At 34.3% G+C, this 110,013-nt stretch overlaps 7 protein-coding genes and 2 pseudogenes across 9 annotated transcripts; 4 read left to right on the forward strand and 5 right to left on the reverse strand.

Annotated features, from left to right (window-relative positions):
* Nucleotides 1-13,414: 13,414 nt before the first annotated feature.
* LOC142621287 (uncharacterized) lies at nucleotides 13,415-14,802 on the forward strand. Its single transcript, XM_075794607.1, has 3 exons — nucleotides 13,415-13,694; nucleotides 13,898-14,142; nucleotides 14,292-14,802. Exons 1-3 carry the CDS (start codon nucleotides 13,533-13,535, stop codon nucleotides 14,593-14,595), a joined length of 711 nt encoding a protein of 236 aa, XP_075650722.1. The 5' UTR covers nucleotides 13,415-13,532; the 3' UTR covers nucleotides 14,596-14,802.
* A 1,138-nt stretch (nucleotides 14,803-15,940) lies between these two features.
* LOC142619600 (uncharacterized) lies at nucleotides 15,941-26,824 on the reverse strand (annotated as a pseudogene).
* Nucleotides 26,825-45,922: 19,098 nt separating this feature from the next.
* On the forward strand, nucleotides 45,923-47,951 carry LOC142618277 (UNC93-like protein 1). Its single transcript, XM_075791185.1, has 2 exons — nucleotides 45,923-47,234; nucleotides 47,566-47,951. Exons 1-2 carry the CDS (start codon nucleotides 46,072-46,074, stop codon nucleotides 47,795-47,797), a joined length of 1,395 nt encoding a protein of 464 aa, XP_075647300.1. The 5' UTR covers nucleotides 45,923-46,071; the 3' UTR covers nucleotides 47,798-47,951.
* Nucleotides 47,952-50,650: 2,699 nt separating this feature from the next.
* LOC142621344 (uncharacterized) lies at nucleotides 50,651-51,796 on the reverse strand. The gene is made up of 2 exons (XM_075794664.1): nucleotides 51,500-51,796; nucleotides 50,651-51,236 (listed from the first exon to the last, which is right to left on the reverse strand). Exons 1-2 carry the CDS (start codon nucleotides 51,605-51,607, stop codon nucleotides 50,913-50,915), a joined length of 432 nt encoding a protein of 143 aa, XP_075650779.1. The 5' UTR covers nucleotides 51,608-51,796; the 3' UTR covers nucleotides 50,651-50,912.
* Nucleotides 51,797-56,966: 5,170 nt separating this feature from the next.
* LOC142618766 (uncharacterized) lies at nucleotides 56,967-57,821 on the forward strand. Its single transcript, XM_075791781.1, has one exon. It carries the CDS (start codon nucleotides 57,189-57,191, stop codon nucleotides 57,597-57,599), a length of 411 nt encoding a protein of 136 aa, XP_075647896.1. The 5' UTR covers nucleotides 56,967-57,188; the 3' UTR covers nucleotides 57,600-57,821.
* Nucleotides 57,822-62,468: 4,647 nt separating this feature from the next.
* LOC142621126 (uncharacterized) lies at nucleotides 62,469-69,328 on the reverse strand. Its single transcript, XM_075794437.1, has 10 exons — nucleotides 68,960-69,328; nucleotides 68,628-68,871; nucleotides 68,315-68,464; nucleotides 66,575-66,632; nucleotides 66,389-66,481; nucleotides 66,082-66,180; nucleotides 64,400-64,491; nucleotides 63,097-63,156; nucleotides 62,705-62,999; nucleotides 62,469-62,585 (listed from the first exon to the last, which is right to left on the reverse strand). The coding sequence occupies exons 1-9, from the start codon at nucleotides 69,208-69,210 to the stop codon at nucleotides 62,733-62,735; spliced, it is 1,314 nt and encodes a 437-aa protein (XP_075650552.1). The 5' UTR covers nucleotides 69,211-69,328; the 3' UTR covers nucleotides 62,469-62,585; nucleotides 62,705-62,732.
* A 7,361-nt stretch (nucleotides 69,329-76,689) lies between these two features.
* LOC142618239 (clustered mitochondria protein-like) lies at nucleotides 76,690-78,691 on the forward strand. Of its 3 annotated transcripts, XM_075791145.1 has the most exons (5): nucleotides 76,690-76,856; nucleotides 77,025-77,115; nucleotides 77,414-77,548; nucleotides 77,892-77,990; nucleotides 78,324-78,691. In XM_075791145.1, the coding sequence occupies exons 1-5, from the start codon at nucleotides 76,822-76,824 to the stop codon at nucleotides 78,330-78,332; spliced, it is 369 nt and encodes a 122-aa protein (XP_075647260.1). In that variant the 5' UTR covers nucleotides 76,690-76,821; the 3' UTR covers nucleotides 78,333-78,691. The 3 variants fall into 3 exon arrangements, with proteins under 3 accessions (XP_075647260.1, XP_075647259.1, XP_075647261.1); XM_075791144.1 differs by having other exon boundaries at nucleotides 77,892-78,691; XM_075791146.1 differs by lacking the exon at nucleotides 77,892-77,990.
* A 442-nt stretch (nucleotides 78,692-79,133) lies between these two features.
* On the reverse strand, nucleotides 79,134-82,352 carry LOC142620066 (protein FAR1-RELATED SEQUENCE 4-like; annotated as a pseudogene).
* Nucleotides 82,353-89,326: 6,974 nt separating this feature from the next.
* LOC142619974 (L-type lectin-domain containing receptor kinase VIII.2-like) lies at nucleotides 89,327-91,834 on the reverse strand. Its single transcript, XM_075793391.1, has one exon. The coding sequence runs from the start codon at nucleotides 91,669-91,671 to the stop codon at nucleotides 89,659-89,661; it is 2,013 nt and encodes a 670-aa protein (XP_075649506.1). The 5' UTR covers nucleotides 91,672-91,834; the 3' UTR covers nucleotides 89,327-89,658.
* Between the last annotated feature and the right edge of the window lie 18,179 nt (nucleotides 91,835-110,013).

Here is a 110,013-nt window from a genome sequence, read left to right on the forward strand (position 1 = left end):
CCGAGGACAAGTCTGAAGCAGATAAGATTCGTCGAAAGGCACCTCGTTTCTGGTTGTCCGAGGATTAAAAATTGTATAAACGCTCCTTTTCCGGACCATACTTGCTATATGTACATCCTGAGGCGACGGAGACACTTTCGGAAGAATTACATGAGGGAATTTGTGGAAGCCATACTGGGGGAAGGTCCTTAGCCCATAGGGCTCTGACTCAAGAATATTGGTGGCCCAATATGCAGAGGGAAGCTCAAGACTATGCGAGAAAGTGTGACCAATGCCAAAGGTTCACTCCCAACATTCATCAGCCTGGAGGTGTCCTTAATCCTTTGTCCAGTCCTTGGCCATTCGCTCAATGGGGACTGGATATAGTTGGGCCTTTTCCGAGGGCTGTGGGAAATAAAAGATGGCTACTCGTGGGAACCGATTATTTCACGAAATGGGTTGAAGCTGAGCCCTTATCAAATATTAGGGATATCGACTCCGAGAAGTTTATCTGGAAGAATATTATCACTAGATTTGGGGTACCTCACACACTTATTTCAGATAATGGCGTCCAATTTGATAGTAAAGCTTTCCAGAAATATTGCAGCGACATGGGCATCACAAATAGATACTCCACCCCAGCTTATCCTCAGGAAAATGGGCAGGCCGAGGCCGTTAACATAGTCATAGTCAGTGGACTTAAGAAGAGGCTGGATGACGTGAAGGGTAGATGGGTAGAGGAGCTACCACATGTTTTATGGACTTATCGGACTACGCCACGTAGATCCACTGGAGAAACACCCTTCTCCATGACCTATGGGGCGGAGGCGATGATACCTTTAGAATCTGGTTTCTCCACGCTAAGGACGAGTTCTTTTAGCTCTGAAAATAATGATGGCCTCCTTGAAAAAAGCCTGGATCTGGTTGAGGAGCGGCGAGAGGCCGCCATGTTCCAAATGGCTTATTATCAGCAGAAGCTTCAACAAGGATATGATGCTCATATGAAGCTAAGGCCACTAGTGCCTGGGGATTTGGTGTTGAGGAAAGTCGTGGGTACTGCCAAAAACCCAACATGGGGAAAGCTAGCACCAAATTGGGAAGGACCCTATTGGATCATCTCTGTAGCGGGCATAGGATCATATCTATTAGCTGATCTAGATGAAAAAGTTGTACAACGTCCTTGGAATGTAAACAACCTACGAAGGTATTATTATTAATAAAAAGTACTTTTATCGTTCGTTGTTCAAATTATCAATATGTACTTGGGTTTATCTCTCACAAATTTTTAAGTGTTAAACAGAAACTTGGACATGCATGGTTCTCGGACCACGTGCCTTGTGAAAATTGATATCTTATCAAGTGTCAAACAGAAACTTGGACATGCATGGTCCTTGGACCACATGCCTTGTGGAAATTGATATCTTATCAAGTGTCAAACAGAAACTTGGTCATGCATGGTCCTCGGACCACATACCTTGTGGAAATTGATATCTTATCATTTGTTAAATAGAACCTTAGTTATGTCGGGTCTACAGACCTTCTACTTTGGGGAAATTAACATTTCAAGTTACTATATCTAAGTGTCAAACAGAAACTTGGACATGCATGGTCCTCAGACCACATGCCTTGTGGAAATTGATATCTTATCAAGTGTCAAACAGAAACTTGGTCATGCATGGTCCTCGGACCACATAACTTGTGGAAATTGATATCTTATCACTTGTTAAACAGAAACTTAATTATGTCCGGTCCACAGACCTTCTACTTTGAGAAAATTGATATCTTATCATTTGTTAAACAGAACCTTAGTTATGTCGGGTCCACAGACCTTCTACTTTGGGAAAATTAACATTTCAAGTTACTATATCTAAGTGTCAAACAGAAACTTGGACATGTATGGTCCTCAGACCACATGCCTTGTGGAAATTGATATCTTATCAAGTGTCAAACAGAAACTTGGTCATGCATGGTCCTCGGACCACATACCTTGTGGAAATTGATATCTTATCATTTGTTAAACAGAACCTTAATTATGTCGGGTCCATAGAACTTCTACTTTGGGGAAATTAACATTTCAAGTTACTATATCTAAGTGTCAAACAGAAACTTGGTCATGCATGGTCTTCGGACCACATACCTTGTGAAAATTGATATCCTATCATTTTTTAAATAGAACCTTAGTTATGTCGGGTCCACAGACCTTCTACTTTGGGGAAATTAACATTTCAAGTTACTATATCTAAGTGTCAGCATGGTCCTCGGACCACATGCCTTGTGGAAATTTATATCTTATCAAGTGTCAAACAGAAACTTGGTCATGCATGGTCCTCGAACCACATACCTTGTGAAAATTGATATCTTATCATTTGTTAAACAGAACCTTAATTGTGTCGGGTCCACAGACCTTCTATTTTGGGGAAATTAACGTTTCAAGTTACAATTTCTAAGTACCACGTGCCTTGTAAAAATTGACATCCAACCTGTTGTAGAAAGGAAGTTTGGTTATGTCGGGTCCTTGAACCTTCTACTTTAAGAACATTAGCAAAAACCATATCACATTAGTGTTAAGGTGTTGGTGAAACACTTGGACTGCTTTATGCCCTAACTTGAATTCTAAGTTAAGTTTTTGATTGTGTGTTGTTGTGTCACATATGTCATGCTCTTGAGGCATGATTTGCAAAGTATAAGCTTAGTATGTATACTTCTATTTAAAGTTATGACAAATTGAAATATTGGAAGTGGAGTTAGTTGTTCTATTCATTCATCTTTGTGCTGATGGGTATTTTTATACTAAAAGTTGGAAGTCAAATGAAAACCAAACCAGATAGTTTCTCAGTAATTTCAGTTAATGTACATTCAAAGCAAAAAATTTAAAAAATGTGTTACATAACAAAAAGAGAAGTCCTAACTAGCCTAGACCCTAAGCCTTTGAAGGGGGGTTTTGCTCGGGAGTGCTGGCAGCCTCTGTGCGTTTCAGCTCTATTTCAAATGAGGACTGAGCTTGTTTTCCCTTATCTGTTGCCACTGGTGGAGGGACATTGGGCTCGGCGCTTTGGCTCGTAGTCTTCTCGGCACCATCACTCCATTCCTTCTCTTTGTTGGAACTCTTAGGTTTTGTAGGAGTTGGAATGGGCTTTGGAATCATGGGAAAGAGCGTGCAAGATGCTGTCTCAGGGGCAGGTGCGACAGGAGGAAGTTCTTCTATCACACTGGATGTCTTGGGGAAGCCAGATGTTTTCGGGCTTCCTCAACTCGGAAGTTGAGGGAATCCCTGCCACATTTAAGGCTTCCACCCAGACCTGTTAGCAGTACTCTCGGCACAGCTCGGCGAACTCCTCAATTAGTTGGTTTTCTATCGCCACTACCCCTTCCTTATAAGCGACCTTCTTCGCGGCCTCCATGGAGTCTTTGAAGGTACGAGCCTCGTCCTTCATCCTAGCAAGCTCCTTCTTCAGGTCGGAGTTTTCTTGTTGTGTTTTGGATAAGTCTTCGTCCTTTTGATGAAGAAGCTTGCGTTGCCCCTCCACTTGGGTCCTCATTGTCTTCAGGCTGGCCTTGGCACCGTCCTTTTCCCTCTTTAGCTCTGCCAACTGTGTGGTCAGTTTCTCGTTCTGTGCAAGAGCTTGGCCAAAGGACTTTTCGGTCTCCTGCCTAAGCTCCAGTTCAAGTCCAGCCTTCTTCTGAGAATCTTCCACCCACTTCTCGGCAGCAAAGACCTCCTGGATGGCCTGTGGTGAAATATCAAAATGATTGCATTATTAGTAATGCGAGTTTCAAGTACATAATAATATTTCAGGTGAGGATAAGATTTAGATACTCACCAAGGCCAAGTCCCTTTTTAGCGAAAGGAACAGATGCAGCTGGTTCATCTTGTCTAGGGCGTCCATGTCCTTAGGCAGAAGAAGGGGACGTTCCAAGGTGTCGGCCAAGTGGAGAGCATGACCTTGTTGGAACGCCCTAATACTAGACTGGTAGGAGATTGGTGCCCCGTCCAACTTAAGCTTGGGAGACCAGTTAGCGGGTGCACGGCGTACCTCGGCAAGGTCCCTGTTCTCCCCGCTTTCTACTGAGGAGGCACGTCCCTTGCCTTTGCTAGGTTTTTGTTATTGTGGTTGTTGTGTTTGTTGTTGTTGCTTTAGCTTCTTCTGCCTCTCCGCATCTACCTCCTCGGCCTCACTCTTCCTCTTCTTCTTAGGCTCCGGAACGGGAGGCTTAGGATCGGAGGGAGGAGGGGGTGGTAGCAAGGACGGAGGGACCTGCGACCCACCCGTTCCCTTTTTAGAGACTCTCGCGCCCCTCTTATGCATCCGCTGCCGTAAAGCGTCCATATCTTCTTCTTCGGAGCTGGAATCAGGCTGTGCAATCACCAGACCTTGTATGCTCGAAGTTTTTGCGGGCGTGCGTTCCTCGTCCGAGAGGATAACGAGCTGCTCCTTTTGGGGTCTCTCGGCTTCCACGAGTTGAAATTGGTCTATCTCCTCGTCCAACGATTGTTGCGAGGACGCTTGCTTTTCTCGGATGGCGGTTGTCTGGGAGTGTGCCAAGAGAGGAATCGCTGCGATAGGACGAGTGTATAGGATGATGGAGGGATCATCTGGGAGTTCGTGGTTGGAAAGGAAGTTGGGTCGTGCCACGTCTATTCTTCTACGTCGTTTGTCTCCCGCAATGATCGCGTTGTCAATCTATTGGAAGTCCACTGATATAGGGTCGTATCCTAATATCAGGTAGGCAGCTCTCACTTGTAGGTCTTCACTAACGAAGACTTCGGAGCGAAGGACACGGTTCAAGTCAGCGACGTTGCAAAGATTGAGACGCAGAGGTACGTGTTGTTTATCTGTGAGAAGAAACATCCGAGAAGACAAGCATGGTCAGACTAGTGATAAACATTAAGGTAAAAAGCAATAATGTGCAATAAAATTAAAAGTGGTAGAGGCAACAGGATTGAATCATGGGTTAGGAAATCTAACTCCTAAGGAGTCGCACCGGGCTCTCCCCATTCAATTGGGCAGTGAGGACCGTCAGACCAGTTTCCTGAGGCGATGAGGTAGTCGTCTTTCATGCCTTTGTTGGATTTGGGGAGGCAAGAAATCAGCCTAACGATGCTAGACCTGGATTTGATGTAATATCCTACATTTTTAAATTTATGGCACTCGTACATATAGACAACGTCGTGCCATGTGAGGTTCAGACCCATTTGCTCGTTCAGAGCATTGACACAACCTAAGACTCTAAACATGTTTGGTGTGCATTGGTCTGGGCATAACCTATGGTTGCGAAGGTATTCACTGGTCACGTTTTTCATGGGGAGGGTCATCCCACCTTCTATGAAAGCGATCATAGGAATGGGGACTTCTCCCTCTCTCCTGGCATTACCTACGGCTTCTACTGGGTAGTATCTTAAGCCTACGTCATCAGGAATTTGGTATTTGGCCCTAAAACCCTCCATACCAGCGTTGGTATCTACTAAACACTTAAATCTACCCATTTGGTGGGAGCGAAAATGAAAGTTAAAAGAAGGAAAGGCGTTTAAATGGTGGCCGAGGACAGAAGCCGAGAAGGAATGAATAAAGAAAAGTGAAAACTTACGAGAGTTGGTTATGCGATTCTTCACGAGCTTCTGGAGAAAAAAGGTAATGATTGACACTTAGATGCGATTGATTTCTGAAAGAATGAATGAAGGTACGGGTTCCCAGACGTTTTGACGTGCGGGAGGCGGCTTCGAAATTAAAATTCTCCCGCTCAAATTTTTAGAGCCAATCTGGGCCGTTGGATGCGTATCCCACCGTTGAACATGGGGAACAAGATGTAACTTGCGGTCATAAATGCACACGTTCCGGGTTTCGAAGCGTCAGAGGCGTTTTCAGGGAACGAAAGGACCCCTACACATGTGGCAGCTTACAAAGTGTATGGAAGGTGTGCTGTTCGGCTCAAAACTCTATTTCTCTCCTCGGATGGGAGGGGAAAAATACTGTTTTGAGGGGTTATTGTGGGGGGTAAAAGCTCTTGAATAAACGTTTGGGTTTTGGGCCTGATTGGCTAGTACCAATTTGTTTTGATCAGGGCCTCTAGGCCCACAAGTTAGTCTACACTGTAGAGGTCCGAGGAGTTGTTCGAGGAGGAGTGCCTCCTCGGACAGGCCCGACAATGACCCTGGGACTTGCTAAATGGGTTAGAGGTAGGATTTTGGAGAAACTGATGGGTAAAAGGGTGATCCAAGCACCCTTTAGAAGCAAGAGCGTGTGAGAAATATCTGAGGAAAAAGCTGCTACCACCACATTAAAGGCCCTGCATTTACCTCCCTAGCCGCATTAATGGGGAAATGACATCTGAACAGTAGAATTCAGCCTTCCTGCTATTAGTTGAAGACTTCAAGAAGGTGGTGGATGAGACAAGTATTTAAGGGAAAGATTTGTATGACACGTGGAGGAACCAGTGAAGAACAAGAAGTATATAAGGAGACGAGAGAGGAAAGAGAGGAGGCACGACTCCTTAGCTAAAAAAGAACTAAGAATTGTAAACTTTGGCATAGAAAGAGAATATTTATACAAATCGTTCTCGGCTTATGTCCGAGGAGGTCTCCTTGTTATACTTGTTTATCATTTGCATAGATTGTGGCACTCTAGCTTGTTGATTGAACTTCCAACATCTCAAACCTAGGTTTCAAATTCATACTCTACAAATTTCATTGTATAAGGCTCGTTGGGCCTGAGTCCATCACTTGCTTTTGGGTCTGGGTACAATTGTGCACTTACAATTAAAATAGCTAATATTTATGATCTTTGATTCTTTTTTGTGCAAGCTTTAGAGTTAAGACTTAATAAAAACATATTGCTTTATTTCTGTCAAATTTTTTTGTTTTATGGTTTTTCAAGTAATTTTATTTTGGGTTTACTTTTTGCTTTTCATATATTTCTAGGAATACAACCCAGCAGGTGAGAGAATCAATTATTGTATTTACTTAAATTTGTGAAACTTCTATGATTATTTGTGTTGTAGTATTGGTTAATGTTTGTATTGATCCCCTCTTTGTGTTGTATTTTATTTTTGTGTGTGTAATTTAGATTGGTAGTAGATTGAATTCAACCAAAGCTCAGCTCGTTTACAGCCATAGATGTTTATCAATATCCTTATTATAATTTAATTTTAAAATTTATGCGGCTAAGTTAAGAACTATTAAATTCAAAAAAAAAAAAAATTTAACCATTTAGAAGGCCGTACAAATGGTCATGATATCTACTATATATATATATATATATATTAACTAACCATTTAATCTGTTTGTTTTCCGGATATGATATTGGAAAATCAACATCAAAACATAAATAATTAAAATAGCTAATATCTTTGACCTTTGATCTTTTTTTGCAATCTTTAGAGTTAAGACTTAATAAAAACATATTGCTTTATTTCTCTCCAATTTTTTTTTTTTTTTTTTTTTTTTTGTTTTATGGTTTTTCAAGTAATTTTATTTTGGGTTTACTTTTTGCTTTCATATATTTCTAGGAATACAACCCAGCAGGCGAGAGAATCAATTATTGTATTTACTTAAATTTGTGAAACTTTTATGATTATTTGTGTTGCAGTGTTGGTTAATGCTTGTATTGATCCCCTCTTTGTGTTGTATTTTATTTTTGTGTGTGTGATTTAGATTGGTAGTAGATTGAATTCAACCAAAGCTCAGTTCATTTACAGCACTACTCGACAAAACTCGGCTCGTTTACAGCCCTAGATATTTATCAATATACTTATTATAATTTAATTTTAAAATTTATGCGGCTAAGTTAGGAACTATTAAATTCAAAAAAAAAAAATTAACCATTTATAAAGTCGTACAGATGATCATGATATCTACTATATATATATATATAAAGAATTAGCTAACCATTTAATCTGTTTGTTTTCCGGATATGATATTGGAAAATCAACATCAAAACATAAATAATTAGAATAGTTAATATCTTTGACCTCTGATTCTTCTTTTGCAATCTTTGGAGTTTATATCAACATCAAACGAGAAATAATTAAAATAGCTAATATTTATGATCTTTGATTCTTTTTTGTGCAAGCTTTAGAGTTAAGACTTAATAAAAACATATTACTTTATTTCAACCACAGATATAAAATTTGGTCCCCTCTTTGTGTTGTATTTTGTTTTTGTGTGTGTGATTTGGATTGGTTGTAGAATGAATTCAATCAAAGATATAAAATTCGGGCTGATGCCTAGGCCCTTACACAAAAGGGTGTGGATTCAAAACCATATGGTACCAATTGAACATGTTATAATGCCATTTAAACCTGTTTCGCTTAAAAAAAAGAAAAAAAAAGGACACGTTTCACATTTTGTTTAGCTCTTTCGCCCGTAAGTCTTTTTTTTTAGAGATAGTTTCAATCTATGGTGTTTACTCTTGATATTTGCTCTTTATCGTTAAATATGATCCAAAAAACCAATTGGTTTTTTGGTGTAGGCGGAGATTGAACTCCAAAATTCTTATTCAACGACAAGAAATTTTATCAGTTGAGCTAACTGGAGCTCACAAAATATAGCCCCATAACTCATTATATAGCTTTTTTTTTTTTTTTTTGCTAAGCTCATTATACAGCTTATAAATGCATACATTCAATGACACTAATTAGATATCCAATTTTTTTAAGGAAAAATAATAGACGAAATTGAAGTAAGACAAAATAGAAGCAAAGTGGGGAAGGGTGCAAGGGTACGTTCAACGTTGATGGTAATGTAGTATATCAGTTTAATCACCAAGTTATCACCTCAACAACTGTGAAGACATTTCGATTGTTTTTTCCCCCTCTCTTACTGTACAAACTATTTTTTAATTTTGTTTTTTTGGTCATTTTGACACAGGATTCTTAAGTTCGATTCTACAAACTTTGATTTTCACATCTGAAAATTTCTAAAGAAATTTTAATATTTAGTGTTAGATGTGTGCTTGCTGTATTTTCTTTCTTAAATGACATCACAATTCTTTAGGTGATGATTTTCAAGCCTGTCAATTTTTTATATTTTCGTTGTAGGAAAGATGATATGTGTTTTTGGAGTTATCTTGAATGTGACTGTGACTTCTTATGTTTTTGGTGTTATTTTTAATGCGACTTCTTATTAAATTCAACTATGGTTTGGTGAAACTAAATAAGAAGATTATTATTCTCTTAAGTGGATATTTTTATAATAAAATCTTTGTTACTTTATGAAGAAGTTAATAAAAAGTTATTTTTAGGCTATTACTGTGCATTACAAACTCATCTGACTTTGATAATTGATACCTGACCCAAAAAAAATAGAAAATAAAAAATCTTACTCTAGTGCAATAGTAATGGAAAATCCAAATATTGATGGTATATTGCTTTGATAGGATGAAAAAAAACAGAATTATAGAGAATGATAGAGAGTAAATTACTATTATACTCATGTTCTTGAAAGTATTTTGATGAAAAATTAAGGGTAATACAATACTTTTTTTTTTCAATGTTATTTTCTCTCTTCTTTTCTTTATAAGGGAAAAAAATGGTAGGTTCAAGCGGAAAACTCCATCCAACCCACTTTTTTTCCTTTTCCTATTCACTCCAACAAATAATGAAGAATGACATTTTTTTCTCTCCCTCTTCCTTACCTCAATTTTCATCCTCTCATTTTTCAACACAACCAGAGAATGAAGAATTGCATTTTCCTTTCCCTATTCCTTTCTCTCATTTTACATCCTCTCTTTTTCAACCCAACCATATATAGCGTAAGGGTATGGTTTTCCCTATCATGAACAACTTGTGAATCAACCAAGCAAGTTAAATACTAAGAAAAAACTTTTAAAAAAGTATCCAATTTGCTCCATAAGCATAAATGTTACTCATCACTGTTTGAAAACTTCTTTGCTCCTCGTGCTCCCTAGGAATATCGGATTTACTCCCTAAACACAAATATCAATTAACACCATTAGAAAATCTCCCTGCTCCACTTGCTTCATTCTCTATCTTTGGTTATTATTTATCTACCATTGGTTACCCAGACACTTTTTCGCGCATATAATTGCCATAATGCAATTAGTGTGTGACTTGTGTAGTCAAGACAGGTTATTGAAAGGCAATAGAGGTTTTGTTTTTTTCGACATTAATATTTTTTGAAAAATAAATTATTTTTCAAAAAGTATTTTATAAATAACTATCTTATTTTCTTATATTTGATAGTGACCTCAAAATAAGTTGGAAAGTACTCTCTTGATTTCCCTTATTTAGTTTCGCATGGGATACAATTGTTTTCCATACAACTTTAATGGAAAACAACTCTATCTCTTGTCAAGCCAAATAAAGAAAATTAAGAAATAGTTTTTTCTTTGATCTTTTTTTTTTTTTTAACTTCCAAACATAGAAAAATGCTAAAAATTATCTTCACATAAGATTCTCCATTAAAACAAACATATGGGCACAAAACTTTCAAATGATGTTAAATGTTATTTATGCTTAGATAGTAAATTATATATATATATATATATATATATATATATATATTCTTTTTAAATATTAGTAATACCTAAGTATCAGTCAAATCTCATGTGTAATTATTGTATTTTGCTTACTTTTGATCTACTATTTTATTTTTAACAGCCGTCCGACCTGGAATTTCTTTGAATCAATATATACTACCAAAGGGAAAAAGACAAAGAGTGAAGGACAAGGTGTGTTTTTCTTTTATCTTTTGGTAACGAGAGTCAGGCGCAAAAGTGCGTAACTCTTTACTTTTCGTTTTGTTCTTTTTGGTTGTGTGCGTGCGTAAATTGCAGACTTTTTCAATTTACGAAATGAAAGCTACGAAAACAGCATATATAAAGAAAATGTCGATGACGATGATTACAATGCAAAGTTGAGCAATAGAATATTGGTCCATACTGTGATTAATCGATTATTAAATTATTATTAGTCTAATTGCTGGGTTATTAGGATGTGCCATGATCTTCTTTGTCCCCCTCAAAAGGTATTATAGCCAAAGCAATAATCATTGCATCATCAAAAAGGTTTCAGTGGATACAAAGAACAAGACACGATAAAATTAGGTAATAAACATATCACAATAGTTAATTCACTGGCATAAAGTGGCATTAACTAATTTTTGGAATTATCTTCGATATTTTTGTGTTTAGTAATATAAATTTATTTATGTACAGTTTTTTAAACGTACCCTTTTTCTATTTGCAATTCTAATTTTGCTCATTTTCAACAAATAATCAGATCTAAATATGCATTGGTGGTGATGGTTTATTTGCCTAAAAGTATCATAGAAATGTCCTTTCTTTCTTTTTATATTTTGGGTGGTGTGAATGTAACCCTCCTCTCACTTTCACGTGCCGGACTTCATACATATAAGGTTTACCTCCATGTGAGAAGGTGGACACATATGCCAAATATATGATGTATTTTTTTATAGACTAAAATCATCAAAGTAAGTTCAAAAAGTGGTTATTTCAGTGGAATTATGTTTCTAGCTATCCCAATTTGTTGGGACAGTAAATGAACGGAATTCTCATTAATAAAAAAAAAGAATTGAACTATTTATAAACATTTTACTATCTTAGGCTATATTTAATAAAATAATTATGTTGTTCAAAATAAAATTTTAGACAAACACGCAACACATTCCAAACGTGGAAGTGAGTATATGTTTTACAATTCTACCATATATATACCAATTGCCTTTAAAATAGTAGGTTTTGACTAGCAAATAAAATTAAAAAAGCATAAGTTAAATATGTGCCAATTGATTTTACCATAAAAATGTGCTCCTTCGAAAAGATGAAAACTATTGGATGACTTGAGCATGATGGTACCTCTCCATGCTTTTAGTGATAATTAATTTAAAATTTCTTCTAAAACATAATTACTCTAAAACCAACTGTCGCATGCAGTTTTGGTGTTGGCGTGTGAGTGTATTCCCTTATTTCATTCCTCTTTCCCTATATATGTGTGTGTGTTTCTAAAAAAAAAAAACCTATTGTTATTTTCCATCACTCTATATGTCATATCATTTTAAAAAATTATAAATTGTACCTTCTAACTTTGTTTAAAACTTAATTATTTGACATTCATAATGACAAAGTGTTGCTTTTTTGAAGTTTCTTTGGCTAAAAAAATTAATTTTGAGAAAAAAAAAAAGAAAAAAACCCAATTTGCTTAAATTTTTAAGAATAAGGGAATTAAAAAAAATCGGGTATCTAATCCAAACAACCTAGATCTAAAATTCATCAAAATAGTTTTTCTATTTTTGCTCCAAAATCAACGGACCACCAAAGTGATTTTTCTTCGTCAAGTGATCTCTCTCTCTCCAATCTATGGATTAAGTTATCTCCTTAAGGCATGGCATTGAATCATTACCATTTGTTACGTATTAAGATATTGGGTCCGGTTAATGTGTACCCTTAGGGCACACATTAAGCCATTCATTTTTAGAAACATTTTTTCGGGAATTGAAAAAACTGTCAATACTTTTTCAATTTTCGAGAGAATATTTTCAAAAATGATTAATTATTGTGGGCCCTTAGGGCACACATTAATAAAATCCTAAGATATTTTGTGAATGCAAAATAGTGTGTAATTAATACTATCTTAAAATTTAATAGAAATGCTACGTTCACACTAATTTTACATTACTTTCATAATAAATTCTAAGTGGTAAGTTGTTATAGCTTATTATTGGTGGGCAAAAAAATAATTTTAGTAGTAGGTTCAAATTAGAACCAATAACAACTTACCAACTATGATTTGTTGTGAAAGTATTATGAAAATATTGTAGATGTAATACTTCTCAAAATTTTAAAACTACACAAAATATTGATATAATATGTGTAACATGTGCATTTTTTTTTTCTTATGGAAACCATTTAAATTTCTATTTTCTATTTTTTAACTAAACAATTTTAAAAATCAAAACTATGTTGTTTTAGACCAATAGAAATATTTAATTGAATAAAGTTTGAAATTTAGATTATTGAATAGAACGGAAAGTGAAGTTAAAGAAATTAATTAAATTTTAGGCAAAGTTAAAGGATGAAATTTGTAATTTAATAAAAAAAATAGATTTTAATTAATAGATAATTACTTTAAACTCATGATCTGTTTGGATATCGCTACTAAAAACCGAAAATACTGTAATGTGGCATTTGGTACGAGGGAATTAACATTACTCTTGGCATTCAGATTCTTAAGAATGTAGCTATTCCTATGTTTGGTTTTATTGGAAATCTCTTAAGATTCCTAGAAATGTGAGATAATAATATATAGTTTATTCTCAAGAATATTAAATAAATTATTTATTTTTCTTATTCTATCCTTAAATTTAAATGTGAACTACCAAGTCCTTTAAAAAAAAAAATTATATCCCGTATAAAAAGCCTCTTGACCTTAACTTCTCTCAAATCCCGTGTTAGAGTTGAACTCTCTCTCTCTCTCTCTCTCTCTCTCTCTCTCTCTCTCTCTCTCTCTTTGCCATCCAAGAGCAAAACAAACAAAAAAAGGGTTATACACAAACAGAGACGAAAGAAATCAACCCCATAATGGAGAGAAGTGTTCTCGATTACGTATTAGTTCCTTCAGGCCTTGTTGTAATGGTGTCATACCACATATGGCTTCTCTACCGAATTCTGAAGCACCCCAACAACACTATCATCGGCATCAATGCCGTCAATCGTCGCTTCTGGGTCCGGGCTATGATGGAGGTACGTACGTCTCATCCATGGTTTTTACTCTTTATCTCCTCCTTTTGTCACATTATTTTCATTTGTTTACACGCATGTCATTATGATACAATGAAATATATCATATAATATTGTTAGTAGCTAGAATATAGCAAATTTAGTTTATACAAATATCTCAAAGGTGATGCAATGAATATTTATTTTGTGTTTGTTGGCTTTTGTAGGATGTGTCCAAAAATGGTGTTTTGGCTGTACAGACACTGAGAAACAATATGATGGCATCGACCCTATTGGCTTCCACAGCAATAATGCTTAGCTCACTCATTGCTGTGTTGATGACTAGTGGCAACTGGGACAAATCAGCATTACTTGTGTTTGGAGACAAAAGTGAGCTTGTCTTCTCCATAAAGTTCTTTCTTATTCTGGTTTGCTTCTTGGTTGCTTTCCTTTTCAACATGCAGTCGATAAGGTACTATAATCTGTATTTTTAGATTAGTTTTTGTAAGATTGTGGTTGTGTATTTCTCTACACATTTTCCATATATATGTGTGTGTTTTTTGTATTGTACTCACATGTGAATTGGTTTGTTTGTTTGTATATTTCATCTATTTTTGATAGGTATTACAGCCATGCAAGTTTCCTTATCAACGTTCCCTTCAAGAACATGTTACTAGATCACCACAATCAAATTCTCACTACTGAGTATGTTGCCAAGACAGTGAATAGGGGAGGCTATTTCTGGTCTCTAGGCTTGCGTGCCTTCTACTTCTCTTTCCCCATGTTTCTGTGGATCTTTGGGCCCATCCCTATGTTCTTGAGCTGTTTTCTCCTGGTTTTCATGCTTTATTTTCTGGATGTTAGTTTTGAGAGTGGGTGGGTTGTTGCTGTTTCTGAAGTTGGGTGTGAAAGTGAAACTGCTTAAAAATATTGAATTTATCATTTATGGCAATCTAGCATAGATGTTAGCTTAGTATTGAATAACAACAACCAGGCTTGTAAGTCCCAAAGATGAAAAGAAAGAGCAACTCAAAGTTCAACCCAAGTTGAATTAAGTTGCATTAATTTCTGGTTCTGTAACTTGTATTATCGTCTTGAATAATAAGCGTATCACTTTGGCTTGTTTTGTTAATTTAGTTTCTCTATCTATGTAAGTCTTCAATTTTGCACACAATGGGCATTTTCTTATGCCAAGAATGATACATTCTGTGAGACTAAGGAATAAGGAACATTTTTAAATCAATCCTCATATTCTTTGAGATGAGAATCTTCTCTTCAAATAATGGATATTACTTGATTCAATGGGGCTTTTGCAAGATGATGGAGAAAGAAACATCATTTTGTTTGTTCTAAATTTTAGTCGTTATCGTGCCCTGGCATGACTGGGATATCCTTGCCACTCAAAAGCACTTGAAGAGTTGAAGTTTCCAAGCAATTTCAGTCTTAAGCAAATGATAATTAAGAAATAAATTGAGAATGCTTGCTCAGATTACATGTGTAATTGCATTATATGGGGTTTAGAGATAATTTAAACCATCACTGATTAGTATGTGGAAAATCTTGAACAGACAATTTTCCAAAGGGTTCATCTGGGGAAGTGCCATAAAGGATGAGAAAAAAAGTCTCTATTACATCAATATTTAAGAAGTAAAGTCAAGACAAATGTGTATAGTGCAGCCTCCACTACCTACATTTCATTGCACCCAATGTGTAATATATATTTTCGGGTTCGGTTGGTACTCCCAAGTGCAAGATTTCACCTCAGTAAAAACACAACTAACTACCAAAGATATAAATGGCATTTTTATTAAAATAAAATTTTAAATAAGGTTTTAATTAGTTTATGATAATATATGTTGATATGCTATATTAATGTTAAAGCGCAAACTGGGAAACAAACTATTTTCCTTAGTAAATTTCTTCAATCCTCATAGATATAGATTCAAAATAAGATTTTTATAATATATGTGACAAATCTTATATAATATATATAAGACTTTTAGTATACAGTTCCCAAGGCAATATCAGTGTTATTTATTTTTTATTTTAATTTATTATTTTTTGAATAAGTGCAAGCGTTTATTTTCATATTTTGTTGTATTATGAGTTTTGTATTATTTTAATTTGCAAGAAAATAATAGATTATTAACTTGCAAAGAAATTAATAAGATCCTGTATAAATTATAGATTAGCTTACAAAGAAAGTACCAAAACCAAAGTACTTATAGTGGAGCATTATTTATAGCAGAAATAGATAATGGCTCCTTAACTTTCAATAACTTGTATACATTAAAACTATACTTTCATCAAGCCACAACACAGTAAATGCAATGCAATGAAAATTCAATCCATTAAAATAAAACACAAAAAGCAAAAAAGATCACAGTAAACATGCTGCTGACATCAATGAATCCTTGATCTCAAAAAAAAAAAAGAATCCTTGATGTCAGTTTCCTAATAATGAAGACTATACAGTGCAAACAGATCAAATTCTATTCTGCAAAAGAAAATTTTCTCAATGTTTTAGATACATCAATCAAATACAATAAGATCATAGTAATCTCATACAGAAATTGCTGACGGACTCCATCAACTTCTCTGGCTTTGTAACTGACTTCACTAAATTCTCCAGAGATGGAACCACATTTTCCTCCAACAATGTAGTCAGTGAACCATTCAAAACCCCACAAACCATGGCTACACCTTCTATCTTCCTTGCCAGCAAACTTGAAGCAAAGTCTCTAGCATTCCAAAACACTATCTCTGGCAATATCTTATCCCCTACTTGCTGGAACCCCACATTGCTAAACACAAAAACTATCTTCACCATCCTATATGGGTTATCTTTTCAACCTCAGAAACTTCCAAGAGTAGATCAAAAACCTTCTGAAAATCTATGTTACCATCAGTATGAATACAAAAGGAGTCATCTTAAATATATTTAAAGGGATTCTATATTTATGATGTGAAGCTTGAATTAAAATAACCTAAGCTGACTATCATAATACAAAAACATGCAACAGAGATTCTATATTGGTTTGAAGAAGGCAATAAGACTTACAGCAACGAGTTTTCCATCATTTTCAGGCCTCTTTCCCACTTCTATTGCAGCTGCTGCTGCTGCTGCACCAGATGAAATCCCCACCTGAAATAAACATGCTCCCACATTCACCACAGAATTGGAAAACCAAAAAGACCAGCAAGTAGCAACAAAAAACTATAGAAATTGCGTTTAACCAAAAAACAAGTGTAAGGAATTCCTTTAAATGAGGATTGGCAAAACGGGAAAATATGACTACCAAAATTGTTGAAATAAAACTTGAACATAATTAAAATCTATGAGTTTAGCATACAACTCCAAAAAAACTTGCCAACACTCCTAGCGCCTAATATTCCTAGCATTCATAGTCCTCAACTTGAACTTGAAAGACCTAATCAAAACATCTCAAAAAAAAATTAGTCTAAAAAAGAATAATACCTAAAATATATAAATGTTAAATTATACAAATAAGTTTATCAAAAAGAAAAAGAAAAAGAAAAAAAGAAAAGAACCAAGATTAATTTCAAATTTCTATGAATTAGCTATGCACAATGAAATTCAAACATCATTCAAATTTTTTTTTTAAAAGTAATTTACAAGCCTAAAGTGAATCAAAGACAACTTAAACAAAGAGTAAGCATCAATTATTCTAAAATTTCAAAGTCAAATTATTTAATTAATTAATTATAGTAGAGGGAAGGTTAAATGAATTGTAGAGAAAACAAAGTGAACAATAGAGAGCAATAAAGCCAAAAATGAATGAAACCAACTTACAGAAGGAGGAAGTGGATGAGAGAGAGGGCAGCAAAGCCAGTGAAGAAACCCATGAGCGAAGTTAAACAAAAGTATACCTTGCACCATTTTCCATAGTATCCTCAAGATGCCAGAATTGCACAGTAAACCATCATTGAGTCTCCACTAGGATGTGGGTTTGTATAGCTGATAATATCTTAAAACTCTATGACTTGACCCATTGAACTGTCAAAGCTCTTTGTTTTCTTGAATCTTCAGATTTGAATTTCAGAATGCTTCTGGTTTCTGATGGTTTATCTTCTTGAGGGCACCTGATGGTGACATTGTTCAATACAATCCCACCTTCCTGAAAGATGTGACATATAAGTCAGAAAATTTCCGCATAATGCAAAGGAGATAGAGAATCATACATTATGGGTACAAGAAAGAGAATATTTCAATGCTTGAGTACTACCCAAGTGCTGAGATCAGAAAATTGAAGAAAAAGCCCAGTACAGAATGGGGTTTTGGAGAATCAAAATTATAGGTCTATTACGTCTTTGGAGCATTTCTGTATATCATGAGTTTCTATATTTTGAAGTATGATGAAGCAAATTATTTTTCTTAGTTCAAATTGTATCATAAATTTATAACCAATTAATCATAAAGATAGTCTTTCACCCTTTCCTTGCCACTGTATCCTATTAACTACCTACTTATTAATTATTGCCTAATTTAGAGTGAACTGAGGACCGGCATTATCCCAGGCAGTGTTAGATTGCTAATTTGAACAGGTTATGGAGATAGGCCAAAAGAGTGAGCTGCACAAACAGAAAATGCTTACTTGTTCTCAAGGACATGTATAAATCCTCGTTAGTCACTTCTCAATATCAGTCAACTTTAACTTCAACTTCATGTTACTGGTTTGAACTACTATTTCATCTTTCGATGGCTCCAATCTTAATACTGTCCCCTTCCTCCCAAGAGAAGAAACATACACCATATCACCAACCTTGGGAAGCTGAGGCTTCTCTGCAACATATTTAGGTGAAAGCAAAGATACAAGATTTAGTCTCTCAAACGTTTTTCAACTACAAGCAGGGTGGATTTGGCAGAAGAAAATCGGATAATGAATACCTGATGGTGTTTGCTTGATATCTTCAATAAAGGATGCACTCTTATATGCCATAGGATGTTCAGTGTATTCTGCCATAGTATGCTGTCTGTTGATAGCCAATGCATGCTGGCTTTTATCAGCTGGAGTTGGCTGTGAAGATTGAATTGCAGATGCACGAAGCTGTCGTGCTTTGTTGTGAAGAATAGAACGGGCCATTGCTGCAGCCTCAGATATTTCACGCATCTTCCTCAATCTTTGTCTAGTGCCATGTTCCATTATTTTCCTTATAGCAACCAATAAATTTTCATAAAGGTCTTTTGAGAGCCTATAGTCACAAATACAAAGAGATATCAGATAGAGCATGCATCAGAGTACAGAATTTTCTGTTACTCACAAAGCAAGGCTAGCCATATTATAGATGAGCATCAATCATCAAGTAAGTTTAACATAACTGAAATAATATTTGTTGGGATAAATGAAGGCCATATGGATTTTTTTTCCTCCCTGGCCTGTTCTTGTATTCTTTTTATCATTAATCCAAAATATTCATGATACTGAACTACAGCAAGGAGACCTCTACAAATGTCCCTTCATATTTTAGAATGAGGGCTTTTATCGTGATGCAATTTATCTGAGTACGCAGTGCCAAAACAGTTTTTCCCATCAATAGTTGTCTCTTGACATTTGTTGGAGATCCACATGCCTCAAATACTTTATATGTGCAGTGCCCAGTTTATATATGGCATCAAAAGTCAAATTTCTTTATTACATAGAACAGAATTGGTTTAACCAGAGAAAAAACAGGAAAGGGGGGTTGGAGTGGGGGTTAAACCTATAGTTGGTGTCCTTCATTCATTACATAATATTTAATAATAGCAAAGGATAGTGTTAGAATTTTAAGCTGTGGGATATAACAGCATGTGAATACCAAACTTCTATATACAATACTGTGCCACTACAGTCTAAATTAGAAGTTTTTTTTTTTTTTAGTGAAAGATTCTCACATCATATGATGTTGTGCTTCCTCCAAATACTCCTTGAAGTCTTGCTTTAACCTTTCCATATCAGTTATGACCTGTATCAAAGTATAACAAATAAATTCTATTGAAATAGATGACGTCTTGGTAAAAGGACTGAAACAATGAGCTATCGTTATCTAGTATCTGTACTTCTCAGTACATGCAAGCTTAAAATGACAGCAAAGGGCTGCAAATTTCCGACACCTAAATTCTATGCTACTTAATTACAAATTTACATTATTTTAATATAGTAAATTCACTACATCATGTAACCCAAAGTAACAAAATTCCACTTTTGACATGAACTTTTGACTTAAATATAACTAGAAATTTTAACTGGAACAGCATACAGGTCATTTTAGAGCTTGTTTTTCTGGTAGCAATAGAAAAAGAACAGCTGCGATTATTTCAGCTGAGGCGGGCACCTCAAGTCCTTGCAAGAAGATTTTGTGTATATTTAATGAATAAAAGAAATATAATGTTATATTCTCCAGTTCAAAGTAGAAATCATAAAACCTCTATCAACATACTAAATTTGAAAAAAACATGTATGAGCTAATGCACATTACCTCATCTATCTCTGCACTAGCTGAACCATATAGCTCACGAGCATTATCCACAATTATACTGGGCACTCCTAACTTTTCAGCTATATTGATTGCATTTGAACGCCCTACAGTAAAATTTCATTCCTTGAGTTGTAGCCAGTAATGTTATCACCAAAAAAAAAAAAAAAAAACCACCAAAGAACCACTGCTTGGCCAATGAAAAAATGCGGTCTGAAGTGCATGCAGCCCAAATATTTACAATCACACTTCTAGTAGTAAACCTATAAGATAACTGCAAGCTCTATTTATATAACTAGAGTTGACACTATCAGGAATACTTTAACAAGTTATTGCCAAAATTAGCAACATGTCAAACACTAAATAATAACGTACTTCCTGAATAAGTCAAATAGTATTTACCCATTCATCATGCTGCTCTATGCCTATCATGCTTCCAGTGCTAGTAGTAGTCACCATCAACGCAACTCCATTTTAAAAAACCAAATGTGGGCATTTACCACTTTCACAAACTAGAGATGACATTAACATGATTTATACTCAACTTGCTGATACAAATAAAATACAATTTGCAATATTGACCTCTATTCCATGTGTAATAGATCTCTATGCCATTTTATTTTACATTTTTTCCATGGCAACTAGATAAAAATAGTCAAAGAAAAAGAAAAGGTAGCAGCATGAATGAAAGAGGTCCGAAAACGATATCGAAAACCTGGTACTCCCCAGAGAATCTTGAAAGTTGGTTTCAGATTCACTTCATCAAACTCCATGCATGCATTTTCAAAGGTGGCATTACTGTGAAAAAAAAAAAAAAAAAAAAAAAACCTCATGAATATGATCGCAAGAATTTATCGCAGGGTGCAAAATATTCTTTGGGGCTCATCCCAATTAAAAGCACAATGCTGAGGCATAACTTAGTTCAATTAACTTCAATAAGACTAGATTTCTTGTACAAACTAGACATGTTAAGTGATTGAAACATGACATTGTTAGCATTTCGGTTTCATCTTTACATGTACACATACCTGTATTTCAGGGTTTTGAGTTCACCGTGATGTGTAGTAGCTATTGTCAACAAAACACCAGTTTCGGCAAAAGATTCCAACAGTGACATCCCTAGTGCTGCTCCTTCAAGGGGATTTGTTCCCGCACCAACCTAACAAATGTAAAAAGAATAAAATCCATATAGAGTCGTTGTAAAAAGAAGCTTTTATTCTCTTTTTTCCTTTTCTGTAAAATTAGTAATTATGTTTCCAAACTTTAACCAAGCCAATTTAAAACGTACTTCATCTAGTAGCACCAATGACTGACTCGTTGCGTGTAATTGAATGTCCTGCAAGATGTTATAAAGAACTTGCATGTAAATTTCTCATATGAAAAAGGAAATACTGTAATATATCAAAATATAAAAAATTATGTTGCAGAAGGAAGTATTTAACTGAAACCTAGTAAGAAATCAAGAGTCTCTTGGTTTAAACAGCTGCTCTAATTTGCTGAAGGATTGCATTGAGAAAAAGGCATATAACTAATTTCAAGGAACTTGTAAGCAGTTTATAGTGCTCTAGCCAGTAATTTCAATCAACACATACTATTAATTTAATGAGGTGAGAAATTTCCGGGAAATATATTATCCTTACATTTATTTGTTTCAAATGGCCAGAGAAGGTAGATAAAGACTGGGACAAGGACTGTTCATCCCCAATGTCAGCAAAAACAGCATCAAACCAAGGGATTTTTACTGATTGCGAAGCTAAAACATAAAGACCTGCAACACTTAAGAAATTATTACAATGGTGGGTGGTACAATAAAGAACCCCAAATGATAAAATAAAAAGGAAAAATTTAGTAGAACATTTAGTGCAAATCTTCAGTTGTTCTCACTAACTAAACTTATTTGGATTATTTGTGAGCCACATGGCCGGATTTATGATTTCACAAAGTTTCTATCATCAACATTAGGAGAAAAACTAGTCAGCAAGTCTGGGGCAAACTTGGTATATGTTGTTGGAAGTTGCATCTTGGTTTGTGGACTTAATTTTTTAATCCATAAATATTCTGTACCGTGCTGCCTGGCAAGCTGTTTATATTTCCAATTAATATATGAAGCCTACCATAACTGTCTAAATATCAAGAGTCTCAAGCAAAAATGTAGCTAACATAGAATAAGAAGTCTCTACATGATTGTGATTAGAGAGATTTGTATTTAGATTCCACAGCCATGTAAAGATAGAACTACATAAAAACAAAAGAGGAGTTACATGAACCTGATTTAGCCATCATAGCTGCCAATCCGACAGTCTTTAAACAAATGGTTTTACCCCCAGTATTGGGGCCAGTTATAACCAAAACTCGAGTTTTATGATTAACAAAAAAATCAACTGGAACTGGATGAGATTGTTCTAGTGCAGTAACCTGAAAACCAGAAATGCATTTGTCTTGAAAAAAAAATTATTATAATTTGAGATGTACAATAAAAAAATGAAAATTTATAGGCAACTGGTAATATGAAATTCCAACTCATTTTTTTGAAATCATTACCTGCATTTTTAAGGATGGAAGATCTATATCTTTTTCTCCTTTTTATGCCATAATCTCACCTTGCTGTTTTCTCCTAATATCCTGAGGGAAAAAACGCTGTTTAATACCACATGCAAAATAAATACTTAGCATAAATGATAAACTAAGGGTAGAGTGACTAGTGAGAGCCAGCTGAATAACTTTTTTTTTCTTCAAAGAAGTCAATTGCCACAGCATTCTGGGAAAAGAAAATTCTACCTCAACTTGCAGTATTTTAATGTAATTTATGTGCTCTTAACTCAAGAAACACCCCCCCCCCCCAAATAAATTAATTAATTAATTAAAGAAGAAGAGGTCAGCAACTTTTGGGTCCAGCATAACTTACAGAAGTAGCATTACTGACATCTTTCCTGGCCTTCTGCAAATTTTGCCTATGCTGCTGGAGCAATAAAGGATGATGAGCTTTTGGCAGATACAATGTCCATTCCCTCTTAATGGGGTATGATGCATTTGAATTTTCGTTTCCTGATGGATACACAATAGAAGTAGAAGAGCCACTGCCTTCTGGTAGAAATAAATCAGGATATGCGCCTCCAAATGAAAGACCAAAGGTTGTCCGAGCATTGACCTACATATTAAGAACCACAAAATAAGCAACTAATGAATCACCAACTAGAACAATCAGATGATGAAACATCTGCAAGGACTCTTGGGCATGCTTGAATATATAATCTTAAAGGGTCATGGCATATGGCTTGCGTGCTACATGTTTGCGGCTGAATCCTTATAGGGTAAAGAAAGGTAGCCTTCTTGCCTCTACCCAATATTATTCCTTTTGTTTTCCGACCTTCATTACATCAATCACACATTATATCTAGAATGTTTTGGCAGAGTTTTTATTTATTTATTTTTTATTTTAGAAGAATTCCTTGATGAGCAATAAAGAGATCCACAACACAACTTAACAAAACCACAGCTGAAAATTTTTAAATTGGTTAAACTACTACTCTAAATTTATCTTTTATGTCCCTAATGTCATTCAAGAAGCAAGTGCATAGAGTAAGCAGGGGACCACGCCTCTTTTGAGAGAGAGAGAGAAAGAGAAAGAGAAAAAGGTGAGACACCTACCACATCCAGTTGAATTATACTATTTAACAACTTTTCAATCTCATCAAGATCAATTTGCATCTGTGCAGAAAACAGCAACACCGAAACATAAGAATGAAATACATATAAGGAAAGAAATTTCATCACATAATAAAGCAACCTTTTCTGTTAACATTGAAAGCACATCTGCCTCAGCCTTTGCCGCTGATGCTCTTGCTTGCTGCAACTCATCATTTAAAGGAACGGCAGAGAGTGGCTCTACAATGCTTCCTCGGCCTGAACCACTACAAACAGCATATTATCTCTCAGGAAACAAATAAAACATATGAGTTACCACTTGAAGAAAAATCAACTAGAATGTGTTTGCATGTGTGATGATCTTGGAAGTTACACAATATAATTTTGAGGACCTGTATAACAGTAGACCATTGACGCTTTTCAGTTGATCAGCCCCTGATTTTATACACCACCTGCCATCAATGTTACTCACTTCCTGAACCAGTAATGGGATAATTATTTTATCAGGGGAAAAAGAAAATCATGAAGATGCAAAAGAAATACATCTTTGATCCCATGCTTCATACCAGAAATGGTGTTTCATTCTTCTCACTGCTAATCAAGCTGTCCATGAACTGATATATCCAAATAGAGAAGACAATAAAAGATTTTAAGATAAAATTGTCAATAAGAACATAGAGTGCTGATGATTTTAAGCTCTTGGCCAGTAGTGCATTCAACATGTGTAACCTTTATATGCCAACTTAAACCCACCGAGAAGGTACTGCAACTCAAAATATAAGGACAGGTTTGTGAAAGTAGGATGTAAAATAAAAAGAATACATAAATCCATGTTAAAATATGAACTTTAGAAGCATGTGGAAAAGTGCTCATCCTATATGTTTTAGCGGAAATAATTACACCGAAAGGGCTGCCCAAAACTCAGTGGGCTCTCAGGCCCTGCCAACAGCTTATATGCCTGAAAGAAGGCCCAAAGGGCTTTCCAAACCTCAAGCAGGTCTGACAAGCCCTGCTACGTACCAAAATGCCGGGCACAGTTTCACTACCATGCAAACCTAAACCCAACCAAAGGGTTAGAAGCAATATGCGTAAATTATAAGTTTCAACTTTCAAGTAACTTCCATTGAAGCACTCATGACAGTTTTGCACAATGACATTGGAGACATTGGGATATGTGAATGTTCCTTTTATGTTCAGTGTCAAAACGATTTATCATATCTGCTGGCTGATGACTGCAATACACTACCTTAATTAAGGAATATTCTTGCTAGCTAGCCCTCATCAAATAGTAGCTGGTGACAACTACAAGTTTCTACCTATCTAAACAAAAACACCACTTGGAAATAATATAAATAAATAAAAGACCAAATTTACCTTTCTCTCAAGCATTCTCACTTGTTCACGTGATCGTTTCAGGGCTGGACTCTAAAACCAGGAACAAAAATTGAAAAAGAAAAATAGTAAGACTAGAATAATTAGGTTCCTGATACAACATTTCAATATGAAAAATGACAAACAAGCCAACAAAAAATTGTGGAGCAGAAAAGCATATATATATATATATATATATATATATAAAGGTTCAAAAACTTTTTTCAATAAAACAACTGCTGTCTGAAAAATCAGAAACCATCTTAACTAGAGGAAATCAACAAAGTTCCAGTGTCACAGTTTGTATAAAACAGCAATGGTGAAATTCAGTGAGGTTAAAATGAACAAACCGCTGAATCTTTAACAGAGCCATCTTTGTCTATAATTTGCAGTGTCAACTTAACTAATGATCGATTTATAACAAATCCAATTATCTGCATGCAAAGTTGGGAAGAAGTCAACACATGAAAGCATTCAATAAACATGGATACAATTAGTTTGAATATTGACGCTCTACTTACCTCTTCTGTGAGAGGCATGAATCGTCTGTACCAATCTTCGTCTTCCTTGATTGCAGCTTTTAAATTTAACTGCAAAGTTTCACAATGCTGTAGTAGAGCTGCAACAGCCATTGCCGCATTTCCATCCACTGGTAAACTTCTCCGTGCTTGTTGGATAGCAGATTTCACCTTCAAGGAAAACATAACAAGCACTTTAAATGTGCACATCGCGTGTGAAAATATGGGCATTGATTCTCACATACTCCTTATTGTACATCATCTGTACACATCACCCATTTAAATGTGCACATCGCGTGTGAAAATATGAATGTTGTATGTAAAGAGTGTACATCAATGAATGTGGGGGAACAATTACTGAAAAAATATTACCACGATAAGTTACAACGAATTACAATGAGTCCTACTTCTAAATAGTCACAAAAACGAACACTACATATATGACAAAATGCCAAAATGAAATTTGAGAGTGTTCAAACTCAAAACCTTCAAAAACAACAAACAATCATGCATTTTGTTGGTCAATCAAATAAAACTTAGGAAGAACAATACAATTGACTAAAATAAAAAGACATTAAGAACAGTGCACTAACAAGAACAACATCAATGCCGGTAAAGTCCAATCTACAACCACCATGGTTGTACATTTCTACGGCCGCATTGGTCTCTTCCAAAAGCCTCAGACTCTCTTCGTACGTTTGATTCAGAGACCACAGCTGTGCCTAACACACATAAAGAAACAAAAACAAAAAACAAAGCAATGTGATGAAACATTCATTGAGAATTTGAAGCAGAGTTTAAGAGAGAGAGAGAGAGAGAGACCTTTGTGGCTTCGCGGCCAAAGGAAGTGGTGGCAAAGGAAGAGACAGAGTCGCAGAGCTTGTCCCATTCGAGAACTCTGAGGCTGTTGGAGTGAACAGAGGATAAGGATTTGTGTTTGGTAATAGTACTAAGGTTTGCGGAGACAATTGAGGATTGTCTGAGAAAAAATGATTGGTTTTTGAATGTAACAGATTTGATATTAATGGTAATTGGGAAAAGAGTGGAGTTGAGAAATAATGCACAACAATTCATTTTTCTCTGTGTGTGTGTGTGTTCTGTGGGCTTTGCTATTGAAACTCTGAAACACTACTTGGAACTAGAAAGAGGGAAAGTTGTAGTAGTAGTAGTAGTGTTCGGATAGAAGGAAAGAGCAACGAGTGGTTTAGAGTTTAGAATTAAAGCCCGGATTGTTACGTTAGTTTAAACCACAGTTTTTTAAGTTTAAAAGATTTTTTAGAAATGCGTGTGAATAAAATAGTTTGTGAAAATATATGTAATATTGATTAAAAATTGAAAATTGTTATTTGAAATTCATTTAGCATAGTGTTTGAAATTCGTTAATTAGTGTTCATTTAGCATAGTGTTTGAAATTAGTTAATTATTTTTATTATCACATCAATTTATAAATAGTTTGGTAATAAATTAGTAATTTTTTAAAATTTTTCATATTTTGAATAAGGAAAAATATATTAGTTAACTACAATTGTCACTAGAGTTCTAAATGAACTGATTTGTATGAAATCAAGAGCTTTGTAGCTCAATTGATTGTCATCTTCCATTATAACTATTGAATTATTAAAAAATAAAAACAAAAAAAAAATGAGTCGAGTCATGTATTAAAAATTAAGGATTGTTAATTTATTTTTATTTTGAATGCAAATTGAGCTCAAACTTATCAACAAATTAGAATATATGTTCAATTTTAGTTTTATTTATAACAAACTTGAGCTTGTTCAATAATGATTTGATCAACTATTTTTTTTCTCATATATAGTAAATATCATGACCAAAAGTTTTTGACTCTTTTGCAAATCCATGTTTATAATTCTCATTCATATTTGATTCTATTCAAAATAATATTATTATTTCATATATTTATACTAAATTCTTTATTTGTTTAATTTAAGTGCTATTATCAAGAACAAGAACAAGAACAAGGGATGTTTATAAGGCTGTAAATGAACTAAACCGATCATGAACAACTCGGGCTCGGCTCGATAAAAAGTTTATTCATGTTTGTTTGTTTATAAATAAGTCAAGATCGAACCTTAGTTTTAGACTCGTTTAATAAACAAGCCGAACCCAAGCAAAAAAAAAATTGTTCATGAACAAACTCGTGAGTTATTAGGCTTGATACACAACAATTCAAGCATAGACTCATTTATAAGTTTATATGTGTTAACTAAATATACTCGTTACACATATCTTAATGTAGGGGGAATAAACACCTTAGAGAACTTCCTTGAGTAATTAATATAACATATAGAGACACACTTTAACCCAAAAGGCCTAAGCCCAATGAGTATGTGCTCAGTTATATTATATTAACTACCCATTCTTCTCATCTTTATTTAATGTAGGACTTCACTCACCCGTATAACCCAACAATCTCCCCCTCACGTGTGAGTCTTACCTCTTTATGGGCTTCGAGACCTCTCTGTGAGCTATGAACAAGTCCTACTCACTTCCCCTTGCTTAATGGGCTTTTCACTTCATCAACGCGTCATCCATGGGTCTTTTGTACACCATCCATGAGAACCATGTGTCAACCTCGCACACACATCCATGGGAACCTTGCATCACACCATTATTTAGCACCATTAGCAATATTCCTTTGTTGGGCTTTTATTTTTTATTTTTCTTCTTTAGGATCTTTGTGTGTGGACCGTTTAGGCTTTCTTTGTCCCCGCTGGGTAGGGACCATGAACACCTCACTACCTTCGCCACACACCACCATGAGCTCTAATACCACTTATAAGGGGAATAAACACCTTGGGGAGTTTCTTTGAGTAATTAAAATAACATATAGAGACACATTTTAACCCAAAAGGCCTAAGTTCAATGGGTGTGTGCTCAATTATGTTATATTAACTACTCATTTTTCTTATCTTTATTCAATGTGGGACTTCACTCACACGTGTAACCCAACACTTAATAATGACATCGCCAACATGAGACCACTACCTATATTACCTAATTTGTTCCTTCCTCTAAACTGATCAAGAACCACTTTAGACTATAGTTACATTTAAAAATAAATAATTAATTAAGTAGGCAACATATGATCCTTCGTTATCAATTATCTAAAGTAAAGTTATGAAACATGTTAGTATTTTCTCATCTATATATATATATAAGCAGAGACCTAATGCGAGAGAGCATGAGGTTTTACCAAGTGGCACTCTCTTTAAAAAGATAATTGAAATTTTTCTTTGAAATAAAATAGATCATTCTTAATTTGTTACACTTATTAGATGCCACATCAGTTATTTACTAAACTCAATAGATTTTAATTAATAATAAATAAGATTAATGGATAAGATAGAGGGATGTTAATCATCAAAAACTCTTTGTTTTCCTTATTCCTCCATCCAAAAGTTTTCTTATGTTTATGCCTATGCCTACTCCTATTCCCTTATAACTAAATGCCTACTCTTCCTAAACCACTACATACCTTCTCTTATGCCTATGTTGCTAAATTACCAATTCTTTGTTCTATAATTTGCACAAACTAAAATAGCATTCAGATTATTTAAGAACACATGAATCTTCTAAAAAAGCATATGTTTATTCACCTGGGATAATAAACAACAATAATGCTCATCTTCCACTTGCTTCATGTCATAATGGTTGTGGTTCAATATGGTAAATTGTTTTTTTTTTTTTTTTTTTAAATTGATACTAAGATGCTCTTTTACTTATACTTTTCGTTTGCTAATTATCATTCTTATGGGCATTTGGGGCTTTATAAAGTGATATAGTCATATAATAGGATGCTCTTTATGCCATTTTTTATTTGCTAATTATGATTTTTATCAAGTTCTGTTAATAGATTAAGATTGTCAAGTTCTGATATAGTCATATAATTATGATTTTTTTTTGTTACTTATGGGTTTAAAAAAAAAATTATTTGTGTTTCTACATTTTGTTTTTGATAGATATAAAACTTTCTAAACTCATCAATGTATTGCTCAATGTGTAGAAGGATCTATCATTTCAATTTCAACTTCAATGGAATGAGCTTAACTGTTGTTTTCTTGATCCTTTTTCCTTTTGGTTTTTCAAGTTAGTATAGGTGTTAAGCTGATGCTTCAATTTCATTATACACAATTTGATTCTATTGTGTTTGTTGGTTCATCTTATACATTCAAAAGAGTAACTTTCATAAAGATATATTAAAATTGAGGATGTTATGTGCTTCATTTTCATTTTAGGTTTAAAAAGTTTTAGCCATAATGAATACTTTGATGATTGCAAAAAGATACATGTTTGAGGAGAAACCACACAAACATATATCTACTATAAATAAATTAAGTATGCTGACATTTACTTCATTGAGCTAAAGTTACTAAATGGCCAAAAACAATTTAAAAAAGAATTTCTTAAAAATATGAAAATGCATGCAGCCTAATCTTTTTACATTGTAACTAATACTTTTAATTTGTAGTTTTGAAGTTTTTGTGCTCAAGATCGATTTTGGCCAGGAAGAACCATCAAGGGCAGCTTGGTAGTGTCATGTCTTGAGATATGTAAGTTGTTTTATTAGAGAGAATTTATTCAACAAGTGCTTATATTATTGAAAGTTTGCAACATACTCTAATAGATTAAAAATATAATTAGTGTAATTAATTAAATTAGTATCTGATAGGGATGAAGATACTCAGACCGTCCATGGTCATCACACCATCAGCCATCCGTCCAGAAGATAGCATCAAGACGAGTCTAACGCACATGGTCGTCCTTGGACGGGGACAAACCTACATCACTCGTCCAAGGGAGGCGCACATCCCCGTCTTGAAAGAATTCGTCCACATGAAGATCCCTGGACGAGACCTTTACAGTTAGGAATTACTAAGTACATTTTTTTCACTCCGTGATTTATGCATAACTTCCGGTGACCGTTGTATGAGAAGATATAACTCCTAAACGGTTGTTGGAGTTATCCATGAACCCTCGACCTCCTCAAATCTAGGAGAGGTTACAATTCCAATAACTGCTCCTAGGACACTATATAAACACCCGTTTAGACCAATGAAAGGTACGTTTTTTATTGCTCCCAAAAAGTTGGAACTCTAAAAATATAAAGAGGAAACTAACTTTGCCATCGGAGGGTTCTTGGCCGGCAGCCCCGGTCACCTTTGATCACTTTTCTTTCTTTTTTCAGGCCGTTGAGAGAGCAAGTGGTTCTTTCAAGTCTGAAGCATCCAGACTACTGATTTTCTTTGCATCATCAGTATCTATTGATTTGTCATTCCATGAGTGTGAGAATGCATTAAGCCATATTCAAAAATGTTTTTATTCATTTTTGTTTTTTACTATTGATCTGAATTATGATATTAGCTTACTCATATTTAGTTTTTTCGGCAACAATTAATACACATGCAATCAAGAGTATAACAAAAATTATGCTCTTCCCATTGAATTCAAAACAATGGGCTGATGTTTTATATCAGCCAATCAACTTAATTCTTTAATATTCCTTTATTACTTTAAATTCTTTAGATAGAGTCAATGATAACTTTTCTATTTGATAGGCCAAGAATGTATTGACCCCTTGTGATAAATTAACGAATTAATTAGCCAAGTTAATTAATTAATTCAATTAACATGCAATACGCGTGGTAGCACAAAAAAATCACCAATTAAATTAATATGCAGCGGAAAATAAAGTTGACACGGTGATTTTTTTACAAATAGGGAAAATCTCCAAGGTAAAAACTCCACCGAGTGATTTTAAAGTCACCACTCCCAAGAATCCACTATTTTCACAACTTCGTAATTGCTTTAGCTCAAGGAAAAAAATATATATCTCTATATCTTTCTTTTTTTTAGAAATAATTACAATATACAGCTAACCTCGCAATTTGAACATTTTTTCCCTGACTCTCGCAATTTGAACATTTTCTCCCTTAAACTCTAGACACTTTGTGTATGGGAAGGTGCCAATTTAGCTACATGGCTCTCAACATATATATATATATATATATATATATATATATATATATATATATATATCATTTAATAAATATAAAAGTTCTTTTAAAAAAATTAATATGTTTATCATAATTAAGACAAATCCTAATGGGTACTTCAGTTGAGCATATGTGAAAAAGGCATATACATACCACAAATGGTAAAGGAGAAAGAAAAATTTGCTAATCCCTTTTAATATGGTTAATTGTTTTGCCTCAATCAGTTAACCAAACTACATACCGCTTATTCATACCACAACCATAAATGACAATGCAGCATTAGCTATCTGTAATTGCTAATCTGAAAGTATAGATTTCTTTAATAGCTCTATCTTCGTTTCTTTTGTCTAATATGTCTTTACTGAATCAAAATTAAACCACAAAAATCATATAAAAATCACCAAATTAGAGTTTAAAATTATAATTAAATTTTTAAAAGAAATCTAAGGCACATTTACTCAAAAATTCCATGTAACTAAGTCACACTTAGGAATATTGAACCATTTTTCCTTTGTATAAATAGGGGGTTCCAATGTGATGAGGGGGCTAACAATTTTCGCTCCAAAACATTTATTGTAAGAACACAAAAGTTTTCTATTGTAGACTTTTCACGATTAAAGAACATGACTTGCCAACTAATCAAACTAGAGTTTTTATTACTTACAGCAATTTCACAACATCAAAAACAAACCCCAGTGTATACAATGTCAAATTCCATAGTCTCCTGTTACATCAAATGAGTGTTTAATTTTTCTCGCAAAGTATTGAATAATAAAGCTTTTGGGCCATAGTCTTAATTACAACTTTCAATCATGTTGGACTTGGATGACACCTATCAACAACGTATCATTATAAGATGCAGAAAAAAAAAATTTGGAGTGTACATAGCGTTAAGTGTGGATGGAAAGAAATTTCGTTCTATTCCAATTGGTTAGGTTAGTAAGGGACCTATTCCAATTTAATGATCTTGAAATTTTGTATACAAGTATAATCAAGGAAACTTCCATTGTAGACATTTCACGATTAAAGAACATGACTTGCTAACTAATCAAACTAGAGTATGAGTACCTACAACAATTTTACAACATCAAGAACAAACTCCAGTGTATACAATGTCAAATTTTATAATCTCCTGTTACATCAAATGAGTGTTTAATTTTTTTTCGTAAAGCATTAAATAGTAAAGCCTCTGGGCCATAGTCTTAATTACAACTCTTAATCATGTTGGACTTGGATGACACCTATCAACAACGTATCATTATAAGATGTGGAAAAAGAATTTGGAGTGTACACAACGTTTAGTGTGGATGGGAAGAAATTTCATCATACTCCAATTGGTTAGATTAGTAAGGGACCAAATCCAATTTAATGATCTTGAAATTTTGTATACAAGTAATAATCAAGGAAAATTCCACCTAAAGTAAGTTGGATTTTTGGCAAGAGAGAAAATTGAAGTCTAGACAAATCAAGCTAAGGTCGACTAAAATAGACCATATTCTTAATTTCTTATCTCTATTTGTTCCATGTACAAGACTTATAGTCAATACTTGGCTTATAAAAGTTGAACATCTTATCTAAAGTCCATCCTCTGAAAGCTTGAGAAAAAATTTATTTAAACCAACACAACATATAAATTATAAAGGAATCAAAGAAAAATTGTCAAAAATAATGAAAATTTAATCTATACTTAAATTCTTATAAGGATGAACACAATAGCAATATCCTTTAAAAAAAAAAAAATCTATACTTATTTTGTACGTATGATAAAGTCCTATCACAAAGTTTTTTGAGATACATGTTGATTAGTGATTAGAAGTTATAAAGGAATAATCATCAATATATATATAAGCAGAGATCTCATGCGGCAGTGTGTGAGGTCTTGCCAAGCAATGCTCTAATTTTGCATTTAGCATTTTTTTTACCTCTTCATTAAGTTTTTTTTATAGTTACCCAAAAGTTTACATTAATTTATTTTACTGTTATCTCATTAGTCTCTCATTAATTGCCTAAGCTTACATCACACATTTCTCTTTTTTTTATGTCTTTTAGCATACCCACCATTTTAATATTTTTTTGAAAACAAAAAAAATAATAATTACGGACTAATAGTAATAACTAACCAGATAAGACTTTGAAGAGAGATAGAGAGACATAAAAATGTTGTGGATTGTTAAATAAAATGTATTGTTTCACAACAAAATCAAAACGCATTGTTTCACTATAAAAGACCTAAGATTGACAAAACATTTGAAAGAGAGAGAAAGAGAAATCTGAAGGGACGTCGTCTCCATCATATTGGCCTCCCACCACCATCAAGACGCCGAAATCCCTACGGGTATTTTTTTTTCTTTTTAAATTAGGGGATTAAATATGATTTAGGTTTGGGTAATTTAGTTGGATAGTTTTTGTTTAGGGTATATAAGTAGAGAGAATATTTGGTACGCAATGTAAAACTATATTCTACCATGGTTTTAAATCATTTATAAGATACGTGCATACACACTCGCTCAAACCATGTTTTAATGTCACACTATCAATGAGTGGAAGACAATGAGAGAGTTGGACATATTTTTAGTTCATAGTATTAAATAATAAATATGTGAACACAGCACAAATTATTTGATTTTCATAGTCCTGGTACTCTTTTGCGTTTATTTTTTGTTTCATGATTTAAAAAAAAAAAAATTAATCTTACCTTCTTCTTTTTTTAGGGTGAAAAATTAATCTTACATTGATAAGACTATAAATATAAAGTGAAACAATAGTTATAAATTGCATACACATAATCATTATAATTATTCAGTTCAAGGAATGAGTAGATTTTTTTTTTTTTTGAGGAATATTGTAGAATAAAAGTTGTTACAAAATGTCTATCTCTTAGAGACCTCATGCGAGAGTGCATGAGGTCCTGTCAAGTGGCACTCTAATTTTGCATTTAGCATTTTTTTTTATCTCTTTCATTAAGTTTTTTTTTTTTAAATTTTTTTTATTGTTACTCAAAAGTTCACATTATATTATTTTACTGTTATCTCATTAATTGCCTAAGTTTACACCACACATTTCACTATTTTTCATGTCTTTTAGCATACCCACTGCTTTAGTATTTTTTTTTAAAAAAAGTACGGGCTAATAGTAATAACTAACGAGATAAGACTCTAGAGAGAGATAGAGAAACACAAAAATGCTGTGGATTGTTAAATAAAAGACACTATTTCACTATATATTACCAAAATAAAAGATTTGAGACTAACAAAACATTTGAAAGAAAGAGAAAGAGGAATTTGAGGGGTCACCACCTCCGTTATAAACACCTACGGGTAATTTTTTTTTTTTTTTTTAAATTAGGGGCTTAAATATGATTTAGGTTAGGTAATTAGGTTATTTAGTTTTTGTTTTGGCTATATAAGTAGAGAGAATATTTGGTATGCAATGTAAAGTCATATTCTACCATAGTTTCATTTTAATTCATCTATAAGACACATGCATACATACTTCCCCACACCATGTCTTAATGTCGCACTATAAATGAGTGGAAGATAGTTAGGGAGTTGTGTATACTTTTATTTCATAGTATGAAATATGTGAACACAACACAAATTAGTTTATTTCATGGTCCTGTTACTCTTTTGCATTTATTTTTGGTTTCATGATTTAAAAAAATAATAATCTTATCTTAAGAAGGCTACAAATATGCAGTGAAGCTACTAAACCAATTTTTAATATCTCAAAATGTATATGTTTCTTTACTCTAATTTAGTTTACTTTTTCTTTATAATTTATGTACAACATTATTCAAAACTGTTTTACATAAAATATCACAAAATTATCCGTGCATCGCACGGTCAACTTACTAGTTCATAATAGTTACAAACATGTATTTTTCTAGTTCTTCACCATTTAACGTGAATATAAAAATTGTATTTTGAACAATTGCTGAAGCTGTAGACAATGAATGATAAATGAATGAATTTAATTATGTAAATTATTAATTTGAATAATGGTTAATCATAAGTAGAACTAGATGCATGATAAAATGAGTATACAATTTTTTTTTTTTGTTAATTGTAGAGATTTAAGCATTTAATAATGTAATTTCTTTTAGATCACAAGCTCAAAAACTTGACCTGAGCTCGAGTTTGAGCTTGATATTAAACTTGAGTTTGGCTTGACTAATTAATCAAGTCAAGCCAAGCCAAGTTCAAGCATTTTGGCTTTCCCACGAGCTCAAGCTCAAACTCAAGCTCCAACACTATTTTTAGGCTTGTCACAAACTCAAACCAAGCTCAAGCTTTTGATTTTTCCCGATGAGCCAAGCTTGAACATTCATTACTTGACAAAGCTCGGATTGTTACAGCCCTAGATGTTAATCAATATCCTTATTATAATTTAATTTCAAAATTTATGCGGCTAAGTTAAGAACTATTAAATTCAAAAAAAAAAAAAAATTAACCATTTAGAAAGCCGTATAGATGGTCATGATATCTACTATTCAAAATTTATGCGGCTAAGTTAAGAACTATTAAATTCAAAAAAAAAAAAAAATTAACCATTTAGAAAGCCGTATAGATGGTCATGATATCTACTATATATATATATATATATATATATATATATATATAAAGAATTAGCGAACCATTTAATCTGTTTGTTATCTGGATATGATATTGGAAAATCAACATCAAAACATAAATAATTAGAATAGTTAATATCTTTGACCTCTGATTCTTTTTTTGCAATCTCTAGAGTTTAAATTAACATCAAAAGAGAAATAATTAAAATAGCTAATATTTATTATCTTTGATTCTTTTTTGTGCACGCTTTAGAGTTAAGACTTAATAAAAACATATTTCTTTATTTCTCCCCAATTTTTTTTGTTTTATGGTTTTTCAAGTAATTTTCTTTTGGGTTTACTTTTTGCTTTTCATATATTTTTAGGAACACAACCCAGCAGCGAGAGAATCAATTATTATATTTACTTAAATTTGTGAAATTTCTATGATTATTTGTGTTGCAGTGTTGGTTAATGTTTGTATTGATCTCCTCTTTATGTTGTATTTTATTTTTTTGTGTGTGATTTAGATTGGTAGTAGATTGAATTCAACCAAACCTCGGCTTGTTTAAAGCACTACCCGACAAAACTTGGTTCGTTTACAGCATTAGATGTTTATCAATATCCTTATTATAATTTAATTTTAAAATTTATGTGGCTAAGGTAAGAACTATTAAATTCAAAAAAAAAAAAAAACCATTTAGAAAGCCGTACAGATGGTCATGATATCTACTATATATATATAAAGAATTAGCTAACCATTTAATCTGTTTGTTTTCCGGATATGATATTGGAAAATCAACATCAAAACATAAATAATTAGAATAGCTAATATCTTTGACCTCTGATTCTTTTTTTGCAATCTTTAGAGTTTAAATCAACACATCAAAAGAGAAATAATTAAAATAGCTAATAGTTATGATCTTTGATTCCTTTTTGTGCAAGCTTTAGAGTTAAGACTTAATAAAAACATATTACTTAATTTCTCTCCAATTTTTTTGTTTTTTTTGTTTTTTTGTTTTATGGTCTTTCAAGTAATTTTATATTGGGTTTACTTTTTTGCTTTTCATATATTTCTAGGAACACAATGTAACAGGCGAGAGAATCAATTATTGTATTTACTTAAATTTGTGAAACTTCTATGATTATTTGTGTTGCAGTGTTGGTTAATGTTTGTATTGATCCCCTCTTTGTGTAGTATTTTATTTTTGTGTGTGTGATTTAGATTGGTAATAGATTGAATTCAACCAAAGGTCGGCTCGTTTACAGCACTACTCGACAAAGCTCAGCTCGTTTACAGCCCTAGATGTTTTTTTTTTTTTTGAAAGCGCCCTAGATGTTTATCAATATCATTGTTATAATTTAATTTTAAAATTTATGAGGCTAAGTTAAGAACTATTAAATTAAAAAAAAAAACCATTTAGAAAGCCGTACAGATGGTCATGAATTCAAAAAAATAACCATTTATATATATAACCATTTAATCTGTTTGTTTTCCGGATATGATATTGGAAAATCAACATCAAAACATAAATAATTAGAATAGCTAATATCTTTGACCTCTGATTCTAATTTTGCAATCTTTAGAGTTTAAATCAACATCAAAAGAGAAATAATTAAAATAGCTAATATTTATGATCTTTGATTCTTTTTTGTGCAAGCTTTAGAGTTAAGACTTAATAAAAACATATTGCTTTATTTCCAAATTTTTTTGTTTTATGGTTTTTCAAGTAATTTTATTTTGGGTTTACTTTTTGCTTTCATATATTTCTAGGAATACAACCCAGCAGGTGAGAGAATCAATTATTGTATTTAAATTTGTGAAACTTCTATGATTATTTGTGTTGCAGTGCTGGTTAATGCTTTTATTGATCCCCTCTTTGTGTTGTATTTTATTTTTGTGTGTGTGATTTAGATTGGTAGTAGATTGAATTCAACCAAAGCTCGGTTCGTTTACAGCATTACTCGATAAAGCTCGGCTCGTTTATAGCCCTTGATGTTTAGCAATATCCTTATTATAATTTAATTTTAAAATTTATGCGGCTAAGTTAGGAACTATTAAATTCAAAAAAAAAAAATTAACCATTTATAAAGCCGTACAGATGATCATGATATCTACTATATATATATAAAGAATTAGCTAACCATTTAATCTGTTTGTTTTCCGGATATGATATTGGAAAATCAACATCAAAACATAAATAATTAGAATAGTTAATATCTTTGACCTCTGATTCTTCTTTTGTAATCTTTGGAGTTTATATCAACATCAAAAGAGAAATAATTAAAATAGCTAATATTTATGATCTTCGATTCTTTTTTGTGCAAGCTTTAGAGTTAAGACTTAATGAAAACATATTACTTTATTTCAACCAAAGATATAAAATTTGGTCCCCTCTCTGTGTTGTATTTTGTTTTTGTGTGTGTGATTTGGATTGGTTGTAGAATGAATTCAACCAAAGATATAAAATTCGGGCTGATGCCTAGGCCCTTACACAAAAGGGTGTGGATTCAAAACCATATAGTACCAATTGAACATGTTATAATGCCATTTAGACCTGTTTCGCTTATAAAAAAAAAAAAAAAAAAAAGGACACGTTACACATTTTGTTTAGCTCTTTCACCCGTAAGTCTTTTTTTTTTTTTAGAGATAGTTTCAATCTATGGTGTTTGCTTTTGATATTTGCTCTTTATCGTTAAATATGATCCAAAAAACCAATTGGTTTTTTGGCGTAAGCGGAGATTGAACTCCAAAATTCTTATTCAACGACAAGAAATTTTATCAGTTGAGCTAATTAGAGCTCACAAAATATAGCCCCATAACTCATTATATAGCTTCTTTTTTTTTTTTTTTTTTTTTTTTTGGCTAAGCTCATTATATAGCTTATAAATGCATACATTCAATGACACTAATTAGATATCCAATTTTTTTAAAGGAAAAATAATAGACGAAATTGAAGTAAGACAAAATAGAAGCAAAGTAGGGAAGGGTGCAAGGGTACGTTCAACGTTGATGGTAATGTAGTACATCAGTTTAATCACCAAGTTATCACCTCAACAACTGTGAAGACATTTCGATTGTTTTTTCCCCCTCTCTTACTGTACAAACTATTTTTTAATTTGTGTTTTTTTGGTCATTTTGACACAGGAATCTTATGTTCGATTCTACAAACTTTGATTTTCACATCTGAAAATTTCTAAAGAAATTTTAATATTTAGTGTTAGATGTGTGCTTGCTGTATTTTCTTTCTTAATGGCATGTTTGGATGTTTAAAAAAGGAGGGGGAGTAGAGTAGAGGGAAGGGGAGTAATTCAATTACCTTGTTTGGGAGTTTTTTAAGGAAGGAGGGGGAGAGATTTGGAGGGGTTTGGAGGGGTTTCAACTACCTCCAACCCCTCATTTTTAATTCCCCCAAATTGGAGAGATTTGGAGGGAGAGTAGAACACATAAAATTATTTATAAAGTAAATTACCTAATTTACCCTTATTATATTTATAAAATTACAATGTTAAAAACAAGGGGAAGGGCTAATTACTCCCTTCCCCCTTACTAATTATAAAAACATCCAAACAAGGTGGAGGGTAATCATTCTCCTCTACTCTCCTCCCCACTACTCCCCTTCCCTCTACTCCCCTCTACTCTCCTCCCTTTCTAAACTCCCAAACAGGCCATAAATGACATCACAATTCTTTAGGTGATGATTTTCAAGCCTGTCAATTTTTTATATTTTCGTTGTAGGAAAGATGATATGTGTTTTTGGAGTTATCTTGAATGTGACTGTGACTTCTTATGTTTTTGGTGTTATTTTTAATGTGACTTCTTATTAAATTCAACTATGGTTTGGTGAAACTAAATAAGAAGATTATTATTCTCTTAAGTGGATATTTTTATAATAAAATCTTTGTTACTTTATGAAGAAGCTAATAAAAAGTTGTTTTTATTTTCAAGGTATGTGAGCTGCACTTTTGGGAGCACCATGGGAAGGGAAAAAAGAAAAGAAAAAAGAACATTGCCAAGGACTTGGAAACAACTTTTTGTTGCCTTTTGGAACCATGATTTAATTTTGCCCCATATTGAGGTGAAAAATGAGACTACATTATATAGAGATAAAATTCCTCTGCAGAATGTGCAACATAAAAGAGATATACAACTGTACACATGGAAGTATACAAGCATAAATAGACTATCATTTTTTATTTATCTATATGTGAGTTTTTTTTTGGGTTTAAATTATTGAAAATTTAAAGTGGATATTGTTAATTTGTTATATAAACAAAAACATATCCTATAGTAACTATCAAGTTATAACTGTTAACCTTGGTTTATTTATTCGTGCATCTTTCATGAATTAATGTCATGTCTCTAACTAGAAATAACATATATCATGTTATATCATGATTAAGTTGAAAAAAATTGATATTTTATTTATTAGAATTTAATAAATAAAACAAATATATATAATATATCAAAATAAAACTGCTGAATTTTTCAGCGCATATATATATATATATTTTTTTTTGAGGGGGATTCAGCGCATATTATATATAAATAACTTAATTTACGTCACACTCTAGCAAAGATGACTTGATCAGCCTAAGGGTAATTATAGCTCCCTCGGGGTTAGCCGGCAATGGGACCGAACCTAGAATAACAAATTAATAATCACTAATCACGGGGTTGTTAGGCCTAATTCATCTTATCCTAGGCTATTACTGTGCATTACAAACTCATCTGACTTTGATAATTGATACCTGACCCAAAAAAAAAAAAAAGAAAAGAAAAATCTTACTCTAGTGCAATAGTAATGGAAAATCCAAATATTGATGGTATATTGCTTTGATAGGATGAAAAAAACAGAATTATAGAGAATGATAGAGAGTAAATTACTATTATACTCATGTTCTTGAAAGTATATTGATGAAAAATTAAGGGTAATACTATACTTTTTTTTTTCAATGTTATTTTCTCTCTTCTTTTCTTTATAAGGGAAAAAAATGGTAGGTTCAAGATGAAAACTCCATCCAACCCACTTTTTTTCCTTTTCCTATTCACTCCAACAAATAATGGAGAATGACATTTTTTTTCTCTCCCTCTTCCTTACCTCAATTTTCATCCTCTCATTTTTCAACACAACCAGAGAATGAAGAATTGCATTTTCCTTTCCCTATTCCTTTCTCTCATTTTACATCCTCTCTTTTTCAACCCAACCATATATAGCGTAAGGGTATGGTTTTCCCTATCATGAACAACTTGTGAATCAACCAAGCAAGTTAAATACTAAGAAAAAACTTTTAAAAAGTATCCAATTTGCTCCATAAGCATAAATGTTACTCAACACCGTTTGAAAACTTCTTTGCTCCTCGTGCTCCCTAGGAATATCCGATTTACTCCCTCAACACAAATATCAATTAACACCATTAGAAAATTTCCCTGCTCCTCTTGCTTCATTCTCTATCTTTGGTTATTATTTATCTACCATTGGTTACCCAGACACTTTTTCGCACATATAATTGCCATAATGCAATTAGTGTGTGACTTGTGTAGTCAAGAGTGGTTATTAAAAGGCAATAAAGGTTTTGTTTGTTTTGACATTAATATTTTTTGAAAAATAAATTATTTTTCAAAAAATATTTTATAAAAAACTATCTTATTTTTCTATATTTGATAGTGACCTCAAAATAAGTTGGAAAGTACTCTCTTGATTTCCCTTATTTAGTTTCACATGAGATACAATTGTTTTCCATACAACCTTAATGGAAAACAACTCTATCTCTTGTCAAGCCAAATAAAGAAAATTAAGAAATAGTTTTTTCTTTGATCTTTTTTTTTTTTTTTTAACTTTCAAACATAAAAAAATGCTAAAAATTATCTTCACATAAGATTCTCCATTAAAACAAACATATGGGCACAAAACTTTCAAATGATATTAAATGTTATTTATGCTTAGATAGTAAATTATATATATATATATATATATATATATATATATTCTTTTTAAATATTAGTAATACCTAAGTATCAGTCAAATCTCATGTGTAATTATTGTATTTTGCTTACTTTTGATCTACCATTTTTTTTTAAAAGCCGTCCGGCCTGCAATTTCTTTGAATCAATACTACCAAAGGGAAAAAGACAGAGTGAAGGACAAGGTGTGTTTTTCTTTTATCTTTTGGTAGCGAGAGTCAGGCGCAAAAGTGCGTCACTCTTTACTTTTCGTTTTGTTCTTTTTGGTTGTGTGCGTGCGTAAATTGCAGACTTTTTCAATTTACGAAATGAAAGCTATGAAAACAGCATATATAAAGAAAATGTCAATGACGATGATTACAAAGCAAAGTTGAGCAATAGAATATTGGTCCATACTGTGATTAATCGATTATTAAATTATTATTAGTCTAATTGCTGGGTTATTAGAATGTGCCATGATCTTCTTTGTCCCCCTCAAAAGGTATTATAGCCAAAGCAATAATCATTGCATCATCAAAAGGGTTTCAGTGGATACAAAGAACACGACACCACAAAACACGATAAAATTAGGTAATAAACATATCACAATAGTTAATTAACTGGCATAAAGTGGCATTAACTAATTTTTGGAATTATCTTCGATATTTTTGTGTTTAGTAATATAAATTTATTTATGTACAGTTTTTAAAACATACCCTTTTTCTATTTGTAATTCTAATTTTGCTCATTTTCAACAAATAATCAGATCTAAATATGCATTGGTGGTGATGGTTTATTTGCCTAAAAGTATCATAGAAAGTTTCTTTCTTTCTTTTTCTATTTTGGGTGGTGTGAATGTAACCCTCCTCTCACTTTCAAGTGCCGGACTTCATACATATAGGGTCTACCTCCATGTGAGAAGGTGGACACATATGCCAAATATATGATGTATTATTTTTATAGACTAGAATCATCAAAATAAGTTCAAAAAGTGTTATTTCAGTGGAATTATATTTCCAGCTATCCCAATTTGTTGGGACAGTAAATGAACGGAATTCTCAATAATAAAAAAAAAAAAAAGAATTGAACTATTTATAAACATTTTACTATCTTAGGCTATATTTAATAAAATAATTATGTTGTTCAAAATAAAATTTTAGACAAACACGCAACACATTCCAAACGTGGAAGTGAGTATATGTTTTAAAATTCTACCATATACCAATTGCCTTTAAAATAGTAGGTTTTGACTAGCAAATAAAATTAAAAAAGCATAAGTTAAATATGTGCCAATTGATTTTACCATAAAAATGTGCTCCTTCGAAAAGATGAAAACTATTGGATGACTTGAGCATGATGGTACCACTCCATGCTTTTAGTGATAATTAATTTAAAATTTCTTCTAAAAAATAATTACTCTAAAATCAACGGTCACATGCAGTTTTGGTATTGGCATGTGAGTGTATTCCCTTATCTCATCTCCCTTTCCCTATATATATGTGTGTGTGTTTCTCAAAAAAAAAAAAAAAAAACCTATTGTTATTTTCCATCACTCTATATGTCATATCACTTTAAAAAATTATAAATTGTACCTTCTAACTTTGTTTAAAATTTAATTAAGTTATCTAGTTTCACTTATTTTTAATTCAGTACTCTAATTTTCAACTTTATTCAATTCAATCATTCAATTAGTTTCTATCAAAATTTCACTTTTAGTGACATTCATAATGACAAAGTGTTGCTTTTTTGAAGTTTCTTTAGCTAAAAAAATTAATTTTGAGGAAAAAAAAGAAGAAAAAACCTAATTTGCTTAAATTTTTAAGAATAAGGGAATTAAAAAAAATCAGGTATCTAATCCAAACAACCTAGATCTAAAATTCATCCAAATAGTTTTTCTATTTTGCTCCAAAATCAACCGACCCCCAAAGTGATTTTTCTTCGTCAAGTGATCTCTCTCTCTCTCTCTCCACTCTATGGATTAAGTTATCTCCTTAAGGCATGGCATTGAATCGTTACCATTTGTTACATATTAAGATATTAGGGCACACATTAAGTCATTCATTTTTGGAAACATTTTATCATGAATTGAAAAAGCTGTCAATACTTTTTCAATTTTCGAGAGAATATTTTTAAAAATGATTAATTATTGTGTGCCCTTAGGGCACATATTAATAAAATCCTAAGATATTTTGTGTATGCAAAATAGTGTGTAATTAATACTATCTTAAAATTTTATAGAAATGCTGCGTTCACACTAATTTTACATTACTTTCACAATAAATTCTAAGTGGTAAGTTGTTATAGCTTATTATTGGTGGGCAAAAAAATAATTTTAGTAATAGGTTCAAATTAGAACCAATAACAACTTACCAACTATGATTTGTTGTGAAAGTATTATGAAAATATTATAGATGTAATACTTCTCAAAATTTTAAAACTACACAAAATATTGATAAAATATGTGAAACATGTGCATTTTTTTTTCTTATGGAAACCATTTAAATTTCTATTTTCTATTTTTTAACTAAAAAATTTTAAAAATCAAAACTATGTCGTTTTAGACCAATAGAAATATTTAATTGAATCAAGTTTGAAATTTAAATTATTGAATAGAACGGAAAGTGAAGTTAAAGAAATTAATTAATTTTTGGGCAAAGTTAAAGGATGAAATTTGTAATTTAATAAAAATAAAAATAGATTATAATTAATAGATAATTACTTTAAACTCAGGATCTATTTGGATATCGCTACTAAAAACTGAAAATACTGTAATGTGACATTTGGTATGAGGGAATCAACATTACTCTTGGCATCCAGATTCCTAGGAATGTAGCTATTCCTATATTTGGTTTTATTGAGAATCTCTTAAGATTTCTAGGAATGTGAGATAATAATGTTTGGTTTATTCTCAAGAATCTTAAATGAATTATTTAATTTTCTCATAGATTTGAATGTGAACTACCAAGTCCTTTAAAAAAAAAAATTCTTTTAAATAAATAATGAAAAACCAAATATATTTTTTATTTTGAGAAACAAATATAAACTATTAATTATAACAAATTCATTAAAATTATAGTCTAACATTTCAAAATGACAAGTACAATATAAAAATAACTATTTAAATTCTCAAATGCTTTTATTCTTAATAATAATTTTTAAAAGAGTTTAATCCATAATAATTTTTTTTATATTTTATCTTAATTACTTAAATGATAAGGGAAAATGGTTAAAATTGTCAATTTATAAAAAATACAATTTCTTTTAAGTTTGAGAATTTGGATTCCTACATGTTTTAAAGGGAATCCACATTTCTACTGAGAGGGGTTTAAGAGGGAATCCAAATTCTCCTAACATCTGATTCTTTAGCATGCTTTGCAACCAAATATAGAAATTTTTAAACATTCTTGAGAATATTAAAACATTACTCCATACCAAATGTCACATAATAAAATAATTTTTAAATATGTATATCGGACCATAGGATTCATTTTTAAAGTTAATTTTGTCAAATTTTATACTTATAGGTCCTGCGCACCGGATCTGCGGCTATCCATACCCATCATCAACCAACTATTATTTTCCACCTTTCGACAAATTATCACAAAGACTAAAAATAAATAAATAAATAAATTTTGTCACTTTCTAAAATTATTCAAACAAATCAAAGAGATTCTACTATCTTTTATGATTCTTATCTATATTATTTTAACCGTACCTATGACTTTTTGTGTGCCTAAAATTCCAACTTCACAGCTCACAAGACAACTCAAAACTCGCAAAATATTTCCATAACCTCCTAAAACTCCGTGCTGATCTGCAATTCTGTGTTCTGAGTTCTGCTTCTCTCTCTCTCGCAGACCCAAAACACACACTCAGAAAAAGCTCGATGGGTTTCGATGGAGACGAGGAAACAGTTACCCAGAATCCAAAATACCTCAAATCCAAGTTCAGATACAACTCACCCTTTATTCAAGTCAGCCTCATAGGCTTAGTATGTTTCTGTTGTCCTGGCATGTTCAACGCTCTCTCAGGCATGGGTGGTGGTGGCCAAGTCGACCACACAGCCGCAAACAACGCCAACACCGCACTCTACACCACCTTCGCTGTCTTCGGAGTCCTCGGTGGTGGTATCTACAACATCCTCGGACCCCATCTCACCCTTGCCGCAGGTTGCTCCACCTATATCCTCTACGCTGGCTCTTTCCTCTATTACAACCACCACAAACACCAAGCTTTCGCCATTGTTGCCGGAGCTCTGTTGGGTGTTGGAGCTGGTCTTTTGTGGGCTGGTCAAGGCGCTATCATGACCTCTTACCCTCCTGCTCATCGTAAAGGGATTTATATCTCTCTCTTTTGGAGTATTTTCAACATGGGCGGTGTTATTGGTGGACTCATTCCTTTTATCACGAACTATAATCGTAGCGAAGCTGCTTCGGTTAATGATGGAACTTATATTGGTTTCATGGCGTTTATGGCAGCTGGGACTGCTCTTTCTTTCGCTATTTTGCCCCCAGGTAAGGTTATTCGTGAGGATGGGACTCGGTGTACTCATATTCAGTACTCTAATGTTTCGACTGAGGCAGTTGAGATTGTTAAGTTGTTCATGAATTGGAAGATGTTGCTTATAGTCCCTGCAGCTTGGTGTAGTAATTTTTTCTATACGTATCAGTTCAACAATGTGAATGCAACGCTGTTTAATTTGAGGACTAGAGGGTTCAACAATGTGTTCTATTGGGGTGCACAGATGATGGGCTCGGTTGCGATTGGGTACTTGATGGATTTCAGTTTTGAGAGTAGGAGGAAGAGGGGGATTGTTGGGGTTTGTGTGGTTGCTCTACTTGGGACTGCTATTTGGGGTGGTGGGCTTGCTAACCAGCTCAGGTACTCGATCAATGACCCGCTACCGCCGTTGGATTTTAAGGACTCGGGTCGAGATTTTGCTGGGCCATTTGTCTTGTATTTTAGTTATGGGTTGCTGGATGCCATGTTCCAGAGCATGGTTTATTGGGTCATTGGAGCTTTGGCGGATGATTCTGAAATCCTTAGCAGGTAATGTATATATGGTGGATTATGGATTTTATGTATGTCATATTGATTATTGGGTTTTTGGTTTAATTTGTAATATGTGGTCCACCCTACTAATCTCCTGATTTGTGTAGTCCTCTCATCTCACACACACAGTTAGTTACAAGGAGGAACCATTTGGGGTTTTGAATCTAGAATCTCTTGGGGTTTTATTGATTATCGGTTTTGGATTAAACAATTTCTATGCATGTTATAATTATAGTTGTTGTTTTGCAATAGGAACAGAGTTAATCATTATGGAGGCCTTAGATGTATAGGTATTGGGTTCTAAAAATCTTTGTTCTTGTATTTGCAGGTATGTTGGGTTTTATAAGGGAGTGCAAAGTGCTGGGGCAGCAGTTGCTTGGCAAGTTGATACGAACAAAGTATCCTACATGTCCCAGCTGATTGTGAATTGGTCGCTTACTACAATAAGTTATCCATTATTGTTGATTCTTGTATTGTTTGCGGTGAAGGATAACCACAAGGATGAAGAGGGAACTGCCAAGGAGGCTGACCCTACTTCAGCCGGCACTGTCTATACATGACACAATACTGATGTGGAGGGATTGAATGTTTTTCTCCCATTGAGTTCTTGTGTTCTGCATTATGGCATCTAAATGTTTCCAAGTTGAAATTTGCATCTGCTGTGTAAATTATTATTGCTACTGTCCTTAATGGAAGTTCATGTCTTGAGCAGAATATTTGTCCCTATTTCTCTTAACTCCTATCTGTCTATATATAAAATTCAATATTGGAACGTGAGGAGAATAAGATGAAGACCTTATAAGTTATTAGCATAAACCCCATCTCAAAAATAATACTTTTACTCCAGGTAGCTTTAGCACATACAACCATATGAAAATGAGACTTCTATTCATTTAGATTTATAATAAATCTAATGACACATCTTTTTAACTTATTGTGATTGGTAAATAACAAAAGTAATATTAGTGATGGGTTGTTAAAGTGATATTACTATAATCAAAATTTACTGCATAACAAGTTGTGAGAAAAGGTTGTGGAAAATTGTGTCAATGTCCACTTTTCCGTGCTTAGATTAATACAAAGAATTCTTGTAATAGGCTTTCCAGGTCAGCATGAACGATCTTTTTTATTATAATGTAAAAGAGATAAAATTTCATCTATCCAAGTGTCCCTTGCAGATTATAGAAAACTCTAAACTAGTTGGCTTATAATAAGTGATGCAATCACTGTTGTAGATGGAACAGATTGTTCTTTTTACTTTTTAGTCTGGGAGAATATACTGAAACAATACCCTATACACTTTAGAAATGCCAGGCTAACCACCACCAAGCCAAGTCCTTTATTATCAACTTTGACTTGGGAAAAGCTGACTCCATATTGTCGTTGGGAATTGTCACCTTGGGTGCTAAAGAGAATTGTTCAGAATACGAACATCTATGTTTGAAACATTCAAATTAAGAGAACCTGTAATAGGGAACTTTATAAAGCATTCCTTTTTTTGAAGTACAGATGAAATTGAGTTATCAGGTTTCCTATGGGGCAGTACAAATGTTAGGGTACCTTATAAATTAAGAGAACCTGTAATAGGGAACTTTATAAAGCATTCCTTTTTCCTGAAGTTAACCCGATAGACATACAAGGAATTTTGGATCATCAACTTCTTTGAACTTTCTTAGTTTAGATTGAGGCAGCAGAATAGTTATTTGAACAATATATTCTTTGTTCTAGAGTTTTTGAAGGCAACCTTACGAGGTTTCAGTTGGGTTTAATTAGGGGCAAAGATTCTGATTGAATTGATTAATAAGTTACCATAGACAAAATCCTAAGCAGCTAACTAATACTGGTGGTGAGAGTGGCATTGTAAAATTCTGCAATTCGAAGCTCTGGCAATTGTGCATTATTAGGTATAGATCCTCATATGTTTATTTTACTTGCATGGAGTATTTAGATTTCCTATCTGACATTTTGGATGTGAAGGAGTAGGATCAAAGTGGTTTTTGGAATTGGTATGTGGCTGTTTTCAGTCATATATTTCTAAAGAACAGGAGGAAAGCTGCCTGCTACACCTTTAAGTTTTTGTAGCTTTGCGGACATAGCTGTTTAAGTAATTTTCTACTCCAGGTTCTATGTGCTGCTCTGTTCTAGTTATGGCTTCGATTAATTTACAAGCTGGAGACATAGAGAATAATTCTTTGAGCCAGCAAAACAAGTGTAGAAGACTAGATCATGACCAAAAGCATTTGAAATGGATACACCAAAAGTTCAGTAGCAACTTGGGAACTTTTGTTTCACAGCTCTTACAAGTGAAATATGGACCCCATATAATGATGCCTTAGTAAAGAGCGACTTCCTTAAAAAAGAAAATCTTAGGAAATAAGTTAAAGGTAGCCCTTGGATCAATAAAATTAGCAGAAGATGTCTCTATTCATAGAAAAAAGTGAAAAACAGAATGTTATATACAAAACCTAAATATGGAAAGGAAAAAAATTCCTCAGTTCCCTTCTTGTTATTTGCAGAAAATACAGCTCTCACCGAACTGTTCAAAACCAGTGGGCTGTAGTTGTAAACTTGAAGATAAAGGAAATAACAAAATATTTGCTCGGGTAACTAGAATATGTATCAAAGATGTGCCATGGGGCCTATATGTTTTTATATTGAGGATGCAAATATATGTTAGTATGTCAAATCTTTTTGAAGCGTGCCTTATAGAGCTTAGCCATTAGCTAGCAGCATACAGCATACCAGGCAAGGGCATGTACTTTGATATAAATAAATTCATCAAATCTAGGATCTGACTGAAAGGGAAAAGAGTGCCTTATCTGCACTAAATTTTTTGATGTTAGAATTTTGAGCTGCAAATCCTTCTTTGGAGACACAAATCCCCACTTTAATAGCAGATCTAATTCCAGCATAGAATAGATCAGCTTAATCTTATAGCAATCCATATTTGTAAAGTGATGCAACAAGACATAGGTTTTAGTACAAAAAATTGCGTTGGTAGGCAAATCCTTAAAATATTAATCTACAACTGTGTACGAAGACGCTGAGGCCTAAGTTTAATGTCTAATGGAGCATAGACCATACCTGCTAAGTGCCCCTAGGCAGAAGTAACAAGTTCTAATAAGAATTGACCTTAATAGCATCCACTCAGATTTTACACTAACAAAACTATATGGCATTTTAGAAAGTAACACAACGATCTCTCACTACCCCTTAACTCTCTTGTTAAAAACTAATGTTCGACTCCACACAACATCCATGGTAATTGTTTCAAGGAGAATGTTATGAGATTCCCCCCGAGATATTATCATATTAATGAAAATTGTAGCTGTAAAATATGAATCACTAAGAAAGTCTAACTTGCAGATATCTTTGTCTCGATTTTATATTTAAACCCTCCATCATAATCATAAAGATAATGAGTTCAGTGTCTATTGTGCCAAATATGTGTTTTTGCAGGAAAGGAATAATGGCAAATCATCCTAATCTTCTTTTGCATAGGATATATATTTTTTATAAAACATAAATACTGCTACATAACATAAATAAAAAATGAATTTTCAGTTGTTCCAGGTCATTTTACATTTAGTCCAAACAAACCAGCTCCAATCAATCATTATGATACTTCTCTTGCACATTATGGTTTTTGTTGGATACAATAACTCTATAATGCCATCATACAGTGGCAAGAGCTGCATCACTCTTAGTATTAGCATCTGGTTTTTGGACATTGGCCTCAGCTTGCCCCTCTACTGGCTTTTTGGTCTCATTACCAGCCCCAACCTTCTTTTCCTCTGAGTTGTTAGCAGCAGGGACTTCAACTTTGCCCTCAGTTGTCTTGGCAGTCTCTTTACCCGCCTCCACGGAAACTGGTACTGCTTCATCTGTCTTTGGTTCAGAGGAATCATTTCCACCCTTCTCCTTTGTTTCTTCTTCCTTTGGGTTAGAGAGGTCTACCAATGGTGCTTCTTTCTGACTCTCACCTCCATTTTGGCTCTCCTGCAATCACATATCAGCAAAAGGAAAAAAAAAAAAAAAAAAAAATCCAAGAAACAATATGCCAACTCCATCATTTTCTAATAACTTAAACTTCTGGGACAAGAAGTAAATTATCATGGTATTAAAGCATGAAGTCTGTCTCTACCTTATCTCCTATTTTTAAAGAGTTGGACCACTTGTAAAGGGAGAATGTTAGATTATACTATTAAATTCACAATTTCCTATCAGCTTAAATATGGTCAGAAAGTAATGCATACTAGTACCTGAGGAATAGCCTCGCCCTCGGCCTTGTTGGCTTGGGCAGGATCCTCAGTGGGGATTGACTCCTTGTGGACATCAGAGCGCTTGGGCTTCCCCGCACAGCCCCCCATCTTATGAATGAAAAGCTTTTGTGGGGAGAGTTGTGAGAGTGGCTGAAACCCCAATATAGGATTTTATATGCAAATTGTGATCAAATAAGGATGTTCAGTGAGGCTGAGAAGGGCTATAGGAGATGGTGATTTATAGTATAGCCGGCAGCTGCAAACGTTTAGAGCAACTGTTAATTTTGGCAAAACCAATGGCATAGCATATTCTGCCTGGCAAATGGGTTTGTGGCTAAATCTTTGGGTGACTTTGTCGTATGGACAGCAAACTTTGTTTTGGCGCCTCATGTAGTGTAGTAACGGTTAACAGCTAGTCGGTTAGTCCTGAATTTCGAGTTGACAGGGTGGTTCTTTTTGGCTTTAGTCATAACTGTTGAGCATATTACTACAAATAAAGTTGCAATGACAGAAGATCAATAACAACTTTTGAAATTCATGGTAAAATCCAAAATCACATTACAATGCCACAATTGATAATAAAGTTTAAAGTTTGAGTTCTAAAGAATAAAATACTTATTGAAAAAATATTTAAAAAATATTTTTAAATTTTTAAATATAAACAGGACGGAGACCCCCAAACCTACCACCGTCACGAATTTGCTTCGAGGAAGGATTTAACCCTCGTCCCCGTCTCATTTGCTATGCAGGTCAGGGTGGGGTAGTTTAATATAAACAAAATATATTTGTTAATGCAAACTAGTATTTATTTAACATTAACAAAATATCAACAAGAAAAATGTTAACACTACTACTAATTTTATGTATGGCTTACAAACTTTTTTTTTTAGAATACTAAGTATTATTAACATATACGCACAAGGAAGGGGGAAAATGTCTTAAAGAAACTGACAAACTTATACAAACTGATGTCACAAAAAAAATATTAGTGCGACATCAATAACATAAAAAGAAAACATAAGAGTTTACAAACTAGTGTGTTAATGAATGTGATTGATGTCACATAAAAAGAAAACATAATTAAGAAATTTCTAGATTGATACATTGACATCATTCTAAATAAACTCTTCTGACCAATTAATAAAAGAAAAGACACAAAATCATTATTTTTGAATTATTTGTATGTTTTTTAAAATAAAAAAAGACAAATACTGATGCTAGATTTCCCATAATTTAACAATGAATATGTCAAATATAATTTGAAATAAAAAATAATGAGTGTTTACAAGTTTAAAAAAACAAACTTAACTTAACAATACAAGTAATTTAAATAACAAAACCGAAAATTAACAAACATGTTTTAAAGGTAACAAAAAGTTTAAAACAACACACACCACGCACACAGACACTTGAATTCACATTTATCTAAATCCTTATCCTAATTCATAAAGAGACAAAGAAGAAAAATATGGAAGTGAGATTCTATTATGTTTAGCTTCAGGAGGAGACTGAATAAGACGTTGTAAACTTAAAAAAATAAAAATTCTCAAGAGATAAAAGAAGATCTTGACTCTTGAGTTTAGGCTTATCTTATTCCATTAAATAGAGGATTGGCCAACTAAACGGTTAGGAGTAAAGCCCTTAAAATTTATGATTAAGAATTAAGATCTAACATAAGTATCATTCCTACTAAAAAAATTAGGGAATGAAAAATGTTAGGACCATCACTTATTACACAACTTGGCACGTGATGAGTTGTGAGTGGTAGAGAAAAAATGGTAATTCCATACTTTCACCACTTATAACTGGCAAGTTATGACAAAAATTGTGCAATAAGAGATGTTGTAAGTACCAAAATTTTCAACAAAAAAAATTTCCTCTGATTCTGTACAGATTAGTACCGGTCTGAAACAAAGATTTTTCAAAATATGCTGAAATGGCCAGAATGAACTAGTACACCCTAGTATCTTGGGTAGTACGAATCAGCTCCATTTCTATACCGGTTCAGGTACCAATAGTGCAAATTCCAGTGGTACCAACTAGTACGGTATGATACTAAATCAATTTTCTTGAGCATTAACCATAGTTTTAAGAACCGAACTGAAAATCAAACTGTTTTTTTCAAAATTTTCGGTTTTTGACTAGTTTTTCCCGATTTTTGGCCGGTTATTGACCGGTTTTGAGGCATTTAACCGGACTGGACTGCACCGATTTTCTCGATTGAACCGGTCGGACCGACCGGTCCGGTCCGGTTTTTAAAACAGTGGCATTAACATTATATTATGCAAAAATTATTGTTTATTTTAGAATAAGGACTTACATTTTCTATTTTAACTAACAATTTTTCAAAAAAACCCATATTTAATTATCTATTCTATGCTCTATTTTATTAAAATATCAAATTTCTTAATTCAAAGTGCTTCTCTCAATTCACGCACAAACACAATAATCATCATTCATTATCTTTCCTCCATCTTGAGAAATGCAAAGAAATAATAATTTTTTCAATAAGCTATATTAATTTGTATATTTGCACAAAAACTGTAGCTAAATCTCATTTTGCATAACATTTTGCAAAAGTCATTAGCTATATTTCAAACTTTATGCTATTTTATATGAGTTGACATGAATGCTCTTGAAAAAACATACATTATATTTTGATGGGGAGTGAAGGAGAAGGGGTAATATTACTTATCTAATTGATTCTGCCACTAGTTATATATCTTTTTTGTTTGGTTGTGTCACTAAAGAGTTTATTACATGCAGATTTTTTTGTTGTTGATTGTTTCAAGGAAACCAAAACCTCTAATTTAGTAAAATGGACTACTTCAAAGTTCAAAGAGAAATTGCTCTAAGTAATAAAATTTTACAAGAATGCCCGAGTAGGAGAAATAGCCTTCTAGGAAAGGACCAAGGCAATGGAAAGATGTTTCTTGTAAAATGTTACTTATTACCTCCGCATTAAATGTATAACAACAATCTTATCAGCTGCATTAATGAGAAAATGACACTTAAACAGTAGATTCACAGCTAAGTAGCCATTTCTACCACCTTCAGCAGAACTTTGGTGGGACAGGTGTCTTGAGGAAAGCTTTGAGATAAACAAGTGGAGGGTTATGATGCAAAGAAAAAGAGTATATAAGGGAGGGGAATTTCCCAGCTAAGGGGATTTAGAGTTTTTGGGAAAAAAACATAGTTACAAGAATAAAAGTTGGAACAATGAAAAAGGGCCTAGGATACAACTTGTAATAACTTTTGTATAAGAACTCATCCTCAGATTTGCCCGAGAGATGCATTAATCTTAATTACACTTTGGAATCATTCTATTCTATTCATATTTGGATCTTCAACCTCAGTCCTATACTTAATTTAACTTACACCAAAGTCATTTTCCCACTCTCTATACAAATTTTATTGTTTTGGGGTTAATTTGAAGGTAAAAGCCTCACTATTCTCAGTGGGCTTGGGCCATCAAAATTCGAGCACTTACACCTATTAAACTCAATCTTTATCTACAAGTCTACAATTAGATAAGATAATCTAACAATTTATCTCATTTTTATCTGTTTATCCAATTCCTAATAACAAAAATACAAATTTAAAATAGCATGCCCATTTGTGCCAGCATACATGGACCGAGAAGAATCCTGATCCAATAACAAATAGTGGGCTTATTCATTAAGAGTCCATTTGAATATGTTCTCAAACCCTTAACACGCATTTTAGCCAAAATGTTATTTTTTAACTAGCTCATGGTGAAATTTTAAATAGATACAATATGAAAAGGGGTTGTAGCAAATCTTGTGCGAGCGCATGCGCAGAGAGAGAGAGAGAGAGAGAGAGAGAGAATTCTTCAAATTGGCACTGAACATGTGTCATTCTAACATATTGCCAAGTCTAATATTATGCAGGATCTGCTACAACCTTGGTTGCAGCAAATCCTGGCTCATACAAAAATGTTGTCATTGTAGTATAATTAAGATCCAAGCCTTTCTCTAAGAAAATAAAGCCTTGATATAGCACATTGAATGTTAAATATGTGGCGAAGAGCACAACAAAAAAAGTGAACATGTATAATATTTTTATTGGTGGAATTTATAGTAGAGCAAAAAATGGGATAGACAGACTCGTTCTAGAGAGTTGAAAGCTTTATGATTTTAATAATTAAAAAAAAAAGTAATTAAGGACAATGAACGAGTATATACAAATTTTATAGGTGTAAACCCAAACTTATTCCAAAAGGAGTACCTACTAACAACTTATTAAGAATAAAATATCAACTCAGTGTATGAATATCATCTGCTATTTAGGTGAGGTGATGAGTATTACAAGCTATTTAGGTTGATTGATAAGATGTTAGTAATGGTTTTGTTTTGTTTTATTATTTTTTTAAGTACTATTTTGCAAACGAATATTCCATATGGAAATTTAACACCATTTAATAAGAAGAAGATTAGAGGACGTAATGTCAATGTCCATCTTATGAAAAGTGCAATGTTCATCTCATGAAAGTCATGTAGGACAAGTGTAATTAGTAATTATGTGAAACTTTTTTATTTTTTATTTTTAAGAATACTAAATATTTTTAAAACACATATAAAGAGAGCGGAAAAGGTTTTAAAGAAATTGACCGTTGTGTATATCTAAACATTGAGTATGAGTATCTTTGGTCTAGTTAACTTATGCCTTGAAGTATTTACTAATGAACTCTAAAAAAAAAAAAAATTACAAATGAACTATTTTTAAAAAGTTTAGATACTATTTTTATGAAAAATATAAAAAATTATCAAAAAAAAATTAGTAATTATTTTTATTTTTTTATTAAAAAGTTACTAAAAATATTTCCTAAACCAATGTTCATAAGGCATTTGTTATTTGTTTTTTTTACTTGTTTTTTCTTATCTAAATAATAATTCAAAAAAAAGTTTAAAAAGATATATATATATATATATATATATATATATATATATATATATATATATATAATTTTGACTCCTAAACGTTTTCAAAAATTTTCTTTTCATCTCTAAAATATAAAATATCATTTTGTAATCTTAAAGGTTGTAATTTGTTTATCCAATAGCTTAGAGACAAAAATAAAGATGAAAAAAAAGAACAATTTTCAATAATTTAGGGATACAATTTTTTTTTAATTTTATAAAAGTTGAAAGATGAAAGTGAGACATTTACAATAATTCAAGGATTAAAAGTGAAATTTCAATAATTTAGAAATGAAAACAAACTTGTTAAAAGTTTAAAGACCAAAAAAAAAAAAAAACTTTTTTTTTTGTCAAAAAGAAAAACAAACTTTTATTTCAAGAACCAAAATAGTATTTGAACTCCAGGCTCCAGACAAAAAAAAAAAAAAATTGTACAACAGTTAACAAAAAAAGCGGACCCCACCGCCCACCATTCTTTTTAAAATTATAATCATATTCATATTCCTTTTCCCTCTTTACAGTTCGGCCAACAACCCAACCAACTCTCTCTCTCTCTCTCTAGATTCTTCTTTCCTCTACGCGTCAAATTTTAACATTCCTTCTTTCCTATATTCTTTCCCCAAACCCAAAGAAAAAAAAAATACTCCCAATTTCTTCAATTAGGGTTCACCAATCAATCAATCAAATTTCCCAATTTCCTTTTGGTTTCTCTCTCTTTCTCAGGCGAGCCCTCCATAGCTCGCCAAACCATGCCTCAATTCTCCAAACCCACATTCTCTCTCCTCTTCATCGTCATCGCCGTCGTCTTCACCGTCAGCTCCATCACTACCGTCCGATCCGAATACGATTCCTCCGCCATCCGATTACCCTCCGAAAAATCCGCCGCCTCTGACGATCTCTGCACCACCAATGGACCCGGACCCGGACCTGCATCCTGCCCCGTTAAGTGTTTCCGGGCCGACCCGGTATGCGGCGTCGACGGCGTGACTTACTGGTGTGGCTGCGCCGACGCGCTTTGCGCCGGTGTCAAGGTTGCGAAGTTGGGATTCTGTGAGGTCGGTAATGGTGGTCCCGGCCCTCTCTCTGGCCAGGCTCTCCTTCTCGTTCATATCGTCTGGCTCATCGTTCTCGGGTTTTCAGTGCTTTTCGGACTTTTCTGATAGCTATAAATTGATTGGTTTGGTGAGCCATTTTGTTCGTTTCTTTTATTCTAGATGAATTGAGAATTTGTGTGTAGAGATTCAATTCACCGATTGTTCTTGTATGTAATATTAGAGGCAAATATATACGGCTCTTTTTTCTTTATTTTTTTATTTTTTTATTTGTTCTCCTATTCTTTTTGTTGAATATATAAACACAGCTCTCAATCTTTGTTTTCATAATTGTCATTGTTCTGTATATGAGTAATTCAGATTATTAGAATGTTTTATCATGAAATGTGTCCGACCCCGTTAAAAGTGGGAGCTTGCATTGGTTATGACGTTTTATTATATGGGTACAAAAAAAATAGCAATAAGCTTGATTGTTGATGAACTTCCGGGTTGGTTTTTGGCTGTAAGTTGAGATATAAATGTGAAAATTATGTGCGTAAAGGTTATTAGAATGTTTTATCATGAAATGGGTCTAATATAAATTGGGGGGTAAAGCTGACCCCGTTAAAGTGGGAGCTTTGTGAATTGGGTATGACATTTTGTTATGAAATGGATACAAAAATATCTATAAGTAAGCTTGGTTGTTGATGAACTTCTGGGTTGGTTTTTGGCTGTAAGTTGAGATATAAGGTGAAAATAATGCGCGTAAAGATTAGAGTCCCGTCTCAATTATATACAAGGTACTGTGCAGATACCCATACCTGAATTTAGTTGCTATCAGCTTATCATATAAGCTGTATTTGAATCCCGGCTTATCTTGTAAGCTGTATTTGAATCCTGGTTCTCTTTATGAAGGGAAGCAGGCAATGTCACTAAGCTACAAGGCTGTTGTTCCATGTAAGTTTGAAGTAGGTTGTCTCAATTTACTCATGAGGCTAATCATCCTCTAGCTGGGAAAGGAATATGACGAGGACAAAACAACAAGCCATTATGTTTAGCTTGTTGAAATAGGTTGTCTTGATGGGGAAAGAAAACCTAGAATACTCTTTTAGTTTACTTATGTTTTGGATCTTAGATGTTCGTGTTAATTTTGGCTCCATCTTGATGAGAAGACATCTTCTCATCGCTGCTTTCTTTGCTCTCACTTGGGAACAAAAATGGCCCTAGTTTTTTATACAAAGCGTGACTTGCACTTGACTGTACATGCATCCCAGTTATGTCACGATTGAAGCTGTGCTCATACATCAATACATTATGTAGAAATTGACATGACTGGTGTATGAGGTAGACCAGAGGCATTGAATGGGACGATTGAAAATTTAGCAATGTAGCAGAAAGATAGTTGGACAGAGGTAACATGTTAAGAGAGCTTAACTACAATACCTTAGCCTAACTGAATTGCATAGCTATGTTAATTTTGCTCTTAGTCTATGTTTTGTTGCAAGGATATATTGATTGCAAATGAAAGTATTCCATGGTTCATTAAGAACACAATGCAACTTGAAATGCTGTGCATTATAAGCACAAGATGTGCAAGGAAACATAAACTTTTTCTCCACAAGACTACTTGAAAGTGGTGCACATTCTGCCACTTCTGTTTATCTGCCAAAGACTCATCAAATATCTTGATTTAGTTGGATTCAAATTTTTGATGATTTCACTTGTCTAAACATTTGTGTGGATTTATATTTAGCTAGAGCTTGAATCCATTGTCATTTCCTTTGTGAATTGTGACTTTGGGGCAGTAAATTATAGCTCAAAGTTTGGGCAGAGGTGTATCGTTTTAGTCAAACAGCCTCATCTAAGCAATTGCCCACTTGTTTGGTAGCCGATTTACGCATTATCTGGTTCAAGCATTCACCTGGTTTCCTTTGACAAATTGCAATTTGAATTAGTCTTTCTTGGGAGGCTGTGATGCTTGGAATGCTTCTATATGTTCCAATAGAGCCTGAATTTGATTTTAGCTAAACGTGTTTTGCGTCTCCATTTAAAATGAGCAGCTCACTAGAATAACCAACTATGTGTTAGGTGAAGTAAAAGAAGAAAAAGCAAATGGTCCGATGTTGTAGGATTTCTGTTTAGGGCAATATCTATTATACAGCCTTGGAGGTAATAGGTGTTGGCGGATTAGGATCTTCTAGAAATATAGGGTAGCGTAACCATGGAGTTGAGTTCCGAAAATCTAATTAATCTATATTGAATTGTGGATTAGATTTTATCATGACTACCACTAACTTGGTACCTATTTAAAATTTTGATGATGTGACAATTGAATTTAATTAATTTAAAATTTTAAAAAATGGATAGATTTCTAGGTAAGAACTCTAGTGGATGGCAATGGAGTCTCATGGAAATCCACAAGCCATTTATTCAGGGTTCCTGAATTTGAAATATTTGAATGGATTAATGAAGAATCCCTTTAAATTTTAATACAGTTGAAAAGTTTATCCATGCAAGAGAAAAAATTGGAAAATTGGTTGGGACTTGGGAGAACATGGTGGACGATCTAGGTTTCATGGATAAGAAAATAGGGAATGGAGTTTGAGTTGATTTCTTTTTTTTTTTTTTTTTTGGGGGTGGGGGGTGGTCAACGCATGTCATTCAATGACCGGCAAGGTTGCTGCCTCGAGTCGAGTCACAGATTGTAGAACCTCGATTTGGCGAAAATGCGTTTATGCATTCAAAGAAACTGAACAAGCCCACTAGATTCCCCGGCAAAAGCTTTTGAAGAATTTCAACAATATCACAGAATAAATCCATTTCCTGTGATTTGAATGATATCGTGAAGCATTTTTTCTGGTTCTCTTGGATTCATTTTATGTGCTTTGTGAAAACAAAATGGACAGAATCAATTCACTCCTGCAACTAGAGGGAAACTCAGAGAGTCAGAATCAAAATACATAATCATTTAGCAGTAAATGCATGGACTGTTGCTAATGGTGAGTGTGAGTGCTTGGGCTGACTTTGGCTTCCCTCCGGTCCACTCAGGCAGCAAATTGGAGGCCCTTTATCTGAGGGAGAAGACAAAGTCTCGGCCAAGAGTTTGAAGGACAGCATGGAGTGCATCTCTTTTGACCTCCTTGACAGAATCCTACAAGAAATTAAAGGTATCCCCATTGCAGCAAATCTAGCCCAAGAAGACATGTTAATTTCGGCATTCTCTAAAGATGGATCCTTCTCCCTAAAATCTGCATATCTCATAGCTAAAGGATTTAATCTGTTGAACCTTGAAACTAGTCCTCATCAATGGGTGTGGAAAGCGCATACTTCCCCTAGAATCAAATTTTTTATTTGGTTATGCACTCATCGCAGCATGCCTACTAAGGAAGTTCTTGGTTCAAGAGGGTTAAACCTTGACCCAACGTGTGAATTATGCCGGGAAGGGGCGGAATCCATCATACATACTCTTAGGGATTGTAGGGTGGCTAAAGCTGTGTGGAAAGACTTGGGTTTTGAGGAGAACAACCATGAATATTTTGGTTTGAATTTGGAAGCGTGGCTAAAAAAGTTTTGTGGGACTTCCAATACCTACCCGAGACCCCATGTTCCATGGAAAATCTTATTTCCTCAAGCAATATGGACAATTTGGCTGCAAAGAAATAAAGCAATATTTCAAACAGGGAGGGTGGAAGAGGGCACGAGTTCTCTTTGCCTAAAAAAAGGGGTGGAGTTCTATGCTATTGTTTCCAATGAACCCAACAAGTCTAGCAGAGTGCAAGTCCAAGTGAAATGGCATAAGCCTCCTACGGGTTGGGCAAAACTAAATACGGGTTGGGCAAAACTAAATACTGATGGAACCACGTATGGGAATCCGATGAAGGTTGGTGGGGGTGGTGTCTTGAGAAGCAGTAATGGTGGCTGGTTAGGTGGGTTTGCGAGGAAGTTGGGAAGCACATCAAGCACGGTGGCAGAGCTTTGGGCGCTGAAGGACAGGCTTAACGTGGCAAAGCAATTGGGGATTAAGAATATTTGTATTGAAATGGATGCTGAGTTTATGGTACAACTTCTGTTAAGGCCTTCAATGGTCAATCTAATACTTGAACCCCTCTTAACTGAATGTAGGAACCTGATGCAGACATTCCCTAACTCCTTGGTGGTGCATGTGTTCAGGGAAGCAAATGGCTTTGCTGACTGGCTTGCAAGGTTTGGAGTTGAACTTGATGTAACTAGTTTTCTTTTTTTGTTTAATCCATCGGATGTGGTGGCTGAGATGTTGGCTAGAGATAAAGCTGACCTTGTTTGTTGTAATAGACTTATTATTTCCTAGTTAATCTCAAGCGTCGTTTACCAAAAAAAAAAAAAAAAAAATGCATGGACTAACAAAGAGTCAAAAGACACTAATAATTCTGAAGATCATCCAAGCCAACACAGAATAGCCTGTGGGTTGTAGTACACACAGAGCAAGCCTCAATTATATTATTGTATGCAGTAAATAATCCACAGAGAATAGCCTTAAGTACGATCACTCTATGAAAGGAATATAAGAGTATTCATATCAACTTATACAAAAATTCATATTTATTTTAGCATAAGAACTTAATTTTTCTATTTTACATAATCAATTTTCAAAAATAACCACATCAATCCATCCTTCTTACAGTTGAAAGAAAAGAGTAGATGGTGATTGTTGCATGTGAATAGGGAGAAACAATTAAAAAAAATTAAGAAAATTAATATTTCAATAAAATGTAGTGTAAAATAGATAATCTGATATAAAATGTTTTGGAAAGTGAACATGTAACATAGAAAAAAAGTAAGATCTTATGTTACAATAGACAATTTTTTGCACAAACTAATGTGAATGCTCTTACTATAACAAGTTTGCAAATTTACACATCTTTATTTTGACTATTGTGGGTGATTTTGGGGCCTGGATGTGTAAAATTGAACAATATTTCTATTTTGCATTGTCTTATGCAAATGCTCTAATAATGCAAGTTTTAACAGAAACCAAAAATTCTCAAATCTTTTTCTCAAGTTTTGCCGGTATCTAAGAAGAGACATCCTAATTGCCCATTTGACATGGAAATGTGCTCTGCCAGAAGAATTCGCATCCTACAACAATCAATCTAATTTTCAGCTTTCCTCTCTTCAAATAATTTAGAAACTTACTAGTAAAATTAGAGTGACAACCACAAAACTGATAAAACCTAGTGTAGCACAATTTGATTTACTTCCAGAATGAGTAGGCTGGGATGAACTCTATGCTCCTTTATTGGGGCTCTGAAGCGAAAATCCTGGCTTGATATCGCCCAGATAACCTGTATCAGTTGTTTTAGCAGTTGTGGGGCTCTCATTACCAGTTTCTCCAGAGGCATCACCCTTTACACCTGCTGCTAATTTAGTGGAAGAGGTATCATGAGACCCAACACTGGAAACATTTCCAATCAGGCTTTTATACATAGTGAGTGCTTGGGCCATCATATTGGCAGGATTGCCAGCTGAACTAGGAAGCAACATTGTTGTGCCCTGTTGAAACATAGGAAAGCACAAAGAAGAGAGAGAGTTTAGTAAAAACAATTGAGCATCAAAAGATATGTATTATGATATTAGGTCTGTTATTCACCTCCTTGGCAATATTACCGAAGGCTTGAACATATTGCTCAGCTACTCTCAAACTAGCTGCCTGCAAAACAGACCATAATATTAGTTCCCAACTCCAGTCTTAGTAGTATGCATGCAATTGCATAACTACTATGCACCACACCATCACTTCTGATTATGAATCACATCTATGCTGGGCCTTTGGAAGACTAATGCACCCAGAATCAGCCCCTTCAGAGTTTTATTAAACCTTTTGAGGGTACAAGAAAATGAAAATTTTACCTTAATATTCAAGATTTTAGTGTAGATTGGGAAATTATACATGCACTTAATGGGCCTTGAAACCACTACCTCACCCTCCACCTAGAACTTATAAGTTTTTTTTTTGGGGGGGGGAGAACCAATTGAGCTAGAGCTCATTAGCAAGAACACATCAATTCTTGCATGTCCCTTTGTTTTTATTTTTTTCCACAGATAAGCCATTTCACATCCTCTCATCATCAAATGAATATTGCCATATTCCATATGAGGGACAAAACGAAGAATATAAAATTTTCTGTACATGTTTAGACTTGTCAAAAAACCTATGCAAGCCTAACATGAAAGGGTACAAAATTGCAAAGATAAGAATGTCTAACAACTAGACAATGTTTAACCCTTATCCACATCTATGCGAGCAACCTTTTAACATGCATCATGTATGTGAACATATATTGACATCACTAATTACAAAGGAGTTCTGAATGGATTCAGTCAAAATTGCAGTAATCAAGACTTTAAGATATCTCAAGTTGATTAAGACAGAGAAAACATAGCAAGACTAGTAAAAAAAATACTTCTCTAATAAGAAAACCACACAGCTGCACCCCTTTTACAGAAGCAGTGAATGCTGCAAGTATAGGCACTTTAATAATGCAGCACGGAACTTTGGGACTACTCCAGAGAAAATAAATTCTAATAATATGCCTTTCAAACCACAATGAAAAGCTAGGAAAAGCCAAGTGTGTGAGATATCCGGTTGTTGTACTGTATCATGCAGTCACTGGCTCAATCAGTACAATGATTGATTCCTTCAACACTTTCAAACATGCAAGATGAAGCATTGTACTCTGAATGGAGAACTAAGTGTGAACCAACTACACCCATATTGTGACTATTGTCAGAAGTAGCCCCCAACAGTGGAAACAAGATTTCAAACAGATTCAAATGGACATTTGGACTCCAAAATATGTAGTAATTCTTCTTTCTTTATACAGAAGAAAATGAAATCAAATAATGTAATTGACATTACTGTATATGTGCTCAAGAGCATTGAATGACCTCACCTCTATTCCTCCACTTTCCTTAAGGGTCTTTGAGACAGTGGCAAGTCCTTCGGCTGTTGCTTTAGCTTTAGCAAGGATGGCTTCCGCCTCACCTGATAAATAAGTAATGTTGATAAGATGACCGAAAGATTTCTATGGGAAATGGGAATAATCTACCCTGCTAAAGGATCATCAACATTAAAATAATCCACGGTATTGCCCCTTCTATATGCGTTAGCTATATAGATTAGTGGATAGGTCACGAAAACAAGGGCTTCAGCAGAGCACTTCACAAGTTTATAGTGACAAGCCATACAAGAGAACATGGAAGCATTCATCGAGAATTGGTTGAACCGAATAACTACCTTTTACAATGCCATATGCAGCTTCACTTGTCCAAGTGTGCATTCCGGTTAGTTTAATTAATAAAGTCATTATAGCATAAGATGGTGAAACAACACGGGACACTCCCACATGGCAATTTTTGAAAAAACTACGATATGACAACCAATTAATTAGTTAAATATATATATATATATATATTTTTAGGCATATTTTATATTTATTTTAGGAATTAAAAATGAGTAATAACCATCAAAATGGTTGAAAACATATTGAAAATGAATTTAAAAGCAATAATATATAGCAAGGAAGTACATTGATACCCATTGAATGATGTTTAGAGTGCAAATAAACATGTGTGCTGCAATCTTACAGTCAGAAGTTTAATAATTCCTAAACAATGTTGTAATAATAACAATGAGAGAGAGAGAGAGAGAGAGAGAGAGAGAGAGAGAGAGAGAGAGAGAGAAACAAAAGTAAAAACACTAAATAACAAGTGTTTAACAATAAAAAAGGGAAAAACATAGAAGTCAAATCATAACGTTGAAAAACAAAAGAAAATAAACATAATGGAGGACAGGCTTGGCAAGAAAGTTCATGGCCCACAAAAGAGATAATTAAAACTTGAAATGTAAAAAGGCAGAGAAAAGAAAACCAAAAATAAAACTTTTAGAAAAAAAAGCTCAATTTTCAACCGAGCAAATTCCAGATGATGGTGATTTCTTCAGAATTCTTAGCTCTCTCTCATAAATGCCATTGGAATTTAAAAAAAAGTTTTGTCTCAGTAATGAATAGCTTTAACAATCCCACTTGTCTTTTAGAGCAACAGACCATGTAGTAGACGTGACTTGAGAAAGTAGATCGGGTGGCCGGAGTGCCGAGCTTCGAGAAGCACCAATCTGACTGTTCTAAGCATCAATGAGTCTAGATCAGGTGAGAAAAACCAGATCAAGAGAGGGTGATCATTGAGGGTCAGTCTTTTTTGGCCCCATGTTGAACAAGCGTCGTTACTGTGTTTCTGTCACCTCCATATTTAAAATCTTTTTTTTTTTTTTAATTTTTTTTATTGACACGCTATGGACATACAGGCAGCTATATCCTTGGCATGTATGTGTCCGACAAGGACACAACTGTATTTTTTCTGTCAGTGCTTCTTAGGTATTCTGAAGTCATGCAATTTTTTTTATTTTTATTTTAGGATCATGCTAAAAGTATATAACTCTATAGATATAATAAGAAATAGCAGAGCCTCTGATAGGGAGATATCAGCACTAACATTCTTACGATGTCCAAAAAAAGAAAAGAAAAGAAGATATTTGCATATAATTAGCATTAAATTTATATCAAAACTGATAACGAACCGAGTGCTCTGTTGATTTGATCCATCTTTGCAGCTTCTGATTGTAAGATTACAGAAGCCTTCTTCCCATCAGCAATATTGATGTTGGCCTGCCTTTCTCCTGTAAAGGGGCATTAATTTCCAAGAATGCATCAGGCTACCTTCTTTTTTTTAAATAAGTGCATCACGCTACCTACTTGAATAGTGAAAGGTGCTAAGCTCAATCAAATTTACAGATAAATCAAACAGACCATAAATCATCAGTACACCCTTAAGTATATTTATTTAACCACATGGAACAACATGGCATATCAAACTGGCTTCATTACCTTCAGATTCAAGAACTTGAGCTCTCTTTTTTCGTTCTGCTTCGGCTTGCATCTCCATAGCTACCCTCACTCCACGAGGAGGAGATATATCCCCTGAAGGAAGATGAGTGAAGCAAGTATAAGAGATGATGTGGGAAAATTACAACGAAAAGTCGGCTACAAGAACAAAAGCCAAAAGTGACTAACTTATTTCATAACGGAGGCACTGCAGGCCCCAGTCTCTTGCAGCCACATTAATAGACTCCTGCAACATGAAGCCATTACAAAAAAGCTATTACCTTTTTTCTCTAAATTAATTTATGAAATTGTCAAAAAAATCTTGAAACAGCAGAGAACCCAAATTAAATTCAAGGCTTATTGGTAAACAGATTAGAAAGTATTGCAACCTCTAAATACAGTAAGAAGAAAACTGCAGGGAAAAGCAGCCACATTGTTGAACCACTTGTTCTAAATTTTAAATTTTAAACCTATCCCTTGGAATTTAGATGATTTCCTGTTAGTAGCAAAATAGCAGACACATCCTAATAATCTGAATGCAACTCACAGAGTCACAAAAAACCAGAATTCAAGTCAAGGCAACGCAATCTGATTTTCTATGCAAATACTAGGCATATACATGGTTGTCAAAATCCAGATCTCAACCTTAAATTTTTTTGGTTATAGGAACCTAGAAGCTCAAAGGGTGAAATTTGAATTTAAAATCTTTTAGGATGAGGATTCATATTGTATGGATTTCTATGGGATCATGGGAGCTAGTAGGATCACAATCCAACCTATAATTTTGCTGATCCACAAATGACCTTGACTTACTTTTCATATCGGAATATTATAAATGTGAGAGCAAAAGGCCCAAAGAATACTTAAATGTTTTTAAATTAAGAATGGACTTGGAATAAGGAACCCAACTGCTCCCCCCCCCCGGGTAAAGATGGGAGCAGGAGCTGGGTTGTTGAAACTGAATTCAAACCAGATCATGATAATTGGTTTCATTCAAGTATCAATTAATTAGAACATAGCAACATAGTTTATGCACACAAGCCTATTGCCTATTTTAGACTTGTCCTCACATAACCTTCAACAGCCCAACCTTATTTCTATAACACATATTTATTGATGTAGCCAATTGTGTTTCATAGCAGAAGGTATCAAGTTCGAATGAAATAAACTTACAAAGTATTTACTCCCAAGTCCCAACTCCTACCCCACCCAAGCTCCCAAAGAATATTAGTGTCCAAAAAGAGAAAAAAAAAAGAGGGTGGGGAGGAAAAGGGAGAATGATAGACAAAATGGTGGAAATGAAAACTCAAGGCCTAGCCTGACTAGTCTGTTAAGGATCTATAGTCGAGCCCAAAATTTTGGAAAAAAGACTTGGTTGTTGTTGTATATTAATTACTGCCATTTTTATAAGTAAAGCCACAAAATCTAGGTATGAGCATGAACTGCATGGAATATTTTCCTTATAGAATCCAAAACACATTTTTCCTTAGGTTAGGAGTAACAGTAGGAGGTGTACTAGAGTGTGTGTGTGTGTGTGTGTGTGTGTTTTTTGGTGATAAGTAATGTAAATTTACTCAACTCAGAAAAAAGAGTCACCCAAGCACGTATACAACTAGGGACCAATACAATCAAGTACACAAATTACAAGCATCCGTCAAAGTGTAAACCAAGAAAATAGAATGACTTCCTACAATTAACACCATTATGATAACATTTTAAAGAAGAAAATTTTTAGATTTTCATATCGTGTTTTTCATTCGTATCAACGGTATGCTTTACATGCTTGAATCCACTGAATCATAAGTTTTAATCATAGAAACTAAAACAGAAAATTGAAACAAGAATGCATTATGTAAATACAAAGTAGACACATGCCAGACTATTTTCACAAACAAAACCATAAAAACAACTTGAGCTAAACAAACTAACCACAATCTTCTCATTCAGTGTGTCTCTTTCCTCAAACGTCTTGTCGAGAGTGATCTTACCAAGCTCACTACGCATTGTTGTTTGCGCGAGCTGAATCACTGCGAATATGGGATTCTCAACACCATAAGATGCCAACTTAGGGTCCACAATCTGCACCAAAAAGGCACTTAAACCAAGCAATCCCCTTAAACCAACAATCCAAACAACAACAAACCCAGATAAAATTCAACCCAATAGAGCTTAAAACAAGGCAAACCCATTAACCAAAACACGAAAATAACAAAGACCCAGTTTTTAAAATCTCAAGAAGTACCTTGATGTAGAGCACCCCATCAATCAAAATGTTGACATTATCCTTAGTGATAGCAGACTGGTCAGGAATGGGAATTGCCTCTTCCTTCAAGGAATGGACATAGGCAATCCGATCGACGAAAGGAATCAGGAAATGGATACCAGAGGGCAAAGTTTTCACGTACTTCCCGAACCTCTCAATCACATACGCCTTCTTCTCCGGCACAATCCGAATCCCCCAATTCACTGGCGGAGTTATCTCATAACTTTCCTCACACAAAATGCAAAAAAAATCAACACCCAATTATCAAACAAAAACAAAGAATCCAAACAATAGTAGGTGTATGTAAGTACCTGGTGCCTTGGTCGCGACCAGTGCGGAGAAAGCGAACTGGGATGGTGGAGGAGGAAGAGAAAGGGGATTGGGGAAATGGGATAGGCTTGGAAGAAGGATTGGAGAGTTGAGTCTGTTTCAGAATCAAAGAAGAGAAAGGTCTGAGAGCATTGGTGGTGGTGGTGGTGGTGGTGGTGGTGTTGTTAATGGCGGATTGGCGAAGGAGTCTAAGAGAAAGGGATCTCATTGAATTGGCTTTCAACATGTTCATTTTTTTTTTTTTTTTTCTTTTCTTCAAGTTTCTTGGTCTCTGGGGTTTTGGGTATTACTAGTACTGTTTACTAGTAGAAATAGTTGTTATATGAAAGGGTTTTTCTGGAAAAGGAAAAGCCCTAGTAAAACCTTTTCCTGGATTTTCTAACTTTCAGCTCTCTTTTACTAGTTTGACAGCAAAGCTAAGTAGCTAAGTTGAAGCTTCTGTCTTAAGCAGCTAATTTTCTGGGGATAGTGTAGGGCCGCCTTTGCAATTTGGCCCAAATGAAATGAAATGAAATTAGGAATTTTTTTTGAGCAAAGGGTTTTTCTAATTTGGGTTTTGCCGATCAAGTTTACTTGTTTTGCAAGGTGTATAAGTAAGTATATTAAAATAATTACAAAAGGAAATGGTTGAAACCTTAGCTTGCTGACCAAAGAAACTTGGGCCAATTATAAACAAATCACGTGGAAGCGGGTGTGTTTTGCTTTCTCATGGAAACAAATTATTATTATTATTTTTTTTTTTCACTTCTCAAACTTTGTATTTAAATAATCATTTTCTAGTAAATAAAAAAATAATGAAATTTTTATTTGCATAATTCTAATCTGTTTGGTTGATACCATCGTAATAAGATTTTTTTTTTTTTAAATTTTAATTTTGACTTTTGCTTAAGCTATTTTGTCTGCCAAAAGAAATATATGTTACTTGAACTTCCTTTTTTTTTATTTTTTTATTTTTAAGATTTAAGATTTTCAAACATTATTGAGTTTATTATAAATTTACCAGAGGATTTTCAAGATTATAGACATCTTTTATTTTTGAATGGTCTTGTTTAGACTTTTTGGAGTAAATATTTGGTCAACTCCATTGCATTAAGAAGAGCTTGTACATAGCTTCTTCTAGTAAGTATTTGGGCAATTCCATAGGCACATTTGAAGCTATTAATTTGATACTGGCATTGTTTCCATGTATGTGGGGTAGAGAAATTTAATAGAGAGATTATGTCACGGGTCATACTTGATGTCGAGGAGGCCACTATAGCTCCGATGAGATTACGTCCTCAAATAGTAAGGCCACTTCAGTGGCATGTTATTAGAGGAGGTCACACTAAAGAGAAAGAATTTCGGGGAAGGGACCAACCTTGACTAAAGAGATGATGGCTGTCATCACATTTAATGCTTCTCACCAAACCTCTTGATTGCATTTATGTGGAGAAGACCCTTGAACAGTGCTGCCTTGATTGCCGCAACTCATAAGGTGTTTGGGAAGGTGTCTGATGGGACAAACACTCAAGTGGTAGCCTGGGCGACCAACAACTGAAGGACCAAAATCATCTAAGGGGAGCTAAATAATGTGAGAGACCCTCCAAAGGCAAGGGATTTGAAAAAATGGTGGGAGAAAATACTGTAGCAATTTAGAACAGAAATATGTTTTAGAACTATTCTCCTTAGACTTTGCCGAGAAGTGATTTTCTTCCTATACAGCTTAATTTTTTTCGTTTTCCTACTATCCTTAATCCTTTGTGTGTGTTGGTCCTTCTATTGAAGCCCACCAAACCTCTGGGCTCTAGTCTTGTTGCCTGTTGGGCCTAGGATCCAAGAGCTGCCCCTACAATGTCCTTGAGATGAAAATATTTATTTGGAATCCTTTGAACATCATGTACACCTTTGTTTAGATGATTGTCTGGAGCTAATCCAATCTTCTTGATTAAGATACACATATTCTTGAATTGAGATTAATTTTAGTTGCCCAAAACAAAACCCACCTTGATCTTACAGAGATTCATTTTAAATACCAAATAAACGTGACTGATGATTGGACTCAATCCATATCCATCATAGTACCCATTCATAAAACACTTCGGACAAAAGAATATTTTTTATGACTATTATTACTCTTCAAGGAGACACCTTAGAATAGTTAAAACAAAGGAAGAAGTCAGAATAATTATGTGGTTACATTGTTCAACCAACATTACAAGAATATACTAATTTCATGGCTAATATTATTGTAGTTTTGGAGGGGTAGAGATAGGGGAATGTGATATCCAACTTGTTTGTATTTGAGTGTGAACTTGGACTTTAAAGGCATTGCATAAGCGTGTGCTGAGTTGCCACATCAGACATTCAAACTAAGTTATATATGCAATTACAATATATGAATCACATTTTTCTCAAGTTGAGTCTTGTGACAAATAATATTAGAGTTGACTTAGTGGTGTGATCTTGTGTTGTACGTGCATTAGATTGATTCTTTTAAGTAAATAATATTTTAGGATATTGTGACAAATGATCTTGTGGTAAATGATATTAGAGTTGACTTAGTGGTGTGATCTTGTATTTTTTTTTTTCTCAAAAAAAAAAAAAAAAATTTAGGAAGATAACTATAACTTTACTTTTTACTTAATAAACGTGTAATCTCAAACGTTTTACTTAATTTGGAGACAAGGAATGTGTGGAAATACCAGTACAATACTCGCTAATGTGCAGGTTCAAATATTTCACTTGGTTTGGGACATAAGAATAACATATATGGCTCAAGGAAATATGTGAGTGCGTGGAGATATCAATACTCATTGATGCACTGCCAGAACCCCCAAGCTCTTATTTCCAAAAGCTTTAAGGCAAAATTCTTTCCTCATAATTCAGTCCATGATTGCTTACCCAAACCACACCACTCCTGGTTTTGGAGAAGCATCATTACTCAAAAAAATAGCAAATTTAGGGAAGGGAGATGGATTATTCTACTCACTCATGGAAGCCAGGTCTAGTTAGAGCTTTATGCCCCCCAACCTATCAGTGCTGAAATCATGAGGTTACCAATTTCTAGAACAGGAAGCATTCCTCATTTGGTGATTTTCAAGTAAAGAAGGCATATAATCTACTCTCAAGGGACTAATCTTGGTGAATATATGTGGCATCTAGTCTGGAAAGTTCAGGTCCCCTTAAAAAATTTGTAGCTTTGTGTGGAGACTCCTCCATGACAGCCTTCCTACCTATCTTACCCTTAAAAATAGGGGTATTCCTGTAGACAGTTCCTGCCGTGTGTGTGATGGGGAGGATGAATCCTCTTCCCACTATTTCCTCTTCTGTCTCTTTGCCAGAGCTACATGGCATGACACTTCTTTGGCTGTTCATACCTCTGATCTTAATTGTTACTCCATTCAACAATGGATTGGGAAGTTGTTGCAACATCATAAGGATATGATGCAGGATAATATGCACTACCTTCAAGCCGTTTTCACCACTCTTTGGACCATATGGTCTCACAGAAACCAAGTGGTTCATGAATGAAAACAACCTAATCCTTTAGAAGTCATACTAACTGCTCAATCTCTAATGTGCAGGTACAAAGAAGCCCATAGTTGCTGCTCCACATCCTCTCACAGTAGCACAGATCACAATAGGCCTGATCCGAAAATTGGAGGACCTTGGCAGCTCATCATCAAAGTTGCAGCAGATAGAGTGAAGAAATTCAACCGATCTGGGTTTGCCTATGAAGCCAAGAGCATGCAAGGAGATATTGTTATGCAGGGGATAGTTAGTTATACAGGGAAAGTAGTTTCAATAACCATCCAGGAAGCAATGATTGAGGCAGCTATCAAAGCTAGGAGCTTGGGATTTAGCCATATTTTGTTCCTTTGTGATAGTAGGAGAGCTGTTAATGTCACCAACAGGAAATGCACCCCCAGCTGGCAGGAGAGAGCTTTGTTGACAGACTCACACAATGTGTGTCCCAAGGGTTGTAATTAGTAATGTCAACAGCCTAGCTAAATTGGCAACCTCTATGCCAATCCAATGCTGTATGGTCAACTAGACCTTTTTGTAACTCTCTTTTCTTTCTGAATGGTATCAAAAAAAAAAAAAAAACTCATTGATGCACTATGTGGCATGAGGGCATCTCAGCATAATGGATGCGAGTGTGTACTAAGTTATGCACGTCGAGTGTTCTATGCTATATAATTGATTACGAGGAGTTTTGATTGTTCCAATCCATTATGTGCATTCTATGATTATTTTAAGTAATTTGTGTGTGTCTATATATATGATTGATAGTAGTGTTCTAGCCTTTAGTTAAACTATTTTACTTTTTGTCCATGAGACACCTTGGAAACGTTATAGACTGATAATGCAATGGATGAAACTTGAGACCTTTGAATTTATAACACGTCCTTTAAGTCCATTGAATCCACCATTTGATTGTCCGTGAAAGAACTATTCCAGTACACATTACTTATTAGCATTGTACAAAGCAACACAATTGATATATTCAAAACTAATTGTTACTCCTGCATCCTTACCATTGTCACCTTTACTCCCTTTTTTTATCCACTTAACAATTTGTGATTGAAAGAGAACAAAGGGGAAAAAAGATGTTTACTTGAAGGATCAAGAAGAGATAATCTATATCTATATATATCTAAAAACTGAAGAGTAGCATTTATTGTTGTTACGCTTCAGTTGAGCCACATTAGCGGCCACATCACCCACTTATTTCCAACCATTTTTCTCTTATTTTTTGACTCTTCTTCTTCTTATTGATTTTTTACCTTACTGTTACATTTCCTCCAACCTTTACCCCTTCCTTTTACGTTTTCATTTCTCTACTACTTTTAACCTTAATGTAACTCTTCCTTAATCCCTTCATCTTATCTCCATTCTCTTATTATAAATTTCCAATTTTCTCATTCTATAATATTTTCCCATACAAAAAAAGGTTATTTCTCTCTCTCTCTCAAATTTTTTTTGTGGATTTTTATTTTTATTTTTTATACCTCTACTTTATGTTGATGAAATTTTGTGTTCTTTAGAATTTTCCTTTGGGTTGATGCAATTTGGTTTTGTTTTCTTAAGTTGTTATTTTTTTTTCATTGTTAAATGTTATCATATTATATTATAAATATAATATATAAGAATATTGTGGGGGGTAAAAATTCCCGAATAAACATTTGGGCTTTGGCCTTTATTGACGGGTACCAGTTTGTTTTTTGATTAAGGCCTCCAGGCCCACAAGTCAGTCTGCACTGTAAATGTCCGAAGAGTTGTCCGAGGAGGAATGTCTCCTCGGACAGGCCCGTCAATGACCCCGGGACTTGCCAAGAAGGTTAAAGGCAAAATTCTGGAAAAACTGATGGGTAAGAGGATGATCCAAGCACTCTCTAGACACAAGGATGTGATAGAAATATCTAGGGAAAAGGCTGATGCCTCCACATTAAAGACCCTGCATCTACCTCCCTAGCCGTATTAATGGGGAAATGACCTCTGAACAATAGAATTCAACCCTCCTACTATTATTTAAAGACTTCAAGAAGGTGGTGGATGGGACAAGTATCTAAGGGAAAGATTTGTATGACATGTGGGTGAACAGTGAAGAGGAAGAAGTATATAAGGAGATGAGAGAGGAAAGAGAAAAGGATCAGCACTTTCTGCTGAGAAAAAAATAGGAACTTAGGACTGTAAACTTTGGCCTAGAAAGGGAATATTTTATACAAATCGTCCTCGGCTTACGTCCGAGGAGATCTATTTGTCATATTTGTTCATCATCTGCACAAATTGTAACGCTCTAGCCTGTTAATCGAACTTTCAACATCCCGAGCTTAGATTTCAAACCCATACTGTACAAATTTTATTGTATAAGGCTCATTGGACCTAAGCCCAACATTCATTTTTGGGTCCGGATACAATTGTGCACTTACAAATATAATTTTATTTTATTATATAGCATGACTTGGATAATTTGGTGTGACTATAATCACATCATCTTTCTATTTTCTCACTTACATGAATGGGCCATTAATTTAAAATATAAATAAATAAATATATATATATATGAGATGGGTTCAAGTTACACCTGGTGTAACTTTAAAGAGTTACACATTTTCTAAACCATTGAATTTAATTAGATCTAACGGTCAAAAAAATGCACTCGTTAATGCTAATATTCTGATAAGAATCTCATTTATTATCCTTATTTATAACATTCCATTCCTATCTCTATTCCCAAAAATAGGTATATTTTTCTCTCTGCTCTCTCTTTCTCATCCACTACACGTTTCTCTCTCCTCTATGGCTCTTCCACCTCCATTTTCATAAGCTTCCACCTCTACAGCCACATAGAATATGATGAATCAAAAACTTGAACTAATTAAACATAAGGTTGAAGTAAATTACTTAAAAATTGAAACTAACCTTTTGTAGAGAACAAATGAAGCGCATGCATGCACTGGAAAATATATATTCCTTGTTGAAATTCTTCAGAAGCTTTGGGCAAAATCTGTTTGGATTTTGTAGTTTATTAGAACTATTAAACCAAAATCTTTGATTTTCGCGAAAAAAATTAACAATTTTTTTTTTTCTGCTGAATAATTAACAAAAATTAAACTCAAATAACGTGGAGAGTGAAGATGGTTTTGAATATTCCAATATTATGGAGGTGGGTTGCAGTGTTTTTTTCTTTTTTGGTGTTGATGGTAGATTATGGGTTGCTAGTGGTTTCAGATGTGTGTAGTGCAGGCGGTGGTGGTGTTGTGGGATATATTATTTTGAGAAATGCTACGTCCACAATAATTTTACAACATTACTTACCTGTCACTGCCAAGTCACAAAACACAACTTAAATAATCTGACTAGGGAAAAGAAAACAAAAAGAAAATAAAATGAGAATACAAAACAAAGCAGATTTCGGTGAAGAGGGAAAGGAAGGGTTTTGTAAGAGGAAGAATCTTGCTCTCACACACCGGAGGCGGAGGTGGAGGTGGAGGTGGATACGGAGATGGAGACGGAGGCAAAGGGCAGAGGCACAGGCAGAGACGCTCACTTCTTCTCCCTGCCGTCGCACATCGTCGTCGCTTCTCTATCTTCCTCAAAATGGTGAGACCCACATATCTTTACCTTTCTCAGATTTTGTTTCTTATTGGAATATTGAGTTGTTATTGTAATAGAATTAGCAAATTCCAAGGTTGAATTGGAGTATATATTTTTATATTTTGTTAAAATTAATTAACGGAAAAAAATCCTGTGGGTGCAGTAGTTATGGCGGTTTCATTTAAGGAATTGTGTATTTACTTGGATTTGGGCATGAAACTATAAATCACATGTTTATGTTACTATCATCATGTAAGACCAGTTCAATTTCTGTTCGGTCTATATTATAATAAGAAATAGCTTGTGCCCTGAATTTCCTCTTAGTAATTTTCAGTATGTGGTTCTTTCTGTTTCTGTTCACAGGATGTAACGAAAGAAGGGAGGGATGAGAATGTTAAGGATTGTGCTTCTTCCCAAGCTGAAACTGAACCACATGAGGACATTCTTTTCAACCCTAATGTCTTAACTGAATTTAAGTTGTCTGGGAGTCAAGAGGCAAGTTTGAACCTATTAATATTGTTTGTCAAGATTATTGGATTCTAAATTTGCGAATTTTCAGCCAAAAAATAAAAAAAAAATGAAAAAATGAAAAGAAATATCTGATATGTTTTTTGGCCCTTTGCCTTCACCAGGAGATAGCAGAAGATGAAGAAAATGTAAGTGAGTTCATATCTTAGAAATGTTGCGCTTCCAAAGTGTGTACAAGATCTTTGCACGCTTGAAGTTTCACCTATGGATGGACAAACATTAACTGAAGCACTCCATGCTCATGGAATTGATGTTCGCTATATTGGAAAAGTAAGCGTTTGTGAATGCTTAAATATTGGCATATAACTATGGAAAATATATATAAATCAATGCCTGAATTGAAATTTATTGTTTGTGTTAAAGCTGTCATGTTCATAACCTTTATATCTTTCTGCAAATGATTGTATTACTTTTGACATGTCTGGAGCTTTGCTACAGGTGGCTGATTGATGGGACAAAACATTTACCTCATTTGTGGGATCTTTGTTTTAATGAGATTGTTGTTAGGTCTGCAAAGCACATCCTCAAGGTGGCAAGCATAATCTAAGCAGCTTCTACTTTATAAATGATTTTACAAAATGTATACATTGTTCCCATTAATTCCTCAGTTTCAAGGCAATAATTAGCAAAGAGGTATAGCATGTTACTATTTCATTTGTAATATGTGACATCTTTTTCCTGCCGTTGGTGTTAGAGATAGACACCATCAACTTTGCCTACAAGAGGGCGGTCTAGCATAACTTGCACACTTGCATGTGGAAACACATTTCCTGTTCACATCCACTCTTCCCTTTCTATCCTGATTAAACGGACTCCATCTTGAGCAGGATGTTTTGAGAGATATAGAGGATCATGATATTGCACCAGCTATAACACATTTCTTCAACTGCTTTTTTGGAAGTGTTCAAGCTGTTGGCTCAAAAGTTGCTGCCAACAATATGCAGTCCAGAACCCAGAAAAAGGTATGTGTCACATGGATCAATAGTTTCAAGATTTCTTTTTTTTTTTTTTTTTTGGTTGTTACTGCTTTTTAGCTTTGAGCTTTTTGTGAGCTAACTCTTGAGGCCATATGTTCCCTCAGTTTGTGGTCTGTCATTGTAATTGTCCAACAATCAAAGTAATTAAGTTGCATCTTTTTCTTCAGAAGAAAGTTTAAATTTTTTCTTGAAATATTAAATGATGTTTAGAATCTAAAATATTTACTAAATTAACTCAATTTTCTTAATGGAAATAGTAAAATGAAATTTTACTCTTGATGGAGAAATCTTGGCCCAAGGCTGTTCTTTATGTTTCATATTTTTTTAGGACCAAGGAGGCCATCAATCTTCAGGAAAGCCTTCTAAGGGGCAAGGAAGGTTTAAAGGTGGGGCGTCTGCAAGGAAGAATCAGTCGTCATTTATGAATGTTAGCTCAGAAACTCTATGGTCAGACATACAAGAATTTGCTAAACTCAAATATCAGATATCAGTTTTTATCAAGTCTCTATAAGGACACTGGATATTTCTAGAGGGTTGAAGGAGTCATTTCTTGCAAAAAGTATTTAAAATAAATTTTTTTTTTTGGGTTGCATTTGAGTAGATTTATTTCTGAGATTCTACCAATCACTTGGGATCTATTTCCTCTCATAATTTTTAATTGCTTTTGTGGACATGATACAGTTAGATATGTTGGAAACTATTGGTTAGAGTGTGAAGAAATTCTATTATGGTGTTGTTTAAAATGTATTTCCTTTTGTAGATCTCCTAAAGTATGGAAGCTCAAATTCTGGCTTTGGAAGGAAATGTTGCTACTATTAGCACCAATTCAAGTGGGGTTTTGTTCAAGATGTACTTCCTCTAGTGGATATCATAAAGCATGGATGCTTAAGTGCTGGCTTTGGAAAATGGAATGCAATACAGCCAAAGTTGCTATTTGCAATCATTTGATGTATTTGTTTATTTTGGGTGTTGATATATATTTTGGTCACCTATTGTGTTGTATACTTACCGTTTCTTTGTAATAAGAGTCTATATTAGTCATAGAATTAGTCTATTAGATTTTTTTTGTTAATTAGTTGTTATAATTTTAAGTGGATATTGTAAAACCAGTTGTGGTTAATAAAGTTCTAGAAGATTGTTTTTGTTTTGTTTTATTTTATTTTTTTCCTTTATTGTGATACGATATATATCATTTCTATGATAACTAACTACCACAACTATTGTTAAAGATGGGCAATACTAGCTATGATGCTTTTGTTTGGTTTCAAAATCTGTCACCTATCGTGGATCATCTTTGCACCTTAATAAAGAGAGATTATCTTGCAACAGACTTATGCTTTTTAATATTAGCCAACCTATGTTAGCAAAGGAGAAAGAAATTATGTAAAAATAGATGATGATGAAAAATGATTTGCATTTAAAAAGAACTTTTACATTAATGATCTAGAGTTAGAGAAGGTTCCAACCTTATTACAAAAGGTTGCCCAATGGGCTACATTATGAGAAAAAAATATTAACTGTCAAGTTCCCATGTTTAAACTATCTTATGACCCTATATATCATAAACAAACTAATTGCCCCTTCCATCTTCGTGTAATTTTGGATTTCCAACCTTTGTCACATCATTGGTACCAAACTTCCCAATAAAATTGCTTGGATGCTCATTTGACAAATCATAACATGCCTTCTGGAGTGGAGAATTATCCTAAAAGACAAAATGAAAACATTTAGTTTCACTATAGATTCTGCATTCTGAAAATATTTAGTTTAAAAATTATTTAAACATGATAAGTTATAATTCAAATTAAGTCTCATGAGTTCTTTAATTGTAAAGAGAACACTACAATATTTAGAAATAGACAAACAATTAACCCTATACTAAAAAAAAAAAAAATCAGAAACACATAAAAATAGCAAAGTATATAAGTACATGCCTGAGATGTGTTTTCATGGTAACTAAATGGTTGCATTCCAACCACTTGTCTAATCATACTTGACTGAAATGGCGAGTTTCCTCCTTGTAGCATATTTGGCAGCCCATAATATGGACTCATCCCGATGATATTAGGAGGGCAATTAATTTTTGGCCACATGAGGGATTCTTCATTACTCTCTTTACCAATCTGTTGTGACTGTTGTAGTTCCAACTCCTACATTATGTACAATATAAAATTCAATAAACTTAAACGATTAAACCAAATCTTAATTTCCTTGTGATACAAAATAAAGATTCCTACATTTAAGTTAAAACTCTTTTGTACTCCAAGCACACTCAATCCCGTAGTAGGGGTTGTACAAGACACATTCTCAACCTTTGTAGTTATCTACAAAATGTAAACAATAATAGTTAGTAAATACTATAAACAATTATTAATTTAAAATCAACAAGAAATATACTAAAACCTTCTTTTTCTTGAATTCATTTCTCTTACTTTGGTTTTCTTTTTCTTTTTTCCTTTCCTCCTTTTTTCTAACAACTTTTTCAACTATTAACTGCTTCCTTTTAGATGGCAGTCGTCCCTTTTGTCTAACCACTACTAGATCAAGTATGTTTTTAGTCTTTTTAGAAATTGCAAGATCATCTCCACATGAGGTTGAATCTGCAGGAATACCTATTGAAATTTTATTTTGATTAAGTAAAGAAAAGTGCAATCCTAATACACAAGTAGGCACAAAAATGATGCAAAATAAAATAATAAGACAAAAAAAAAAATCAACTAACAATTAATACCTGCAGAAATGAGTTCATTACTTCCACAAACAAGTTTTTCTTGTTTGAACTCTTCTTTTAATTCAAGAATTCGTGCCACCACCTTCTCACACTTATCTTTAGAATCTACTGCCAAGTCTACCACCTCATTGAAGACTTTGTACATCTTATCAAAGCGTTGTGTTTCAGGTTTGACAAGCCAATTGTCATAGTTGATGCGAACTTTGGTGTGGCTCCTCTTAATATTTTTGCTCCATCTTTTCAAGATATACTTGTTTGGTACTTGATCAATCTTCAGGTGAAAGAGCACCGTAATTTGATGCCTACACAATATTCCCCTAAATTCAAAAAATCGGCAATTACAATTTACTTCATTGGTATCCTTGTTAAAATAAACAAGGAAGGTTGCATGCTGGGAATTTTCTCCAAATGCTCCATCTTCACGTATTTCATATTCTGAAATAACACCATCTTCCTTACATGAAGAAAAATTACAACAAACCTTCCCTAGCAACTCTTTTCGAAACTCTTTATATTTTGTTGTTGTGTAAACACTTTGAAATTGTTTCTCTATAGCATAATGAGTAAAACATGGTATGGATGATTGAAATGAATTGAAATCTTCAGTATTTTCATTTACCACATTTTTTGCCAAAGCCTTATCATATAGTTCTACAAATTCTTGCAAGGTTGTTTGATGATGTACATACCCATCAAAGAATGCATTTATGCTTTCACTCTGCTGTGTGGTTGACATTCCTGCTTAGAATGTATCCTTCACAAAGGCAGGCACCCAATAAAACATTTCATTATACAACTCAAGTAACCATTCATTGATTTCAAGATGATATTTTTCAATGAACCTACCCCACCTTTCTTCAAATTCTTCTTTTGTTAAGGAATCATAAACAACATTTTTCAAACAAAATTTGATTGATTTATATTCTCTGTATCCTTTAAATTTTTTAGGCATCTTTTTCAAGATATGCCACAAGCACCATCGGTGTCGTGCTTTTGGAAAAACAATCGCTATTTCTTTTTTCATAGGCTTGTCTTGATCTGTAATTATTGCACTAGGAGGAACTCCAGACATACATATAAGCCAAGACTCAAATAGCCATCTAAATGTATTTGTATCTTCACCTGAAATCAATCCACATCCTAGCAATATCGATTGTCCATGATGGTTTACTCCAACAAAAGGAGCAAATGGCATGCTCTAAATGTTAACCAAGTACGTCGTGTCAAATCTAACCACACCACCAAATTCTTTAAATGCTTCCCTACTTCTTGCGTCTGCCCAAAATACATTCTTTAATCGACCATCTTCAGTAAAATCCATCGTATAAAAGAAGTTAGAATTGTTGGCTTAAATTTTTAAAAAGTACTTATTCATTGCTACAACATCTCCTTCCCCGAGCTCTAAACGCTTGACTTTATCCATGTGGTTTCTACAATCTTTCTCTAGAAATGGCAAGTTTTCATGCCCCCCTACCTCAACCACCAATGAATTGAAATTCTTGTTCATATAAATACCAGCTTTAGCATTCAACTCAAGTTATCTTTTCACATGTGGTTTTAATACTCTGTTGCATTTATAAAATCGGGTTTTGCTTGGACTTAATCCATGGTTATGGTCAAGTTCCATGGATTTCAATATCCACCCATCTAAGCATCGAATCACATTAAAATGAGCTTTACAACCTGTTTTCGATTGTGGCTGTGCTTTAAGTGAGTTGCTAGCTTTAATCTGTTGCTTTCCAGCACGATTACAAGCTACAGTAAAAGACTCCACCTCCCCATCAATTCCCTTTCTAGATGTTCTTTTAGCCACTGCAAAACCCTTTTTATTACCATACCTTGTAAAATATTCCATGATATCATCAATGGAACCAAACAACATTCCTACACAGGATCCTCCACTTTATCTTCTACCTTTCTTGTTTCCTCTTTTTCATTCTCAACATTATCTTCATTCAACTCATTATTTTTCAGATCCACTGTATCCTTCATTTTATTATCACTATTGTGCTCATTCAACTCTACAAGCCTAGAATCACTTGTTATTTCTTCTTCCATGTGTCTGCAATATACATTATATAATGCACAGTATTTTAAAACAAAGTTTGAAAATGGAATTTTTTTTTATAAAAAAAAACACCTACTACTAGTCTCTACCTGTAATAAGCGTAAAGTACAGTACTGACTCACAGCAGGATTTTCAAGTTTAGCAATTACCTGAAACATTCAAGATGAAATAAGTCAATAGATTCTCATAATCAAATATAACGCAAAAAATGGGGGGCATATAACACAAGAAATGTAAAAGTCTCTCATGCTGTGTGATGGTTAAATTAGTGAGATCAATGATAATAATTAGTTAATGTGGTAAAGGAAGTAAAGTCTAATCAAATAGAAGGATTAAGTAAGATTTTTAAGTTTTGTTAATGAAAACAAACAAAATAAGAGTAAAAGTGCATCACAAATACTTCCTATGAATCCTGAGAGCATTAGATTTAACACAAAGTATCAAAGATGACTATCAAGTGGACATTACTATGTGTAAAGCATTCAGATGTTGGCAACTTTCAAATGACTTGATTCAAGTGAGATGTGAAAGTAGTATGGAAGGGTATAAAGTAAAAAGATTATGGTTATGCATCACAAAGTCTCCAAGCATAGAATTAATCAATCTTGTCATTAGTGGATCTAAGTTATTTTAAAATTTTATTATAGACGTGTTTTTAACTTTTTCCCCACAAAACACTTTTTTTCTATTACAAAATCCCTTTGCCCCGTAAATTGCTTGGTTGAAATAATTTAGAAGCAACCTGATGTACTTGAAGCAACCTTAAAAACAAAACAACAAACAAGAAGTATTTTTTTTTTCCCTGAGTACAAACAACGGAGAATTGTTACTTTGCAAAGTATGAAGAGTAATTGAACACTAATTCAATCAAGTGGTAGGACATTTCAATGAGATAGTAACTAAGGCCAAAGTATGTATTCAGAGTTTCAGATATGAAGTAGATACAACAAATAATATATGCTTCTAATAGATTGAGAGCATTAGATTTAACACATTAGCTATCAAGGCCAATCAGACTAGTGTATTCCATATTACTGCCCCTCAATTATCTTGACTTCTCAACTAATATACGCAAACGCATTATTTGTAGAACAAAATTTCATTTAAACAGGAAAAAAAATTATTATCCCTTTCAACTGTGAAACTACAAACAAATCCTGAGAACTTTTCGCATGAATCTCGTGGCTCATGCCTATGAATCCTTCCATGAATCTCCTTTCCAGCTATTGCATCAACTAAACTAGCACAAGCAAATAAAGCATAACCATCAATTTGAAACAATTCAAGGCGTCATCAAGATTTCTGTCAGGCATTGTATCAAACACTTTGCGAGCATCGTTTACAATCACAACTCAGTATTCCAATAAGAAACAAAATCTGAGAAAGGTAAAGATATGTGGGTCTCATCGTTTTGAGGAAGATAGAGAAGCGACGACGATGTGCGACGGCAGGGAGAAGAAGTGAGCGTCTCTGCCTCTGCCCTCTGCCTCCGTCTCTGCCTCCGTCTCCGTCTCCGTCTCCGCCTCCAATGTGTGAGAGCAAGATTCTTCCTCCTACAAAACCCTTTCTTTCCCTCCTCACCGAAATCTGCTTTGTTTTGAATTCTCATCTTATTTTATTTTTGTTTTCTTTTCCAAGTCAGATTTTTGTTTTCTTTTTCCTAGTCAGATTATTTAAGTTGTGTTTTGTGACTTGGCAATGACAGGTAAGCAATGTTGTAAAAATGTTGTAAAATTGTTGTGGACGTAGCATTTCTCTATTATTTTATTGTGTAAAAATATTATTTTAATAAAAAGGTAAAATAATAGAGTTTTGGGATGTTGGGTGTATTGTAAAATGGTATTGTATAAGTGATAAAATAGCTTTTTGGGATGGTAAAATAGGATATGATGAAATTTCCAACTGTGGATGCTCTTATGGTTATATATATAGAATTGAATGGAAGATTCGTGTGAAACAATTTGGGCTTTAAAGATTAGTACACCTGGGTCAACAAAGTCAGGCGTCGTTGATATTTGTGATTATTGGTCGATTTAAGCAGATTTATTCCCAAAGCTTCTTGAAGAATTTCAATAAGGAATATATATTCTCCAGTGCATGCATGTGCTTCATTTGTATTCTACAAAATGTTAGATTCAATTTTTAAGTTATTTACTTTAGCCTTATGTTTAATTACTTTGAGTTTTTGATTCATCAGATTTTATATGGCTGTGGAACTTTATGAAAATGGAGGTGGAAGAGCAATGGAGGAGAGAGAAACGTGTAGTGGATGAGAAAGAGAGAGTAGAGAGAAAAATATACCTATTTTTGGGATTAGACATACGTGTGGAATGTTATAAATAAGGATAATAAATGAGATCCTTATCAGAATATTAACATTAATGAGTACATTTTTTTGACCATTGGATCTAATTAAATCCAATGGTTTAGAAAAGGTGTAACAAGCTCCTCCTTCTGGTAATGTTTCTGACAATGTCTTGATTAATTTAATTGATAATCAAATGTCTCTTGTTAAACATATGATGCTCCCAAAATAGTTTACGAAAGTCAAAATTGTTGTTTCACATGATTATGCTTTTCATACTATTGCTATGATTGATTCCGGTGCTGATGTAAATTGTATCCGGGAAAACTTGATTCCTTCCAAATATTTTGGAATATATATATATATATATATATATATATATATATGTTTTGCTCAAATTTGATAGTGTTAGTGGAACTTTCATTAGTTTATTATGTTTAATATGGATTAGAATTGTGGGCACTGAAAGTGGAAATGGAGGCACATACACCTTTATTTATTTATTTTTGCTGGAAAATACTGTTCAGTGACAATGACAGTGACATAATAGGAAATGTAAATGTAATAAATTCGAATATAAGGGTGCCTTTTTTGAGATTTACTTTACCTCAAGGTGGAACAAAATGGACCAAAGTGCCTGCATTTGCTGGAAGTGTTTCTCACTATGTGGTCTAGGATGTTGGATTAACAGGCCAGCTCCCCTCCTCTGTTCCAGCAAGCTCAAAAAATATCTTAAAACACCCCTTCCTCTCCCAAACTCTCTGGAACAAACCTAAAGTAAGATTGACGTTGTTTTTCTTGTTGAAGGAGATCAAGAGCCATCAGAAATTCATAGGACAATCCAATAAGACAACCCAATAGGCATGGATTACATGAATCAATTAAGAAATTATTGTATGTTTAGTCATAATTAAATCAATATTTGAGTTTCTTTTCTGTCTTTTGGAGGCTGTTGGGTACCGCAGAAGAGAATGGAGTCCTTTTTTATTTTTAAATTTTCACATATATGTTAAGTTGGGGTCAATGCGAGTTTGTGCTCACCTAAAATATATTACTATATTATTTAGTATTAGGGCATGATATCAAGCCAGATCGAAACACAAATACCCATTGCACTTTCTAATAAGAAATAGGAGTGATTTGTTTGTCTCCCCACAATATATCACTTTTATTTTTTTTCTTCACCTATATGTTTTCTTAAAAATCAAATAAAATTTAATTAAAATCTTCCTTCTTCTTTTTTTTTTATTTTTTTTGAAATTAATCTTCCTTTTTTTAGATCATGCCTTTTATGTTAATAAATCTTCTTTTCATAACATGCCTTTTAGGTTACTAAGGGAAAAAATTGTTGGGAAGTATGAAAAAAAATGTTTATGAAGTAAATAAAGGAGCTTAATATAGTGAATAATTATTAAAATAGTGGGAGAAATAGGAATGCTTTTTTTGCCTCCCAAAATGTAGCACTTTTTTTTTTCTTTACCTATACATTTTTTTAGAGTAATGCTAGAGATGCAAACTTTTTTTTACAAATTTTTTTACAAATTCCTGATGTGATGAGTGGTTATTGGTAAATAAAAAAGTGATATTAATGGTGGATTTAAATGAAAACCAATAAGAAGTTGATCACATCATCATTTTGAAAAAATATTGTAAAATAATTTGTGGTCGTAGAATTACTCTTTTTTTAAAATCAAATCAAGCTTTACTTAAATCTTCCTTTTTTATTTTTATTTTTTTATATATAAATCATGCCACTGTTGATGAATCATTATATTTTTTATAATACTATTTTGAGTTAATACGATTTGGTATTGTGTGTTTTCAGTTCTCTCTCTCTCTCTCTCTCTCTCTCTCTCTCTCTCTCTCTCTTATATAGCTTTTGTTTGCTTTTTGTTTGACATAATACTTAGTTATTTTGAAAGTTAGAATTTGAATTTATATCAAAATACAATCTAGCTATGTTTTTGAATGTGTTTGTTAACTATTTGAGTAATATCATATGTAATTTTGTGATAAGTTTTGATTATCATGGTAATCTCCTTTAAAAGAATGATAAAATTGAATGATATATTTGAAATTTAAAGAGTTTAGTTGTAAAAAGAAAAAAAAAAAAAAAACATACCATAACATAATTTGGAAACATATGGACCACTTCAAAAAAGAATAATATTAATCAAACACACCAAAAATATTAAAACGATATATTTGTAAAGATGGATAGATGAAAAATGATTTTAGAAATTGTTTAATTTGTAGGAAGAACAAATTATCTTCCACAAAATTTAAATAACAATTTATACATTATACCACAATTACAAAATATTTATTTATTCCCACGCATCGCGTGAGTCTGCGACTAGTAATTATTAAGAGTAAGGGTGTGCATTAAACTCACCAATTTAAAAACCACCCAACTCAACTTGACCTAATACGTTGTGTTGTAATGTTCTAGAGCCGCATGACATTACTAGGTTGGTCATGACACCATTTTGCATTACCCAATAATAGTGCTAGTCACATTTGTGCTATACTACAAAAGGAATAGTCAAGTTACATTTAGAGCTTATCATAATCGAATATATAGCTCATTTTGATCTAGTAAACATTCAATGTAAAACTCATCAGACAAATATAATATACAATTATTCAATCCAATCCACACAATTTGAGGTATCATATTTTGGGTTTTGATTGACAAACTTTTCGACCCAAATAACCTAACCCAATCCACACTATTAATAATTTGAAAAAACAGATAATTTTATTTTTTTTGGTTTTTGATACTTAATTTAAATTTGTTATTTTGATTTATTTTTAAAATTTAGGATTTGGTTTTAATGAAGTTGGAATGTTAATGGTATAGTAATAATTTATTGAGTATTAAACTTAAGTAGTTGGATAAAAATAAAATTTTTTATTAGTCCTTAAAAAAAACCAACTTGACAACCCAATCAAATTTGATCCCTGGGCTTAGGTTGGGCTGGTTTTAAACCTACCATGAGTTGAGTTGCGTTGTAAAATTTTCAATATGAGAAAATCAGATTGGGTTGAAAATACCGCAAGCCCAAACTTAACCCAACACATGGTCCCTCCTAACACACATAGTGGTTAAGGGGGAGGGGGTGACAGAGAAGGGAAAAAAAAGAATTATGATTTTTCTAAAACTCATATAAGGTAATAATAAAATATAAAATTTTAATATATGTATTTATTTATATTTATTTCTTTTTTATCTACCCTGGTTAAGTGGCGGGGGGAAATAAGAAAATAAAAAAGAACAGCTCCTATTTCCAACCTTCAGTGAGATGGTTTAACTTGAATCTTTCAGAACAAATTTGTACAAGTACTTTTGGGTGAGTAAAATGTTGGGTACATAATGGAAATTTAACAGAACAGTGATGAACTTTCAAGCTAGTCATTTGCTAAAGAAGAAGACATTGGTTAGGGAAGCTTCGATGGTTATGTAAAAAACAAATCTAGTGGAGAAAATGGAAAATAATAGAGCTATGGTGCATAGAGGTTTTAGGTGGGAAATCTACCTAAGACTTGGTAGTAGACCTGCAAGCTAGTTGTCCTCTTGTGTTGGCTGAAGAGATTTGTGTTAGGGCAACAATCCCAAGATGTAGACATATGTGACAGATTTAATAGCCTCAAATGTTATATTTAGAGTTTGGTTGTTGTGTTTGGTTATGTGAGGATGCATGCATCCAAAACATTTTGTATTTTCTCCCACAATACCTACCAGTCGGTTAATTATTTCCATCCTTATCAAACAACATCAGACAAAACAGTGGGGGTCCTAAACTATAGATCATTATAATCTTTAATGATGTGATGCCTTCCAAACCTCCAAAAATCTTACTCTAACAATTATTGCTAAGAAGAATATCCATAATAATGCCAATTTCACTCCGGTAGGTAATGAGTTATGCACACGGCTCTTAACTTAAGCTGCGTGTTAATTTATTCAATGATTGTTTTTTTTTTTATACAATTCAATGATTGTTTAAAGAAACTAATCTTTCATTAGACAATTTACCTGAAGTGTTCTAGCACATTTACCAATTTCGTGTACAACATAATGTTGTTCTTTATAAGTCTATTACATAATGAGTCTTTGAGCAAACCATATATACCTTTTCCTAGGCCTATTGCGGTGGCAAGACAATAGGCCAACATATATATGATCCACACCAATTTTCAGACAAGATAGGTACGGTTGCAGGTGTATATCATAATTTGCAGGCTGTATGCAATTTGTTAAATTACCGATTATCCAAAAAGTTTAAGCTATTGTTTTTTTTTTTTTTTTGAGAATAAAAAAGTTTAAGCTATTGGGATATGATAAATTTAATCATTTAACCACATAATTCTAATACTTCCTCTCACATGTGGGCCGAAACTATCTTTTAATAGGTGAGGCCTAATACGTGAAAATTTAAATGGGAGGTAAAGTGGATAAGACAAGGATTAAACTCGAGATCTTATGCTATGATATGATGTTAAATTATCGATTGTCCCAAAAGCTTGTGTGATTAAATGATTAAATTTATCATATCCTAATAATTTAAGTTTTTGGGACAATTGGTAATTTAACATAATTTAAGGATTTGTTAAAATTGGTTGTATTGTGCAAAGCACATGTTACTTCTCCTTGTCTAGAAAATCAAGCAAAATCGCTTCATATCAAACCAATAATTAAATAATTACATTGATACTCACTTGCATGAATCAACATTTTAACACAATTCCCAAACGATCTGTTATCTTTTCAACTTCAAAGCTCAATTTAAGAAAAAGCATTGATATTCCCTAATCTTGAACCTATGATACAAATGCATTATCATCTTCTACACTTGAAAACATAATGGCTTCAATGAAAATACACACATTTCTGAATTGTAAGATGCCTGCCTCTGCCTCATTTAGGACAAAATTAAGACTATCTATCAAGCCCTGAAACTGTGAATCAACCCCATGGCAATGTGACTTCACTTGAAAGAAGCACAAGAATAGCCGCTGCAAAGACCGGTGGCGCTGTTGTAGGGAAACAAAGCAATAGGCCTACTTTGTGGCAGCTCAGGAATTGGACCCTCCATGGTCAGAAACTCAACCACCTCCTCCATACATGGCCTGCCTTTAGCCTCATTTAGCGTACAAAGCAACCCAATTTCCAAAACCCGAATTGCTTGCTTCAAGTTGATTACTGTTCCCATTCTTCCATCCACCACCTTCACTTTCTCATCAATTTCATGCATTCTCCAAGCAAAATCCAACAGGTCCCTCTCTTTCTGATCCATCTCTGAGTCCAACCTCTTCCTCCCAGCAATTACTTCCAACACAAAGACGCCAAATTCAAACACATCAGCTTTTTGACTCACTGCTGATTCGAATTGTTTTGAATCATTCCCAGACAGCACAAAACCAAAATCCCCTAATACTGCTCTGAAACAAACATCAAGAAACACACTAGTAGTTTTCATATTCTTATGTGCTAGTTGCTTGGAGTGTAAGAAACAAAGTGCTTCAGCCACATCTTTCACAACCTTGAATCTCCGAGTCCATGGTAAAACACCAACCCCAAATAGCCATTTATCAAGGCTTCCATTGGTAAAGAAATCATACACAACCATTACCTGGCGATTATCTTGACACCAACCCCTGATAGGCAACAAATTTGGATGACGAATTCTGCTGATAGAACCAATTTCCTTCATCAAACGCCGCCTATCTAAACCCTGCGAGTTCAGAAACTGAGCTGAGAACCGCTTCACAGCCACCTGACAGCCATTGGAGAGCTTCCCTCTATAGTAAACACCTCTTGAATCATTACCCAATATATCTAATTCGCTAAAACACCGAGTTGCAGAGGAAATCTCAGCAACAGTGAACCAGCGAGGCTTATTTGGAGGCCTTGGTCGTTCTTTTTTCTCAGACAACAAGATACTAAGATTGTGTGATTTATCACGTTTACGCTTACTATTAAGGAACAAACTGAGCAGAACAGCTAGAATTAAAGCTACCACAGCCATAAAAATCAAGAAGCTGCCTGATGGTTCTGCACGAGCTTTCCTAGTCCCAGAACCACCCTCGACAAGGATCTTGCCCTCACATGTTTCTGTTGAAGGAATACGAAGAAAGGCTTGGCTTGTGGACGTGAAATTCCATGACAAGACGTTGTGGATTTGAGTCAAATTGCCTGTGGAAGCTGAAAATCCTATAAACATGTATTCATTGAGAAACGGTGAGAGATCAAGTTGCTCAGAGAAGATTGGCTTTGTTGGGTAATCTTCATGTTTTGATCCTAAACGAATTTCCATCCAACGACGTGGACCATCGTAGGTGATCCAAGCTCGATGAACCAAACTATCGTTTAGGACAATACCAACATCGGACACATTGATTGTTCTGGTGGAAATGATGCTTCCTAAGTTGATCCCCACATGGTTGTCATTAGGATCTGCAAATCCAGGACTTCGATGAGTGTCAAACTCCACTGCCACTGCTTTGTAGTCATCCTCACAAGCATCGTTAAGCATGGCAAGCCAAGGTCCATGCCTTCCCACAGTGAATTCATCTGGGACAATGATGAAAGCAAGGCCACTACCACCATGGCCAGTACTATCAGAACTAAGGTGGGTAGCATTGTTAACTTGAAAAGCAAAGGTGGTTTCGAAGGAAGCTGGAGTTTTGGTGTGAGGATCAAGGAGTCGAATAGGAGAGGAGTAAAGGGCTCGACCTGCTTGGTCTTTAAGATCAACTGCTTTTGATTCATCAGGGATTTGAAGAGCACCCTTTTCGTTTGAGAACTTGGCACTGCCTAAGAGCCTGACATCATGGAAAATTCTGGGGTCTTTATTGAAGTTGAAATCCAGGAAAGACAGGTGCTTGGTTACGTTGATTACAGGCCCAAGGCTAAGTTTCTTGTCATGACTAGCTGAATCAACAAAAACTGGGATGACGATGAATAAACATAACAACCATGAGCTATGACAGAAAGCCATTATTGAAGATAAAAAGGAGGATGAGATTCTGAAATTCTCTAAAAATGTTGTTCAATTTTGGTGGTGTACTGGTGTAGGTAATGGTGGTGGGAAAGCTACTAGTAGAAAGGCTTATAAGGGAGAATTGGACAAGTGTTGGTTTCAAGTACGTGGCTAAACAAGAGTCCTTGGGTTATGAGCACCTGTTAATAATGATATGATGATGTTTATTTATGATTACTTGTGATTATCATCATAAATTGTATGACTGTACGTGAATGAGAAAAATACAATGTTAATTAAAGATATATAATAAGGTAGACCCCAACTGATGTGGAATCTTTTGTCTTGTCACATTTTAATGGGGTCATGATTTGGGTCCTTTCATGTGCTTGGATTAATTGTCTTGTTATTTCAGCTGAAAAATAAAATTGTCTTGTGGGGTACAATTAGGGTAATGTTTGGTGCATACTGATTTCTACGTCTTCTTCCTATAGGATCTCCAAGTTGGCCCTGTTGTAACTTGTATCATGAAGACGACATTGCTAGGTTTTGTGACTCAAACGAAAATGAAGGGACACATCAGATTAAGGTTTCTTCTTATCACAAAGTAAGATGTTTACTGTCTATCGTATCCTTCCACTCATGAGTAATGCAATAAATACAAACTGTTGATGTGTTAAATTTTTACCCTTTTTGTATAAGTTCACAATTAATATCACTTTTTTTTTTTTTGATTTCTACGTCTTCTTTCTTCTTCCTATAGGATCCCCAAGTTGGCTCTTTTGTTAACTTGTATCTATGAAGACGGCATTGCGAGGCTTTGTGACCCAAATGAAAATGAAGGGACACATCAAATTCAGAATTCTTCTTGTCACAAAGTAAGATGTTTACTATTTATCTGTATCCTTCCACTCACAAGTAATGCTACGGGTATAGACACATCAGATCAAAGATTCTTCTTATCACAAAGTAAGATGTTTATTATTTATCTATATCAGTCCACTCATGAGTAATGCTATTGCAGGTACAAATTGTTGATGTGACAAAAAATTATTGGTTTTTATATGGACCCACTATTAATATCACATTTTAAATTATTAATAATCATCCAACATATCACAGTTTGTAAAATAGTTGGTGACTTTAGCATTTTCATCCACACATTATTGCATTGTAATTAAGCAAGGCTCTGAATTTAACCATTTCCCAAATGAATAGCAAAATTGTTCTCTCTCTCTCTCTCTCATTATAAATTCATACAACTAGATCCATCCAGCCATGTATTTGTTAAATTTAACAAAGTGAAACTTGTTATATGCTATCCATCCATTTCAATTCTCATAATAATGAAAGGTTGAGACTTCAGATTATAAAAACTGAAAGAGATAGAATTAGAAGCATTGGAAAGTATATTTCTGAAATGAATTTCAGTAAAAGGATACCTTTGAGCATTAGACCAATCGAAGATATGGCGATTTGGATTAAAATTCAAAGGGGTGTTAACAGTCAAACGTGCATAGCCGTATACTACATTGGTATGGAAAAAAAAGCTGCAGTGGGTGTACGGAAATTGCTTTTGGCGTAAGCATGGGCAATTACAAGCACCTAATAAGATAATATTTCACATGGAAGGCGACCAAAGATATCCTAAAGCACCTAATAAGATAAAATAGTTCGCATGAAGAGCAATATATATTTTTTTTAATAAGGGTTCTTTTAGTACGTATCACAAACAAACTAAAAAATTTACAACTTTCGTAACACCTCTCCTATGTAGACGGTAATTAACTGCTTATTATTTTTATATTTACCCACTATTTTTTATCCACAAATCACCATTAGCCACATGAAAAGTTGTGGCAAATATTGTGTAATTTTTTTGTCATATTAGTTTTTTTGCTTTGATAAACACATGAAGAGAAATCTACTTGCTTGCAAAGAGGATACTTCCAAACAACACTGTGGTATTGAAGAGAAGAATGTCACACGCACTATGAAAAGGCCAACGTGCGGTGAAGGTGTGGGGCAGCAGCCACTCCATAAAAGCAAGCAGCACCATTATTATATGGACCAGTGAAAGTCTAGGGGCACAACAAAAGACCTTGCGTAAGACGTACTGAAATGACCAGAGGAACATGACAAGTATGGCATGAAATGAAAATATGGAACGTGAGAAATCAATGCTAGGAGGACAACGAAAGGACCCACAGGTTATAGCGCAAAGCCACAAACAGCAATGGGGTAGATATGTTAATAAAGAAGTTGCAGAGAACTTAAACCAAACCATCACACAAGAAGAACGCGCTGGAATTGAGGTGGTAATTATATGTATGACATGAAGTAAAGTAATGCACGGAGAAGCCGAATGTATGTTGGAATTGAGGTGGTAAATATATAGACGCAAATGGAGAGATCACAGCAGCAGTAAGCTAAAAGATAAGCATGATTCCGGATGCAGAAGAGGTTGCCTCAAGAGTCAAGACCCAAGAGCACTAAAGCCAATGCTAGCTACTGTGTTTTAATGAAAAATTGGAAGCACTTAAGGCTGATGGTATAAATCTTGGTGTGGTGGTCACTTCACAAGTATAAATACTTGTGGAGTGTGAGGGACAAGGGCTGAGATTCAAGTTTCCAAAAAAAAGCTTCACACACACATATATATACTTAGATTAAGCTAGAGTAAAAATTCTATATTGTATAAAAAAATAAAAGTATAAATCTTGGACTTTTATAGCTTTAAATGGCACTAATAATGTAAACTTACGTTATAGACAAACAAATCCACATTATTAAGCCCCAACGTTCATTGTAAATGAAAAAAGATATTACAAATCTATCATTTAACAAAATGGCGGTTTCCACTATAAAAAAAAAAAAAAAAAAAATCATTCCACAATTTATCAAATTTGTATATATTTTTTTGTGTGTGCGCGTGCAAAGAGAGAAGGGGGCATTGTTAGAAATCCATATCAATATGAATCCTCATCCTAAAAGATTTAAATTCAAATTTCACACTTTTGAGTTTTAGGTTCATATAATATTAAAAAAAAAACTTAAGTGCAAGATCTGGATTTTGATAACTATGTATATACCTAGTAAACTAATTTTGTACATAGTCAAATAAATAAATAAAAAATCCTAAGTTGTCATGTTTGATATAATATTTATGTGGTCCATCTTGTCTTTTTTTTTTTTTTTTTTTTTTTGAGAATAAAAAAAAAGAGACAAGATGGACCACATAAATATTATATCAAACATGACAACTTAGGATTTTTTTTTATTTTATTTGACTAAGTACAACTTAGGAAAATTAGTTTCCTAGGTATATACATAGCTTTCAAAATCCAAATCTTGAACTTAAATTTTTTTGATTATATGAACCTAAAGCTCAAAAGTGTGAAATTTGAATTAAAAATATTTTAGGATGAGGATTCATATTGATATGGATTTCTATGGGATCATGGGAGCTAGTAGGATCACAAATGACCTTGAGTTGCTTTTCATATCGGATTATTATAAATGTGAGAGCAAAGGCCCAAGAGTACTTAAATGTTTTTAAATTAATAATGGACCTAGAAAAAAGCTCAGCACCATTATTAATATATGGACCAATGAAGGGCTAGGGGCACAACAAAATTGACCTTGCGTAGGACGTACTGAAATGACCAGATGAACATGACAAGTATGGCATGACATGAAAATATGAATAAGTTTGGTGCCACATATTTTGGCATAACAAATGCCACAACTCGCGGCTGGGGCCACAACAAAATTGACCTTGCATAGGATGTACTGAAATGACCAGATGAACATGACATGTATGGCATGACATGAAAATATGAATAAGTTTAGTGCCACACATTTCGGCACAACAAATGCCGCAACTCGCGAAAATATGAATTTGTTTAGTGCCGCACATTTCGGCACAACAAATGCCGCAACTTGCATTTTGGCACAATAAATGCCACAACTCGCGAGTTGTGGTGCCAAAATGTGTGGCACTAAACTTATTCTAAAAATATGGAACATGAGTAACCAAGCTAGGCTAGGAGGACAACAAAGAGAAGCCCAAAAAGAGGGAAAGGCAAGAAGAAGCATAGTAGGATAGGGAATGGAAGAGAACAAGGACTGAAGACAGACGGGAAGATAGGCGCTCAAAACCTCCCACTGGAAGATTTGCGAACTTCACCTCGCTAAATGTCCCACTCAATCAAGTCTTGATGCAGATCAAGGATGAAGGAGCCTTGACGTTTCATGACAAGTTGAAGGGAGACCCTAGCAAGAGGTCCAGAGACAAGTACTGCTGCTTCCACCTTGATCATAGTCACGATACATTCGACTGCTACGACCTGAAGCAGTAGGTAGAAGCCCTTATCAAACAAGGAAAGTTGCAAAGGTTCGTTAGCAAGGAGAGGACAGACCAACCATAAGAGCAAGCCACCAGGAGGGAAAACGAGCGTCCTAGACCACTCCTAGGAGACATAAGGATGATTGTAGAGGGCACAGCAACCACAGGTTCAACAAGGAAGGCGCACAAGACCTACCTCAGGATCGTTCAGAACGTCTAGTTGACGAGCTTGGTCCCAAAAATGGCACGCCTCAACAACCCTATAATCGGGTTCACAGAGGAGGATGCTCGATGTCTCTACCACCCACACGATGATGCGTTTGTAGTTGGGATATGAGTGGGGGACTACAACACTCACCGGGTCCTCGTGGACAATGGGAGCTCAGCTGATATACTCTACTATCTGGCATTCCAGCAGATGAGGATTGAGAGAGAACGGCTGGTTCCAACTAACATGCCACTTGTTGGGTTCAGAGGAACAAGAGTGTACCCCCTCGGTGTGGTCACTTTACCTGTAACAATCGGTAATTACTCTCAACAGATCACCAAGGATGTCACGTTCTTGGTTGTTGACTATTCGTCCGCTTACAACGCCATCATGGGCCGTCCTACTCTTAATTCATAGAAGACCGTAACTTCAACTTACTATCTGATGACCAAATTCCCTACTGAATACGGAGTGGGAAAGGTACGAGGAGATCAAGTAGCGGCGCACGAATGCTACATTGCCATGCTGGAGATGGAAAATCATCTACAAACCATGTGCATAGAAGAATAGCGTACGGTATCAGAGCCCGTGAAAGAGTTCGAAGAGGTACTCTTTGATGACTCTAGGCCTGAGCGAACGACCCGAATCGACACTCTTGCTAGCTTACCAGTCCGCCAGGCACTCATAGCATTTCTAAAGGAGAACCAGGACGTCTTTGCTTGGAGCCATGAAGACATGCCTAGAATTGATCCTTCGGTCATAGTCCACAAGCTGAATGTATCGCCCTCTTTTTCTCCCATCCGTCAGAAGAAACGAGTGTTCACACAAGAACGGGACAAGGCCATAGTAGAAGAGGTTCGCAAGTTACAATAAGCAAAATTTATACGAGAAGTATACAACCTCGACTGGATGGCCAACGTGGTGATGGTCAAAAAGGCCAACAGGAAGTGGAGGATGTGCGTAGACTTCACGGACTTAAACAAGGCATGCCTCAAGGACAGCTACCCATTTTCGCAGATTGACATCTTGGTGGATTCGACAACATGACACCTGTTGCTGAGCTTCATGGACTCATTTTCGAATTACAACCAGATCAAGCTGGACGAAGCTGATCAGAAGAAGATTTCTTTCGTCACCAGCTAGGGTCTTTTCTGCTATAAAGTAATGCCATTCGGACTCAAGAACGCAGGTGCCACATATCAAAGGTTGATGAACAAGATGTTCGCACATCAGATTGAGAGGAATGTTCAAGTCTACGTGGACGACATGTTAGTAAAGAGTCTACAAGAAGACGACCATTTGGAAGACCTCAAGGAAACCTTTGATAGCCTTCGTTCCTACAACATGAAACTAAATCTGAACAAATGAACATTTGGGGTGACGGCTGGAAAGTTTCTAGGGTTTATGATATCCCAAAGAGGTATTAAGGTCGACCCGGACAAGATACGGGCGATAATGGAGATGACGCCACCAACAAACATCAAGGAAGTACAGAGCCTCAATAGCAAAGTAGCCGCACTAAATAGGTTCGTCTTGAGAGCAACGGATAAATGCCTACCTTTCTTCCGCACATTGAAGAAGTCATTTGAGTGGACGGCCGAATGTCAGCAAGCGTTTGAAGATCTGAAAGCATACCTGTCCCTTAAAACTAGGGGAAGAGTTGTTCCTCTATCTCTCCATTTCCCTAGTAGCTGTCAGCGCAGCCTTGGTCAGAGAAGAAGACAGGGTACAAAAGCCAGTGTACTACACTAGCCGAGTGCTTCGTGGCGCAGAAGAGAGGTACCCCTCGATGGAGAAGCTCGTCTTTGCATTAGTGACTACGGCTTGTAAGCTCAAACCATACTTCTAAGTTCACACTGTGGTCGTCCTAACAGACAAGCCTTTATGGAAAGCAATGAACAGCCCCGAAGCCGCTAGATGGATGGCATTATGGGCAATTGAGTTGAGTGAATTTGACGTACATTTTTGCCCATGTACGACCATAAAAGGGCAAGTCATCGCTGACTTTATAGCGGAATTCACCAACATGGAAGGCCAGGGGGCAGCAGCGCAACCTCAATGGAGTATCCACACAGACGGATCATCAAACAGATAGGCGGACAGAGCTGGTATAGCACTTCATTCCCTAGAAGGGGATGAGATCAAATGCATGATCTAACTTGACTTCCCTACGACTAATAACAAGGCAGAGTACGGAGCCTCGATATCAAGGTTGGATCTGGCCAAAGCAGCAGGAGCCGCAAATGTGGTCGTGTCTTGCGACTCTCAGGTAGTCACAAGTTAAGTAAACAGTGACTACAAGTGCAAGGGCGAATGGATGAAGAAGTACCTAGAGTAAGTGAAGAATCGAGTGAACGACCTTCAAGCAAAGTTTGTTCAAATCCCAAGGGAAGAAAACGAGCAAGCCGACAGTCTTGCCAAGGCTGCATCAGCAGAACACATGCTCATCTCCAGTCAGGTACTGTCCTTCGTTCAAAATTCACCATTAATAGACAGCGTTCGTGTGTAGGAGATAGGTTTCGAAAACAATTGAACCACACCAATAACCTTTTACTTAAAGGACGACATGTTACCATACGACAAGGAGGCCACTAGGAAGTTAAAGGTTTAGGCAGCACGATTTGTGCTAATGAAAGACATCTTGTACAAAAGGGGCTTCTCCCGTTTGTACCTGAGGTGTCTTAACTTTGAGTAGGCAGATTATGTCATGAGAGAAATCCACGAAGGAATCTGCGAGAACCATTCAGGATCGCGGTCTTTAGTGCATAAACTAATTCGGGGAGGATACTATTGGCCTACCATGCAGAAGGATGCCCATGCGTACGTCAAAACTTGCGACAAGTGTCAGAGGTTTGACAACCTCATTAGGCAACCAACAGAGGAGCTCACCCCAATGACAACTCCATGGCCTTTCATTCAATGGGGGTTGGATATTATGGGCCTGTTCCCAACAGCAGTTAAACAGTTGAAGTTCCTAGTAGTCTTTATAGACTACTTCACCAAGTGGGTAGAAGCCGAAGTCCTTGCCACCATCACGGAGAAGAATGTGCGAAGCTTTATATGGAGGAACATCATCTGCAGGTACGATATACCTAGAGTACTAGCTTCGGACAACAGGAAACATTTTGACAACGATTCGTTTAAGGATTTCTGCTCACAGTTGGGGATCAAGAATCACTATTTATGACCCGCCCACCTTCAAGCCAATGGATAAGTCGAGGTCATGAATCGATCCTTGCTCAAAATCATCAAGATTCGGCTCGAGGGGGCAAAGGGAATATGGCCGGAAGAATTGCCAAGCATTTTATGGGTTTACAGGACGATGACAAGGATGCCTACAGGAGAGACTCTGTTTCGACTAGCATACAAAAGCGAGGCAGTCATCCCGGCCGAGGTCAGACTCACAAGCTACAGAGTTGAAAACCATGATGAGAGTAGGAACGATGAAGCTATGCGCCTTCAGCTTGATTTGGTTAACGAGGTTAGGGAGATAGTTGAGCAGAGGTTAGCACGGTATCAGGACCTCATGGCCAAGCACTACAACTCCAGATTTAGAAACAAGGACTTCCAAGTTGGGGATCTCGTCTTGAGGAAGGTGACGTGTGCCACGAGAGATCCCACTTAGGGAAAGCTAGGACCTAATTAGGAAGGACCCTACAGAATCGCCTCATGGCAAAGGAGAGGCACCTACCACCTAGAAACGTTGGACGGGCAAAAACTGTACCACCCATGGAACACAGAGCACCTGAAGAAGTACTACCAGTAGACAAGGGCATGAATGACGATGCTCTTCATTTCCAGTTTATTTCCTTTTAGTTAATTTTTACTATATACAGTACCTTTTAAGCTTGAAGGGCAGTTTCTTTTTTCTTTATAAGAACAATTTCTACATACATATTTTTTACAATAAGAGGAGTTATTCAGATATGTCGTGTGTATGTCTACATTGATTATTATTAAGTCCACAAGTGGACGGGTTCATCCCAAGAGATGCTTTAAGAATATTAAGTCCACAAGTGGACGGGTTCATGCCAAGGGATGATTTTAATATATCAAGTCCACAAGTGAACGGGTTCATCCCAAAGGATGCTTTAAGAATATTAAGTCTACAAGTAGACGGGTTCATCTCAAGGGATGCTTTAAAAATATTAAGTCCACAAGTGGACGGGTTCATCCCAAGGGATGGTTTGAATATATTAAGTCCACAAGTGGACGGGTTCATCCCAATGGATGATTTGAATATATTAAGTCCACAAGTGGAAGGGTTCATCTCAAGGGGTGATTTGTATTACCAAGTCCACGAGTGGACGATATCATTCCAAAGGATGATTTGAAATATTACAAATCCCCCAGTGAACGGGTTCACACCAAGGGAAGATTTGAATCTATGAAGTCCATCATAAGGGATGGTTTAATTATTAAGTCCCTAAAAGGGCGGGTTCATCCAAAGAGACAATTTGAAGTTATTTACATAAGTAAACGGGTGAAATTTTCAAAATCAACATACAAGCCACGATATCAAAATATTATGGAGGCCCATAAAGGGCAAATGTCTACATGCAAGGCTTAAATAATTATAGGCAATGGTTAAATAAAAACATTGTTCTCCCAAAAAATCCTTACATTTGAAAAAGGAAAAATTAAATCAAAGTAAGAAAAGAAAAACTACTCCTGATCCATGGGGCTTTCTCTGTCCTTCCTTTTAGCCATCTGATCCCCCTCAAGCGGACGAGTTTCCTCCCAATGTATTTGACTTGATCTTCACAAGGCACAGTCTCCCTATCACCTTCAGAGTCGATGATGTTGTCATCCACAAACAACTTATCAGTGCTTTTGGAGTAGATGGGCTGGGTCGAGGTCTGGGGTTGGGCATTAATTGAAATATGGGATAGGTCCAGGTCTGGAAAAGAGGCTTTGACTTGGGGAAAGCAATCATCAAAGCCGTCAGCAAAAGAGTCACCAACCTCCTTTAGCAGGGCATCGGAGTCACAATACTCCTGTATCGCGTCATCCTTAGCTTAACAGAGCTGATCCTTGGCTTTTTTATTTCTCCCTCCTTGTCTTCAAGGACCTTCCTCAGCACCTCCGCCTGCTTCTCCAGCTTACCTCGGAGTTGCTCCAACGCGGCAAGTTTCTTTTCCAGAACCATTCTCCATGCCTTTAACTCCCTCAGCTTCACCTCCGTTGCCTTCGCCTTTGCCCTTACGCGGTCCAGCATCGTCTCTTGGGATAGGCAACGATTCATCAAGCCCTTCATCATGAGCATCCCCTACAAAGAAAAATCAACAACAAGGGTTAGAAAAGTAAGGAGATAACTCAACGGGAGGAAGAAAGGAACGGTTGTACCTGTGCAACGTTAAAAAGGCCCGTCTACCCCATGGCCTCGGTTGCGTGGTTGTTTAAATCCTTACAGGGTTCAATTGTCAGTAAAAAGCATGGTTGTTAAAATCCCGATATGAATCCTACAATTTTACAATCCCACCTGCCCAAAAAGATCCAGATCTTTCAAAGATCTTTGCGATTGTTCAAGATCAGTAGGATCGTATGATTTTGATGATCCCAAATGACTTTAGTTTCTTGTAATCTTCTTTAACTTAATAGAAGACTCAGTTAGACCTAAATGAAAAATAAAATCCCAATAGACCAAGTTTTTCCATTCTAATATAGAGAGTGTGTCAATTGGACTTAAATAAAAAATATCCCAATAGAATGTCACATTTTGAGGTTTTTGGACTCTTTAAATGATGTTTATAAATGGATGTAGTGATATATGGTAATTATTTCAACTAGTCGCAGACCCAGGCGATATGTGAGAATAGATAATTATTTCGTAGTTATAGTATAATATATAATTTTTTCTCCCCAAAAATAAAACAATCTCTAAAATTATATTTCATTCATCTACTTCAAAAAATATATCATCATTTTATTATTTGGACTCTTTTAGTTGATATTATTCATTTTTTAGGCAGACCATATTTTTTAAAATTATGTTATTGTACGTTATGTTTTTCTATTTTTTTTAGTACAATTAAACTATTTAAGTTTCAAATATATTATTCAAATTTCTCATTTTTTCAAAAAAGATTATTATTAATTATAATTTTTCTTATCTTAGGAGTAGTTTCGAACTATTAATTGGGTTTTGTTTGTTGATATAGATACATTAGATTAGAACTACATATTTCTTAGACATTCTTAAAAATATTTAAAATAATATATAAAAAAGTATACTTTATATCTAAAATTGAACACTTTAGTTTCTCCAAAAAAAAAAAAAAATTGAACACTTCACTTATCGAAATGAAAGAAAATAATTTGTATAACAATATAAAGAGAACATGATCAAACAAATAAAAATTGACTACATGCACTTTCAATTATTAAGATTAATTGCCTTTAATTGAACATTCATATTGAGCTTTATTATCTTTCACATCATTATTCTCTTTATTATTTATTTTTTTCTTTTCATTTTTTAACAATATTATATATATATATATATATATAGACTTTACAAATTCATCTTAGGCAGTTTTAACTTTAAATATTCATTTACTTTAATTTTGATGTTATAACTAAATAATAAATCAATGAAAAATTAAAACAAATATATTGTCTATACATATTCATCTTTGGTTGTTTTAATATTTGATAATCACATTCAAATCCATAGCCAAGATTTTATTTTGATATAAATTCAAAATCTCACTTTCAAAATAACTAAGTATTATGTAAAAAAAAAAAATCAAACAAAAGCTATAAGAGGGAGAGAGAAGACTTGTGATGAAAAAAAAAAAAAAAAAGCACATTACCAAATTGTATTAGCCCAAAATAATATTATAAAAAAAAAATACAATGATTCATCAACCTAAAGTAAAATTGCAAGAAAGAGTAAATGAATTATATATATATATATATATATATATATATATATATATATATATATATATATATATGAGTTGAGTTTAAGTTACATCATTTTTATACCATTAATTCAAAATAGATCAAAGTCTAAAAATACACTACAGGTCACATCATCAATTTTCTAAAATTAATGTTTTATCTCATATTTCCTATTAACTTCAATAAATGCCCCTCTCAATTTCTCATAGTCTCTTTCCATCCCCTTTTCTCTGCAACTCAAACGTACAGATCTACTATCCTTCCATTTTTGCCGCTTCCTCAACCCTTCGTTTTTTTTTTTTAAAGGTTCTAAATAATTCCTCTTGTCACTTTTTTCCTAAAGTCTCAAATGACATAAATCCATGAGAAGAGCCGGCTAGTTTGCAAAATAATAGAATTTAAAGTTCTCTACATGTATCAAATAAAATTCCCAACTCTATCCTGTGCTCACTTTTTTCTTTTTAGTGTTTGCTTTTATTTTTATTATTATTATTTTTTTGTAGAGTAGAGGATCTAAGTTTAGTGTTTGCTTTAATTTTTTTCAATTAGTCTTGGATGTTCTTCTTCAATAAACCCCTTTCCATATGTAAAACTCACGCATAAATAATTAGTTTCCATATATGCAAAGTCCACCAAATTTGGGAGGGAAAAAAAATCAGAGATACAACAATTTACAAAGTTTTCAACCAGTACTCCCAAAACTTATTCCAATCAGCCATCCAAATTAATTAAAAATAATGAAAAAAACAGCGACAGCAACAACAACAATAACATAAACATAGAAGAACCTAAAAGGCGAAACCAGAGACACCCATTAATCCTATGATCAAGAAAACAATATGAAAAGAACAAAAATAGTAAACCTCATAATATTGACAACGAATTCACTCCCACACTCACTGTCACATTGCCCATTAAAATTAACCCACTTAAAAAAATGCAACCCAGATACAACAACACAATTACAATTAATCTTCTAATACTTTTCTGATTCATAGGCTGTTTTCAAATTTGTTATTGTACTAAATTAATGTATTAGGATTATTTAAAAAAAATAATCGATTAGATTAAGTCAAAAATCAAAGAGGAAAAAGAAAAAAACTTAAAATACAAAATTGCACCACATCAACCAAAAGTAAAGTTCTAAAGAATACAAAAATTTATCAACCTAAAGTGGAGATGCAAGAAAAATAAAATCTACCAAAAATTAAGAGAGAGAGAGAGAGAGAGAAATAACCTTTTGTTTGTGAAAAATTATGCAAAGAATAGAAGAGAGAATGACAAATTTATAGTAAAATAGTGTGAATAAGAATAGACAAAATAAAGGAAGATGAAGAGAAAGATGAAGAGTGATATTAAAGTAGGGGATAGTGGGGAGATGAAAAGGTAAGAGAGGGAGAAATGTTGAACAAAGTCTAAATATTAATATAAAAAAAAGAGTAAATGTTTAAAAAAAAATTATAGAAAATTAGAAAGAAATAGAATATTGACATGGACGCTGATGTGGCTCAATTGGAGCGTAGCAACAATAAATGTTACATTTCAGCTTTTAGATATACTAGGTTTTTGGTCGATGATTATGGTGCAATCTTTGTCGCTATTGATGGAGAGTTTGAAGTGGGTATTGATGAATCTCGGCTTTGATTAGTTTGGCCCATGGCTTTGAAATGTAGGAAAAACGTACGACACTCTTGACCGCTAATCTGCTTACTATATCAACGATGAAATCGATTGGCATATCTGCTCATTAGAGGATAGTATGGATTTTATTTGTAGTGAAGAAGTGATAGAGTTAAGGACGCACTACTCTGTTATAAATATGTGCTCTGGAATGGTTTTTTTTAATTTTATCAAATTGAACGGAGGTTAGTGATAGGAGAAAGGCGAATGGTTTTTTTGTTAAGCCTTTCAGATATATAGTTTTGTTAGTAAACTGCAAGATTAAAGTGATGGGTTAAGTGGTGTGATTGTGTCCTATGGTATGACTTTTCACAATTAAAATGTACACGTGATAGAATTTTAGATGGGCATTTTTCCTACATGGCACTGTCTTCATTGCAGGAAAATGCTTTTGCTATTATATATAGTATATGATATAGATATAGATGAATGTAAGTATTTAACATACCAATTTTTATTTATTTATTTTTTCTCAAATAATGTAAGATCTTATGATTTACGATCCGATCCTACGATCTATAATCCCACCTATCTCTCACGATTTTACGTAAGATCCCGATTTTGACAACCTTGGTGAAAAAAGATATTATTACAAGTCAATCATTAACAAAATAGCAATTTTCACTTTAAAAAAAAATTATTCCTCAATTTATCAAATTTGATTTGATTTTTTTTTTTTTGAAAGAGAGAAGGCAGCATTGTTAAGATGGACCACATAAATATTACATGAAACATTACAACTCAAGATTTAAAAAAAAAAAAAAAATTATTTTGACTATGTACAACTCAGGAAAATTTGTTTACAAAAAACTCACCACTGATAAGTTGCAAGGACTAAATTAACACCCATATCGATTGATCGCCCATATCATTTAATTTTAATACTTGAGTGAAATATGCATTAAAAAAAACCATTTATTTTCTTAAGAGGAATACATACGCATAAAGACACCCATTTATTTTCTTAAGAGGAATACAAATTTAACACCAATCAAGTTACACATAATATAACTTACATTGTCAAATAACTTCCTATCATATGTTATTTACCAAAAGTTGAGGGGCATAGGGGCATTTTACACAAAATATTTGGCCATTCATCATTACTCTGAAAGTTACAACAAACATACCTCTATGCGTCTATGTATATATATACGCAAAAATTCTTCTCATATATATATGTATACACGTGCGCGCGAAAATGATCACTCCTAATTTCAGTAAAGCTACCAAGATAACTAATTTCACTAATGTCACCATTATGAAAACTTTGTAAATGACCAACACTCTACTAAGCGACCAGATTGTTTCGGAACGAGTTACAATTTCAGTAACATTACAGAAACAGGGAAACAGAAAACCAATTTAAGAATGGCACAATGAGATCAAACATAAGAAAAGTGAGTCATATCACGCCAAAAACAGAGTCACTCCATGCAAGGGAGAACCCAATGAAGAGGACAACAAAAATAAAAACATTCTAAATAAAACTTTCACAACAAAATTGTAGATCAATTACACATACAATCACGGGCGGAGCTAGGGGGGGGGGTGGTCGAGGAGGGGCAATTGCCCCCCCCCGACCCCACCCCAAGCCCCACATCAAACTCAGTTATGCATTTGTTGCCACACATCAGTTATTATCTCTATTGTATTGATTTGTTGCCACACTTCAGTTGTTATCTCCACTATTTTTTGTATTGTACACCTATATGTATTTTTTTAATAATATTTCTAACGTTATGAAGTCAAAATTGCTTCTTTCCTTTATGATATACCAATCATAAGCAGGCTACAAGTAAAGGTAGCAAAATAAATAAGAGATTCTAAAAAGTTGGATCACCATTTTTGTTCCCTAATATAGATTTAGCATGAAAACTTCACTGTTAATTTACCTTTTTTCATTCATGTTTATGTGTTTTACTTGTTTAAAATATATACTCAATTTTATAATTTAGAATACCTTAAGGATAACAGCGACTATTAAATTTCAACTCTTACATTAGGCAAAGAAAAAAAAATAGAAAAAAGACGAGAACAAAATATAATTTACATGTACCTTTATATTTAATCTTGCCCCTTCTAAACTAAAATTCTGGCTCCACCACTGCATACAATTACTCCTCCTCTACGATGGTTCCCCTCTCACTGACATAAATTCCGTCAAGGAATTTCTGGATATCCTTGTTCTTCACATGACACTTCTGCAAAACCAACAAAAGATTATGTCAACATGGGCAGATAACATATTATTGTGTTTGGACAGAGAAATGGACCTGGTTTATCAAGGCAGCAATCCAAGAAACCAGTTCAACGTCGTTTCCATCCAGTATGAGCTCATCCTTGACCTTTTCAGATCGGAGAATTGAGACCCTATCAAGCATGTCCACCTTCCTTACCTAAAACCCAACAAAAACAAAAATCAACCAAGTTTATTAACTCATCAAAGTTTAGTATCAACGAATACAGACCTTAACCTCTAGCAACATTTCAAAATATTAATAAGTAGTACCACATAACGCTTAATGGGCTGCACTATTACAAAGGCCAGCTGCATTCGGAATGTGAATAAACAATTGGAACTGTAAATATAGCCCAAAACAGAGTCTTTAATGAGATCGGAATCCAAGTTCAAATGTTTGAAGTTTCGGACAAGCATGCCTCTGAGGACCATGAGACTCTCTTTATAATCTATCACAACGATCTTTTCTTTGTGCCACTAACGTCATTGATACCAAAATATTTATCTCCCAAAATTTCTTTCAAAATTGGATAGCAATAGCACACTATAAAAATGAACATCACCACTATTTCTTTTTGCCTAACAAAATGGTTTTTATTTTATATTTTTTATTCAAAATTTCAAACTGACTTGGGAATCCATGAGTTTATATAGGCATAAAAAATATAAATGCTTTCTACACAGCATTTATTTGTAAATATTATGAAATATATTTCTTCATGGTCTTTTTTTCATGACATACTTAAAATTTCTACATATCATCATCCTTGGTATATTATGCAAACCTGCTTCTTCTTCTTTTTTGGTAAGTAAATTCAACCAAGTAGGCAACAACTAATAAATATCTATATTTACATTAACTCTTGACGTTTAACAAATATATTGCTTCACCCTCCAAAAAAAAAAAAAATGTTTTCTTTCTTGAGCATACATAAAAAACAAGTAATCGTAATTTTTATTTTTTCTAAATATGGCTCTTTACAAGGTATTTCTCGTGGATGCATTATTCCTCAGAATCTTTTTTTTTTTTTTTTGGTGAAAAAGGATGGATACTTAGATTAGCTGCTAATTAGTCTGTTACAAAAATTGCTAGCCTCATCAAAGGCTAGCAAACTGACCACCATAGGCGGCAGTACAAACAAAAACAGCAAAAGAAGAAATTACACTTGATCCCAATCTAGCTAGAGCGTCAACACATTGATTAGCTTCCCGGTATACATGTTGTATCCGTTTGTTAGGAATTTCTCTATAAAGGCTCCTGCAATCAGACAGTAAAGGCTCCATTCACAAATTTGAAGTATCACTATTTATCATATGAACTACACTTAATGCATCCAGTTCAACAATCAAGTTATTAAGTCCCAGCTCCTTAGCGATGATTAAACCATCTCTAAGCGCCCATAACTCTGCAATAAAGCTGTTAGCAGTTCCCAAAGCACAGTTGTAGCCTTTAATCCAGTGGCCTGAGTGGTCACGAATCACACCTCCCCCACTTGCTTTGCTCGGAATGCCTAAGGCAGACCCATCTGAGTTTAATTTAGCCTAACCAATAGGAGGTTTCTACCAAGAAACAGGAATACAAGTCTTGGAAAGGGGGACCTTGGTCTTCATTCCGATGGAGAAGTATTCAGCATTGCTTTGGATGCATTTCCTTTCAAGATTCTGATTTGACCTCCCCGTTCGAAACACAAAATCATTTTTGTGGATCCATATCTGCCAAATGCTCATAATGAAGATTATCCACCATGGAATACCCAAAAATTTTGAACAAACTTCAGATTTGCAGTTCACTTGCAGCCACTCCACTACTTGTTTATTAAAGGAGTCCACAAGGCAGAAGGGAAACTCCAACTTCTGCTAAAGCTTAATTGCTGATATGCAACCTCGGAGCATATGTTCTATGGATTCATTGCCTACATTGTAGATGGGGCATGTAGGACTGAGGTTTAAACCCCTTGAACGTAGGACTTCGCAGGTGGCAATGCTGTTGTGAAGATACAGCCAAAGAAAGAATTGGATTTTTGGAGGGCTATCCAACTTCCACACCCACGACACATTGTCAGTCCTTGGGTTCAAAGGATTTGAATCTCTAGCTAGGAGGTAGGTAGACTTAACAGAGAACCAACCATCTTTAGAGAAAGCCCAGGCAAGGGAATCCTTAGTGTTTGGATCATTAGAGAATGAAGTAGCTTTAATAGTTTCAATAAGGTCACCTGGGAGCTTAAAGGATAGATTATGCAAATTCCAACCAAGAGAGTTGCTATGGCACTGTTGGATTGTCTGCACTTCTTCATCTCTTGCAAGAGGTCCTTGGATGAGGCTTCTAAGGGGACCAATGGGGAGCCAGAAGTCTCGCCACAGGTTCACATCCTCTCCATTACCAATGATCCATTTAAGGCCTCTCACATACACAGGGCCACCAACTTTGCAAGCTGCCCAGATTTTTGAGCAAGACCTATTTCTACCCTCCTCAATCAGCGTATTGGGGGTTAAGTATTTCTTTGATAGCATTTGTGCCAAAGGGGAAGGGGATTCAGTTTCATTTGCAACCCTCCAACACAGCTTTGCAAGAAGAGCTTGGTTCCTATACCTCATTTGGAACAAACCCAATCCTCCCTAGTCCTTAGGCATGGTGATAGTGTGCCAATTAACCAAGTAAAGTTTCCTTTTTTCCCCTGTTGACCCCCATAGAAAGTTCCTAATTAGCTTATCTACAGCATTGCACACTTTAATAGGCAAGGCATGACACTGCATATAATAATTAGCTATGGGAGAAGCAGCTGACTTAACTAGCACTAGTTTTCCTGCCTTGGACAACAGCTTGGATTGCCATCCAGCCAGCCTATTTTGGATTTCTTCAATCACAAAATTGAAGGCATCACTATTCCTTCCTTGGTGCAAGAGAGGGAATCCCAAGTACCTCCCCAAATTTTGGGTTGCCACCATTCCAAGCTTTCTGCAGATAGCATTTTTCTT

The sequence above is a fragment of the Castanea sativa genome, chromosome 12, assembly GCF_040712315.1.
Source record: "Castanea sativa cultivar Marrone di Chiusa Pesio chromosome 12, ASM4071231v1".
NCBI classification, from domain to species: Eukaryota; Viridiplantae; Streptophyta; class Magnoliopsida; order Fagales; family Fagaceae; genus Castanea; species Castanea sativa.

Excerpts from the sequence above, each read along its gene's own strand:
- LOC142621287 (XM_075794607.1), top strand. The coding sequence starts at position 13,533 with ATGGAGAGAAGTGTTCTCGATTACGTATTAGTTCCTTCAGGCCTTGTT. Across the intron at positions 13,695-13,897 it reads GGGTCCGGGCTATGATGGAG|GATGTGTCCAAAAATGGTGT; the intron begins GTACGTACGTCT and ends TGGCTTTTGTAG. Across the intron at positions 14,143-14,291 it reads TTCAACATGCAGTCGATAAG|GTATTACAGCCATGCAAGTT; the intron begins GTACTATAATCT and ends TATTTTTGATAG.
- LOC142618277 (XM_075791185.1), top strand. The coding sequence starts at position 46,072 with ATGGGTTTCGATGGAGACGAGGAAACAGTTACCCAGAATCCAAAATAC. Across the intron at positions 47,235-47,565 it reads GATTCTGAAATCCTTAGCAG|GTATGTTGGGTTTTATAAGG; the intron begins GTAATGTATATA and ends TTGTATTTGCAG.
- LOC142621344 (XM_075794664.1), bottom strand. The coding sequence starts at position 51,607 with ATGGGGGGCTGTGCGGGGAAGCCCAAGCGCTCTGATGTCCACAAGGAG. Across the intron at positions 51,237-51,499 it reads AGGGCGAGGCTATTCCTCAG|GAGAGCCAAAATGGAGGTGA; the intron begins GTACTAGTATGC and ends ATGTGATTGCAG.
- LOC142618766 (XM_075791781.1), top strand. The coding sequence starts at position 57,189 with ATGCCTCAATTCTCCAAACCCACATTCTCTCTCCTCTTCATCGTCATC.
- LOC142621126 (XM_075794437.1), bottom strand. The coding sequence starts at position 69,210 with ATGAACATGTTGAAAGCCAATTCAATGAGATCCCTTTCTCTTAGACTC. Across the intron at positions 68,872-68,959 it reads GGTCGCGACCAAGGCACCAG|TTATGAGATAACTCCGCCAG; the intron begins GTACTTACATAC and ends GTGTGAGGAAAG. Across the intron at positions 66,633-68,314 it reads CACTGAATGAGAAGATTGTG|GAGTCTATTAATGTGGCTGC; the intron begins GTTAGTTTGTTT and ends TTCATGTTGCAG.
- LOC142618239 (XM_075791144.1), top strand. The coding sequence starts at position 76,822 with ATGCTCATGGAATTGATGTTCGCTATATTGGAAAA. Across the intron at positions 77,116-77,413 it reads CTGCAAAGCACATCCTCAAG|GATGTTTTGAGAGATATAGA; the intron begins GTGGCAAGCATA and ends CATCTTGAGCAG. Across the intron at positions 77,549-77,891 it reads AGTCCAGAACCCAGAAAAAG|GACCAAGGAGGCCATCAATC; the intron begins GTATGTGTCACA and ends ATATTTTTTTAG.
- LOC142619974 (XM_075793391.1), bottom strand. The coding sequence starts at position 91,671 with ATGGCTTTCTGTCATAGCTCATGGTTGTTATGTTTATTCATCGTCATC.